The sequence below is a fragment of the Tachyglossus aculeatus genome (genome assembly GCF_015852505.1).
Source record: "Tachyglossus aculeatus isolate mTacAcu1 chromosome 12 unlocalized genomic scaffold, mTacAcu1.pri SUPER_6_unloc_1, whole genome shotgun sequence".
NCBI lineage: Eukaryota > Metazoa > Chordata > Mammalia > Monotremata > Tachyglossidae > Tachyglossus > Tachyglossus aculeatus.
Window position 1 is genome coordinate 17,608,134 of NW_024044828.1, and position 139,639 is coordinate 17,747,772.

Below are 139,639 nucleotides of genomic sequence, written 5' to 3' on the forward strand. Positions count from 1 at the left end.
TGTCTGTCCTCATGGGCTTTGGAAGTTCAGTTGATTTACCTCATGGCGAAAAATCCTTGCTCTCTTCCCTCTAAACCACCAGAGCTCCTGGAGTGGAAGACTCATCAGTGAAATAAGGGATTCTGAGATTCTTCTTCTTTGACATGATCATTCCCCACTGAGGGAGAGGCGAGAACATCTCTGATATATCAAACTGTTGTTGTCTTGTAATTATTACGGTTAAGCAACTAAACCTCCAAGAAAAATAATGTCTCTTTCGGGACCACTGGGAAAATCCCAGCGAACATAATAAATACCGTTGTTTTCTACACGATTCTTGGGCTAGAACTTGAAAAAAAACTCCTCCTGCCTCAGGCATACTAAATGACAAAACTTAGGCAGGTTTACAGTTTTCTCAAGAGATAAATTTCTGTCTCGTACTGTTAAATTATATCATAAAATCACAGTTAAGAGGGCGAGAGGTTAGAATTTTCCAAAGATCTCGTTTTTTTAGACTCCGCAAACCTATCTCGGCAACAGCCAATATGTCCGTGCCTCTGAGGAGCTGAAACTTAATTTGATGACTCCTTTTAATTACATTTCGTTATTAAATGATAGCCGGTCACAGCAAAGAAACAGCTTTGGTCCTTCAGAATATTCACTCCCTGTAAGAATTTAACCCAAATCCATTTACTGATCCCCTTGTCGTTACAGTCACTGGAAGGCACAACTAAACCTTAAACTAAAGGTTAAGGCAAAATTAAAAGGAAAGGTTACAGCGGAGCATTAAGTGATGGTATGTCCCTTTCTGGAGAAGTCGTTTTTGTCTTTTGCCTCCCTAATGGCCACCACAGACTCTTTCATCATCAATCGTATTTATTGAGCACTTACTGTGTGCAGAGCACTGTACTAAGCGCTTGGGAAGTACAAGTTGGCAACATATAGAGACAGTCCCTACCCAATAGTGGGCTCACAGTCTAAAAGGGGGAGACAGAGAGCAAAACCAAACACACCAAGAAAATAAAATAAATAGAATAGATATGTACAAGTAAAATAAATAAATAAATAGAGAAATAAATATGTACAAACATATACACATATATACAGGTGCTGTGGGGAAGGGAAGGAGGTAAGATGGGGGGGATGGAGAGGGGGATTCATCAGGATCCTGACCAGGGTGAGGCAGGGGTTGACCGCTTAAAGCATAGGCGAGTTTGGAGGTTTGGGAAATCAAAGTACAGACTAGTAACCTGCAGTTTATGTTGGTTTGTTGGGACGAAGAAAAATTCAGTCCATTCGGGGAATTGCTAGATTGTACACTCCTGGAGGGCAGTGTCTCAGCTCTATTGTACGCGTCGGTCTCACCACCAACCTCTCGCCTTCATCCTGCCTCTGGCCAGGGATGCCCTCCCTCTTCATATCTGACAGGTGATCACTCTCCCCACCTTCAAAGCCTTATTAAAAGCACATCATCATCATCATCAATCGTATTTATTGAGCGCTTACTATGTGCAGAGCACTGTACTAAGCGCTATCTCCTCCAAGAGGCCTTCCTCGACTAAGCCCACGTTTTCTCTTCTCCCACTCCCATGTCACCTCTGCACGTAGATCTGCACGCTTCATTCACCCCTCCCTCAGCCCCACAGCACTTATGTATCCATAATTTATTTATTTATATTAATGTCTGTATCCCTATCTAAACTGTAAGCTCATTGTGGGCAGGGAACACGTCTACCAGTTGTTATATTGTACTCTCCCAAGCGCTTAGTAAAGTGCACCACACGCAGTAAGTGCTCAGGAAATACCACTGATTGTCAAAGTGCTTAGCACAGTTCTCTGCCCGCTGCAGGTGCTCAGGAAATGCTATTGTTGATCTGTCTGTGGGCAGTGTGGCTCGGTGGAAAGAACACGGGCTTTGGAGTCAGAGGTCACGGGTTCAAATCCCGGCTCCACCAATTGTCAGCTGTGTGACTTTGGGCAAGTCACTTAACTTCTCTGTGCCTCAGTTCCCGCGTCTGTAAATTGGGGATTAAGACTGTGAGCCCCACGTGGGACAACCTGATCACCTTGTATCCCTCCAGTGCTTAGAACAGTGCTTTGCACATAGTAAGCGCTCAACAAATACCATCATTATTATTATTATTATGAATCCAGCCCAACTTGGGAAGCCATTTTCTCTGGCTGCTCCACTACCGGGATAGCAGATGCCCCAGACGGGATTTAGAGCCATCCCAGAGTTGTCCCTGCCTCCAGTCTCAACTGTTTGAGGTCTTACAGACATCTATAGCCCTTTCTCACAGACTGAAGGCTCCTTGTGCGTAGGGATTCTGTCTACCAATTCTACTGTATTGCATTTTTCCAAGTGCTTATCAATCGTATTTATACGATTAGTACAAGTATTTATAAATACAATCGTATTTATACGATTAGTGCTTAGTACAGTGCTCTGCATTCAATAAGCGCTCAGTAAATCCTGTCGATCGATGGAAGCTGTCACGGCTAGCTCTCATCTCCTCCTTCCCATAAACCAGGCCAGTTCTCCATCCCGATCGGCAACGCCGGACCCTCCAACCCTGCTGGCCTCACTAGCCATTATTACCGGCAAGGTGGGTATTCAGTCAACTGGCAATTCCCCCAGATCTCAGTATATCCTAATCCTGCAGGGACTGTTAATCTGAGACTGTCAACCAATCATCCAATCAATGTTATTCACTGAGGGCTCACTGTGTGCAGAGCACTGTACTAAGAGCTTGAGGGAGTAACAACAGAGTTTGTACATATTTATTACTCTATTTATTTTACTTGTACATATCTATTCTATTTTGTTAGTATGTTTGGTTTTGTTCTCTGTCTCCCCCTTTTAGACCGTGAGCCCACTGTTGGGTAGGGACCGTCTCTCTATGTTGCCAACTTGGACTTCCCAAGCACTTAGCGCAGTGCTCTGCACACAGTAAGTGCTCAATAAATACGATTGATTGATTGATTGAATGAATGTCCACCGGGCCCCGTCCCGTCAGGGCCCATCCGGCGCTCCGCCCCGGGTTTTCCTTTATTTTACTTGTACATATCTATTCTATTTATTTTATTTTGTTAGTATATTTGGTTTTGTTCTCTGTCTCCCCCTTTTAGACTGTGAGCCCACTGTTGGGTAGGGACTGTCTCTATATGTTACCAACTTGTACTTCCCAAGTGCTTAGTACAGTGCTCTGCACACAGTAAGCGCTTAATAAATACAATTGATGATGATGATGAGTTGGTAGACACGTTCCCTTCCCGCATGTTTACAGCCTAGAGGGAGCGGACAGTCTAAAGTCCAGTCTGCTTCATCCAGGCTGGATTCAAATGACTGAAACTATAATTTCCGGCCGGTTACCGTAGAACTACAGAGTCTTTATGGGCAACCCCGCTCCAGATGCGGGCAGAAACTCAAACACGCGTCTTAAGATCCACTCTTCTCCAATGCCGTCAGTGGCCACTCCAATAACTCCTGATAGACAATGGCTTCCCTATGAAAAGACTCTGTGGTTGAGGATGAACATTAAGAAGATTAGTTAATTCCTCTGCTTTCCCAAGAGAGGAGACTGGGATTGACATAATCAGTCAATCATGTGCAGAAATTCTAATGGCTTGGATTTATGGCAGGGGGTAGGAATGTCTGCTACGCTGATCAGACTGTGAGCCCACTGTTGGGTAGGGACTGTCTCTATATGTTGCCAACTTGTACTTCCCAAGCGCTTAGTACAGTGCTCAGCACACAGTAAGCACTCAATAAATACGATTGATTGATTGATTGATTGATCAATGATCTTTCTTAGACCTCAGAGTGTTTGGGCTCACTGTTCTGGCCCTGGTGGAGAGCTACACAGACATCTTCATTAGGGAATGGTGAGTGGATAGGGCACAGGCCTGGGAGTGAAAAGGTCATGGGTTCTAATCCCAGCCTCCCTTCCTTGTCTGCATGGCTCAGTGGAAAGAGCACGGGCTTTGGAGTCAGAGGTCATGGGTTCAAATCCCGGCTCCTCCACTTGTCAGCTGTGTGACTTTCGGCAAGTCACTTAACTTCTCTGTGCCTCAGTTTCCTCATCTGTAAAATAGGGATTGAGACTGTGAGCCCCACGTGGGACAACCTGATTCATTCACTTCACTTCTCTGGGCCTCAGTTCCCTCATCTGTAAAATGGGGATGAAGACTGTGAGCACCCCGTGGGACAACCTGATAATCTTGTAAACTCCCCAGTGCTTAGAACAGTGCTTTGCACATAGTAAGTGCTTAATAAACGCCATTATTATTATTCATTCATTCAATCATATTTATTGAGTGCTGTGTGCAGGTCACCTTGTATCCCCCCAGCGCCTAGAACAGTGCTTTGCACATAGTAAGTGCTTAATAAATGCCATTATTATTCATTCGTTCATTCAATCATATTTATTGAGCACTATGTGCAGATCACCTTGTATCCCCCCAGCGCTTAGAACAGTGCTTTGCACATAGTAAGCGCTTAATAAATGCCATTATTATTCATTCATTCAATCATATTTATTGAGCACTATGTGCAGATCACCTTGTATCCCCCCAGCGCTTAGAACAGTGCTTTGCACATAGTAAGCGCTTAATAAATGCCATTATTCATTTATTCAATTGATTTATTGAGCACTTACTGTGCAGATCAACTTGTATCCCCCCAGCACTTAGAACAGTGCTTTGCACATAGTAAACGCTTAACAGATACCATTATTATTATTATTGTCTGCTGTGTGACCTTGGGCAAGTCACTTCACTTCTCTGTGCCAGTTACCTCATCTGTAAAAGGGGGGTGAAGACTGTGAGCCCTACATGGGGCAACCTGATGTCTTTGCGCTTAGAACTGTACTTGGCAAGCAGTAAGCGCTAAGCGCTTAACAGATACCATTATTATTATTATTGTTGCCTGCTGTGTGACCTTGGGCAAGTCACTTCACTTCTCTGTGCCTCAGTTACCTCATCTGTAAAAGGGGGGGGGGTGAAGACTGTGAGCCCTACGTGGGGCAACCTGACGACTTTGCGCTTAGAACTGTACTTGGCACGCAGTAAGCGCTAAGCGCTTAACAGATACCATTATTATTATTATTGTTGTCTGCTGTGTGACCTTGGGCAAGTCACTTCATTTCTCTGTGCCTCAGTTACCTCATCTGTAAAAGGGGTGGGAGGGTGAAGATTGTGAGCCCTACGTGGGGCAACCTGATGACTTTGCGCTTAGAACTGTACTTGGCACGCAGTAAGTGCTAAGCGCTTAACAGATACCATTATTATTATTGTTGTTGTCTGCTGTGTGACCTTGGGCAAGTCACTTCACTTCTCTGTGCCTCAGTTACCTCATCTGTAAAAAGGGGGGGGGGGGTAAAGACTATGAGCCCTATGTGGGGCAACCTGATGACATTGCGCTTAGAACTGTACTTGGCACGCAGTAAGCACTAAGCGCTTAACAGATACCATTATTATTATTGTTGTTGTCTGCTGTGTGACCTTGGGCAAGTCACTTCACTTCTCTGTGCCTCAGTTACCTCATCTGTAAAAGGGGGGGTGAAGACTGTGAGCCCTACGTGGGGCAACCTGACGACTTTGCGCTTAGAACTGTACTTGGCACGCACTAAGCGCTAACTATTATTTTAGGAGAGGCAGGACTGGCTCCGTTTGAGGGGTTGTAAGAGAAATTAAGGAGGAATTACAGGGGGGCAAAGCAGGGAGGGTGCGGCCATGATGCTGAAGGGGCCGCTTAGTATGGAAGTTTCCCCAGCGACGTCTGGGGACGCGCCTGAGGAGACGCTTCAGAAGGGGCCTAATGGCGGTCGGCCATGGGAAAAGAGGGCCAAGACTGAGGAAAAAACGGCTCTTTAACACTGTCGAAGAAGAAGGGAGAAGCCGGAAATCCCTGTCAACGGCCATGGTTGCACGGCGTGTGCCGCGGGGAACCGCGCCCGCCACAGCAGGCCGAGAGAGGGGGGAGGAGGGAATGGACGCCTCTCCGTGTACCTAACGCGCACGCGGGCAAGCCCCACCCCCTTCTTCCCTCCCCGCCCGCCGATTGGCGGTCGGCCGAGCGAGGAGCGCCGCAATTGGCTGCGCACCGACGTCACTCAAAAGCCCAGGGAGGGGCGGGGCCTCGCCAGGGAGGGATGCGACTTCAGACGCCTTTTCATGGCCCCTCGGCGCCATCTTGGATTTCCGGGGCTTGTTTACTCACTCCGTCGGGAAAGCTCAGTGCTGAACCGCATTAAACCAAAATACGGTTAAAAACGGGGATCAAGGATTTCCGCCACCCCGTTGTGGGGGAAATGCCATTTTTCTCCACTTAGGGTCACTTGGTGGGTGGCCAGGGTTACCCTAGAAACACAGGGATGCAGAGAAATAGGGCAATTCTCAGAAGCAAAAACGGCCCCCAAATCCTGGATAATTAAACTAAACCGTTTTTTTCCCCCTCAATCACACACTTTTCTAAAGAGCGTGACTTTTTGTAAGGGGGGCAATGGATGGAAACTTAAGATGTCTAAGTTGTTGCCAACTTGTACTTCCCAAGCGCTTAGTACAGTGCTCTGCACACAGTAAGCGCTCAATAGATACAATTGATCGATTGATTGATGTCTAAATAAGGAGTTCAGGAATTGAGAGAATTTATATGGCACCTTGGACAGAACCCCCGACTTGCCGCTATCTCACCTCTAAAACGATTAAGATGAAAAGCAGGTTAGTGATTGGCCTTAGTTTTATGGAACAGTATCCTAGTTGTACATCAGCCTTTACATTTGAATAAAATTCAGCTCAGTAGCAAAGTCCTTATGTTTCAAAGGTTAAACACCACTGTTGGGTAGGGGCGGTCTCGATATGTTGCCAACTTGTACTTCCCAAGTGCTTAGTACAGTGCTCTGCACACAGTAAGCACTCAATAAATACGATTGATTGATTCAGTTCTACAACGCATACATAAGCATACATTACTCCTTTTGGTTAGAAAGCTCACGGTAAAGTGAGAGAACACTCTAGGAACTCTTCCAGGTGCTTAGTATAGTGCTCTGCACCGAGTAAGTGCTCAACAAATACCACTGATTGACTCTTGGGAAATTAGGAAACACTGTTTCAACTATGCATGACCATACGGATGCCTCATAATGTCAAAAGAAACAGTTATAGGCTTGAGCACACTGAGTGAATTCCATAATGCAAGTTTTCCTTAATGCGGTACTGATCAAAAACATAACTTCAAGATACTAGGAGAGTGGGTCTCATAAGGAGTGAGACACGCATATGAGATCAATAATTAAAACAACTGCAACTTCCCTTAATTTCTACCACAGATGAAATAATCCTCTGGGAATTCTACTGAAAATTCAAACCCACTATTGAGTACTTAAACCCAAATGGTTTTTGTTAAGGGTCCATAAAACTTTGGCATTTCTCAGAGATCATGGATCTCTTTAAAAAGCTTTAAGCACTCTTTCATCTACATATCCATTTTTCCTTTCTCCTCTTCTATATGTAAATTATTTTGTCTCTACTTCTAGACTTCAGGCTCAGTGAAGGCAGGAATCCTATCTTCTAACTAAATTGTACTCTTCCATGTTCTCAATAAGATGCTTTTCATATGGTAATCACTCAATATATTAAATTGATTGGTCAATGAAAATGGAAAAGGGGGAAAAATAGAGATTATACATCCCATCCCAAGAATAGCTTCCTCCCATATGATCCATTTGAATACCTCTTCTTTGACTTGGAGTATAGCATTCCAAACCAGACTTGTGACACCCACAGCTCAGGAAAGATTCTGTAAAGTGATATCCACGGAGTTTTATAAGCAAAAAGAAGTGGCAGGCTCTTGCAAAAAGAAATTTCACATTTCTCTTCCTATCGGTATAACATGTCTAGCTAGCCACCTGATTCACAAACTTTTCACTGGGAACATTCAACATGGAAAGGACAGGAAAAAAAAAATTCCCTCCTGGTCAAAATTTTTGGTTCATTCTCCCATCCTTGAGACAAATGCATGAGAAATGGACTTGCCTGAATTATTTTCCTGCTCTTTTACCAACTGCAGAGCTTTTCAAACAAATCTCAAACTTTAAATGACATCTCATCAAACCGTCCACTTCCACTCCAAGCGCGCTAACCCAACCACACATAAAGCCAAAATATACACAGCTGTAAATTTCAGAATGAGAGACTATAAAAGCAAAACTCTTTAACACAGTCATTTAAAGATGGTTTTGAACCACAGATTCAATCAACTCCCTGTCACGCTGCCCTATAGGCTACACTGCCCTGGCGATTATTTTCTAGTACAGTCCCTACGAGAGGGGCTAAAAAAAAATACGCTATCACATCCAAATGCAAACACCTTGTGTGAAGCCAATTCAGAAAAGTGCCCGAATATAATCATGCTAAAATTCTCATTTTGGACTACTAAAGCCTGCCCTCGCAGACTGAAATCCTATTTTTCCATACAAAACCATACCCTGGTAAAGATAAACTATAAAATTCTATGTCCCGAAGGTGGATATGCATATGTAGAACCAGTGTTCGTTTCCAATTTGGGTGACCAGCTTTGGAAAAAAAAATTCTCTATACAACGCATATACACAGACTAAAAATATACAGACAGAAAGAGAAACATAACCCAAAAATATTCAACAGGAAATTATCCGCTTCCAGAAAAATCACACATACAGAGACTGTCATAAGGAAAAAGTGTGTGCAGGATTCACACTCTTAATATCCAAGTAATTTTTCCCCAGGGAAAACAGAGGATGGTGTCTCAGGAATAAAGCCAGATAGCCCAATATTTTCAACCTGTTGGCCTTGAAAACTGCACATTCAAAAACTTGGTTTTGGTGGTATGAGAGACGTGTGTTAGATGCACCCCAAAGCATTCTTGGAAATTAGAGGACTTCAAATCTCCCTTTTGCCCACTCTGTATTTGATGCCCCTGTAGTGAAAATTCAGATCTCCCCTTCAGCCATTTGATTTAAAAAAAAAAAATAAAGCAGCTAAAATTTTTACTTTCCTTCAAGCCCCCATTTTCTTCCCCAGTGCCTAAAATGTAGCCACAGAAGGAAAAAAAAAAGCTACCAAATTTGTCAGCCAACAGTTAAACATGGCTGTCCTCTCTCTCTCTCAACTTGTTTGTATATTTAAATCCTTCACCAGGCAAGAGAAGAAAGAATGGGAGGGGGGTGGGAGGGGGGGAGGAAAGGAGAGACAGAAAGAAATGGGGTAAAGAGCAAATTTCCCTCAGCAACAGTTTCCTCACCCCAACATTGCCACAGATTCCTAGGTTGTTGGTTTTTTTTTTAATTTTGAATATACGCACACAAGATTAAGGAGGGAAAAAAATGGAAAAAGGATACCCGAAGGTCGTATGGCTCTTTGTATTCGTGTGTGTGCAAAAAGGAGGACTCGCTGAGCCCAGAGCCAGCAAGCCCCGCCTCCCTCCCTCCCTCCCGCCCGCCCGCCGGTCCGTCCGTCCGCCCCCGCCACCGGCTCGCAGGGCCCTGATTGGGCGGCGGAGGGGCGAGCACCCGGTTCCCGGCCGCTCGGCCGGTCTGGCGGGCGGCGCATTCCTCAACAGGGCTCCTCTAGGGGCCTCCTCGGCCCCTGCCAACTCCTGCCCCTTCCCACTACCCTCTCCCCAGCCTGCTCACCCTGACTTTTTCCTCCTCTCAGGCTTCTACTTCTTGCCCCTGCCCATTACCCTCAGCACCTCTCTCTCCCCAGCCTGCTCACCCTGACTTTTTCCTCCTCTCCTCTCTCCCTCCTGGCCCTGCCACCTTCTGCACCTCCTCTCAGGCTTCTACTTCTTGCCCCTGCCCATTACCCTCAGCATCTCTCTCTCCCCAGCCTGCTAACCCTGACTTTTTCCTCCTCTCTTATCTCCCTCCTGGCCCTGCCACCTTCTGCACCTCCTCCCTCCTCTCAGGCTTCTACTTCTTGCCCCTTCCCATTACCCTCAGCACCTCTCTCTCCCCAGCCTGCTCACCCTGACTTTTTCCTCCTCTCCTCTCTCCCTCCTGGCCCTGCCACCTTCTGCACCTCCTCTCTCCTCTCAGGCTTCTACTTCTTGCCCCTTCCCCATTACCCTCAGCACCTCTCTCTCCCCAGCCTGCTCACTCTGACTTTTTCCTCCTCTCCTCTCTCCCTCCTGGCCCTGCCACCTTCTGCACCTCCTCCCTCCTCTCAGGCTTCTACTTCTTGCCCCTTCCCCATTACCCTCAGCATGTCTCTCTCCCCAGCCTGCTCACCCTGATTTTTTCCTCCTCTCCTCTCTCCCTCCTGGCCCTGCCACCTTCTGCACCTCCTCCCTCCTCTCAGGCTTCTACTTCTTGCCCCTGCCCATTACCCTCAGCACCTCTCTCTCCCCAGCCTGCTCACCCTGACTTTTTCTTCCTCTCTTCTCTCCCTCCTGGCCCTGCCACCTTCTGCCCCTCCTCTCCTCAGGCTTCTACTTTCATTCATTCATTCAATCGTATTTATTGAGCACTTACTGTGGGCAGAACACTGTACTAAGCGCTTGGGAAGTACAAGTTGGCAACATACTTCCTGCCCCTTCCCCATTACCCTCAGCATCTCTCCCTCCCCAGCCTGCTCACCCTGACTTTTTCCTCCTCTCTTCTCTCCCTCCTGGCCCTGCCACCTTCTGCCCCTCCTCTCCTCAGGCTTCTACATCCTGCCCCTTCCCATTACCCTCAGCATGCCTCTCTACCCAGCCTGCTCACCCTGACTTTTTCCTCCTCTGTTCTCTCCCTCTTCTTCCTGGCCGTGCCACCTTCTGTGCCTCCTCTCCTCAGGCTTCTGCTTCCTACCCCTTCCCATTACCCTCAGCATTTCTCTCTCCCCCGCAGCCTGCTCACTCTTTTTCCTCCTCTGTTCTCTATGTTCATGTTCTTTTTCTTTCTCTCTCTCTCATACTAATAACAGTTACAGTACTCGTTAAGTGCTTACTATGTGCCAAGTACTGTTCTAAATGATGGAGTATATATAACTTAATTGGGTTGGACGCATTCCCTGTCCCAGATGGGGCTCACACTCATCCCCATTTTACAGATGAGGTAATTGAGGCATAGGGAAGTGAAGTGACTTGCCAAGGTAACACAACAGACGTGGCAGAGCTGGGATTAGAACCCAGGTCCTTCTGACTCCCTATCCACTAATTGTGTCTCTCTCTGTCTCTTTTCCCCACCAAATAGTAATAAATTCATGCCCAAATCAACAAACACAAGCACCCAAATTTCTAAGGCTTCCCAAAGTTTATCTGATTCAGGGCTTGGCAACCATTTTCATCTCTCAGGTGGCTCCCAAAGAATCCACTATTTGGGGCTCTCTTCAATCAATAGATCAATGATATCTATTAAATACTTACTGTGTGCGGACCACTGTACTAAGCACTTGGGAGAGGATAATATAAGAGTTGGTAGATATGGTCCCTGCCCACGACGACTTTACGGACTTCCTGCCGGGTGGTTGCTCCCCATCTTCCATCATTTGGATGGCTACTGGTGCTCCTCATGATTTACCAGACACACACCCACATAACATCATGTGTGTTTGCATCAATTGGTCAAAGCTCCTCTGTGATCAGCTGACCCCAGACCATTCTGAGGGTGGGGTGGTGAACTCCTGACCCTCCTTCCACTTGCTCCAAGCTTCTCCCAGATCCCTCTGAATCCAGACCCCACTTCCAAGCCAACAGTTCTTGATTTTTTTTTCAGGGATCTTAGGCCAATGCTTCTGAATGCCTTAACTTTTCACACTATAAAATGGGGATACAATTCCTGTTCTCCCTTCCCCTTGACTAAGCACTTAGTACAGTGCTCTGCACACAGTAAGCACTCAATAAATACAATTGAATGAATGACTGTGAGCCCCATATAAGACAGGCACTGTGTCCAACCTGCTTATCTTGTATCTACCCCAGTGCTTGGTACTTAGTAAGTGCTTAACATACCATATTATTATTATTATTATTATTAATAAGAGGGTATCCATCCTTGGGTAAGGAACCAATCCTCCACTTGTAACATCATTTCTAATAGAAAATTAGTTCCAATTTATGATAACTGAATTCCTTAGAATGAGGTCCTAAATTCAGGTGGCCAGTTTTTGCTTTGCTGGACTGTCCAAGCCCATTTTTACAAATCTAGTTTCCCATTCAAATGCCCAGCTACCACAACCCTAACTTTCATGATTCATATGTTTGTAGATTATTATTATTATGGTATTTGTTAGGCACTATGTGCCAAGCACTGTTGTAAGCACTGGGGGAGATACAAGGTAATCAGGTTGTCCCATGTGGGGCTCACAGTCTCATTTTACAGATGAGGTAACTGAGGCACAGAGAAGTTAAGTGACTTGCCCAAGGTCAGACAGCAGACAAGTGGCGGAGCCGGGATTAGAACCCACAACCTCTGACTCCCGAGCCCGTGCTCTTGCCACTAGGTCATGCTGCTTCCCCATCTGTCTCCCCCATTAGAGTATAAAGTCCTAGAGGGCAGGGACTGTCTGTTGTCCTTTTCCAAGTGCTTAGTATAGGGCATAAATCCAGGGGATATCCAATAAATATCACCACTACTCCTATTAATAGGACTCCCATTCTAGTGGCTTTTTAAAACATGCATTTAGCCTTCAACTGGAACTTAAAATTCCAGTGGCATTAACTCTTTTACTATCCCTCAGTATGTTTTTCTCAACTTTTCACAACACAGCTGGCTGCACGATGAGATATGCATGGTGTGGTCTACATGTGGGTGCCCAGTAAATATTAACAGAAGCTATACAAGGAAATCCAAATTCTGTGAACAAAAGCATTAAGAGTAACAGCACTGCTTGGATGGAGAGATAGAAAAAATCCACACCTCACGATTCTATTTGCCAGTTTTTCTCTTTTCGGGGGAGACAAATAGAAGTTGCTTGTTGTTTGGAGACAAACAATTAATCAAACCTATAGAAGGATGAGTTTTACCATCATTCTGGTGTCAGGGAGAAATAGGACAGAAAGACACGGGACGGGGCCCCAATATAAGACTCCACGGGACACATTTTAATTATAGCGCTATGACAGCAGAAGCCACAAAGTTGCCAGTTCATTTATTTTTTTGAGCTTCATTGTCTCTCCATTGCACTCTTTGAAAATATTCCTTTAGCCTTGAACTTTCAGGCTAAAGCCAGATTAGTGCCGCAAGACGCATTTTGGGGGAAAGTTTGCACAAAGCTCAGGGAAGAATAAGAAGGAAAATACACATTTTCCACATTAAAATTTCAGAGGTTTTGCAGCAAAAAAAATCCAGTCATCTTTAAACAGATTCACAGTGGGGGAAAACAGCTGCTTGGCTGCCTTTGAAAAAATCTGATTTCTTTGTTTTTAAACTGCTTCTGTTCAACGGCCTTCCCAAAGGGCAGATTCCCTGGGAGTGACCCGGATAAGTGCCTGACAGCTGTAAGTAATAATAATTAATAACTATGGTGTTTGTTAAGCACTTACTATGTGTGGGGCACATCTAATGCTGGGGTAGATACAAGGTAATTGGGTTGGACACAGTCCCTCCCCAACAGAGGGCTCACAGTCTTAATCCCCATTTTCCAGATGAGGTAACTGAAGCACAGAGAAGTGAAGTGACTTGCCCGAGGCCACACAGCAGAGAAGTGGCAGAGGCAGGATTAGAACCCAGGTCCTTCTGACTCCCAGGCCTGTGCTCTATTCACTAGGCCACGCTGAGTAGTTCAAGACAAACGGGAAAGAGAAATTTCACAGCTCATTGAAAATGTTGGGATTATCTGGCCCCGGGGACAATGGCGAAGAGGGCAACAGAGAATTACAATCAGAATGGGGAGGAGGAGACGGGCATAGTGATGCTTTAAGAGATGTCTTTAAAAAGAGGCTAGTCACCCATTTGTACAAATTGATTTAGATGGTGGCAGACAATGGAGCACATTCATTCATTCAGTTGTATTTATTGAGCACTTACTGTGTGCAGATCACTGCACTAAGTGCTTAGTACAGGAGGCACCCAATTACTAATAAATAACTGTAGCATTTACTAAGTGCTTATTGTGTGCCAAGTTTAAAGCACTTTAAAGGCAATCACCGTGCCCTCACCTCACTACTCTCCTACTACAACCCAGACCGCACTTTGCTCCTCTACAATCTACTCACTGTACCTCAATCTCGTCTATCTTGCCACTGACTCCTTGCTCATAATAATAATAATAATAATAATGGCATTTGTTAAGCGCTTACTATGTGCAAAGCACTGTTCTAGTCCTGTCTCTGGCCTGGAATGCCCTTCCTCTTCATATCTGACAGGCAATTACTCTCCCCGCCTTCAAAGGCTTATTGAAGATACATCTCCTTCAAGAGGCCTTCCCTGATTAAGCCCTCATTTCCTCTTTTCCCACTCCCTTCTGCGTTGCCCTAACTTGCTCCCTTTAATCATCAGCCCCACAGAATTAATGGATCTATTCATAATCTATTTCTATTAGTGTCTGTCTCCCCCACTAGACTGTAAGCTCGTTGTGGGCAGAGAATGTGTCCGTTATATTGTACTCTCCCAAGCACTTAGTACAGTGTCCCGCACACAGAAAGCACTCACTAAATACAATGGACTGATTGCCAAGCACTGTTCTAAGCGCTGGAGGTAGATAAAAGGTAATCAGGTTGGACACGGTCTCTATCCCACACAGGGCTCACAGTCAAAGTAGGAAGGAGAGTAGGTATTGAATCCCCGTTTACAGTTGAGGAAACTGAGACCCAGAGAAGTGACTTGACCAAGGTCACACAGCAGACAAGTGGCAGAGAAAGTATTAGAACCCAGGTCCTTTCACTTCTGGGCCTGTGTTCTTTCCACTGGGCCACGCTAGTGCTACTGAAGGGGCGGAGAGTACCATCTTAGGGCTGATGTTCTTCCACACACTAAAATAATTTTCCTGTAAATCTCTTTGCATTACAAACTTCCTTATGAAGTCCAAGAATCCTAACTTACATGGGTTCTCAAACGTTAGTTATCAATGAATAATATTTCTTGTGCACTGTACTAAGCACTTGGCAGTGAACAAGATAGATGCGATTCCTAGAAGAGCTTAAAGTCTAGAGGGGAAGACAGATACTAAAGTAAATTAGTATCTGAAGAAGGTGGGGCTGTGAGGACTCAAGACCCAAAAATGCGGATGGGAGAATTGGGGAATACAGGACGGGAAGGCTAGAAATTAGCAGGGGGAAGAGCTCCTGGAGATATGATTCCCGTAGGATTTAGAACTGAGTTGCTCTCCTATTTAAGGGAGGAGCAACTGCCACCTACTAGACACCGTTAAGTGGAAGAAAAGTCAGAAGACATCTCAGACTCCCTTTCTAATAATTATTATTATAATTGATAATGGTATTTGTCAAGCGCCTACTATGTACCAGGTACTGTACTTACCACCAAGATAGATACAAGATAACCAGATTGGATGAAGTTGCCGTCCCTCATAGGGTTTGAAGATCAAGTAGGAGGGAGAACAGGTACATTTACATTTTACGGGCACCATTTTACAGGTACCAACCAGTTGAGTGATTTGCTGGCAGAGGCAGGATTAGAATTCAAGTCCTTTGACGCCCAGGCCCAGCTCTTTCCCCTAGGCCATGCTTCTCCCCCGACATCCTCTGGCCCCTTCTGGGGGAATAAAGACAGAAGGAGCTACGTTCTTGTTATGTTTAACTGGAGACACGGTCTCTCTCAGGGGGAGTATGTTTCACTACCTATTAGCTTCTGGCCCGCTCTTCCTCCCCCTTCCTCTCTCCATCTGTCTGTCACTGTCCTCCTCATTTTCCTCTCTCCCTCGCCGACTCCCCTTCCAGAGTCCGACTTTCGACCGATTACATCCGTCTTCCTAATCTCCATCTCACCCTCACGGTCCCTGTTCCTGCCTCCTTTTCTACCGGGCTCCGCTCCCTGTCTGTCTCTCCCCTCCTCTTCATTTGTCTCAGCCTCGCTTCTATCCATCTGTGTTTCTCTCTAAGATCTGCTTTCCCGGTGCCCCGCAGCTGGCAATAACCTTTCCTGCCTACATTAAAGTCCGTACGCTGCACTTGCTTAACAGATTGATTTTTATTTAAATTCCCCAGGAAGACAAGTGTTGTTGAAAAAAGGAAAGTTTTATCACATATCCAAGAGAGGAAAAAAAAAGAGGGGGGCAATGGGGAAAGAGGAACCCAAGCGTAAGGGAAGGAAATGAATCGTAATAATAATTGTGGTACTTATTAAGCGCTTACTATGTTCCAGGCACTGTTCTAAGTACTGGGGTAGATACAAGATAATCGGGTTTGACATAGTCCCTGTCCCACATCTTAACCCCCATTTGACAGATGAGGGAACTGAGGCACAGAGAAGTTAAGTGGCTTGCCCAAGGTCACACAGCAGATAAGTGGCAGAGCCGGGATTAGAACCCAGGTCCTTCTGACTCTCAGTCCCGTGCTCTTTCCTCTAGGCCACGCTGAGCGCTTCAATCAATCAATCGTTTTTATTGAGCGCTTACTGCGTGCAGAGCACTGTACTAAGCACTTGGGAAGTACAAGTACAAGTCGGCAACATACAGAGACAGTCCCTACCCAAGAGTGGGCTCACAGTCTAAAAGGGGGAGACAGAGAACAAAACCAAACATACTAACAAAATAAAATAAATAGATATGTACAAGTGAAATAAATAGAGTAATAAATATGTACAAGGCAGGAAGTCTAAAAGGAGTGAGATTTGGACCCAAAAGACCCAATCTTAAAGATGTCAGAGGGTCACATCTAGGAAGAAGAGCTGCATCCCATGGCAAATTGGCCTGGGATGCCATGGGTTAAGCACCTATTTGTAATTGGCACCTGATGTGAAGTCGGCGTGGGTGGATTGTGTCTGCCTGTCTGGCCAATAACCCAAGTGCAGCCATTAGAGAGCCAGCCTCAACCAGACCGGCCTCCCCCCAAACCCTATTCCCGACCCTAGGCCTATTGGAAATTAGCTAGGCACAGATAGGGGAAGGAGAGAGGGGTTTGGATAGTGCTAGCTGTAGGAGGGGAAAGGGGACATATTGTAGGGCGAGAGATGGAGGATGGAGAAGAGTCCAAATAGGGGGAGGATCCCGGACCAGGATAGCAGCAGCTAAACTCATCCAGTGTGCATTTTTAGTGCTCAGTCCTCCCTCCTCTGGCATAATTAAACCTTTCCCAAAACACTCCTGCTTCCTGAAAGGAGAAAAAGAAAGGGTGGGGAGGCACGAAACATGTCCAAAGATAAAGAAAACAGGTCTTGTCCACACCTCTCAGCTGGAGCAAGTGTCTAATCCCTTGCAGAGAGCCTCCTTTCATCTCTCCATCAAAAAGCCAGATTGCCCAGCCCAGTCCCGGGGTTCGGACATTTTCTACTCTTCCTTAATAATAATAATAATGGCATTTGTTAAGCGTTTACTATGTGCAAAGCACTGTTCTAAGCGCTGGGGGATACAAGGTGATCAGGTTGTCCCACGTGGGGCTCACAGTCTTAATCCCCATTTTACAGATGAGGAAACTGAGGCCCAGAGAAGTGAAGTGACTTGCCCAAAGTCACACAGCTGACAACTGGCGGAGCCGGGATTTGAACCCATGACCTCTGACTCCAAAGCCCGGGCTCTTTCCACTGAGCCATGCTGCTTCACAAAAAGGAGATTTTCCCCAGTCAAGCGTTCACCTTCCCGCACCCATGGAACAATCCTTGCTCTCCCTCCATCCCCTTCCCTTTATTTCCCAATCAATCAAGGTATTTATTGTGCATTACTATGTGCAGAGCACTATACTAAGCACTTAGGAGAGTAGATAGACACCTTCCCTGCCCACAGGGAATCTACAGTCTAGAGGGGGAGACATATGTACAGATAAATTAAGTACAGAAAAGATTAGATATGTATTGCACAAAACGGCTGTAGGGCTAAGGGAGGGGTGACTATCAAGTGCTTAGTACAGTGCCTTGGCACATAGTAAGCACTTAACAAATGCCATTATTATTATTATTATTACTGATCCAAATACATAGGTGATGCAGAAGGGAGAGGGAGTAGCGGAAATGAGGGCCTAGTTGGGAAGGCTTCAAGATGTGATCAAAATGACTCCCTCAACAGAGTCGCAACCTTCTACTTGCTGAGTTTCCGTCTCCCACGGAGGGGAAATCCCTTGCAGGTGAGGGACCGAGGCACAGAGAAGTGACTTGCTCAAGGTCACACAGCAGCCAAGTGGCGGAGCCGGGATTAGAACACAGGCCCTTCTGACCCTCAGACCCGTGTTCTTTCCAGTAGGCCATGCCGAGTGCTCCACATCAGGAAATCTAAAAGGACTTCCTTGTGAGACAGAAGCATATCTTGAGCTGTTGTACATTCCCCCGTGTTTAGTACAACGCATTGTATTCATCGATGGGTGCTCAAAAAATGCCGGTAACAGTAAAATGCCACTAATGTTACTATCACCACCACCCCCAGGTGGTTTTGACCATTTCTGGCCTGTCACTAGTTTCCCCTCTCCCTTTTTATTATTAAATTGTGAGTCCCCAAGAGGGACAGGGCCATGGTCTCATTCCCACTTCCCCAGCATTTAATCCAGTGCTCTTGCACACAATAAAGCACTCAATATGATCGAAGGCATGTCAGGAACCTTTCTGCTTTTTCCTAAAGCGCCAACACCCCAAAACTTTTAGCCTTCAATACTCACCTAAACTGAAGTGTGTGTGTGGGGGGGGATCCCTAGCTCTTAACACGCATACTCACACCCTACCCCCTCCTATGGTCAATCAAATTTACTGAGTGCTTACTGTGTGCAGAGCACTGCTCTAAGCACTTGGGAGAGTACAATATAACGGTGTAAGCCCACATGAGTTTACAGTCTAAAGAGGGAGATAGACATTGATATAAATGAATAAAATTATAGATATGTATCTAAGTGCTGGGGTGGTGGGGGATGAATAAAGCAGCGTAGCTTAGTAGAGCAGGGGCTTGGGAGTCAGAGGTCATGGGTTCTAATCCCAGCTCTGCCACTTATCAGCTGTGTGACTTTGGGCAAGGCACTTAACTTCTCTGTGCCTCAGTTACCTCATCTGTAAAATGGGAATTAAGACTGTGAGCCCCACGTGGGACACCCTGATTACCTTGTACAAACCCCAGCGCTTAGAACAGTGCTTGGCACATAGTAAGTGCTAACAAATATCATCATTATTATTATTATAAAGGGAGCAAGTCAGGGTGACGCAGAACGGTGTGGAAGAAGTGGAAAAGAGGGCTGTCAGGGAAAGCCTCCATCCTTCCTGAACTCCTCACTTCCCCAGCACTCCAGCTGTCCTCCAGCAGAGCACCAGGCTCTCTGCCTAAATTGGATTGCCCATCACCCGCCCGAAATGTTGGCATTATTGAGCCGTCGGAGGAAGGGAATTTGTCAGCCATCACTTCAGAGCCCCGGCCCCGAATCCGCCTGAGAACGGCTGGGAGGAATTAATCTTCCAGCTATTTAAGGCAATTTCTTTTCCATCATCCTTTGTCAAGAGGGCCATGCTGGGAAATGACACCGATGGAGTCCCTCAACAAGCTGCGCTCTGCTCAGCTGATGTGCGGTCACTCCCCGCTAGCCAAACAGGCCAGCACCACCAAAATCCCCCTCCCGTCCGCAACTGCGGGCCTTCCCCACGGTCACACCCGGACCTAGGCTGGCCCATCCATCCGTCGGTATTTATTGAATGCCTCCTGTAGGCAGAGCACTATACTGGGCATCCCCACTGTACACATGGTCGTGTACTGTACCTAGAGAAGCAGTGTGGCTCAATGGAAAGAGCCCGGGTTTGGGAGTCAGAGGTCATGGGTCCAAATCCTGGCTCCGCCACTTGTCAGCTGTGTGACTCCGGGCAAGTCACTTGACTTCTCTGTGCCTCAGTTACCTCATCTATAAAATGGGGGGGGGTAAGACTGTGAGCCCCATGTGGGACAACGTGATCACCTTGTATCCTCCCCAGCGCTTAGAACAGTGCTTCGCACATAGTAAGAGCTTAACAAATACCAGCATTATTATTATTATTATTATTATGAGTGCCTGGGAGGATGCAAGATTTTTTTTTTTAAATGGTACTGGTTACTGCTTACTATGTACTAGACATTATGTTAAGCACTGGGTAAGACAGAAGATAATCAGGTTGGACACAGTCCCTGTGCCACAATAACAGCAACCCTTCGGGCTCCCGGCCTTATTTTATGGATGAGGTAACAGAGGCACAGAGAAGTTGTCATTTACCCAAGGTGCCACAGCAAGGTGACGGAGTTGGAATTAGAACCCAGGTTCTTCTGACTCATTCATTCATTCAATCGTATTTATTGAGCGCTTACTGTGCGCAGAACACTGTACTAAGCGTTTGGGAAGTACAAGTCGGCAACATATAGAGACGGTCCCTCCCAGGCCTATGCTCTATCCCTAGACAACGCAATCCCTCCCCTCCAGAAGCTTAGCATCTATGAGGTCTATATGCCTCCACCAAGAGCCCATCCCCTTGACCCTTCCCTCCAAACCCACGACTGCATCAATCAATCATATTTATCAGAATCCAGTCACCCAGTAGACAAGCGGCGGAGCTAGGATTAGAACCCCCGACCTCCTGACTCCCCAGGCCCTGGCTCTATCTACAACACCGTGCTGCGTAGCGTGCAGGGCACCGTCCTAAGCGCTTGGGTCTTGAGATGGATCTGCAGAAACAGGGCTCAAGCGCTGCTCGATTGACCATTCGTCCCTGCTGTGCCGAGTCCAGGTCCGGATCGGGCCCATCTCGAAGCTCCCGGCTGTCAGGGACTCGCCAAGACAAATCTCCCTCCAGGCCAGAGTCGTTTGTTTCTCCAATCTCGCTAATTCCCAATTTCCCCGCCTTTGACAAATGCAATTAACAAACCTCGATCGGTTCCTGGCGGACAGCCCTCATCAATCAATAGCGACTGCAAGAGGCAGTGGGGGGGGGACGGCCACCCCCCAGCCCCCAAGCTGCCCCTACGCTAGGGATAGCCCCTTTGCCCTGGCCACCATCTTCACCCTCAGTTGGGCCGGACCGGTCATCGATCCCCCTGGGAGTTTCTCCTCTCCTGCTTTCAGTGGTTTCTCCCTTTAAACCACCTCCCCCGTCTCACCCCACGTCTCCTCCCCAACAGAAGGCATTGCCATCTGCCGCCACCCTTGCTCAGAGCCCCTCGGCACTTGGGGCGATAAATCAACCCCGGTCTCTGCTCGGCGGGGGCCCCCTCGCCAGAACGACGCGCCGAAGTGACGGCTCTCGGCCGCTGCCGCTCTCCCTCCTCCCTCTACGGCCCCCCCAAATCTAGGCAGGGAACCGTCCTTGTCCCCTTGTCAAGCGCTTAGTACAGTGCTCTGCACATAGTAAGCGCTCAATAAATACGATTGATTGATTGATTGTCCCCCCAAAAACAGCCACCGCCTTCTCGCCGGCATCTTTCCACCTCATCTTCCCCTGGCGGGGTACCACGTCGACCGTCTTTCCCCTCCCCCAGCCTCTCTCCCTCCTTTGTATTAGCCTCGTGAACGGGACATAATGTATTCAGACAGTCTTCACGCCACCGTTTCCTGTAATTACAGACGTCCCCCTCCACGGCTCCCGCCTCATTTGACTGTGAGAGTTCTTGGAGGAGGGTTGGCTCGGACAAAGAGACGTGACACGGGGCTGGGGTTTGGTTGTATAATGTTAACATCAGAGGAAGTTAAAAAGAAAGGAAAAAAAAAATGACCAGAGACACCGCCCCTGCAGCAGCTCAGCGGCCCTCCTTCAGGCCCACTCCCCCCTCCCCTCAGTCGGTGACTCCCTGATACTTGTCGTGCAGGTCGGCCACGTTTTCGCTGGACACGCGGATCCAGCCGTCCTCCCGGACGTGGTAGAGGTTGACCACCCCACCCGAGTAGGCGTCGCGGTAGGTGGCCTGGTAGATTGCTCGCCGGGCCAGGTCGTAGGCCGCCTCCACCTCCAGGTCGTGGGAGTAGCCCCGATCCATGACCCCGTAGGCATAGACGGAACCGGAGCCCACGGAGAAGGTGACGCCGGAGACCCGGTTCCCTTCACTGTCCACGTAGTACAGGCCTGGGACGGACAAGGGGAGAGTTAGCGGGCCACGGACCCCCTTAATGTCGTCGATTCACCCCCCCTCCCCGGGACAAAATTTCCAAAGGGTCAAACAAACAAGAGAGGGAGCGATCGAGGTCCCAAACAGTCTGGGGAGGAGGCCCAAGAAATCCCGACCCAATCCATGGAATTCTCCTTCTCCACTGGGATGGCTTGGTTCACTTTCGACAATGCCCTCCCTTCTCTGCTCCTGCTTAACCTACCCACCTGCCATCACGCACTCGCTCCAACTGCACTTTCCACTCTTCTCCACCCCCACACTCCATTTGTCTTAATAATAATAATGATGATGATGGCATTTGTTAAGTACTTGCTATGTGCCAAGCACCATTCTAAGCGCTGGGAGGGTACAAGCTAATCAGGTTGTCCCACATGAGGCTCACAGTCTTAATCCCCATTTTACAGATGAGGGAACTGAGGCACAGAGAAGTTAAGTGGCTTGCCCAAAGTCACACAGCTGACAAGTGGTGGAGCCAGGATTAGAACCCATGACCTGACTCCCAAGCCCGTGCTCTTTCCACTGAACCACACTGCTTCTCTACACATTGCCTTCTAAGTAGTCTTTGTTAAGCACTTACTATATGTCAAGCACTGCTCTAAGAGCCAGGGTAGATAAAAGTTGGTCAGGTTGGACACAGTTCTCATCCCATATGGGGCTCAAAGTCTAAGTAGGAGGGAGAACAGGTAATGAACCCCCATTTCTCAGCCGAGGAAACTGAGGCACAAAGACATTAACTGACTTGCCCCAGGTGACCCAGCAGGCAAGTGGTGGAGTCAGAATTAGAACCCAGTTCCTCCAACTCCCAGGCCTGTGCTCTCTCCACTAGGCCATGCTGTATATATGTATTTATGTTTGTATGTATTTATTACTCTATTTTATTTGTACATATTTATTCTATTTATTTTATTTTGTTAATATGTTTTGTTTTGTTCTCTGTCTCCCGGTTCTAGACTGTGAGCCCACTGTTGGGTAGGGACCGTCTCTATATGTCACCAACTGGTACTTCCCAAGCGCTTAGTACAGTGCTTTGTACACAGTAAGCGCTCAATAAATACGATTGAATGAATGAATGTTCCCCTTTTCCAGGCTATTCAATCCACTGTGCTCCCAGAAAGTCCCGGGAACCCTCCCAGAGCTCCCTCACTCAACCGTCAACTCCTTGAGAACACGGGCTTGGGAGTCAGCGGACGTGGGTTCTAGTCCCAGCTCCACCGCTTGTCTCCCATGCAACCTTGGGCAGGCCACTTCACTTCTCTGTGCCTCAGTTCCCTCATCTGTAAAATGGGGATTGAGACTGGGAGCCCCTTGTGGGACAACCTGACTACTTGTATCTACCCCAGTGCTTAGAACAGTGCTTGGCACATAGTAAGCACTTAAATACCATAATCATAATTATTATTAGGGACTATGTCTACTAGTCTCTGTACTCTCCCAAGTGCTTAGTTTAGTACAGTCCTTTGTACAAAGTAGACAGCCAATAAATACTAGTTGTCACACACACACAGATTCACAACCTAATACAGCAAATCAATCAAGCTCACGTAAGGTGGACAATGAAGCCACTTAAGACATGCAGAGTCGATCTCCCCTGGACACCTTCAAAGTCCTTCTAGGTCGAATCCTCAGTCCCTGGTAACTATTCCAGGATGTTCCCACCCCAGCCATTGGGAAATCCACATCTGGCCCACCACTCCCCTGCTTTAATTTAAATCCCACTTCCTCTGCGGCCCCATCAAGTTTCTGAAAGATTTTTAGAAGGTCAGGTAAGTTCCTCCTTCGACTGAAGGAGAAAAAAGTAAACAAATTGGGTTATTCAGCCTAGCGAAGAGAATGCGGTCTCTCGAGTGCGGAGATTATCAATCCATCAGTGGTACCTACTGAGTGTTTACTGTGTGCAGATCACTGTACTAAGCACTTGGGAGAGTACCAACTCTACAACAGAGTTGGTAGAGATGTTCCTTGCCCACCAGGAGCTTATATTCCAAAGACAATAATACAAATAAATGTTATGAATATGTACATGGGTGCTGTGGGACAGAGTGGGATGAATATCAGGTGCTTAAAGCATACAGATCTTAAGTGCATAGGTGATGCAGAAGGGAGGAGTGGGGAAAATTAATTCAATCATATTTGAGCACTTACTGTGTGCAGAGCACTGTACTAAGCGCTTGGAGAATAGGGCTTGGTTGGGGAAGTTCTCTTGGAAGAGATGTGATTTTAATAAGATTTTGAAGGTGGGTATATGAAAAGGAAGGGAGTTTCAAGCCAGTGGGAGGACATGGGTAGGTAGTCAGTGGCCAGACATAAGAAACTGAGGTGGCAATAACCATAATAATGGTATTTGTTAAGAATTTACTATGTGCCAAACACTGTACTAACTGCTGGGTAGACACGAGATAATCAGGTCCCACAGGAGACAGTCTAAGTAGGAGAACAGGTACTGAATGCCCATTTTGCAGATGACAGAACTGAGGCACAGGAAAGTTTAAGTGACTTGTCCAAGGTCACACAGCAGGTACATGGCAGAACCGGCATGAGAGCCCAGGTCCTGACCCTCAGGCCCATCCTCTTTCCACCAGGATGGGCTGCCTGGGTTTTAGCTGGAACTCAACAAGGTTAAAACAGGACTAAATTGGAAAGTGGATATCCGTCACTGTTTAGTCCCTTATTCCTGATGGACTTCGTTAATCCATTCAGGATTTAACCACAGATCCTAGCAAGGATTCAACCACTTCTGGGAGCATTTGCAATTACGTCCTACCCTTTGTGCACCTGCAGGGTTTGAAAGAAGACAGAGCCCAGCTAACCCTATCTTCACAGAGGACGGAAAAAGTAACAGCACTAGGAGAGATTTAGGTTAGAACTTCCAAACTCAACTCTCTTGGCTTGCCAACTTGAAGGAGGCTGTCTCCCCCTCTAGACTGTAAGCTCCTTGAAGGGAGGGACCATGTCTGCTTATTTTGCTATATTCTTCCAAGTGCTCAGAACAGTGATCGGCACACAATAAGTAGATTGGTCCGGGTGGAGGATGATGGATGGCTATGTAGAGGCAGGGGGATGGACAAGGTGAGCAAATAAAGAGAAAGGTGGACCAGCCACCGAGGATGGAGTGGGGGGTATCACTCACCAGGCCCCCGCTTATCCCAGCCGCAGATCATGGTGCCCATGGACAGCCCCATGCCCTTGTACTGATAGACCATGTTGGCCAGGAGCTTGGAGGCGGCCGCCACGGAGATGCGCTCCTTGTTGCGCAGCTCGTAGATGCGGCACTGTCGGGCCAGCAAGCGCTCCCAGAAGCTGCAGTCGGCCGCCCCGCCGGCCATGGTGCCCAGCAGGTAAGGGTTGATCTCGATCACCTTCTTCACCGTCTGGGAGGCGATGTAGGCCCCGGCTGTGGCGCGCGAATCCACGGCTACGATCACGCCGTGCTGAAACTGTGAGGGCGCAAGTCAATCAATCAAGCAATCGTATTTACTGAGCGCTTACTGTGTGCAAAGCACTGTACTAAGCGCTTGGGAAGTCCAGGTTGGCAACATAGAGAGACGGTCCCTACCCAACAGTGGGCTCACAGTCTAAAAGGGGGAGACAGAGAACAAAACCAAACACACTAACAAAATAAAATAAATAGAATAGATATGTAATAAATAGAATAGATATGTAGGAGGATTCGCCCCAACAGGGACTTGAACCCTGGACCCTCAGATTAAAAGTCTGATGCTCTACCGAGTTATCCGGGCTCCTGTTGAGCTATCCGGGCTCCGCAAGTCAGAACTGGTGAGGTTTCCCCGCTGCCGCGGGGAATAAATATTTATTTATTTAATATTATTTAATATTTAATTATTTTTTATTTATTTTTATTTATGTTATTATTTATTATTTTTATTTTTTATTATATTTAATTATTTAATAATATCAATATTATTATTTAATAATAACAATAAATATTTATTTATTTATTTGTGCATATCTATTCTATTTATTTTATTTTGTTAGTATGTTTGGTTTTGTTGTCTGTCTCCCCCTTTTAGACTGTGAGCCCACTGTTGGGTAGGGACTGTCTCTGTATGTTGCCAATTTGTACTTCCCAAGCGCTTAGTACAGTGCTCTGCACATAGTAAGCGCTCAATAAATACGATTGATGATGATGCTGATGCCGCCGGGCCCATATCCCACTCTGAACTTACACCCCCATCCCATCCCCCTGCGGCTTCACTTCCCCTGACCTAGTGGCCCCTCTGTCTTCCCCGACCTTTATGCCACAGGGATTTGGGCTATCCTATGTCCTGTGGGATGATGATTTTGGGTTTTTTTTTTTAGATAATCATGACAAAAACCACTTATTTATGGTATTTCTTAAGCACTTACTGTGTGCCAAGCACCGTATAAAGGGCTGGGGTAAATCAATCGTATTTATTGAGCGCTTACTGTGTGCAGAGCACTGTACGAAGTGCTTGGGAAGTACATATATACATGGTAAATACAAGCTTGTCGGATTTTGGTCCCTGTCCCATATGGGGCTCACAGTCTTAACTCATTCACTCATTCAATCGTATTTATTGAGTGCTTACTGATGATGATGTTGATGGCGGCATTTATTAGGCGCTTACTACGTGCAAAGCACTGTTCTAAGCACTGGGTAGGTTACAAGGTTATCAGGTTGTCCCACAGGGAGCTCACGGTCCTAATCCCCATTTTACAGATGAGGAAACTGAGGCACAGAGAACTGAAGTGACTTGCCCAAAGTCACACAGCTGGCAATTGTTACAGCCGGCATTCGAACCCATGACCCCTGACTCCAAAGCCCGTGCTCCTTCCACTAAGCCACAACTGAGGCAGAAAAGCTAAGGGACTTGCCCAAGGTCACACGGCCAACAAGTGGCGGAGTCGGGATTAGAACCCAGGTCCTCCTGACTCCCAGACCCGAAGCAACGTGGCTCAGAGGAAAGAGCCCAGGCTTTGGAGTCAGAGGTCATGGGTTCAAATCCCGGCTCTGCCAACTGTCAGCTGCGTGACTTTGGTCAAGTCACTTCACTTCTCTTGGCCTCAGTTACCTCCTCTGTAAAATGGGGGTTAGGACTGTGAGACCCCCGTGGGCCAACCTGATAACCTTGTAACCTCCCCAGCGCTTAGAACAGTGCTTTGCACATAGTAAGCGCTTAACAAATACCATCATTATTATTATAAGCAGCGTGGCTCAGTGGAAAGAGCCCGGGCTTTGGAGTCAGAGGTCAGGGGTTCGAATCCCGGCTGCACCACATGTCTGCTGTGTGACCTTGGGCAAGTCACTTAACTTCTCTGAGCCTCAGTTACCTCATCTGTAAAATGGGGATTGACTGTGAGCCCCACGTGGGACAACCTGATCATGTTGCATCCCCCCAGAGCGCTTTAGAACAGTGCTTTGCACATAGTAAGCGCTTAACAAATGCCATCATTATAGGGAAGCAGCGTGGCTCACTGGAAAGAGCCCGGGCTTTGGAGTCAGAGGTCACGAGTTCGAATCCCGACTCTGTCACATCTGCTGCGTGACCTTGGGCGAGTCCCTTAACTTCTCTGAGCCCCACTTACCTCATCCGTAAAATGGGCATGAAGACTGTTCACAGTGCTCTGCACACAGTAAGCGCTTAACAAATGCCATCATTATAGGGAAGCAGCGTGGAAAGAGCCCGGGCTTTGGAGTCAGAGGTCAGGGGTTCGAATCCCGGCTCCGCCACGTCTGCTGCGTGACCTCGGGCGAGTCACTTAACTTCTCTGGGCCCCAGTTCCCCCATCTGTAAAATGGGGATGAAGGCTGTGAGGCCCCCCGTGGGACCCTGTAACCTTCCCAGCGCTTAGAACAGTGCTGTGCATCATCATCATCAATCGTATTTATTGAGCGCTTACTATGCGCAGAGCACTGTACTAAGCGCTTGGGAAGTACAAATTGGCAACATACAGAGACAGTCCCTACCCAACAGTGGGCTCACGGTCTAGAAGGGGGAGACAGAGAACAAAACCAAACATATTAACAAAATAAAATAAGTAGAATAGATATGTACAAGTAAAATGAATAGAGTAATAAATATGTACAAACAGTGGGCTCACAGTCTAAAAGTCTGTGCACATAGTAAGCGCTCAATAAATGCCATCATCATCATTATCATCATGATTATTACTAGGCCAAGCTGCTTCTTGGCCTAGTCGCCCCCGTCCCGGGGCAGGGCTAGGAGGGGGGAAGCGTGGGGGAGGTGGGCCGCGCGGTGGAGATGGGCACCTTAAAGGCCAAGGTGGTGGTTCCGTGGAGCAGCTCAATGCCCGGCTCCTCCTCCTCCGCGGCGGCCCAGCTTGGGGCAGCCAGGCTCAGCCCATCCCCTGCCTTGTCCACACCCAGTTGCAAGAACTCGGAGCGACCCCCGAGCCCGAAAAAACCGGCCCCGTTCACCGGCAAAGGCCTCTCCAACACACTGGCCAACGCCATGCCTGCACCAGTAGAACGGTCCCCTCCCGCTTGGCCTATATACAACTAAGCGGCCATCTTGGATGAGGGCGGCCTGGCGATGCGCCGCCACCACGGCTTCGCTTCCTATCAAATCAACAGCCCTGGCGGCCATCTTAACTGCGGGCGGCCTCTTTGCAACACTCAACCGGAGAGAGGGGCCATCTTAACTAAGGGCAAGAATGACTATGTCCCCTCCACCCAACCCCTCCTTAAATCCCGAACCCGGAAGGGATTTAATCAATCAATCAATCGTATTTATTGACCGCTTATTGTGCGCAGAGCACTGGACTAAGCGCTTGGGAAGTACAAGTTGGCAACATATAGAGACAGTCGCTACCCAACAGTGGGTTCACGGTCTAAAAGGATCATCATCATCATCAATCGTATTTATTGAGCGCTTACTGTGCGCGGAGCACTGGACTAAGCGCTTGGGAAGTACAAGTTGGCAACATATAGAGACAGTCCCTACCCAACGGTGGGTTCACGGTCTAAAAGGATCATCGTCATCATCAATCGTATTTATTGAGCGCTTACTGTGCGCAGAGCACTGGACTAAGCGCTTGGGAAGTACAAGTTGGCAACATATAGAGACAGTCCCTACCCAATAGTGGGTTCACAGTCTAAAAGGATCATCATCATCAATCGTATTTATTGAGCGCTTACTGTGCGAGGAGCACTGGACTAAGCGCTTGGGAAGTACAAGTTGGCAACATATAGAGACAGTCGCTACCCAACAGTGGGTTCACGGTCTAAAAGGATCATCGTCATCATCAATCGTATTTATTGAGCGCTTACTGTGCACAGAGCACTGGACTAAGCGCTTGGGAAGTACAAGTTGGCAACATATAGAGACAGTCCCTACCCAACAGTGGGTTCACGGTCTAAAAGGATCATCATCATCAATCGTATTTATTGAGCGCTTACTGTGCGAGGAGCACTGGACTAAGCGCTTGGGAAGTACAAGTTGGCAACATATAGAGACAGTCCCTACCCAACAGTGGGTTCCCGGTCTAAAAGGATCATCATCATCAATCGTGTTTACTCATCATCATCATCATCAATCGTATTTATTGAGCGCTTACTATGTGCAGAGCACTGTACTAAGCGCTTGGGAAGTACAAATTGGCAACATATAGAGACAGTCCCTACCCAACAGTGGGCTCACAGTCTAAAAGGGGGAGACAGAGAACAGAACCAAACATACTAATAAAATAAATAGAATAGATATGTACAAGTAAAATAAATAAATAAATAAATAAATAGAGTAATAAATATGTACAAACATATATACATATATACAGGTGCTGTGGGGAAGGGAAGGAGGTAAGATGGGGGGATGGAGAGGGGGACGAGGGTTTATTGAGCGCTTACTGTGTGCGGAGCACTGGACTAAGCGCTTGGGAAGTACAAGTTGGCAACATATAGAGACAGTCCCTACCCAACAGTGGGTTCACGGTCTAAAAGGATCATCATCATCAATCGTATTTATTGAGCGCTTACTGTGTGCAGAGCACTGGACTAAGCGCTTGGGAAGTACCAAGTTGGCAACATATAGAGACAGTCCCTACCCAACAGTGGGTTCACAGTCTAAAAGGATCATCATCATCAATCATATTTATTGAGCGCTTACTGTGCGCAGAGCACTGGACTAAGCGCTTGGGAAGTACAAGTTGGCAACATATACAGACGGTCCCTACCCAACAGTGGGTTCACAGTCTAAAAGGATCATCATCATCAATCGTATTTATTGAGCGCTTACTGTGTGAGGAGCACAGGACTAAGCGCTTGGGAAGTACGAGTTGGCAACATATAGAGACGGTCCCTACCCAACAGTGGGTTCACAGTCTAAAAGGATCATCATCATCAATCGTATTTATTGAGCGCTTACTGTGTGCAGAGCACTGGACTAAGCGCTTGGGAAGTACAAGTGGGCAACATATAGAGACAGTCCCTACCCAACAGTGGGCTCACAGTCTAGAAGGGGGAGACAGAGAACAAAACCAAACATACTAACAAAATAAAATAAATAGAATAGATATGTACAAGTAAAATAAATAGAGTAATGAATCTGTGAAAACATATATACATATATACAGGTGCTGTGGGGAAGGGAAGGAGGTAAGATGGGGGAGCTGGAGAGGGGGGCAAGGGGGAACCCAACCCCTCACCCCTTCTTAAGTCCCAAATCCCGAAGGGATTTAATAATAATAATAATAATGGTATTTGTTAAGCGCTTACTATGTGCAAAGCACTGTTCTAAGCGCTGGGGGGATGCAAGGTGATCAGGTTGTCCCATGTGGGGCTCACAGTCTTAATCCCCATTTTACAGATGAGGAAGCTGAGGCCCAGAGAAGTGAAGAAGCAGCGTGGCTCACTGGAAAGAGCACGGGCTTTGGAGTCAGAGGTCATGGGTTCAAATCCCGACTCCGCCCAATGTCTGCTATGTGACCTTGGGCAAGTCACTTAACTTCTCTGAGCCTCAGTTACCTCGTCTGTAAAATGGGGATTAAAAGATGGTGAGCCCCACACGTGGGGCAACTTGATCACCTTGTATCCCCCCAGCGCTTAGAACAGTTCTCTGCACATGAAGGCCTTCCCAGACTCAGCCCCTTCCTTCCTCTCCCCCTCTTCCCCCTCTCCATCCCCCCATCTTCCCTTCCCCACAGCACATGTATATATGTTTGTGCATATTTATTGCTCTATTTATTTATTTTACTTGTACATATCTATTCTATTTATTTTATTTTGTTAGTATGTTTGATTTTGTTCTCTGTCTCACCCTTTTAGACTGTGAGCCCACTGTTGGGTAGGGACTGTCTCTGTATGTTGCCAACTTGTACTTCCCAAGCGCTTAGTACAGTGCTCTGCACACAGTAAGCCCTCAATAAATACGATTGATGATGATGATGATGATGGCATTTGTTAAGCGCTTACTATGTGCATAGTATGCTATGTGCAAAGTATGCTATGTGCAAAGTATGTGCATAGTAAGCGCTTAACAAATGTTATTATTATTATTATCATTATTATTATTATTATTATTTATTATTATGCCACCGACTGGCTTTGGGGTAAAGCGCTCAAGCTCCCAGGAGATCATCGGAAGCCATAGTGCCCAGAGAGGGAGGCTTGGCTTGGTTGCTTGGGGAACGGCGGCCATCTTGGGGCCATCTTCAGCATGACTGGCTAAAAAGCGGCTTTGACTGAGAGGGAAAGCAATCGCCCCCGCCTTTTCCCGGGCTCTGCCCTCTCGTTGCCTACCTGGATGCCATTTTAGAGAATCAATCAATCGTATTTATTGAGCAATTACTGTGTGCAGAGCACTGTACTAAGCGCTTGGGAAGTACAAGTTGGCAACATAGAGAGACAGTCCCTACCCAACAGTGGGCTCACAGTCTAAAAGGGGGAGACAGAGAACAAAACCAAACCTACTAACAAAATAAAAATAAATAGAATAGATATGTACAAGTAAAATAAATAGAGTAATAAATATGTACAAACATATATACATATATACAGGTGCCGTGGGGAAGGGCAGGAGGTAGGATGGGGGGGATGGAGAGGGGGATGAAGGGGAGAGGAAGGAAGGGGCTGAGTGTGGGAAGGCCTCCTGGAGGAGGTGAGCTCTCAGTAGGGCCTTGAAGGGAGGAAGAGAGCTAGCTTGGCGGATGGGCAGAGGGAGGGCATTCCAGGCCCGGGGGAGGACGTGGGCTGGGGGTCGATGGCGGGACAGGCGAGAACGAGGTACGGTGAGGAGATTAGTGGCGGAGGAGCAGGGGGTGCGGGCTGGGCTGGAGAAGAAGAGAAGGGAGGTGAGGTAGGAGGGGGCGAGGGGATGGACAGCCTTGAAGCCCAGGGTGAGGAGTTTCTGCCTGATGCGCAGATTGATTGGTAGAAGGCAATAAAAAGTGTTCCCATGAAGCCGGTTTTCTAAAACCTGCAGTCGCCTGCCAGTTATCCGTGGCCGGATCCGGGGAGAGGGCAGAGAAAATGAGGCCGTGGATAACGCAGATATTACGATTGAATAATAATAATGGTATTTGTCAAGCGCTTACTTTGTGCAAAGTACTGTTCTAACCGCTGGAGAGGTTACAAGGTGATCAGGTTGTCCCATGTGGGGCTCACAATCTTAATCCCCATTTTACAGATGAGGTAACTGAGGCACAGAGAAGTTAAGTGACTTGCCCAAAGTCACACAGCTGACAAGTGGTGGAGCAGAGATTTGAACCCACAACCTCTGACTCAGTCATTCATTCAGTCGTATTTATTGAGTGCTTACTGTGTGCAGAGCACTGTACTAAGCGCTTGGGAAGTACAAGTTGGCAACATATAGAGTTGTTCCCTCACAGTCTAGAAGGGGGCCACGCTGCTTCTCAGCCACACTTAACCGTTGGGGTCGTCATCAATGGGATTTATTGAGCACTTACTGGGGGCAGAGCATTGTGGGGGTGTACAGTACCACGGGGTCGATCAGTTAACAGAACTGCTGGCAAATTAAGCGCTTAGTACAGTGCTCTGCCCACAGCAAGTGCTCAACAAATATGATTGAATGAAATTGCAGAACTGGCTGGTTTTAGTTTTACCTCATTTTACCTGACCAGGCCCAGGTTAACTCAGATACTTGGAGTTAACCCATAAGCTGATGAAGCAAGGATAAAAGCTGTTATTCCTACCTTTGGGAGGGTTGACCATAGGATTTTAATGTTTTCTATTCCTCATCTTCCTCTCCCCATCATCCCTCCCACTTTTGCTTTGCCCGTATTTCTGTGCCTGTGTACATGACCTGTGTCCTCCTGTGTCCCTAAGCATTAAGCATGTGGTTACCCACACCCACCTCTAATTCCTAATGTACATATCTTTAAATGCTGTTGCTTCCCCCTACTTATAATCTATTGTGTCTGGCTTCCCAGTTAGGTTTAAAGGGCTCCCTCGAGGCCAGGGATCACGTTTATTAATAATAATAATGACGATGGCATTTGTTAAGTGCTTACTATGTGTCAAGCACTGTACTAAGCGCTGGGATGGCTAGAAGTAAGTCAAGTTGGACACAGTTTCTGTCCCATGTGGGGTTCACAGTCTCAATCCCCATTTTACAGATGAGGTAACTGAAGCCCAGGGAAGTGAAGTGACTTGCTCCACTGTACTCTCTTAGGCACCTGTGGCATTTCCTCCGTGCTTACTACGCATCAAGCACTGTGCTAAGTGCTGGGATAAATACAATGTAAACAGATCACATTCAGTCCCTGTCCTGTATGGGAAATAAATGCTCTCAATAAAGAAGATTGATCGATTGACAGTGTCCTTGTTCGGGTCCTTAAGTAGTTGTAATTAAAGAAGCTGCATGGCTTAGGGGCAAGAACTGTGAGCCCACTGTTGGGTAGGGACTATATATGTCTCTATATGTTGCCAACTTGCACTTCCCAAGCGCTTAATACAGTGCTCTGCACACAGCAAGCGCTCAATAAATACGATTGAATGAATGAATGAAAGAACACAACCACCTTCCTTTTATTCAGACTGTGAGCCCCATATGGGACAGGCCCTGTGTCCAACCTAGACTGTGAGCCCGCTGTTGGGTAGGGATTGTCTCTATATGTTGCCAACTTGTACTTCCCAAGCGCTTAGTACAGTGCTCTGCACACAGTAAGCACTCAATAAATACGATTGATTGATTGATTGATCAAGCACTGTGCTAAGTGTGGAAATAAATACAATGTAAACAGATCACATTCAGTCCCTGTCCTGTGTGGGAAATAAATGCTCTCAGTAAAGAAGATTGATCGATTGACAGTGTCCTTGTCTGGGTCCTTAAGTAGTTGTAATTAAAGAAGCTGCATGGCTTAGGGGCAAGAACTGTGAGCCCACTGTTGGGTAGGGACCGTCTCTATATGTTGCCAACTTGTACTTCCCAAGCGCTTAGTACATTGCTCTGCACACAGTAAGCGCTCAATAAATATGATTGAATGAATGAATGAAAGAACACAAAACTGGGAAGCAAGACATCAAACATTCCCTTGGCCTGCCCCATCCTTCTGGACGGCCCCTTCTGTCCCTTGCGCATACTCACGGTGACCGGAGGAAGAGGTCAAAGCTGGCCAAAGTGTCCCAGGCAGCCGAGAATGAAGATTGCCTGAATGGACAGCGTCTCCCAGCACGGCTGAGTCCTTCTCTGACACCCGATCCCCTCTGGGTGGGCTTGCTGGGGGTGGGCATGCTGGGGGGGTGAGTGGGGAGGAAGGACTGGCAGGCACCCTGAAGCCGGCGAGAAGCAACCTGGCTTCTAACCCCAGCTCCGCCTCTCGTCTGCTGTGTGACCGTGGGCAAGTCGCTTCACTTCTCTACACTTCAGTTTTCTCATCTGTAAAATGTGAGCCCCAGTTGGAATCTGGACTGTGTCCATCCTGATTAGTTTGTATATACCCCCTCCACACACACACCTTAGAATAGTGCCTGGCACATAGTGAGCCATATATATATGGCTCATATGTATACATACATACATACATACATACATACATACATACATACATATATATATATATGGCTCATATATATGGCTCGCATATATATGGCTCATATATATATATATGGCTCATATATATATAGATAGATAGATAGATATGGCTCATATATATGTATATATGTTTGTACATATTTATTACTCTATTTATTTATTTCTTTTACTTGTACATATCCATTCTATTTATTTTATTTTGTTAATATGTTTTGTTTTGTTCTCTGTCTCCCTCTTCTAGACTGTGAGCCCACTGTTGGGTAGGGACCGTCTCTATATGTTGCCAACTTGGACTTCCCAAGCACTTAGTAGAGTGCTCTGCCCACAGTAAGCGCTCAATAAATAATTAATTGACTCCCGGGCTTGTGCTCTTTCCACCAGGCCACACTGCTCCTCCGGGCCTTGGTCTCCAGCTGGTCGCAGAGACCCCCCCTTCTCCTCCCTCGCTTCCCCACTCTGGCTGGGGTCCAGCTTCTCTCCGGCGTCCCCTCGTGTGCTCCTCTCCCGTCCCCCACCTCTCCCTCGCCCATATAACCCAGCTGCCCTCCTTCCCGGCTCCGCTCGGCCCGGGATGGCTCTGCAGGGTGTGTGTGGCTGGCAGGACCCCGCCCCTGCCCATCCCCACCTCCCCAGGCCGGAGGAGGGCTGGTCGGTGCCCCCGGGGTGGGACCCACCCTCCTTCCTGCGGACCCTGGGCTTAGACCTGGCCCATGGCACGACCACCTTGGCCTTCCGCTTCCGCCACGGGGTCATCGCGGCCGCCGACACCCGCTCCTCCTGCGGCCAGTACGTGGCCTGCCCGGCCTCCCTCAAGGTCATCCCCGTCCACCGGCACCTCCTGGGCACCACGTCGGGCACCTCGGCCGACTGCGCCGCCTGGTTCCGGGTGCTGCAGCGGGAGTTGCGGCTGCGGGCCCTGCGGGAGGGCCGGCTGCCCAGCGTGGCGGGGGCGGCCAGGCTCCTGGCGGGCATGCTGCACCGCTACCAGGGCCTGGAGCTGTGCGTGGCCACCGTGCTGTGCGGCTGGGACCGCTCCGGCCCGGCCCTCTTCTACGTCTACAGCGACGGGACCCTGCTGCCCGGCACCGTCTTCTCGGTCGGCTCCGGCTCGCCCTACGCCTACAGCGTGCTGGACCGCGGCTATCGCTACGACATGGAGCCCCACGAGGCCTACGCCCTGGCCCGCCGGGCCGTGGCCCACGCCGCCCGCCGGGACGCCTATTCGGGTGGCTCGGTGGACCTCTATCACGTCCGGGAGAGCGGCTGGGAGCACGTGTCCCGTCAAGACGCCTGTGTCCTGTACCGGGGGCTGCAGGAGACCCTGGGACCGGCCCCTCCGAGCCCTGAGCCCCCACCTGCGGACGAGGCCGACCCAGGGGAAGGACCGCTTCCCACTCCCGGCAAGCTGGGAGAAGACCCGGGGGTCCTGGGAGAGGAGGAGGCCCTGAAAGCCGACTAGGGGCTCGACCGGGGCCGGGATGAGATTGGGGAGGGGCCGGGAGAAGGAGGAGAGGGATGTAGGGGGACCCCTGAGGGCGAAAGCCAAGCCGACCCTTCCCTAGCCCAAGTCTCATCCAGTTCTGCTTCCCCCAGCCATCGACCTCCTTCCTCTCCTCTATCAAGTCCCAGTCCCCCACGTTCCTTCTGCCTTCACCCTGATGAACTGTAGCGCGGGTCTGGAAATCAGAAGGACCTGGGGTCTAATCCCGGCTCGGCCACTTGTCTGCCGTGTGACCTCAGGCAAGTCACTTCACTTCTCTGTGCCTCAGTTATCTCATCTGTAAAATGGAGATTAAGATTGTGAGCCCCATGTGGGACAGGGAGGGTGTCCATCTTGATTAGCTTGTATCTACCCCAGAGCTCAGTACAGTGACCGGCACACTTAGTAAGTGCTTAACAAATACCTTAAAAAAAATAAAATCCAGACGGCTGCTGTACTCAATCCCATCCTTTCTTCTCTCCTTTTCTGGCCCTTCCCCCCACTCCCTCCCCTGACCCTCCGCAGCCCAGTTTCCACTGGAGTAGGGAATGAATGAATCAATCAATGGTATTTAGGGATGGCCCAGAGTGATCTTTGGGACAGGGACCAACTCTCTGCTCCTAGGGACCGTCTCTATATGTTGCCAACTTGTACTTCCCAAGGGCTTTGTACAGTGCTCTGCACACAGTAAGCGCTCAATAAATACGATTGAATGAATGAATGAATGAACCTGCCCTCCCTTGAGCCCCATCAGTCAGAGAGTAAGTGGGGCTCAGGGTTTTGGGGGATCAATCCTGCTGTTGTCCCTGGAGGGTGCTCTGCTTCAGAATAAATCCAGCGGGACAGACCTGGCCTGTATCCTTGCTTTCCCTGTGAGATCCCTGACGCACCCACGGGGGCTGGCTTTGGACACCATCCCCCTCAGGCCCCTACGAACCCCAGGCAGAAAGAGAGAGCAAGGATCTCAGAGGCCCAGAAGGGGTTGGAGGCAGGCATCTTGGATGCAGAGGTGTGAGGGTCTGGGGGCTCTGAGGCAGAGGTGGGAGAGGCTGGGGGTGGGCGGCTCTGAGGCAGCTGCAGGAGGGGATGAGGGCTCTGAGATAATCCACGGAGTCCAAAAGCCTGTTTTCCAGGGGGGTTTGGCTAAGGCCATTCCTCTCCCTCCACCCATCTCCTTCCAGCAGGGCAGGGACAATGGTTCTGTAGGGGCAGTGGTGGGGAAGGGTATTGGGGCGGTGGGGATCAGGAGCAGGGAAAGATGATTATAATTGTGGCATTTGTTAAGGGCTTACTTAATGCTAAATGACAGTACTAAGTGCTGGAAGTAGATAAAAAGTAAACAAATCAGACACAGATGGGGCTCCCGGTATAAGTGGGAGGGAGAACGGGTGTTTAATCCCATTTTACAGATGAAAAAATGGAGGCCCAGAGTAATAGTAATAATATAGTAATAATAGTACCAATAGTACTAATAATAGTAATAGTAATAATAAAGATGGTATTTGTTAAGCGCTATGTGCTGAGCACTGTTCTAAGCACTGGGATAGATACAAGGTTAACAGGTTGTCCCACGTGGGGCTCACAGACTTAATCCCCACTTTACAGTTGAGGGAACTGAGGCCCAGAGAAATTGTGACTTGCCCAAAGTCAAGAGTCGGAGCGAGGATTCGAACCCATGACCTCTAACTCCCAAGCCCGTGCTCTTTCCACTAAACCACGTGACTCGTCCAAGGTCACACAGCAGGCAAGTGGCCGAGTCAGGATTAGAACCCAAGTCTCCTGGCTCTCAAGTGCAGTGGGGTATCCGGGAAGAAAGAAGAGGAAAGGGTGAGAAGCAGGAGAAGAGGAGGAGGTAGAGGGAATGGACTGAAGGGATTGGGAGCGGGAGATGAGGGGAGCATTGAAGGTCGAGACCCCAGCTCCATCTCCCCACTGCTCTGGAATCCTCCTGGATCTTCCCTGAGGAACGCCCCCCGCCTTCCCAAGATTGCTCACATCCTCCACTCCCCTACTTCTGCTGAGCCCAGACCCTCCCACCTGCCATCATCCCAACTGTTTGGATCACGATACCCCAGCCTGGGGAAGTGTGTTCTCTCCCTCTCTCGCTTTCTCAGACTCTGGAGTGGAGGAGGATTTGGAGGGGTTTAGGGGAGGGCTGGATGCCTGATGAGAAAAGGAGGGAAGTAGAGGTAGTGAGAATCCAGTGACCTAGGCCTACGCCCTGAGCCCAGCGCCCACCCACTCAGACCTCCCCAAGGTTGGCCAACTGGGGGATTATGACAGCCCGGAGCCTGCCCACCATGCCCTGAGGTGTGTGTATTGGGCAAAACCAAGATCCAGCCTCGAACAGCATTGGTATTCACGTGAGATGGGCCAGGAATCTCAGCTAACCCCCCCCGGGGCAATTAGCAACTGGAGTGTCCCCAAAGCAAGGCAAGGTTGGTGGAGTTGATGGGTGGGGGGGGGGGGTGCAAAACAGCAGCATCCTGCTCATGGGGTTTCAATATTGCATTCTGATTTGGACTAAGAGTTTGTGCCTGTCTCTGTGTGAGTGTGGGTGTTTGTGTGTGCCCAAGAATGTAATTTGTGTGCCCAAGAATGTAAATTTGAGTGTGGTGTGAGTGGCTGAGTGTGCTTGTATGTATATGTTTGTGCGCATGAGCTAGCCAGTGTATGTTTCTGTATGTGTTTGTGTAGTGTGTATGTGCTGGAAGCTGCGCCTTAGAGGCCCTGAATCGAAGAGCCAGAGAGTGAACGAGGGGCAGGAAGATCCAGCCCTAGCTGGGAAGACTGGGAAATGGCGGGAGAGTCTCCTGTCTTGGGGTTCCCAAATCAGCCTGCCCCCCTCTACAGTCGAGGCCCTGCCAGAAAGGAGGGACCCAGGTAAGGTGCACACGGGAGGTGAGAGGGTAGGTCGTGCCCACCTCCCTCCCACCTCCATCTCCGTCCTCCTCACCTCTTTTCTGGGTTTGACCAAGGAGCCCCCACCCAACCCCTCTCCAGATCCAGCTTCTAGCCCCAACCCCAGTAGGCAGTAGAGGGTTGTGGAAGAAGGCCATCAATCAATCCATCAATCGATGGTAACTATTGAACACTGACTGTGGGCAGAGCTGGTTGGGGGCTGGGGAGCTTGGGAGTGAGATGGGGAAGAATCTGTGGGATGTGGGGGTTCCGCTGACCTCAGTCTCATTCCTGATCCCTTGGGGATCCTCCCTCTCAGCCCCTTCCCTCCCCTGCCCATTGCCACCTCCTGAAGGGAGGAAGGGACTGCCTGTCCAACCCATGCCAACACCACTTCCCCTGGGCCTCCCCAGAACCCCAGGATATTGAGTTACCAGCCCAGGCCCCCTCTCCCTCCCCTTCCTCTTCAGCTGTTCTTCTCCACCATTTTGGTCTCATCATCCACTTCCCCTTCTTTATTGCTCTCCCCTCTGGTCTCCCAGACTACAGGCCCCAAGGGGCAAGCCCTCCTTCCTCCCAGCCCTCCCAGCCTTAATCTATCCCCTCCTCGAGTGACCTCCCCCGACCCCGAAAGCCCCAACCTCAAGGCAGAGTCACCCCCTCATCTGCGGTTAGTCGCAGGGATGGGGAAGGAAAGAAGTGGGTCCAGAGATGAGGAAGAGAGGGAGATCTGGAAGAGAGGCTAAGCGGAGACTGAGGGAAACAGAAAGACAGCAAACAGAAGCAGTGAGTCTGAGGCAGAGAGGCTTAAAGGAGAGAGAGGGAGACTGAAATAGATACAGCATCAGCGAGACCGGACAGTGGCGGACACCCAGATAAATAAGAGAAAGAAGCAGGTGGTGATGCAGACCCGGACAAGCAGAGGTGGCAGGAAGGGAGACAGAGACCCGGACTCTGATTTTACAAAATAAAGTGTTTGTTTATTATGAAATTATGAAATTGGAGATGGAGGCCCCTCCCCCTCTCTCCTTTCTTTTCCCCTCCCTTCCCCCCCCCATTCCCTTCCTGCTCCGCCCTCCCCCTGCCCTCCAAACGGGGAAGACCCCCCCGGGGGGGAAGCCCGGAGCAGGCTGAGTGGCTCTTCCAGAGGTGGACCATGAACCATGACCCGTGGGGAGGTTTGACTTCCTGGCCCCCCGGGGGTGCAGCCTTGAGCTATGGATGGATACCATGCGGCAGGGGAGGGAGCTGCGAAGAGAGAAGAGAGGGGAATGGGTGGGGAGGGAGCAATCGATCAGTAATATTTATTGAGCACCCCTTGGGTGCTCAGCTTGGTTCAAAGTGCTTGGAGGGGCATGACTTAGCAAGCAGCTGACCTCGAGGAATTTACAATGTCGCTGAGCTTAAATTTTCTTGTTTCCCCCCTCTCCCCCACCTCCTGCCCTACACCTTCTAAGGTCCCCCACCCCACATCCCAGACCTGGCCTGGAAGCTCCAGTAGTGGGGAAGAGGGAGGGTGCTGAATGCCAGATGCCAGCCAGATCAGCCAGGACACTGACCTGGGGCGAAGTGACCCCGCAGGCCGGCGGGCAGCGATGGCTGGAGTTTTTCTTGTTCTCGGGATGGACAACAGAAAAAACCAAAAAGCTGTTAAAATCCGGTCCCAGGGACCTAGAGAAAACCAGGGGAGAGACAGAAAGAGAGGGCATAGAGAAAGCAGAGCAGTCAGATCCAGAGAGGTAAGAGTCGGAAACAGGGTAAGGGAGAGGCAAGCGTAGAGATAGAAAAAGAGATTGCGACAGAGAGATGAGGGGACAGAGAGAGAGAGAGACCGTGAGAGAAGCAGAAAGGAGAGACGGGGTAAGGGAGAGGCAAGAGTAGAAAAAGAAAGAGTCAGTCACAGAAAGGCAGAGGGGAGAGACAGAGGCATAGGGAGAGACAGAGAGGCAAGAGGAGAAGCACAAGAGAAGAGAGACAGTCCCAGAGAGAGGCAAGGGGAGAGAGACAGTTCGAGAGAAGGAAGAGGAGAGATTCAGATAGAGAAAGGTAAGAGGTGAGAGCCAGTTCGAGAGGGACAAGAGGAGAATGTCCCAGAGGCAAGAGGAGAGAGAGAGGCAAGGGGAGAGAGACAGTTCGAGAGAAGGAAGAGGAGAGATTCAGTTAGAGAAAGGTAAGAGGTGAGAGACAGTTCGAGAGGGACAAGAGGAGAACGTCCCAGGGGCAAGAGGAGAGAGACAGTCCCAGAGAGAGGCAAGGGGAGAGACAGTTCGAGAGAAGGAAGAGGAGAGATTCAGTTAGAGAAAGGTAAGAGGTGAGAGACAGTTCGAGAGGGACAAGAGGAGAACGTCCCAGAGTCAAGAGGAGAGAGACAGTCCCAGAGAGAGGCAAGGGGAGAGAGACAGTGTCAGAGAGAGGCAAGGGGAGAGACCCAGAGAGAGGCAAGAAGTGAGAGACAGTCTGAGAGAGAGGCGAGAGAGACCCAGAGAGTCAGGGGGAGACAGTCCCACAGAGAGTCAGGAGGAGAGACACAGTCCCAGAGAGAGTCAGGGGGAGGGAGACAGTGCCAGAGAGAGGCAAAGGAAGAGAGATTCAGTCCCAGAGAGAGGCAAAGGGAGACAGTCCCAGAGTCAGGAGGAGAGAGACGGTCCTAGAGAGAGACAGAGGGAGAGAGAAGCAGACGAAGAGAGAGCCGGAGAGAGAGCCAAAGACGACGGGGGTCGTTGGGGAGGGTGAGGGGCAGCGGGGAGCCCCTTAGCCGGGGCCGGGGCTGGCGGGCTCAGGCCGGGGGCTCCCGGGCGGCCCGGGGCGCTCAGGGGGCGGGGGGCTCCTTGGCCCCGTAGAGCTCAGCCAGGGTGCGGAATAGTGGCCCCCAGTCCTCAAGGGGCTCGGTGGAGCCGGGGCTGGGGCCGGGGCCGCCTCCAGCCTCGCTCCCGGAGCCCAGGGAGCTGAGAGAGCCGCAGGACGAGCCGCGGCCCTCATAGCCGTACACCTGCACCGAGTCGTAGGGCGGCACGCCGGGGTCCTCGTCCGCCTCCCGCAGCCGCAGGCCCAGCAGCTGGCCCACGTCGGCCGGGCCGGGGGGCCGGGGCTGCCACGGGGGCCGGGCCCGGGGCGGCACGTCCCGGCGGGCGGAGGAGGCCGAGGGGCCGGAGGACAGGCCGCACGAGGGGCCGCAGGGACCGACGGCCGGGGCGGCGGCGCCGTCGGGGTTCTGCAGGGCCGTGATGTCGAAGGCCTCGGTGTCCTCCTCACCGCCGCCTTCGTCGTCGTAGGTGATGATGTTCTCGCGCACGTCCTCCTCCTCCAGCACCATCAACGCCTCCTGCTTCTGACGCCTCAGCGCCGCGAACAGCAGGCCCAGCGCTGGCGGGGCGGGGGCGGAGGTCGTCAGGGGGCAGGCCGCAGGGCACATCCCTCACAATCCACCCCTCCTAGCCACCCCACACCACCGGGATGCCAACGGCACCCCCATTGCTGAGGGGACAGGGCCATCAATCAATCAATCATGAATGAATGAATAAATACGATTGAATGAATGAATGAAATGAGAGGGCACCTCACCGAGCAGCGTTCCGACGCAGGCGAGGATGGCCAGCAGGGCCCCGGTGCTGAGGCCTGTGGGGGACAGCAGGGCCTCGGGCCTGCAGGAGGCCACGGTGCCGTCGGGCCGGCAGCGGCACACGCTGACCGTCACGGTGGCCGTGCTGCTCAGCACCGGCTGCCCTCCGTCCCGCAGCTCGATGGGCACCAGGTAGGCGGCCTGGCGCGGTGGGACCAGGCGCGGGGGCAGCAGCAAGTTGGCAGAGCCATCTGTGGGGACAGGACAGGAGGGAAGGGGGCACGGACCCAGCTGAGCGGAGCTGATCCAGCTCCGGGAAAGCCCCTCGGGGGCCGTCTCAGGGGGTGGGAACTGGCCTATGGGCCTGGGCTGTGCTGAGGTACTAGAGTGACCCATCTGTTGGACCATCCCCATGGGCGGGAGCGGTCCCAAGCAAAGGTTTCCTTCAGAGATTGGGACCCTGAGGGAGAGGAGAAGCTGGGGTCCTGGGGCAGATTCAGGGGCCTGGGGTTGGGGGGAGAGGGGGCAGGGGTTGGGACAGAGCCAGAGGCCAACACAGGGCTAGCCAGGTTGCTTAGTTGAAACATTGCAGCCTGTGAGCCCAAACCACCAGGCTAGAGCAGGGCCAACAGTCTAGGCCTCATGCTCCTGGGGGCTCAGTATGGGATGGGCAGTGGTCCAGGACCATGGAAGGGGAAAGAGAGATGAAGGCAGCTCTGGGTGGGAGGAGGGACACATCAATCAATCAATCGTATTTATTGAGCGCTTACTGTGTGCAGAGCACTGTACTAAGCCCTTGGGAAGTACAAGTTGGCAACATATAGAGGCAGTCCCTACCCAACAGTGGGCTCACAGTCTAAAACGGGGAGACAGAGAACAAAACCAAACATACTAACAAAATAAAATAAATAGAATAGATATGTACAAGTAAAATAAATAGAGTAATAAATATGTATAAACATATATACATATAGACAGGTGCTGTGGGGAAGGGAAGGAGGTAAGATGAGGGGGACGAGGGGAGAGGAAGGAAGGGGCTCAGTCTGGGAAGGCCTCCTGGAGGAGGTGAGCTCTCAGTAGGGCCTTGAAGGGAGGAAGAGACATGGATGCAGTCGCGGGCAAGAGAGCTGGGCGGGTGGGAGGGCTGGGGTGGGGTGAGTCGGGGGGGTTCACCTCTATTGTCCTGGATCGTGAAGTTGGCCTCGGTGCCCTGGGGGCTCTGTAGGGTCACCCAGCTGCTGTTGCCACCCTCGTCCCGGTCCACCGCCCGAACGACCTGGATCAGCTGGGAGGGGAGGGCGGAGGTCAGGCCCCTGGGGAGCGAATGGGGCTGGGGGAGGACCGGGCCCCCTCTTCCCCGGCAGCTCCCCGCCCACCTGGCCGGGGACAGCGGTGTCGCACACGAAGGTGTCATAGGGCTCGGCCAGCTGCGGGGCGTTGTCGTTCTCGTCCAGCGCCTGGATCGCCACCTGCACGCGGGAGGCCTGCGCGGGGCTGTCTGGAGCCAGAACACACGCACGGCACACGTGGCCGAAACCCAGCACGCAGACACACACCACACACACACTCTCCCAAACCACATGGGACACGAGCCCAGTACACATGGTGAAAAGAGCACCCACACAACTCCCAAAACGGGTGTGACACATGCATAGGGCACGTGGAGTAAATGCAGCACACACGCGCAACTCCCAAACTGTATGTGACACATTCATTCATTCACTCAGTCATATTTGTTGAGTGTTTACTGTGTGCAGAACACTGTTCCAAGCGCTTGGGAGAGTATGATACAACAATAAGCGGACATGTTCCCTGCCCCAGATGAGTTTACAATGAGTTTACAATGAGTTTAAGCACTTAGTACAGTACTCTGCACACAGTAAGCACTCAATTGAATGAATCTAGAGTGAAACAGCCTGCATGCAGCATACACATTACACATGGCTCATACCAAGCACATGCAAGTCACAAGCCACATGTGACCAACCATCGGGAACACACGGAGGGCAAACACAACACCCATGTGGCATTCCCCAACTTCACACACTGTATACCAACTATGTACAAACAGGGCACGCCTTCAGGTGGCACAAAGTGAGCACAGTGAGCACAACACATATACCTACAATAAATAGAAATATCATCCACCCCTTACACACTTTGGCCTGCCCCAGGGGTCAGCTGGCCATTCCGTTGGGGGTCACCGGCTACCTGGCCCTCCTTCAGCCTTCTTTTCTCCAAACCCCTGCATCCCAGACCGCCAGCACTCCCTCCCTCCACCTCCCCCCAGCTCTGCATATCCCCCTGAGTCTTTGGCCCAGGGCAGGTCAAGTGGGTGCGGGGAAAATGACCTATTTGTCCAAACCAGTCAGGCCGTTCTTGAAGGGTGCATCATCATCATCATCATCAATCGTATTTATTGAGCGCTTACTGTGTGCAGAGCACTGTACTAAGCGCTTGGGAAGTACAAATTGGCAATATATATGAGGGTGCATGAGGGGAGGAGGCCCAGGGAGGTGGGGTGAAGGGGAGGGAGGGTATGCACCCTAACCCTAACCAGAGAAGCAGCGTGGTCTAGTGGAAAGAACGCGGGCTTTGGAGTCAGAGGACGTGGGTTCTCATCCCAGCTCCGCCACTTGTCTGCTGTGTGACCTTGGGCAAGCCAATTAACTTCTCTGTGCCTCAGTTACCTCATCTGGAAAATGGGGATGAAGACTGAGCCCCATGTGGGACAACTTCATTACCTTGTAGTGCTTGGCACAGAGTAAGCGCTTAACAAATACCATTATTATTATTATTACTATTAACTCCCTCTCCTCCCAGACAGCTGAGGCTGCTCCGGAAGGAGTCTGCAGCTGGGTTTAGTCCGCGGACCCCCATACCTTACCCCCGGGGAAGGGGGAGGAAGCTGGAAGGGGGGCAGGGGAGGGTAGCAGACATAAGCAGGCTGACAAGGGGGCTGGGGCATGCCACCAGACCCCCGTAATGGGAGACCACGTCACTTAGGCCCTATGGTGGGGGCTGGGGATGGGGGGTGGGGGACCGGGAGCAGGGGTCCGGGGTAGGGGCCAGGGGTCGGAGGGACTACATGGCCCTATGGGGCTTGGAGGAGGAGCAAGTAGAGCTGCTGAGGCTGAGCCAGACAGGGCCCGATCCCCCACTGTGGGACCCACTCTGCCACTCTTTCCCCCGGCCCATCTCCTCCGACCCCCGGTTCTTCCCTCCGAGGGTCTCGGCTCCTAGTTCCCTGTCGGAGGCTCCCAGCTCCCCCGTTCCGAGCCCCCCCAGCTTACCCAGCTCGGTGGCCAGGACGGTGAGGTTGTACCAGGCCCGGACCTCGCGGTCCAGGGGCACGGCGGTGCGGATGGTGCCGTCCTCGGGCCCGATGGAGAAGCAGCGCTCCGGGTCCGAGTGTGGGAGGATGGAGTACCTGCGGGGGCGGGGGACCCCGACCTTTGGTGGGGGGCCGGGCCTCCCTCCGGCCGGCCCTCCGTTCCCCACCACGGCCTCCGCTTGGCGGGCTCACCTGACGGCGCTGGCCGGGGCGTCGAGGTCGGTGGCGGAGACTCGGCCCACCAGGGTCCCGGGGTCACTGTTCTCGGGCACTGCCAGGTGATAAGCAGATTGGGAGAAGGCCGGGGGCTCCGGGGCATCCTGCACCGTCACCTGCACCGACGCCACGTCCTTGAAGGGCCCGCGCCGCAGGTAGGCCGGGTCGATCAGGGTGTTCGTCGCCTCGACCCGGAAAGCGTAGGAGCGGCGGCTCTCGAAGTCTAGGGGCTGGGGGACACACGGGGGATTGGGGCAGCTCAGGGGGACTTGTGGGGGCTGGCAGGAGGAGGAGGGGGCTGGATGGGAGGAGGGGAAGGGGGCCGGGAAAAGGAGGGCCCGGGCTGGTGGGGTTGGGGTGGGAAGGGGCTGGACTGGGGGAGGCTCTAATGGATGCTGGGATTGGAGGGGAGCCGGACTAGGGGGGCTGAGGGAGCTGGAATGGGAGGGGGCTAATGGGGGCTGGGGTGGAAGCTCGCTGTGGGCAGGGAATGTGTCTGTTTATTGTTGTATTGTCCTCTCCCAAGCGCTTAGTACAGTGCTCTGCACACAGTAAGCGCTCAATGAATACGATTGAATGAATGAGGGGGCTGATGGGGGCCGGGATGGGAGGGGGCTAATTCATTCAACTGTATTTATTAAGTGCTTACTGTGTGTAGAGCATTGTAGGGTGCACTTGGGAAACTACAATACAGTAAACAGTGATAGTCCCTGTCGGTGAGGAGCTCACAGCCCAGCCTCGGCCACCCTTGTGTGGCTGGGGGAAGGGGGTTGGGGGGATTGTCATGCACTCGGATGTTATCGGACGACAGCCGAGAAGCCCCCCAAAATGCGACACTGTCGTTGAGGTAACAGCCCCGGAGCCAGGCTGGTAGGGGTGGGGGCTCCAGAGATGGATAACGGCACATGGACGGTGGGTTTCTCTGACCGAATGACCCCCCTCCCCATCGGGTCTTTAACTGGGGACCCCTCGGTGGAGTGGGGTGGGGGGTCACCTTGCGAATGGTGATGAGCCCGTCGCGCCCCTGGGCATCCGCGCTGACGCTGAAGGTCTCCGCTCCTTCCCCGTCCCCGTCCAGGATGCTGTAGGCCATGAGGGCGTTGTTCCCCAGGTCGGGATCCAGGGCCCGCAGGCGGCCCACCAAGGCCCCCGGCCCGGCCGTCTCTGCCACCGAAAACTGGTACAGGCCTAGGGAAGGGGCACCGGAGGGTAGAGGGAGGTCGCCCTGAGTCGGTGACACCGCCCCACCGACCCCCTGCTCTCACCCCAGGATCCTGGGCCCACTGGGTCCGTCCTGCCCCAGTACACATTGCAGAGGGCCTCGGAGGTGGGCAGGAGGAGTCAGGCGGACATAATAATAATAATAATAATAATGATAGCATTTATTAAGCACCTACTATGTGCAAAGCACTGTTCTAAGTGCTGGGGAGGTTACAAGGAGATCAGGTTGCCCCACGGTGGGCTCACAGCCTTAATCCCCATTTTCCAGATGAGGTAAAACCAATGCCCAGAGAAGTGAAGTGACTTGCCCAAAGTCACACAGCTGGCAACTGACGGAGCGGAATTTGAACCCGTGACCTCGGACTCCAAAGCCCAGGCTCTTTCCACTGAGCCACGCTGCTTCCCTAATAATAATAATGCTGCGGGGGTTCAAATCCCAGGTCTGCCGATTGTCAGCTGTGGGACTTTGGGCAGGTCACTTAAATTCTCTGGGCCTCAGTTACCTCATCTGGAAAATGGGGATTCATTCATTCATTCATTCAATCGTATTTATTGAGCGCTTACTGTGTGCAGAGCACTGTACTAAGTGCTTGGGAAGTACAAGTTGGCAACATATAGGGACGGTCCCTACCCAACAGTGGGCTCACAGTCTAGAAGGGGGAGACAGAGAACAAGATAAAACATATTAATAAAATAAAATAAATAGAATAAATATGTACAAATAAAATAAATAAATAAATAGAGTAATAATAATAATAATAATAATGGTATTTTTAAGTGCTTACTATGTGCAAAGCAGTGTTCTAAGCACTGGGGAGGTTACAAGGTGATCATGTTGTCCCACGAGGGGCTCACAGTTTTAATCCCCATTTTACAGATGAGGTAACTGAGGCACAGAGAAGTTAAGTGACAACTTAATAAATACAGACAAACATATATACAGGTGCTGTGGGGAGGGGAAGGAGGTAAGGCAGGGGGATGGAGCGGGGGAGAAACTCTGTGAGCCCCCCGTGGGACAACCTGATTACCTTGTAACCTCCTTAGTGCTTAAAACAGTGCTTTGCACATAGTAAGCACTTAAAAATGCCATTATTGTTATTATTATTATTCCTACTAATAATAGTATTTGTTAAGCGCTTACTATGTGCGAGGCACTGTAATCAATCAATCAATTGTATTTATTGAGTACTTACTGTGTGCAGAGCACTGTACTGAGCGCTTGGGAAGTACAAGTTGGCAACATATAGTGACAGTCCCTACCCAACAGCGGGCTCACAGTCTAAAAGGGGGAGACAGAGAACAAAACCAAACATAGTAACAAAATAAAATAAATAGAATAGATAGGTACAAGTAAAATAAATAAATAAATAGAGTAATAAATATGTACAAACATATATACATATATACAGGTGCTGTGGGGAAAGGAAGGAGGTAAGATGCGGGGGATGGAGAAGGGGATGAGGGGGAGAGGAAGGAAGGGGTTCAGTCTGGGAAGGTCTCCTGGAGGAGATGAGAACAAAACCAAACATACTAACAAAATAAAATAAATAGAATAGATATGTACAAGTAAAATAAATAAATAGAGTAATAAATACTGTACGAGGGGGAGAGGCAGGAAGGGGCTCAGTCTGGGAAGGCCTCCTGGAGGAGATGAGAACAAAATCAAACATACTAACAAAATAAAATAAATAGAATAGATATGTGCAAGTAAAATAAATAAATAGAGTAATAAACACTGTACTAAGCGCTGGGGTGCTTCGAGGCAAATCGGGTTGGACACAAGCCCCTGCCCCACATGGGACTCTCAGTCTTAGTCCCCATTTTACAGATGAGGGAACTGAGGCACAGAGAAGTGAAGTGACTCCTTGTAACCTCCCCAGCACTTAGAACAGTGCTTTGCCTATAGTAAGCGCTTAATAAATGCCATCATCATTATTATCCTTACCACCTCGGGGGTGCCAGTATCTCCCCGACTGGATCTTCCCCCTTTTAGACTGTGAGCCCACTGTTGGGTAGGGACTGTCTCTATATGTTGCCAGTTTGTACTTCCCAAGCGCTTAGTACAGTGCTCTGCACACAGTAAGCGCTCAATAAATGCGATTGATGATGATGATGATGATGACTCACCCAAGGCCACACCAGACACATGGAGGGGAGGGGGCAGATGGACCAGAGGGAGGAGGGGGACGCGATGGCCACTTGGAGGGGGCGGTGGGGCGACCTTACTCTGAGGGAATTTGGGGGGGTTGTCATTGACGTCGCTCAGGGTGACGGTCACCGTGGTGCTGCCAGAAAGTCCCCCCATGTGACCGCCCATGTCCTTGGCCTGAATCACCACCAGGAACTCCTCCTGAGTCTCCCGATCCATGTCGGGGATGGCCGTGCGCACCACACCTGCGGGGGTCCAAGGATGGAGGGACAGGCCGGGCTGACCCCCCAGGTCCCCAACCCCGGGGATGCCCACCCTTGCCCTCTCCTCCGGCCGGCCTCCTTACCCGTCTGGGGGTCCACGGAGAAGAAGGGCAGCCCGTCCAACACCGTGTACACCAGCTTGGCGCTGTTCCCGTAGCTGGGGTCATCCGCGTCCTGAGCCATCACCTGGATCACCGACGTCCCTGCCAGGGACCCCCGGTCACTCCCAGCCCGGGGCGCTTATAATAATAATAATGATGATGATGATGGCACTTATTAAGCGCTTACTACGTGCAAAGCACTGTTCTAAGCGCTGGGGAGGTTACAAGGTGATCAGGTTGTCCCACGGGGGGCTCACAGTCTTAATCCCCAGTTTACAGATGAGGTAACTGAGGCCCAGAGAAGTGACTTGCCCAAAGTCCACACAGCTGACAATTGGCGGAGCCGGGATTTGAACCCATGACCTCTGACTCCAATGCCCGGGCTCTTTTCCATTGAGCCACACTGCTTCTCCCAGCGTGAGAAGCTTAGTACAATCAATCAATCAATCAATCAATCAATTGTATTTATTGAGCGCTTACTGTGTGCAGAGCACCGTACTAAGCGCTTGGGAATTACAAGTTGGCAACATATAGAGACAATCCCTACCCAACATCATCATCAATCGTATTTATTGAGCGCTTACTGTGTGCAGAGCACTGTACTAAGCGCTTGGGAAGTACAAGTTGGCAACATATAGAGACAGTCCCTACCCAACAGTGGGCTCACAGTCTAAAAGTACAATGCTCTGCACACAGTAAGCACTCAATACGATTGAATGAATGGGGGGAGACCCTCTGTTCATTTATATTGATGCCTGTTTACTTGTAGTGATGTCTGTCTCCCCCGCCTAGACTGTGAGCCCGTTGGACTTTCCGAGCGCTTAGAACAGTGCTTTGCACATAGTAAGTGCTTAATAAATGCCGTCATTATTATTATTACAGCACTCTGCATGTAGTAAGCACTCAATAAATACGATTGAATGAATGAAAACCCTCGGGCATATAGCTATAATTCTGTTCATTTATATTGATGCCTATTTACTTGTAGTGAACTGTGAGCCCGTTGGACTTTCCGAGCTCTTAGTACAGCGCTCTGCACATAGTAAGCACTCAATAAATATGATTGAATGAATGAAAACCCTCGGGCATATAGCTATAATTCTGTTCATTTATATTGATGCCTATTTACTTGTAGTGAACTGTGAGCCCGTTGGACTTTCCGAGCTCTTAGTACAGCACTCTGCACGTAGTAAGCACTCAATAAATACGATTGAATGAATGAAAACCCTCGGGCATATAGCTATAATTCTGTTCATTTATATTGATGCCTATTTACTTGTAGTGATGTCTGTTTCCCCCACGTAGACTGTGAGCCCGTTGGACTTTCCGAGCTCTTAGGACAGCGCTCTGCACATAGTAAGCACTCAATAAATACGATTGAATGAATGAAAACCCTCGGGCATATAGCTATAATTCTGTTCATTTATATTGATGCCTGTTTACTTGTAATGATGTCTGTCTCCCCCACCTAGACTGTGAGCCCGTTGGACTTTCCAAGCTCTTAGGACAGCGCTCTGCACGTAGTAAGCACTCAATAAATACAATTGAATGAATGAAAACCCTCGGGCATATAGCTAATTCTGTTCATTTATATTGATGCCTGTTTTCTTGTATTGATGTCTATTTCCCCCACCTAGACTGTGAGCCCGTTGGACTTTCCGAGCTCTTAGGACAGCGCTCTGCACGTAGTAAGCACTCAATAAATACGATTGAAGGAATGAAAAGCCAGGCCCGGGGGTCCCTCAGGGGCATGGGAAGGGCAGGACAAGAGCAGGGAATCGTGTCTGTCAACTCAGTTGTATCGCGCCTTCCGGAGCGCTTACTACAGTGCTCTCTGCCCGGAGCAAGCACCCCATAAAGTCCATCGATTGACCGGTGACCGAGGGAGCGCCTCACCGACGTTGGACATCTCCGGCACGGTGGCGTGGTAGGGCCCGAGCGGGAAGACGGGGGGATTGTCGTTGATGTCCTGCACTTTGATGATGAATTCGGAGGGCGGCTCGAGGGGCCGGTTGGAGCCTCGGTCCACCGCCTGGGCCAGCAGGACGTACTGCGCCTTCTCCTCCCGGTCCAGGCTCTTGGTGACGTGGATGTTGCCCGTGGCCTCGTCGATCACAAACACGGTGCCCGCGCCCTCGCCCGTCAGCAGGTACTTGGTACGGCCCTCACCCCGGTCCACATCCGAGTGCAGCTGCCGGCCAGGGCGGGAGGGAGGGATACAGGTTAGAGGTCACGGGTCAGAGGTCACAGAGGGTCAGAGGTGACCGGACGGGGAGGCCAAGGGGACGGCGGGGGGTGGCCTGGGTCGGGGACGACTCTTTCTCAGTGGGAGGAGAAGGAGAGGGGGTTTAACGCTTACCCTCCCGATGAGGACCGGCTCGGGGCCTGCATACTCCTCGATGACGAAGAACTGGTTCCAGACCCAACTCCTCCGGGCCCGCAGCAACAGGGTCCCCGGCTCCCCCCGGCCCCCGGCCCGAGCCGGGGGTCCCAGCCGCCCTGCGCAGCCCCAGCCGCTCAGCCAGGCCAGGAGGAGCTGAACGAGGCCCCACATGCTCCGCTCCGGCCACCGCTCCGGCCACCGCTCACTGCCCCGGGGCTCGGCCGCCCGGACCACTCCCCGTGGGGCCGGTGCTGCCCATGGGGTGCGCAGGGGCAGCCGGCGAGGGGCGAGGCTACCCCATGGGCCCTGGCCTGTGGGAGAGGGAGAGTTGGTCAACGCCGGAGGTGACCAAGGTTGGGTTGTGGTCACGGGCCCTCAGACCCCAACTCACTCTCCCCCCAGCTATAATAGTAATAATAATTACGGTATTTGTTAAGCGCTTACTCTGTGCCAAGCCCTGTTCTAAGCGCTGGAGTAGATACAAGGTAATCAGGTTGTCCCACATGGGGCTCACAGTCTTCATCCCCATTTTCCAGATGAGGCACAGAGGAGTTAAGTGGCTTGTCCAAGGTCACACAGCAGGCAAGTGACAGAGCGGCGATTAGAACCCACATCCTCTGACTCCCAAGCCGGGCTCTTTCCCCTAAGCCACGCTCCTTGGCTACCATCCCCTGACGTTGCTATCCAAGTGTCTGAACACTCGACCACCCCATAGCTGACCCCAAACTCCACACCCCCTTGCCTTGGCGTGAACCCTCCCGTCCCCCCCAAATCCCTCCGTAGGCACCTCTGAGCTCCCGAATGGCTTCTTCTCTCGGCCGAGGCCACGCTCCTTCTCCTTGTGGGAAGAGAAGCGGGGGAGAGGAAAGGGAGGAAGGGGCAGGAAGAGAAGGGGCTGGAGATTCTGGGATTCGGCCACCCAGACTGACCCCGAGAGCAGTGGCGGGGTCCGGAGGGGACAGGAGGGGTCCAGGCCAGAGGGGTCAAAGGTCCAGAGGGCAGAGGGGACGGGGGTCCAGGCCAGAGGGATCAAAGGTCCGGAGGGGATGGGGAGGTCGAGGCCAGAGGGGTCAAGGGTCCAGAGGGCAGAGGGGACAGAATCCAGGCCAGGGGGTGAAGGGTCCAGGGTGGAGAGAGAGGGGTGGAAGAGACCAAGGAAGTCTGGTCCGGGGTGACCGGAGGAGGGGGTTAAAGGATCCAGACCTGGGGAGGGGATGGGGGGCTGACCAAATGTGAAATGAGGTCACCTAAGCTCACAATCAGTGCTCAGAACAGTGTTTTGCACATAGTAAGCGCTTAATAAATGCCATCATTATTATTATTAAGTGAGCTAGCTGTGGTGGTTGGGGGGGGGGGGGGTTCAGGAGAAAAAAATCCACCGAGGGGCTGCGCGTGGGGGAAGGAGGAGACGGAGGGAATTTGGGTGGGGGGTCAGTGACAAAGGCCCAGGAGGAGGGAGGGGGTCGGAGAGGTTGATAGTCCCGGAGGGGTCCGGGGGGGGGGGTCCGGGTCCTGGAATGATGGGGAGGATGTGGGGCTGGGGGAACCCCCATCCCGAGGGGCAGCAAGGTGGGGAGGGGGAAGGGAAGGGAAGGGAAGGGAAGGGAAGAGGGAAGGGAAGGGAGGGGAAGGGAAGGGACCCCTACCAGCCAGAGACCCCCCGGGCAGCGCCGCTCCTTCCTGCCCGGCCAGGCTGGGGCAGACCCCCGCCCTCCTTCCCTCCCTCCAGCTCCCCCCTTCTCTAGATCCCCCTGGGGGAGCAGGAGGGGAGGGGGAGAAACGGAGGAAGGAAAGGACGGGGAAACAGGGACAGGAGAGCAGGGAAAGAGGCCGGTCCCCTGGGCAGGTTTCCGAGGAAATAATAATAATAATAATAATAATAGCAACAATAATAATAATAATAGTAATAATAATAATGGGGATAATAATGATGATAATTACCCGAAAAGACCCCAGCAGAGCTCCCTCCGGCACCCTTACCTGGGGGCGGGGGTCTCTCGGGAGATCTCTGCCGGAGGCCGGGGGCGGACGGGGACAGAGACAGAGTCCCCCAGAGATCTCTCTAAGGAGACGAAGGCTCAGAGAGACACAGCCCGCCCGGAGACGGGGAAGGAGACGGGAGACGGGCAGGGCAGAGACAAAGAGGGACGGGGGCACAGGCAGAAACGGTCAGGGGCAGAGAGAGGCGGCGGGGGGGGGGGGGGGGGGGGGCGGGAGAAGGAGAGGGGTGGGCAGAGAGATGATGGGCACAGAGGATGGGCACAGATGATGGGCAGAGATGGGCACAGAGATGATGGGCAGAGAGGATGGGCAGAGAGGATGGGCAGAGAGGATGGGCAGAGATGTTGAGCAGAGAGGATGGGCAGAGGTGGGCACAGATGATGAGCAGAGACGATGGGCAGAGAGGATGGGCAGAGATGTTGAGCAGAGATGATGGGCAGCAGAGATGATGGGCAGCAGAGAGGGAGAGGCGGTCGCTGCAGGTCTGAGCGGCCCCGGAGAGAAGAAGGGAGCCAGGCGGAGGGGGAGGGACGGGCGCGGGGGCGGGGGCGGGGGCGGGGGCGGGGGCTCCGCCCGCCCGCCCGCTCAGGGAGCCGGGGGGCCCGGAGGGGGGGGGCGGAGGGGCCCGAGCCCCCCGACGACCCCCGGCCCCCCAAAGCCCCCCACCCCCCCCCCCGGAGCCCGAGCCAGGGGCGCAGAGACACCGTCGTCGACGCCAGCCGGGGTCCGACCCTGCGTCCGGCCCGGCCCCCCGGCCCCCCTCTGGGCCCGGGGGGCTTCGGGGGAGGGGGGACCCCCGACCCCCAAACCCCCTGCCCGGCTCGAGCGGCTGAGCGGGGCTCAGCGGAAAGAGCCCGGCCTTGGGAGTCGGAGGTCATGGGTTCGAATCCCGGCTCCGCCACATGTCTGCTGTGGGGCCCTGGGCAAGTCACTTCACTTCTCTGGAAAATGGGGATGAAGCCTGGGAGTCCCACGTGGGACAACCTGATCACCTTGTAGCCCCCCAGCGCTTAGAACACTGCTTTGCACATAGTAAGCGCTTAATGAGTACCATCATTATTATTATTATTATTCTCTGAGCCTCAGTGACCTCATCTGTAAAATGGGGATGAAGGCTGGGAGCCCCACGTGGGACAACCTTATCACCTTGTATCCCCCAGCGCTTAGAACAGTGCTTTGCACGTGGTAAGCGCTTAACAAGTACCATTATTATTATTATTATTATTATTATTATTCTCTGAGCCTCAGTGACCTCATCTGTAAAACGGGGATGAAGACTGTGAGCCCCCCGTGGGACAACCTGATCACCTTGTATCCCCCTAGCGCTTAGAACAGTGCTTTGCACATAGTAAGCACTTAACAAGTACCATCATTATTATTATTATTCTCTGAGCCTCAGTGACCTCATCTGTAAAATGGGGATGAAGACTGTGAGCCCCACGTGGGACAACCTGATCAACTTGTATCCCCTCCAGCGCTTAGAACAGTGCTTTGCACATAGTAAGCACTTAAGTACCATTATTATTATTATTACTATTATTCTCTGAACTTCAGTGACCTCATCTGTAAGATGGGGATGAAGACTGAGCCCCACGTGGGACAACCTGATCAACTTGTATCCCCCCCCCAGCGCTTAGAACAGTGCTTGGCACATAGTAAGCGCTTAACAAATGCCATTATTATTATTATTATTATTATGTCGAAGGTTGGGAGCGACCCGGGAACAGGGCCGGGGGAGGCTGCTCTGCACGTCCTGACTGAGGAGGGGGAGGATTTTGGGGGGGCCTGGGGGCGGTATTGGGGGGGGTCCGGGGGTCGGGGGGCGGCTATTGGGCAGGTAAGGGGCGCGGGACCCGAGGGGGGGGCGGGGGGGGGGAGCAGCAAAAAGACCTGGGTTCTTATTCCCACTTGTCTGCTTTGGGTCCTTGGGTAGCTCACTTTACTTCTCTGGAACTCAGTTCCCCCATCCAATTGCCAGCTGTGTGACTTTGGGCAAGTCACTTCACTTCTCTGGGCCTCGGTTCCCTCCTCTGTAAAATGGGGACAGAGACTGTGAGCCCCACGTGGGACAACTTGATTACCTTGTATCCTCCCCAGAGCTTAGAACAGTGCTTTGCACATAGTAAGCGCTTAACAAAGTACCACAATTATTCTTACTATCTGGGACTGATGATGTGGGACATGGGGCTCTCCTAGACTGTGGGCCCGTTGTTGGGAAGGGATTTGTTGCCGAATTGTACTTTCCAAGCGCTTAGTCCAGTGCTCTGCACACAGTGAACGCTCAATAAATACGATTGAATGAATGAATGAATGCGGGAGGCCGGCAGGCGCCGGGCCCGTGCTGCCCCCTGGCGGCCGACGCCGGCATGGCCGCTACACGTTTTCATTCATTCATTCATTCATTCATTCATTCATTCATTCAATCTTATTGATGGAGCGCTTACTGTGTGCAGAGCACTGTACTAAGCGCTTGGGAAGTACAAGTCGGCAACATATAGAGACGGCCCCTCCCCAACAACGGGCTCACAGTCTAGAAGGGGGAAGGCAGACAACAAAACCAAGCAAGTAGGCACCAATAGGATCAATAATTGTATTTATGGAGCGCTTACTGTGTGCAGAGCACTGGACTAAGCGCTTGGGGAAGTACAAGTCGGCAACATCTAGAGACGGTCCCTACCCAACAACGGGCTCACAGCCTATAAGGGGGAAGACAGACAACAAAACCAAACAAGTAGGCACCAATAGGATCAATAATTGTATTTATTGAGTGCTTACTGTGTGCAGAGCACTGGACTAAGCGCTTGGGAAGTACAAGTCGGCAACATATAGAGACGGTCCCTCCCCAACAACGGGCTCACAGTCTAGAAGGGGGAAGGCGGACAACAAAACCAAACAAGTAGGCACCAATAGGATCAATAATTGTATTTATGGAGCGCTTACCGTGTGCAGAGCACTGGACTAAGCGCTTGGGGAAGTACAAGTCGGCAACATCTAGAGACGGTCCCTACCCAACAACGGGCTCACAGTCTAGAAGGGGGGGAGACAGACAACAAAACTAAGCAAGCGGGCCTCAATAGGATCATCAATATAAATCAGTAGAATTATAGGTATTCATTCATTCAATCGTATTTATTGAGCGCTTACTGTGTGCAGAGCACTGGACTAAGCACTTCGGAAAGTATAAAAGTCGGCAACAGATAGAGACGGTCCCTCCCCAACAACGGGCTCACACTCTAGAAGGGGGAGACAGACATCAAAACAGGTAGGCAGGCGTCAAAAGGTTTGGAGAGGAGGGGGTCCCGCCGAAAATAATAATAATAATGTTGGTATTTGTTAAGCGCTTACTATATGCCAAGCACTGTTCTAAGCGCTGGGGTACATACAAGGTTAGCAGGTTGTCCCGCGTGGGGCTCCCAGTCTTCATCCCTATTTTACAGATGAGGTAACTGAGGCCCAGAGAAGTGAAGTCATTTGCCCAAAGTCACACAGCCGACAAGGGGCGGAGCCGGGATTAGAACTCATGACCTCTGACTCCCAAGCCCGAGCTCCTACCACTAAACCACGCTGCTGCTGCTGATGGTATTTGTTAAGCGCTTACTATGTGCCAAGCACCGTTCTAAGCGCTGGGGCAGATACAAGGTTAGCAGGTTGTCCCGCGTGGGGCTCCCAGTCTTCATCCCTATTTTACAGATGAGGTAACTGAGGCCCAGAGAAGTGAAGTGATTTGCCCAAAGTCACACAGCTGACAAGGGGCGGGGGCGGGATTAGAACTCATGACCTCTGACTCTCAAGCCTGGGCTCTTACCACTAAGCCGCGCAGAAGGGGGTTAGGCCCTGATAATAACAATAATAATAATGCTGAGAAGCAGCGTGGCTCAGTGGAAAGAGCCCGGGCTTGGGAGTGAAGGGTTGTGGGTTCTAATTGTGGCTCCGCCACTTGTCTGCTGTGTGACCTGGGGCCAGCTGCTCCACTTCTCTGTGACTCAGTTAACTCATCTGAAAAAATGGGGATTAAGACTGTGAGTCTCACGTGGGACAATCTGATTACCTTATTTCTACCCCAGCGCTTAGAACAGAACTTGGCACATAGTAAGTGTTTAATAAATACCACCACTATTATTATTATTATTATTATTAAATTAAGTGCTTACTAGGCACCAAGCACTGTTCTAAGAGCTGGGGTAGATACAAGGTAATCAGTTTGTCCCCCCTGGCACTCACAGTTTCAATCCCCATTTTACAGATGAGGTAACTGAGGCCCAGAGATGTGAAGTAACTCGCTCAAGGTCACACAGCAAAGTGGCAGGGCGGGGATCAGAGAAGCAGCGTGGCTCAGAGAAGCAGCGTGGCTCAGTGGAAAGAGCACGGACTTTGGAGTCAGAGATCATGGGTTCGAATCCCGGCCCTGCCAATTGTCAGCTGTGTGACTTTGGGCCAGTCACTTCACTTCTCTGTGCCCCAGTTCCCTCATCTGTACAATGGGGATGAAGTCTGTGAGCCTCCTGTGGGACAGCCTGATCTCCTTGTAACCTCCCCAGCGCTTAGAACAGTGCTTTGCACATAGTAAGCGCTTAATAAATGCCATCATCATCATTATTATTATTATTATTATTATTATTAGAACCCACATCCTCTGACTCCCAAGCTCGGGCTCTCCCCATTAGGCTATGCTTATGGCAGCGTGGCTCAGTGGAAAGCGCCCGGGCTTTGGAGTCAGAGGTCACGGGTTCAAACAAACCCCGGCTCTGCCAATTGTCAGCTGTGTGACTTTGGGCAAGTCACTTCACTTCTCTGTGCCTCAGTTACCCTATCCCTAAAATGGGGATAAAGACTGCGAACCTCACGTGGGACAACCTGATCAACTTGCATCTACCCCAGCGCTTAGAACAGTGCTTTGCACATAGTAAGCACTTAACAAATACCAACATTATTATTATTATGTGTTGAGCGCTATGTGCCAGGCTGTTCTAAGCGCTGGGTCGATACAAGCAAAGGGGGTTGGACGGGGTCCCTGTCCCACATGGGGCTCACAGTCTCAATCCCCATTTTACAGATGGGGGAACTGAGGCCCAGAGAAGCGACGTGACTCACCCCAGGTCCCACAGCAGGTAAGTGGCAGAGTCGGGATTGGAACTCATGATCTTCTGAACCCCAGGCCTGTGTGCTATCTACTATGCCATGCTGCTTCTCCATGCGCCCACGGGCAACTGCACAACTTTATGGCATGCCCCTTGCCCTCACCCTGGTGCCATGGGGTGGGTTGGGGGGCAGGGAAAGGACTCACCCACGTCCTGCCTTTGGCCAGGAACGCCCTCCCTCCTCATATCCGACACACTCACTCTCCCCCTCCTCAAAGCCTTATTGAATCAATCGTATTTATTGATTGATCATATTTGAAGGCCCATCACCTCCAAGAAGCCTTCCCTGACTTAAACCCTCCTTTCCTCTTCTCCCACCCTCTACTGCGTCCCAACTTGCGCCCTTTCATCATCATCATCATCAATCGTATTTATTGAGCGCTTACTACGTGCAGAGCACTGTACTAAGCGCTTGGGAAGTACAAATTGGCAACATATAGAGACGGTCCCTACCCAACAGTGGGCTCACAGTCTAAAAGGGGCTCACAGTCTAAAAGTCTCCCAGTCTCATAACATTATGTCCGCATCTATTTTACTTGTACCTATCTATTCTATTTATTTTATTTTGTTAGTATGTTTGGTTCTGTTCTCTGTCTCCCCCTTTTAGACTGCGAGCCCACTGTTGGGTAGGGACTGTCTCTATACGTCACCAATTTGTACTTCCCAAGCGCTTCGTACAGTGCTCTGCACATAGTAAGTGCTCAATAAATACGATTGATGATGATGATGATCATTGATTTATTTATATTCACGCCCATCTCCCACTCATTCATTCATTCAGTCGTATTTATTGAGCGCTTACTGTGTGCAGAGCACTGGACTAAGCGCTTGGGAAGTCCAAGTTGGCAACATATAGAGACGGTCCCTACCCAAAAGCGGGCTCACAGTCCAGTGGAAAGGGCCCAGGCTTTGGAGTCGGAGGACACCGGTTCAAATCCCGGCTCTGCCAATTGTCAGCTGTGTGACTTTGGGCAAGTCACTTCACTTCTCTGCGCCTCAGTTACCTCATCTGGAAAATGGGGATGAAGCCTGAAGGCCCTCAGTGGGACAAACTGATCACCTTGTAACCTCCCCGGCGCTTTGCACATAGTAAGCGCTTAATAAATGCCATCATTATTATTATTAAACTTGTGGGCGGGGAATGTGTCCTTGATTGTTGTATTGTACTCTCCCAAGCGCTTAGTACAGTGCTCTGCACACAATAAGAGCTCAATAAATATAACGGACTCGTTCCAGCTCCCCTGTTGGATGCACCGTGGGAGGGTGAACTTAACCCCACTCTGGGAAGGGCTCAGCGACTGCGGCAGAGCCGGGCAGGGGGAGACGGCTCCGGACCCTCAGTCATCATCATCATCATCATCAATCGTATTTATTGAGCGCTTACTATGTGCAGAGCACTGTACTAAGTGCTTGGGAAGTACAAATTGGCAACATCCCACGAGGGCCGGGATTGGACCCCTCTGGCGTCGCCTCCCCCCCAAGTCCCCTTCCCAGGAAAACCACAGTTTCACAGTCGGCTCAAACTAACTCGGATTTTTATTCTCTTTCCATAGACCACATCATTTAATAATAAAAAAAATAAAAATAAAAATTGAACAGAAGGAAGGAGGTGGATACAAAGTGGGTGGGCGAGGGCCTGTGGGCTGGTCAGTGGACCGACTGCAGGGCAGAGGCGGGGCGGGAGTTGGGGGGGGTCTCTGAGGGAACCGCGGGGGCCGGGCCCGGGGGGAGAGACGCTGATTCAGCTCATAGGTGACCCAGTCCCGGCCCCGGCCGTTCCCGAGAGGAGGGTGACGGGCCCCTCTCCCCGCGGGGGCCGCTGCTCAGGGACGACGGATGAAACGATGAGACGGACACGGCGGGGACGGAGGCAGGGAGGCCGTGGGGCCTGCTGGAATCACTGCCTCCCTTTCCCCTCCCCTCCTCTGGGCCTCAGGGAGGGGGGAGGGCAGAGGGAGGAGGGGGCGCGTGCCCCCCCAAGGTGGGTGAGGGCCGATGGACAACGGCAGCTCCCTCCTCCTCCTCCTCCTCCCACGGGGCCCCTCTCCCGGGTCTCCCGGGCAGGGCCAGCAGCGTGGAGTGGGCGGCGGCGGCGGCCCCCGTCGGGCCTCGGCCCCGAGCGGAGCGGGGGTGCCCGGTGCCCGGTGCCCGGCGCGGCTCTCCCTGCAGCCGCGCGGCCGGCTAGCGGCGCCCACCCCGGTCTCGGACGGGCGTGCTGCGGCTGCGGCTGCGGCTGTGGCGCTTGGCGTCCCGCCGGTCCCGGCCCCGCTCCCGCTCGCGGTCCCGCTCCCCCCCGGTCTCGCTCCCGCTCCCGCTCGCGCTCCCGCTCGCGCTCCCGGCTGTGCTCGCGCCGCTTCTCCCGCTCCAGCTGCCGGCTCCGCTCCCGCTCGGCCTCCTTCTCGCGCTCCTTCTGCTCCTCCTCCTCCTGCTCCTTCCGCCGCTTCTCCCGCTCTTTGGCGCGCTCGGCGCGCTCGGCCTCCTTCTGGATGATCTGCGGGCGGGCGGGCGGCGGGGTCAGGGGCCGGGCCTCCCTCCGCCCTCCCCGCCCGCCGCCGTCCCCGGGGGAGCAGACCGACCTGGCAGTCTGTCAGGGGGAGCCAGTAGATGCACGGCGCTGCCTTGGTCTTGCGGAAGAGGTCGTCCAGCAGCTTGGCCGGTGGCTCCTCCTGGGCTTTCTCTGCGAGGCAAAGGGGAGGCAGCGTTGGAGGGGCCGCCGCCCCCCACCCCGTCCCCATCCTCCCCGGCGACCCCCTCCACCGTCCCCGCCAGCGGGGAGGCCGGCTGAAGCCCCTACCTTTCTTCTCGCTTTTCTTCTCCTTGGACTTGGCCCTCTCCTTCCGGCGCCGGTCGCGGGAGCGGGAGCGGGAGCGGGGCCCCTCGCGCACTTTGTCCCGGTCCCACTCCCGCTCGGAGCGGGTGCGCTCCCGCCGCTCCATCTCCCGCTCCCGCTCCGCCCACTGCTCCCGCACCGCCCGCTCCTGCTCCCGCTGCTCCGCCCGCGGATGCTGCTGCGGCTGGGCCGGGGGCGGGGGCGGGGGGTGCAGGGGCCGTGGGCCGCCCTGCTCCTCGGATTTAGGCTCGGAGGGCCGGTCCGCCAACAGGCCCCGGTGGAAGTCCAGCTGAGGGGAGGAGGGCGGAGGAAGACGTTGGAGACCGAGGGGACACCCGCCTCCCCGCGTCCTCCCTCGTCCCCGCCCAGACACCCCACCTCCCGCCTACCTCGTCCTGCTCGGCGTAGTCGGCACACAGGAACTTGGGGTTGGACTGGGGCCACTTGACGCCGTGCAGGGCCGTGCGGGTGGCGACGGCCTCCTCCACAGTTGAATACTGGGGGAGGGCGAGAAGGGGGCCAACTCACCGGCCGTCCTCCCCTCTCCCCACCCGGCCGCCCCCGCCCCGGCGGAGGGCTCCCTTCCTCACCGTGACATAACAGTGGGATTTGATCTTGTCGATCCAGAAGGCCTCTTCCACCAGGGTCCCGGTGCGACCCAGCAACTCCTTCAGCTGGCCCAAGGTGAAGGGGCGAACCTGCAGTTGGGAACAGAGCGTCGGGGCCGATGACGCGCGGGTGGAGGGGCGGCAGGGTGGGGAGCTGCTCCCGAGGATCCCACGGGGGAGGGCCAGAGCCCAGTGGGCAGAGCTGCCTGGTGGAGACAGTTCAGGCCGGGGATTCGGGAGAACCGGGATCAGTTCTGGCTTTGTCGCTTGCCTGCTGGGTGACCTTGGACGAGCCCCTTAACCGCTCTGTGTCTGTCACTACCTCCTAAAAAACAGGGCTAAAATACCAGTCCCCCTGCCCTCTTAAAGACCGTGAGCCCTGTGTGGGACTGAGCCTGATGTGGTTATGCTGGAACCAGTGCTGAAAAATGCCATTATTCATTCATTCAGTCATTCATTCATTCTGGGCCGTCCAGAAGGATGGGGCAGGCCAAGGGAATGTTTGATGTCTTGCTTCCCAGTTTTGTGTTCTTTCATTCATTCATTCAATCGTATTTATTGAGCGCTTACTGTGTGCAGAGCACTGTACTAAGCGCTTGGGAGGTACAAGTTGGTGACATATAGGGACGGTCCCTATCCAATAACGGGTTAGAGGCAGCAACAGTAGCAAAGGGAAGACAGAGAGAGATTGGGGGGATAGGGGGGTGTTTGTGTGGTGTGTGTGTGTGTCTCTAGACTGTAAACTTGCTGTGAGCAGGGAAAGTGTTTATTGGTATACTGTATTCTCCCAAGTGCTTAGTACAGTGTTTTGACACACAGTAAGCACTCAATAAATGATTGAATACGAGTGCGTGTGTGTCCACCTGTCCATTTGTCCCCGTAGCAGTTCCACTAGACCGAGGAGATTCCAGAGCGGCCATCCCCCACCCCGGAGACATGGGAGGGAGCGGCTGCTCACCAGGTTGGAGATGTGGACGATGCTGCTGATCTTGCCCCGGGGCGGGGAGGGCACCTGGGCCGTGCGCACGGGGTCGTCGATGGTGATGGAGACACCCGACTTCTGTTGGCTGATGGAGCGGCGGGTCAGGGTGTCCCCCAGGCTCACTGGAAGAGCGGAGAACACGGGAGGTCACCCGCAGGCGCCAGCCGGGGGTCCCCGCTCCCGCCTCGGGCCGACCGCCCCCTGCAGCCCGCCCACCTTTCTTCACTTCGTGCTCCACGGGCGGGGGCAGGGCCACTTCCACAGAGACCTGGGGAACCTCGGGAGGCTCGACCTCGGCCTCCTTCTCCTCCTCCTCCTCCTCCCGCTGCCCGTTCTCTTGGCCCTCGGCGGGCACCACCTGCAGGGAGACAGTCGCGATCCTGGGGAAGGCGGAAGGTGGGGCATCCCCCGCCCCACAGGGAGCCTCCGCTTCAACGGGGAGACGGGACCCCCACGGTCTCTCCCGTCCCCCCACCCCCCCCGAAGCCGACGACAGGCGCCCCCCGGGCCCTCACCTGGGTGACCGTCCGGCAGATCTTCAGGCCCTTGTCGTGGGCGGCGTCCTCGCCGTTGCGCTCCGCCTCGTCCTCGGAGATGCGGGAGTCGTCGGCGTGCAGGTCCACCACGGCCTCCTGTCCCGCCAGGGGTTTGATGTTGGGGATGAGGCTCTGGGACACAGACACTCCCCTGTTACACAGGCCCACACCTGCCCCCGGCCCTTGAGCCCCGGCCCGGCGTCCCCCGCCTCCCCCGGCCCCACACCTTGAGCGACTCGGTGGTGATGCTGATGGAGGGTTTCTTCTGCGTGGCGGCCGTGCTGGCCCCCCAGCGCCGCTTCCGCCCGGGCTGACCCCCCTCCGTGTCGCTGTTGCCCGAAGGGCCCCCCTTGGAGGCTGCTGCTGCCGCTGGGACACAAATCCCCCACCCCCGCCCCGCCGTTAGATGACACCAAGCCCCCCCGCCTGCTGGCTCGCTCTGCCTCTTGGGGAGGAACGCTGGGCTCTTTTAGACTGTGAGCCCACTGCTGGGTAGGGACTGTCTCTAGATGTTGCCAATTTGTACTTCCCAAGCGCTTAGTACAGTGCTCTGCACATAGTAAGCGCTCAATAAACACGATTGATGATGATGATGATCCGTGGGGTCAGGGGATGGAGTGGAGCCACGGGAAGTCGGGCCGCTCAGCAGCAGGGAAGCAGTGTGGCCCGGTGGGAAGGGCAGGGGCCCGGGTGTCAGAGGACTTGGGTTCTAATCCCGGCTCTGCCACGTGTGTGACCTTGGGTGAGTCACTTAACTTCTCTGGGCCTCGGTTCCCTCATCTGTAAAATGGGGATTAAGACTGTGAAGCCCACGTGGGGCAGGGACTGTGTCCAACCTGATTATCTTGTATCGGCCCCGGTGCCTGGCACATAGTAAGTGCCGGACAATTACTACAATTATTATTATAACTGGTTGGAAGTCCAGGGTGGGGACTGGGGCCGGAGCGGGGTGGCCAGAAAGAAGGTTCAGGGAAGAGTAATCGGGAAGCGACGTTAAAGGACGACTGTTCATCTGTCCCTCTTGCCCCCCCCGAGGCAGAGCCGACTACATGGGAGACGGGGTTCCCCGTTGCCTCTTTCCGACTACCCTGGGGGCGGGACAGTCTTCTAGACTGTGAGCCCACTGTTGGGTAGGGACCGCCTCTATATGTTGCCAACTTGGACTTCCCAAGCGCTTAGTACAGTGCTCCGCACACAGTAAGCGCTCAATACAATTGATTGATTCAATAAATACGACTGATTAGACTGTGAGCCCACTGTTGGGTAGGGACCGTCTCTATATGCTGCCAACTTGTACTTCCTAAGCGCTTAGTACAGTGCTCCACGCACAGTAAGTGCTCAATAAGTATGATTGAATGAATGAGTGAATGAATGAATGAATGGAGAAGGTGGCAAAAGAGGGAAGAGGGCAAAGGGCCAGCGGGAACCAGGGAATTCTGGGAGATGGGACCTCGGCACGAACCGATCCCTTGAAACGCCAACAATCTGGGGGTGACTTACAGACCACGGAGATCTTTCTCTTGAAGGATTTGGGTAGTGCGCTCTGCAAAGATAAGGGAAGGGTGGGGGAGAGAGAGAGAGAGAGGGAGAGAGAGACACCCCACACAAAGGGGGGAAGGAGGTTAGACCGGGCAGTTTGAGCGCGGGCTCCAGAGACAAAGAGAGAGAGAGAGAGAGAGACAGAGACGGACAGAGAGACCAAAACAGAAGTGGCAAACGGCAAAAACGGAAGCGGTATACCGATGCGAGTTAGAGAAAAAAACAAAACCAAACGTCACAGCGGGGAAAAGTCGGTCCAGGCCACCTGCGTGTCAGTTAGGTTTGGCAGAAATAAGCCGGAGGTGAGGCTCGGTGCCCCCTGCCCGCCGGAGACACCCTCCCCATCCCAGTTCCCCGGCCAACCGTGGAAGGGTGGGGCGGCCCGGGCCTCGAGGGCCCTCGGGTGCCTGGCGTCCAATCTCCCGTCCGGGCAAGCTCTTTGCCAGCAAGCCCTCAGGCAGTTCTCGGCCCCCCCAAACAAGGGTCAAGCCTGGTTGTTACGGGGGCCCCGGACACCCAGTCCCCCACGGCCAGGGCCGCCCCGACCCATCCAGGCTCTGGGAGACCCTGGCCCCACTCCAGAGACATTATATGGGGTGGAGGAGGAGGAAGAGGAGAAGGAGAAGGAAGCATCTCGCACTCGGATCTACCGTGCCCCCCTAACTGGCCCAGGCTCCCGGCAAGCTAGGCTTCCACCGGGGCTCGAGTCAGGGGTTCGGGACACCCCTGCCTCCGGACCAAGATGGGGGGGCAATGGGAGGGAGCATAGCACAAAGGAAGAACCTGTGGCCTGGAGTGTCTCTTCCTGGAAAAACTAAGACCACTCCTCCCGGGGCAGAGAAGGGTCGGGAAGCCCCCCCCCCCCCCCGCCACCACAACCCTTCAGCTTCCCCACCCCTTCAAGGATCCCGCTCGGTCGTCTAACCAAGTCTCCTTGGTCTCCATCCGGGGCCGGCCGGACCCCGGCCGGGCCCCTCTCGACGGGAGAGTTAGTGAGAAAGAAACAGGTCTGAATTAAAACAGGAGAAACACGAACCAAAGAAATAAAACCAAGAAGGAAATCAGGAAAAATCATCAAAGGAAAAAAAGAAAATGAAAATAAACAAATCAACAAAAGGGAAAGGAAAATAACGTTTTTTTGAAAAGGGAAAAAAAAAACCAACAAAAGAAAAGAAGAAAAAATAAAAAAGAAAATAAATCAGGAATATGACAAATGTTCCAGGTACCATCTCACACCTGGGGATCTTCAGTTCAGCCAATCGCACCTCACTGTGTACTGTATCTAGTCAACCGCCGGTCCAATCAGAATGAGCCCTCCCTGCTAGGCGCTGTGCGATTGGTGGGGGGTTGGGTTGGCAAAAAAGGTGGGCGCACGGCGTGGTGGTCGGCGCGGCACAGCCAGAGTCCTCCCGGGGGTGCGGGGGGGATAGCGTGGGGGTAGCGTGGGGGGGCGGTGCCCGGTCTCCACAATCTCGGACAGTTCGCTGGCGGTGCCCAGGCTCGGGGCGGGGGGAGAGGGGAGAGACGCCAGTCCTGGCCCTGCGCTGGCACCAGTTCCCAGTCCCTGGCGAGGAGGAGGAGGAGGAGGAGGAAGAGGAGGAGGAGGAGGAGGCGGCCATCTGTAGGTGGCGGGGTTGCCCTGGGTCCAGGCTCGAGAAGCTGGGCCTGGGCCCCGCATCTACGGCGGCGGTCTGCGGGTGGTGGGGTCGCCCCGGATCCAGGGCCAAGGGGCTGGGGCCGGCGGACGGCGGGATCGGGCCGGGTCCGGGATCGAGTTGTTGAGTCCGGGTAGCCCAGGATCGAGGAGACGGGCCTGGGCCCCGAGTCCACGGCGGCGGGATCGGGCCGGGGCCAGGATCGAGGAGACGGGCCTGGGCCCCGAGTCCATGGCGGCGGGATCGGGCCGGGGCCAGGATTGAGGAGACGGGCCTGGCTCCAATGTCCACGGTGGCGGGCGGTGGGTTTGGGCCCGGGTCCCGAGGCCGTGACGGTGGCCTGTGGGTGGGGTTGGGCGCCCGGGTCCCACGTCCACGGTGGCGGCCCGCGGGTGACGTGATGGGATCGGGCTGAATGAGGATGGAGGAGTTGGGCCCGGGTCCCACGTTCATGCTGGCGGCCTACGGGTGAAGGGATCAGGCTGGGTCCAGGATCGAGGGGCCGGATTCGGACCCCACGGCCAGGGCGGCGGACGGCAGGTAGTGAGATCGGGCCGGGTCCGGCAGGACCGAGCGTGCGACAGCCGTGGTCAGCGGATGAAATCTTGCTCGGGGGTGCGGCGGAGGTCGGGCCACGGGCGGTCCCGGAGCCTCGGGTGGGGGGCGTCCCCGGGATCCCGGAGTGACGGCGGGGCCGGGAGGTCGGTCGGGCCCGGCCACGGGCGCTCCGGCTGCAGTGGCCGCAGGGGTCGGACGCTGGACTGTGGCCGGCCCCCAGGGCGTGAGGGAGTGGCCGGTGGTCGCCCCCCTCCAGGGGATGTGAGCGAGTGGCATGCGGTGCTTCGGGATCTGGCCCGCCCGGCTTGCGGGGGGGTCCAGAAGCGGCAGAAGCCGAGAGTCCCTGCTGGTAACTGGTCGCTCCTCAGAGAAAGTCGCTGATATCTCAAAGCGTGTAGAGGGGGGAGGGGGCCCCCGGCAGTCCTCAGGAGGGTCAATGGCGGGGGAGGCGGGGGCCTGGCCCCCACAGACGTACTCTTCTTGGGGTGCCCCTTGCGAGGCGATCACAGAAGTCCGGCCCTCGGGGCACCCCGGGCTTTCAGAACACAAGTCTCTCCTGGGGGGCGGGTTTCCGGAACCCCCTCCCCGCACGGCGACGGTGGGGCCGGGGGGGGTCGCTGGCGGGGAGAGCCCCCCGGCAGGAGCCCACGTGCGGGCGCCCCACTCGGGCCGAGGCACCTCGACAGCAGGCCCGGCTCTGACTGGGCACCTCAGCGGCAGCGGGTGGGTCCGCAGGAGGAGGAGGAGGAGGAGGAAGAGGAGGAGGAGGCAGCAGCAGCGATTGACCAGGTGGGCAGGGTTATATTTTACGGGCGGGTTACCGTACATGAGGTACTTGGACAAAGTTTTACGGGGAAGAAGGACCTTGTAATAAATAATATTCTGCACATCAAATCACTTTCACCGGCCCCCACCCCCCGCAACACACACCAGAGAAAGACTACACACACATGACGGCTGGCCCCACCCGGCCCCTGCTCCCCCTCCCCGAGACCCCGACCCCTGCTCTCTTCACCCCGAGGGTGGCCAAGGGGGAGACTCTGCTGGCTCTGGGTTGCGGGGGGGGGGGAGGGATGGGGTGGGCTGTGTTCGAGGCGGGGCCAAGAGCCCGGCCCGGCTGTGCCGGGGGAACCCGGGGGGCCGGACGGGGAAATGGTGGGCTCCTCGGCGTGGTCCCCATGGGGGGGGGCTGCGGGCGGCCCGGGCCCGAGGGGCCAGTAGTCCGGCCCCGAGGGTGCAGGAGTCCGGCCAAGGCCCAAAGGCCCGGGCCGGAGGGCCCTGGCGTCCACCAGGGGGCGCCGGTCCCGGCCGCCATAAAAAGGAGGGAAAGCTAGAGCGAAGCCAGCCCCACGAGGAGGCGGGCCCAGATGAGGCCCAACCGAGGCTGGAAGAAAAAGGGCCCCGTGGAGGCACAGAAGGACGGCTTCCTCCTCTCTCTAGAGGCTGGGGGTCGGAGGAAAATGACCCCCCCCCCCCCGAAGGATGGGGAGGGCAGTTAAGCCTCCCGACAGGCCAACCGAGGGGGGACGAGGAGCGTCCGGTGGGCTCCCCCGTGGGAGTCGGGCCGGCCCACCCCGACCGGAGGGCCCGGGGCTTCCCTACTGCCAAAACGGCCAACTCTCCCTTCGGCGCTTTCTGGCCTGAGGTTTCCCACCTGGCTGGCTGGGGGCCCCGGTCCTCTCTCCTGGCTCTGCATACCAGGCCCCTTCTGTGGAGCGCATCCCCCTGGAGGGGGGTCACCGGAGCGGCCCGCTCCTTCCCCCGGGGGGACCCTGCACCCGAGCCTCCGGGCCGAGCTGAGCTTTTACCTCTTTCTTCTCGTCATCCTCGGGGCCGCCTTCGGCTCGCTCCTCGCCGCCGGCAGGTTCGGTCACTGCCACCGCCGCCGCCGCCGCCGCCGCCACCGCTGCCGTGGGCGGCTCCGGGGCTTCGGTCTCGGCTCTGCTCTCGGTCGTGTCCATGGTCACTTCTTCCTTCTCCTCGCTGCCGGTGGTGGTGTGTGCGTGTCGGGCGGCGGGGGGGTGGAACAGAGAACACGATGTCAGATCAAGAGTCCGGAAATCCGTTCCCCGTAGCCGCCAGGCTGCCCCCCCAGATTCCGGTCCGATCGCGGGTGGAGAGGAATGGGTCCCCACCCCGATCCCACCCTTCTGACAGGAGAGCCCTGGGGTCCCAGGGACAACCCGGCAGAGACCAGGCTGCTTTGCGGCCCCCTCTCCAAGGACCGAAGCTCGGGGTATCCGTGCCACCGGGTGGACCTCCTCAGACCCATCTAGAGAAACGAGGGGGCCAAGCCCCTTCCCCACCTCATCTGACCCAGGGACGGCAAGGAGATGGCCGGGGCCAGCTCCGGGATCGGCCACCCTACTACACCCACACTCCCTCCGATGCCTCCCCGGGCCCAAGGGCCGGGATGGGCCTCTGGTATTTGGGGTGGGTGGAGGGGAAAGGCGGGAGTTCCCACGCTGTTCTCGAGCTCGGCCCCTTCCCCAGCCGGCCATTCCCACCTCCTCGGGGCAACAAAGCTGCAGGCCTCACTCGCTATCATCAGCCCCCACGTGCTCCTGTCTCGACGGGAGCAATTCGATCCCCCTTCCACGGGCATCCCACAGCCCGCTCCCCACGCCCACACAAAGAAACTCCAGAGACGGGTCTCTAAGTCCCCTCCCCCGCAGGCCTGGGGGTGGGGAAATCAAATCAAGATGACCAGGGGCCTAATCCCCCCGGGGCGAGAAATCAAACTCCTGAATCGCAGCCACCTACGAGCCGCCGGCGATCCAGATAGGCTGGCTGACACACACACACACACACAAACACACACACACACACATACACACACACAGAGGTCAGGACAGGCTCCCGGGGGCCCTGCATCCCGAGGTGGCAAACCGTCCCCCGACTCCCAAGCCCCCGCACACGCAACGCTGCAACTGCCCCGATCCGGGGCAGGCCTTAGTTTGAAAATACCTGCACCCAACATAGAAAAGATGGGGAAGGGGGTTGGGGTGTTTGTGTGGCGGTGGGGGAAAGGGGGGGGTGGCGCGGCGGTCGACTGGAAATCGAGCAGGAAGGACAAAGGAGGGAAAGGAGAAACTGGAAACAAAAGCTAAGGGGGAACGGGAGTCACCGGGGACAGGAGGACAGCGATGAGAGATGGGGAAAGGAGACGCGGGCTGGGGGTGGGGGGACGGGACATGGAAATGTGGAGGTCTCACCCTTCTTTGCTTTCTGATAACATGCTTTTTTTTTTTTTCCTCCCCCTGGAAGTGCAGTTTATTCCCTTCTGGAATGGAAGAAATAACAAAAACCAAACCAAACAAAAAAAAAAAAACCTAAAGATTTTCAAACAAAAACAACCTCCCCCCCCTCCCTCCAAGGGGGGGAAAAAGGGGGGGGGAGGGGGCGCGAAAAAACCAAAAGGCCCCCCTCCTCCCCAGTTCCGGGGGGGAGAGAAAAATCCAGAGATGCGGGGAACGAAAAAATGGTCAATGGCAGAGGGGAGGTGGAGAGCGGTGGCTTTTAAGAGATAAGCGTTAAGTCCTCACGGCAAGCCCCGGGCTCGGCTGGGCAGCTCTGTCCGGAGGAGGAAGAGGTGGTGGTGGTGGTGGCGGTGGCGGAGGAGGTGGAGGGCCAGGCTGCCGGCCGGGGCTGGCTCTATTGTGGTGGCAGAGCGGTGGAGGAGGCGGGCGATCAGCCGGAGCCATGCAGGGGAGCCATCTTGCCACTTACCCAGCAACCCGTGTGTGCGCGGAGAGGGGAGGGCCCTGCACCACAGGCCTCGCCACCACAAGGGAGGGGAGAGGAAGGAGACGACGGGAGACGGGAGCAGCAGCAGGAGGAGGAGGAGGAGGAGGAGGAGGAGGAGGGCAAGAGCGGGAGAAAGAGCAGCAGCAGCAGCAGCAGCAGCAGCAGGCCCAGCGCCGGCTCCCTAAAGCCTGCCCTCCTCAAGGCCGGGCCCAGCTGCTCCCTGGAAGCTTCCAGAGCCCGGGGGATGGGGGGGAGGTGAGGGCTGGGAAGGAGCCGGGCCTGGGACATGAAACCAGATCGGCCTGTCAGATGCCCGCCGGGGAGGGGAGGGAGAGGTCACCATGGTAACGGGGCGGCCCTGCTGCTCCACCCCCGGGGGTGACCGGGGGAGGGCATGTTATGGTGGGGGGTGGGGGGGAAGAGCTGCTTCCCCGGGCCCCAGGAGGGCTCTGAAGAGATCGACAGACAACTTGGTGTGGTAGAGTCTTTAATCAGGCCGCCCTAGCCGGGGTCTCTAGGTGGGGAGGGGCCGCCGGACTCCACGTAGGACGGGCCTGGGCCAGGATGCCCCGAGGGAAGGAAGAGTTGGGAGCCCGGGGGGTAGGGGCGGAGAGCCTCAACCCTAGGTCGGACGGGCAGATTGGGTTGCAAGCGAGGGGAGGGGATGGCTGGCTCCCGGCCAGCGGGCTTTCCCAGCGCGCGCGCGCTCTTGGCCACACTCGTTGAAAAAGAGCCCGACTCACCGAAATCTAACGTCCGGCCTGGCGACGGTCCGACCGGTGGCCAGGCCTGGGCATTCCGTTTAAAACGCTTCAAATGAAATGTAATGTCCTCCCTGGAGCCCCGAGGCCTTTCCGTTCCGAGCCAGGGTCGGCCAGATGCTAACCAGGGACCTCACAGGCCCTTTCTCCCCACCCCCTGGGAGACCAGCCCGGTTGCCTCTTGTCACCGTTAACCTTGGTGGCTGACACCCAGAGTCAGCCCTCTGCTTGTACCGTGTCAGGGGCAGCACGGAGCTAGCCGGCAGACCACGGGCACTCACTACTGTGAGTTTTAGTTGATACCTGAGATGCAACAATTTAAAATGTCCTTGGTGGAATGGGCCTATCTTAATGCCAAGAAGGGAGGCGGGCTGCCACTCCTTTCACAGACATCATAAGACTTTTTTTTTTTTAAATCAATACTCAAATCAGCCTCCACACTGGCCCACCTCTCAACATTCTTGTTTGCTTTACCTGCAAATTATTACCCCCCACCCCGAAATACCGGACATTGTCACACTGTTAGCACCCTACCAGGTTGTTTATAGTACCAGCTTGTTCCCTTATCCCTCTCCCAAATCTAATCTGTTAGGGTCCTTTTCGTTTCCCTGGAGCATCCCAGCCGGACAAAGTCCGAAAACTTTGCAAGAGATCAAAGTGGGGCGGCACCCTTTTAGGATCCTCAAAGCCCCCTTGTCAAATGGGCCAGGAGGCTGTAACCTTTAACCCCCAGGCAACTCCAGTGGTATCTAGGTGTTAAACCCTCATGCATCAGCTCCTCCTCCGCACACAACTCCTTTAAACAAGGGGTGAAATCCGCCTACTCCTCAGTATGTTTTCACCCACTATTAAGCAATGCAGCATCCTGGAGCTCAGAGCGGGCACAGTGCAGCCTGGAGAGGACAGATTGAGTTTTCGGTCGGTCCCAACTGAGATCCAAAGCAGGGTGAGATGCCCAGCTCCTGAATAAAGGAAAAAGGGGCCATGGGGTATGAGTCCAGTGCCCTTCCAGGCAGCTCCTGGGGGGCAGAGGAGATTGCCTCTCCTGAAGACCTATGAACTCGATGAGCCCAGCTTGACTGCCGGCCCATCTGCCCTGTATATTAATAATAATAATGGTATTTGTTAAGAGCTTACTATGTGCAAAGCACTGTTCTAAGGGCTGGGGCGGTTACAAAGTTATCAGGTTGTCCCACGTGGGGCTCACAGTCTCAATCCCCCTTTTATAGATAATTGAGGCACAGAGAAGTGAAGTGACTGGCCCCAAAGTCACACAGCTGACAAATGGCGGAGCCGGAATTAGAACCCACGACCTCCAACTCTAAGCCCGTGCTCTTTCCACTGAGCCACGCTGCTTCTCAAGGACTCCACGTGATCCCAGTCTCGTGGGGAGGGCGGGGCCCAGAGGTGTTGAGTTCCAAACGGACCATCAGACTTTGGGGGGGATTTCTCAGTATTGGGTTTAAACCTGGTGGAATGGAAGGGAGGTCCCCCGGGAAGTGCCAGTCACACCTGAATAGGCAGAGGGACACTCCAGGCCTGCTCAGGGCCCAGAAGGGAAGAGGTAGGGGTACACCCGAAGTTACTAATCCCTGCTGGATTTTTATTTGGTACACGGAGAAGGGTGGCTGGGGGACAAAGGGAAATAAAGATGGCAACTGAGCATTCGGAATCCACCCGACTGTGATACGCCATTTTTAAAAGGACATTAATTTCTTTCCCTCAAGAGGCACACTGTGGGGTGAGCTTGAGCTGTATTAATAAAAATAATAATAATGTTAAGTGCTATGTGCCAAGTGCTGTACTGCGGTAGGTACAAGACAATCGGGTCCCACATGGGGCTCATAGTCTAAGTAGGAGGGAGAACAGGTATTGAATCACAGATGAGGAAACTGAGGTCCAGAGAATTGACCTGCCCAAGGTCTCATTGACAAGTGGCAGAGCCAGGATTAGAACCCAGGTTCTTGGACACCCAGGCCCGTGCTCTCTCCACTAGGCCACGCTGCTTTTTCACCCCCTGGCCCGATGGGGCAGGGATGGGAACGAGCTACCTTGAAGCCACAGTGGGAAGACTTCGGGAGAACGGTGATTCCCAGAAGACTGCATTCGCCTGGGGGTGTGGGGCTGGGAGAGTGAGGTGGACCTGCCCAAGTTTCTGGGCTTCCTGGACTGGAAAGTAGAGGTTGAGCCATCGAAGAAGCCGATCCTTTCCCCCCCATTTTTGGCCTTTCCCACTTGTTACCTGTTAATCCTCCTTTAGAAGCGTGGGCCTGGGGTTTACCCAGTGAAAAGGGTTTCGCAACTCCTGAAGGGGAAAATAAGGGTCTTTCTGGGGTTGGCAAAAACGACTGCAGGCAGAATCTGGGGGTGCCCTAGGGTTAAGAAAACCAGCAGGCCGCTTGACATGTGGGAGAGGGGAGCTCAGGGGATCCTCTCAAGGTCCAGCTGCATTTTGGTCTGTGCTCCAGGTTGCTCCAGCTCAGATGACTTGCAGGAAGGAGGATGAGGCGTCTCTAGGCAACCAGTGGGCCACCCTGCTCCCTGTCAGCAGGAGTGCCAACCTCCCCCTTGCCGTCGTCCCTCGCCCCCAAAGTCACTGATTCCCCTTCTTGAGGAACAGACTAAATCTGATCCTTCTCCCCTGGGGGGGTGCCAAAGTTGCTCCAAGCCCCATTTATAGGAAAAAGCCTGGAGAAAAGCAAAGATGGGGCGGGCTGGCTAGCTGGCCGGCTATACCACCCACCCACCTGGCACAGGAAACGATCCTCCGAACATTTTCTGCTTTGGTCGAGGACCGAGGGATGGAATTCCACGGCCTCATCCGTTTGGGGCCCGTGAATACTCAGGACAAAGTCACAACCAATCAAAGGTCAAGCCCCCCTACCTCCCCCGGGGCTGGTGGGCCTGGGACCAAAAAACCAACACTTCCGTCCCTGTGTGTCGTTGCAGCTGGGCTTCCCGAACACCTTCCAGAAGCCGAGTGGTTTCCATCCTGACCCTGCGGTCAGTCCAGGGGAAAGAGCACTGCTCTGGGAACCGGGAGACCTGGGTTTCCAGCCAGGGTGAATCCAGCCCGTGCACTGTGCTACACATTTGCCCCACTCGCTCGTTGCCCTCCGGACCCCGGTGGGGACGTAACTGGCAGGGGCGAGAGCCAGCCACTAGCATGATAATCATTTCCTCTGTGCAGATGCTCAGTCCTGAAGCCTCAGGACCGAGCCTCCTCCGTCGTTCCTGACGGGAAACTCCATCCGGCCACGGGTTTTCATCCTTTCCAGAACGCACGGAACTTCCCAACTCAACAAGCCACGATGGCCACGGGATGGTGGCAGAAGAGAAAGCGGGAGGAGTGGGCAGCGGCGGGTCAACTTACGCTGAGACTGTACCATTGAGCTCTGCCAACTCAACCCATACCCCTTCCGATCCTGGCCAGCCCGAGCCAAACCCCGGCACCCGGGCCTAGCCAAGTCCAGGGTTGCATGGCATGTTCCTGCGGGCCTGGTGGTCGTCAACAACAGGTCCAGCCTTTTTCTTTTAAAAAAAAAAAAAACCCACAAAAGCACCCGGTGAGCGGGCGGCATCTGCTCCAAAATGGGTTCTCGGTATAAATGTCTCCCTAGAATCTGTGTTCTGTAAGATTTGGGTTTGATTTGTTAAGCGATCGGGCAAATTTTCCCCTGAAATTGGAACAAACGTCCAAACAAAAGCCTCTGGGGAAGTGAGGCAGAGAGTCCCGAAAGCCAGACTCCAATCTTGTCGTCGGCAGAAAGTCCCCATGGAATGGGGCTCCTTCCCTCTAGTTTTGTGTCTCGGGGGTCCCTCGTGGCTGCTTGGGAGTCTCATCCCAGAGAGATTGTAAAAGCAACAGAGGTGGCAGCTGTAAACCATTAAAACTGAGTCTGTACCATTCAGATGGGGCATCCACTCAAACCTGATGGTGGTGGTTTTGGGTGGGGGCGGGAGTGGACCAGATCCCCAACACATCTCTACATCAGGCTGACACTTTACTGGGGGAACGTCGCCCTGCTCCCCTTCCCACATGGGGCCAAGTGAGTTATTTCAGGGACTGAAAGTTGAGCCAGTGGACTAGTGTAGAAAAAATCTAAGCAACGGTCATTAGTGAGACTTGAAAGTCAGTTTGAAATTCCCGTGGGCCAAGTATCTACTCAGTGGCTTGCAAAGAGCCGGCTGTTCCAACAGCGGCCACCCCAGCTCACCACGAAACACCCAGTCGTCGTTTCCCCGGAAGGTGCCTGGCTATGCAGCTGATACTGGAGCGAGTGGGGGGTTCACGCCATTCCCAGTCTTCAAGGGCAGTTTCACACTGGCTCAGAATACTAGATTTGTCAGTAGTTAACTGTTTTAACATGAACCAGTAATATTATTCAAGGATTTTTCGCCTTGAGGTTTAAAAAAAAAAACCACACACACACACACAAACACACACACAAAAAAAACCCAACAGCAACAACTAAAACCCAAACCCTCCCTTTGATTGCATAGACAAGGCTAAAAAAGTGGCTTTAGGGACCCAAAATGAGAAGACAGCTGGATCAGTTTAGGCCTGGCCTTATTTTGTCCAATTTCCCCAGTGAAGTGGGATTAACTGGTCAGAGTAAGGACAGGTCAGAAACTCAGCAGGAGTGCAGTGATGTGTCCGTTGCTTTAACTCCCAAGATGCCAGGTGCCAAGCTAAGTGCTTAGTACAGTGCGCTGCGTACAGTAAGCGCTCAATAAATACCACTGATCGATTGACCACTTTCCCCGTCCCAGAGAGCTAGAACATCCTGGGTCTGACCAATGGCCCAACATATCCGAGGCTGGGCCTCTTGGGAAGCGGCCCCAAAAGATGCCGGGACGAACCCTGTGGCGTCTGACCTCCTCCTTTTTAGCTTGCGAGCCCCATGAAGGACAGGGACCGTGTTTAATTCCAATTGTGTGTTCTCTCTGAGTGCTTAGTACAATGCTCTGCACGCAGGAAGAGCTTCACCAATACCATTACTACTACTTGATATCCCTGTGGCCTGCCGGGGCGGTGGAAATATTGCAACATTAACAAATTAAAAACAAAACAAATACCGCAATTATTATTAATTACTGGAAGTTGGGGGCTCTTTTCGTTGTCTGGGCTCCCCCGATCTAGGTGGGGGGGCTGGGAGAGTGCTTGGTACAGTGCTCCGCACGCAGTAAGCGCTCAATAAATACGACTGAATGAACGAGGCGAGATGCCTCTACCGCCTACTCCTCGAAGGTGGTGGCTGATTCTTCACTGTCTGCACGATAACGGACTCTACGTCATGCGTGCTCTCCCTGAAGGAGAGGTAATCCTGTCCAGACAGCCACGACTCCCAATTCCCAACATTCCCCACGGCCCTCATTTTGTGGAAAGACAAGTAGACCACTTACCTAAGGCTTAAAGGGGAGCAAAGCGGCGGCCCCGGACACCCCTACCTCATTGCGAGACTTAGCTCCGACGGGTCACTTACACATTGTGCTGGACGCTTTCTGGGTCTTGTGCCTTCTGGGTCAGGGTCTCTGGGGCCTGGGGCCCCACGGCAGCTGGCTCTGCCTCATCTTCGGCCTTGACCTTCTCGGGGCTTCCCTGTCAAGAGACACAGAAAACACACCCACAGGAGCTCGGCTAGGCTCACTTCCGACCAGGTGGGCCTCCCGGGGACGGAGCGGGGCTGGATCCCTCCCCATCCCCTCCCTTTCCCTAGGCAAAACGGGAGGATGGGAGGGAAGGGATATGTGTTGAGGACAACAGGAATTCTGAAGGACTGTAATTTAGAAATCCTTGACTCGAGCGAGAAGAAAATCTAGAGCCCAAGTCCTGGCTCTCTGGGGGTCGGTAGTTTAGGGGTGGGCCCGTGTGCTTGAGGAGTGATTCCGCCCTGTTGTGATATCAACGTGCGAGTCCTGGTCTGCCTCAGAGATGACGTACCCTTTCTGTTCTCTGTGGCCGACTTTTGGCTGGATTCTGCTTCTACAGCCGGTCACCCACGCTTGCTTCATCCGACCCCTCCCTCCAAAGCTTGCTCTGACCCACCTTCCCTTTAGAAAACATGAATCTATTTAAAGAACGTAAAAATCCACAGAAATCCAGCCATCTTGTTTCCTTCCTCAAGTCTCCAGACCCCCTTCCCTTTACCCTCTGGTTCTGCAGGCAGGGAGCTGCCTGGAGGAGATTTCGGTGTTGGGGGAAGGGGCAGAGGGGAGGGTTTGAATGAGTCTCTTTCCGTTACTTTCCCTGTTACTGGTGTCATCCAATTCAAACTTGATTTCCTTGGGGGGAGGGATTGGGACTACTAATTCTACTGGGCTTTCCCAAGCACTTAAAAGAATGCCTTGCCCCCAGTTGGAGTTCAATAAATATCACCAATTAAGACCACCCTAATATGGCTCCTAGGGGCAGCAAATCTCGGGGACCGGAGTAGGGGGATTTAGCAGCTCTGTGGTACCCTGGGGATGACCACAACTGCTTCCTGGCAAATATGATGTCTCAAAATGCCCATGGGAATTCCCAAACGGGAAATAAAGAAGGAAGGATGATGGTCCTTCACCGGAGGATACTCGGGAGAGGGAATGGGAGAAGAGCGAGAAGGCAACAGCCAAAAACCCTACCCTTTCCAGTGGCTGCCTCGGAGTCTCGGGTTTCTCGGTCGGCTCTGCCTGGGCCCCGGGCCTAGTGGGGGCCGGGGAGTTGGCGACTCCCTCCTTTGGCTCGGGGACCTGGTGTTGCGGGGCTGGTGGGGTGCTGAGGGGGTCGGCGTCCCTCCGAGGAGAGGGATCTTTGGTTTGCGAGGAGCCGGGTCTGTCTCTGGAGATGCCAGGGCTCTGAGACTGTAAGACAGAGAGAGAGAGAGAGAGAGAGAGAGAGAGAGAGAGAGAAAGAACACACACATATAATCAGAACATGTGTGTGTGTTAGATACACCTAGGGCACAGCTTCCCCCTCCCCAACACGGTAGACTCAGGGTCCCCTTTCCATGTGAATGACTCTCTTTTCCCACGTATCTCACTGAACGTCTCCAGTTAAATTTCCAATTCTCCCTGGCAGCACCTCCCAGAAATGATAATGATAGTTGCAGTATCTGTGAAGTGCTTGCTTTGTGCCGAGCACTGTACTAAGCCCTGGGGTAGATTCCAGATCACCAGGTTGGATACAGACTGTGTCCCACATGGGGTTCACGGTCTGAGGTGGAAGGAGGCAAGGCAGTGTGGCCTCGTGGAAAAAGCATGGGCCTGGGAGCTAGAGGATCCGTGTTCAAATTCTGGCTCCGCCACATCTGCTGTGTGGCCTTGGGCAAGTCATTTTACTTCCCTGTGCCTCAGTTACCTCAGCTGTAAAACAGGGATTAAGACTGTGAGCCCCACGTGAGACATGGACCGTGTCCAACCTCATTAGTTTATATCTACCCCACTGCCTAGTATAGTGCCTGGAAAATAGTAAGGGCTTAACAGATGCCATTTAAAAGAAAAAGGGAGGAGGATTAAATCCCCAGTTTACAGATGCAGCATATTGAGGCCCAGAGAAGTGAAGTGACTTACTCAAGACCACCCAGCACATAAGCAGACCCTTTCCCCATGTCGTCCCTCTGGTTTGGAAGTCCCTCCCCGCTCCATATTCACCAGACCACCACCCTCCCCATCTTCAAAGTCTTATTAAAGTCACATCCCCTCTAAAAGGCCTTCCCCAATTAAGCCCTCTTTCCCAGACTCCCTCTCTCCTCTGCGTTATCTATGCACTTGGATCCGAAAGCTTCGGTATTCACTCCACCCTCAACCCCACAGCACTCGTGTATATACCCCTAATTTTATATTAATGCCTGCCTTTCCCTCTAGACTGTAAGCTCATTGTGGGCAGAGCAAGTGTCCATCAACTCTGTTGTACTGTCCTCTTCCAAGTGCTTAGAATAGTGCTCTGTACACAGTAAGCGCTCAATAAACACCACTGATCGATTGACTGACGTGGCAGAACCGGGATTAGAGCCCAGGTTTTCTGACCCCTAGGCCATGCTCCTTCCACGAGGCCACGTGGCTCCCCTAATGCATTTTTAATCTGGTCGTTCTTGATGGAACAGCTGACCGTATGCTCAGCTTCATTTCTTTGGGGTCATCGGGACTCAAATAAAAAAAAAGGATCAGGTGATGGGGAGGAACTCTAGGATCTGAAGCAAAGGCACCAGGAGAAACCTGGAGAAGGGAAGGAAAGGTGGGGAAGCAACATAGCCTAGTGGAAAGAGCACCAGCCCGGGAGTCAGAGTCCCGGCTCTGCCAATTGCTTGCTGTGTGACCTTGGGCAAGTCGTTTTGCTTCTCTCTCTGTTTTCTCAACTGTAAAACGGGGATTCAATACCTGTTCTCCCTCCTACTTAGACTGTGAGTCCCATATGGACAAGGACTGTGTCTCCCACCTAATTAACTTGTACCTATCTCAGTGCTTCGAATAGTGTTTGACACACAGTAAGGGCTTAACAAATACCATTAACCCCCCCCCCCGCCAACCGCCCTCCGGGCCCAAAATGAGGAACAAGACATGAGCTGTAAAAAATGGGGCAATCTGGGAGAGGAGATGGGGGTATCCAAAATGGATGAGGCAGCGGGGCCCAGTGGGAAAAGCAAAGAAGCAGGCGTCAGGAACTCAGGTCGGCCTGCCGAGTGACCTTGGGCAAGTAATCCCTTAGTTTCTCTGAGCCTCGGCTTCCTCATCGATAAAATGGGGGTGAGATCCCGGTTTTCCTCCCTCTTAGGCTGTGACGACCCCTGACCCCCAACCCCTACTGGCTTATCTTGATCTCCCCCAATGCTTAGCCCACAGCAAGTGCTGAGAAGAAGCATGGAATAGTGGATAGAGCACGGGCCAGCGAGTCAGAAGGTCATGGGTTCTAATTCTAATTCCACCACTTGTCTGCTTGTGCCCCTGGGTAAGTCACTTCACTTCTCTGTGCCTCAGTAAAATGGGGATTAAGACTGTGCGCTCCCTGTGGGACAGGGACTGTGTCCAACCTGATTCTCTTGTATCCACCCCAGTACCTAGAACGGTGCTTGGCACATAGTGATTGGAATGCGAAGTGATGGGCCATACTCACTCTTCGACTGTTGCTAGAAGCGGAGCAGGAGCGGGATCTGGACTCCGATGTCGACCTGGAGCCCACCTTGGGCCCGGCCCGGGGCCTGGAGCGAGAGCGGGACTGCAGCGCCCCTCCCTCCTTGGATCTGGCAGGCGAGCGGGATCGGGAAGCTGAACTGGCCCGGGAGCGGGAGTGCGAATGGCAGCTGGAAGAGGAGGAGGTGGAAGAGGAGGAGGAGGAGCGGCTGGAAGATGAAGAGCCGGCCGGGCTCTTCAACCTGCGGCTCGGCGGGGGAGAGGGAGAGGCCCTCCGGCCTTCCTTCTGCTCCGGGCCCGGCAGGGGCTCCGGGGGGATCTCGGGTAAGGCCTCCACCTCCGCCTGGGGCTCCGGCTCGGCTCCGGGGGCCACCTGGGTCGCGGGTCCGGCCGCGGCGCTCATCTGCGCCGGGGGGAGGGCCTGCTCTTCCGGTGCAGTCTCGACTTTGGAGTCCGGAGCGGGCACCGGCCTCCCTGCCCCGGGGAGGGCGGCTGGGGGGCTGGGGGCCGGCAGTTGCCCCGGGGACCCGGCCTCGGGACCGGGAGGCGATCGCTGGGTGAGGTCAGGAGGTGCGGGGGCTTCCAGGGGCTCCTCCTCTTCACCTGGGAGGAGCTGGCTAGGAGCCGGTGGGGAGGACGCTTCCTTGGTCAGCAGAGGGGGAGGGGTCTCCTCCTCCCTGGTGATGGGTTCTGCCTGGGACGCAGGGGGGGCCTTCACTTCCCCTTCCGTCAGCCGGGGTGGGGAAGGAGACCTCTGCTTCTGCTCCTGGCTTTGGGCAGCCATCCCTCCGTCTCCTCCTCCTCCTTTCTCCCCCTCCTCCTGGTCCAGGGGGCCGGTAGCCATCACGCTTTCTTCCTGCTGCGGTTGGGCCAGGAGGCCTTCCTCGGCCTCCTCTTGGGGTCTCGCGACTTCCTCTTCTCTCTCTGGTCCCTCAGGCTCCTGGGGCCCTTGCTCCACCAGCTCCAGGGGCGCTGCTTTGGGTGACTCCTCCTCCGCTGCCCCTGGACACTGGCTCGCCAGGACGGGGGCCTCCACCGCCTTCCGGATCAGCTCTTCCTCGTCGTCTTCCTCCTCCTCTTCCTCCTCCTCCTCCTCTTCCTCTTCCTCCTCCTCTTCTGTTTTCACATTACGGTCTGCTCTGGCCCTCAGGCTCCTGGGGGGCGTCTCGTGCTCTTCTTCTTCTTCGGCAGCCTGGCTGCTCTCGGAGAGTTTGGCCGCTCTGGCCTGGAAGGAAAGAGGAACAAGCCCAGGGTTAGAGGGTTACCCTACACAGGCGCTCGCCAAGTTACCAGAGGTGGTTGAAGGAGAGATGGCACCCGGTTGGGGGGGGAGTTGACACTGACCCCACTGACTCTTCCTAATGGGGTTTTCGTGAAAAACCAATCACCGCGGCAATTTTCACTGTCAACTGTTCTAACGTTTGCCTCCCCCTGCAGACCGTAAGCTCCTTGTGGGCAGGGATCCTGTCTACCAACTCGATTGTGCTGTTCTTTCTCAAGCGCTTGGCCCAGTGCTCTGCCCACGGTGAGTGCTCGATAAATACCACTGATTGACGGGCTGATTACTTTTTCCAACTCTACCGCTTGGGAACAGAGTTGCCACCATGTTGCTTTTCTGGCCAAACGCCCTCCTCCCCTCTTGGCCTCCCCACCGACGGGCAATTCACAGACTCACCTGTCTGACTCTAGATGACCTTCTCTCTCCTTTCCTGGGTCTCTCTTCGTCAGATTCCCCTTTCTCTTCGGAGGCAGCACAGCTCTTACCTACCAAAAGCAGGAGAAAAGCCGATGAGCCTCTGTTAGGGTGACTTAGACAGGGCTGCTTTCTTTCTGGAACCGGGATCTGTTGTTCGGTGGCCATGCGGTTCTGAATCAGGCCTGGCAGGCGGCTTCGACTCATCCTCACTAGCGGTTCCCTCTAGTTTGCCACAGAAACGCTGGATAAACCCTGCTCTTGAGGTCGCAAACCCTGACCACTCGGAGGTGTTTCCGGATTTCCAAGGCCCAATCGTTGCCCAAAAAATCATTTATAGGGGTTTTCCAGGGAAACCGTGTGGGCTAGTGGAAAGAGCACAGGTCTGGGCATCAGGGGCTTGAGTTCTAATCTCACCTCTGCCCCTTCTCTGTGCCTCCGAGAAACACCTGTAAAATGGGCATTCCAGTACCCACTTTCCTCATCTGTAAAATGGGGATTAGGACTGTGAGCCCCACGTGGGACAACCTGATTACCTTGTATCTACCCCAGTGCTTAGAACGGTGCTCGGCACATAGTAAGCGCTTAACAAATACCATCATTATTATTCTTATTACTTTCCCTCCTCTTTAGACTGTCAGCCCCATTCGGGGAAGAGATTGTGTCCGACCTGATGATCTTGTACCTACCCCATCCCTTAGCAGAGTGCTTGGCATATAGTAAGCGCTAAGCTACCACAATTATTACAATTACTATTATTCCATCTGGCTTGCAGGCAGTGGAGAATAACGTCCACTTTGTTTCTGTGCTCCAGTCTCCTGCTGCTCTTCCACCCCCAAAATTCAGAATTCACTGAGCTTCTTTGTGTTGTGGCATTTCTTTCATATTCATTTTAAATCAGATACAAAAACTAATATTCTAGTTTCTATTCACACAACTCTTCGACCCTTACTAGATGTATGATCCAGCAATGGAGGTTCGCAGATAAGACAGGCAGTGGGGCTGGGGTGGGGAGGAGCAAGGAATGAGGAGTCAAGAGACCTGGGTTCTGTTCCCACCTCCATCAGTGACCTGCTGGGTGACTTTAGTAAGCCATTTAACCTCTCTGGGCCTTGCAGTTTCCTCATCTGCAAAATAGGGAGAGAAACACCTGGTTCCCCCCACCTCTTAACCAGTGAGCCCCAGGATGGGGGAGACGCACGGAAGTCGCATGGCTTAGTGAATCAGAAGGCCCTGGGTTCTAATCCCCGCTCTGCCACATGTCTGCTAGATGACCTTGGGCAAGTCACTTCATTTCTCTGAGCCTCAGTTACTTCATCTGTACAATGGGGATGAGTGTTATCCCATGCAGGACAGGGACTGTGCCCAACCTGATTACTTTGTACCTACCCCACTGCTTGGCACAAAGTAAACCCTTAGCAGGTACCATTAATTATTGCAGACCGTATTCCATTTGATTAGCTGCATGCACCCCAGTGATTAGCACAGCACTTTGACCCAGAGGAAATGCTTAATAAATACCATTATTATTACTATCATTGGTCATGGAAGGGAGGGCAGTATGATCCATATCTGAGAAGTTGGGGCTTAGAAAAAGAGAGGTAATCCTTTTTTTCTTAATGGTATTTATTAAGTGCTTACTATGTGTCAAACACTCTTCTAAGCACCGGGACAGATACACATTAATTAGGTTGGGCAAAGTCCGTGTCCCACATGGGGCGCAGGGTCTAAGAGGCAGAACAGGAGAACTGAGGCACAAAGAAGTTAAGTGACTGGCCCAAGGTCACACAGCAAACATGGAGATCTACATTCTGCCAGGCCGGTTTTAGGTTCCTAGAGAGGCCAAGGATTAAAGAGGCTCCGTTTGTTAAAGCAGGGTCCACGTTTGGGCTGGCTGAACTGGGGTTCCGAGATGTTCACGTCAGGTTCCTGATGGATGCGCGGGGCTGAAAAATTATGGGCCTGGGTTCCCTTCCGGGAACAGCTGACTGGGCAAGGCTTCTTGGGCTGAGGAGAGGCATGCGCTTCCCCGAGGCCGGCTTTCCCAATACCCTTCCATTTCCCCTACCCCAGGGCGTGGCGGGAGACGAGGCTGGGGACGTGTGGCCGGACACCTCAGCCCGTGTGCAGCTGCAATGGCCACCAGGCCCAACTCACTCTGATTCCCTAGGGCCTGCCCCCCCAAAACGAGCATCTGTCCTCTCACGGCATCTTCGGCAGGCCGCAAAGTGGAATGGCCCAGTGAATAGAGCACGGGCCTGGGAGTGAGAAGGACCTGGGTTCTAATCCCGGCTCTGCCACTTGTCTGCTGTGTGGCCTTCCCTTCTCTGTGCCTCAGTTATCTCATCTGTAAAATGGGGGTCAAAACTGTGTGCCCCATGTGGGACAGGGACTGTGCCCAACCTGATTAGCTTGTATCGACCCCATCGCTTAGAATGGTGCTTGACACGTAGTAAGCATTTAACCACTATTATTATTATTGTTGTTATTTGAGTTCTGGGCATCGTGAGGGCACCCACTTAAAGTTCACTCAGGCTCCAGGTCGAATCTTGCTTCGGATTTGGAGCGAGACCCGTAACCTCCGAGTCTAAGCCTTTCGCTTCCCACTGCTGCTGGGGTGGAGGCGCTGCCAGGGGGCGAGATGATGATGATGATGGCATTTATTAAGCGCTTACTATGTGCAAAGCACTGTTCTAAGCGCTGGGGGGATACAATGTGATCAAGTTGTCTCACATGGGGCTCACAGTCTTAATCCCCATTTTTACAGATGAGGTAACTGAGGCTCAGAGAAGTTAAGTGACTTGCCCAAGGTCGGTGGGGAAGGAGATGGGTTGGAGAGGGCACTCGGGGTGCTAATCACACAGGGTTTCTGCCCCTGCCCGCCCTTCTGACTTGACAGCCAGCAGTCGTACTCAAGAGGAGGAGGCCGATGGAGGGCAGGAGTGATGCTGTTGGGATTCTCCATTTCCGGGATGGATGGGTTAGTGGATAGAGCCTGGGGCTTGCAAGTCAGAGAGTCATGGGTTCTAATCCCGGCTCTGCCACTTGTCTGCGGCAAATGACCTTAGGCAAATGACTTCTCTGGGCCTCAGTTACCTCATCGGTAACATAGGGATTAAGGCTGAGAGCCCCTTGTGGGACAGGGACTGTGTCCAGCCTGATTTGCTTGTATCCACCCCAGCGCTGGCACATAATAAGCACTTAAATGCCATTATTATTATTATTATTATTATTATTATTTGGAAGAGAGGCCTCCCAGAGGCCTGTTCAGACTTTCACCTGTTGGCAATCCTGGCACAACTTTTTATTTTTTTCTCAAATGGTATTTGTTGAATGCTTACTATGTAAAGTACTATGTAGCACTGTACTAAACGCTAGGGTAGGTACAAAATAACGGCTGGACACAGTCCCTGTCCTACATGGGGCTCACAGTCCAAGTAGGAGGCAGTAGGACTTAATCCCGATTTTACAGGTGACGTGACTGAGGCCTGGAGAGATTCAGTGACTTGCCTAAGGTCAACCAGCAAAGACGTGGCAGAGCCGGAACTAGAACCCAGGTCTTCTGATTCCCAGGCCCGTGCTCTTTCCACTATGCCACACTGCTTCCTTTAAGACTTATTGGACTGTAAGATCCTTGAAGGTGGGGACCAAGTCTACCAACTCAACTGGGGTGTTTTCTCCCAGGCACTCAGTGTAGTCCTCTGCAGTCAGTCAACTGCATTTATTGAGCGCTTACTGTGTGCAGAGCACTGTACTAAGCGCTTGGGAAAGTACAATAACACTATAACAGAAGTATTTCCAGCCCACAACGGGCTTACAGTCTAGAGGGGGAGAGAGACATTAATATAAATAAAGAAAATTATAGATATCTATATAAAGGATGTGGAGCTGGGAAGGGGGATGATTAAAGGGAGCAAGTCAGGGCGACGCAGAAGGGAGTGTAATAAGAGGAAAGTAGGGCTTAATCAGGGAAGGCCTCTTGGAGGGGATAGGCCTTCAATAAGGCTTTGAAGTGGGGGACGGATAAGAAAAGGGAGGACGTTCCAGGGAGGAAGCAGGACATGGGTGAGTGGTCTGTGGCGAGACAGACGAGATGGAGGTCCAGTGAGAAGGTTAGCACTACAGGAGCAGAGTGTGCGGGCTGGGTTGTGTTGCTGAATGAGGCAGTGCGTCTTCCGACTCGGCTGAGGTGTCTTCATAGCAGGGGTCTGGGGGGTGGGGGTCCCGGGGAGGTCAGAGGGTGCTGGAAGAGGGAGAGGAGCGGAGCGCTAAGCGTGTGGGCACATGGCGGGGGACGGTACGGAGGTGGCTCCTTCCTACAAGCTCCCTGCTCTCCGTGAGCCTCACCGCCCGGCAGGCTGCCTTTCGCTAGCCGGCCCCTCTTTCCGATCCAAATTTCGGTGTCGGCGAGAGGGCCGGTGGCAGGTGGTCCTAGCCTGCGGGCCACCGGAAGGGTGGCGCAGTCTGGCCCGTAGGACTGGCACCCCAGTGCGGGGCCGTGGCGCCGACAGTCCCTCAGGGCAGGGAGAGAGGGTGGTCCCTGGGGCTTACCTTCGAGCTCCGCAGCTTCCCGAGCTTCCCTCTCCAGCCGCTGCCTGAGCAGCTCCTGCTGCTTTTCCAGGTACTGCTTTATGAAGCTGTTCTGGCTCATCTCCTCTCCGATCTGTGCGGAGCAAAGGGTGCCCGTTAGAAGAGCCCAGGGGTGGCGCCGAGGCAGTAGTCCCGGAAGGAGGCTCACCCGGGCGCTGGTGCGACTTGCCCGGCTTCCTCCTTCCCTCCCTACGCCATCGGAACGGTCAGCTGCTTCCACGTCAGCTGAAGGCTGGCGGCGATGGGAGATTCTGTCCCCGCTGGGATGCACGGGCATCCCCACCCCCTCATCCATCCAGGAGTTCCAAAAAATTTCCACTCAACAGCGCCCGCTTCGAAGGCGTTTCGCCTCCATTCAATCGTATTTATTCCCTTTTATTGACTGAGCACTCACTTTGTGCCAGGCACTATACTAAGCGCTTGGGAGGGTACAAAATAACAATAAACAGACACACTGATCTTTTTGGATTGTGAACTATGTGAACGGCAGGGCCCGGGTCTAATTCCCTCCTGTTTATTCTCACTCAATGCTTATCAAATACTCTGCACACAGAAAGTGCTTAGTAAGCCCCTTGGCCTAGTGGATAGAGCACAGGCCTGGGAGCCAGAGGAACTGGGTTCTAATCCTGGCTCCGCCACGTCTGCTATGTGACCCTGGGCAAGTCACTTAACTTCTCCTTGCCTCGGTTACCTCATCTATAAAATGGTGGGCTTTCTGAGCCCCACGTGGGACAACCTGATTACCTTGTATCTACTCCAGCACTTAGAACAATGTATGACACAGAGTAAGCACTTAAGTACCATAATAATTATAATGTATCTGTTTATTGTTATATTGTACTCTCCCAAGTGCCTAGTACAGTGGTCTCTGCACACAGTAAGCGCTCAATAAATATGACTGAATGAAAACTAGGTTTACATAAGTTTCCTTCACATTAGACGAAGGCACGCGCAAAAACAGCATTTTCCGCTTGTCTCCCACATTCTTGCATTTTTCCAGGCCACCCTTGTGTCGGTGCTTGTCAAAAGCCCCTGTTCTCTTGGGTCGAGACCCTCCTCAAACCACAGCTCCCTCTGGGAAGCAGCAGTCGGCCTCAGGAGACTGATGCCTGGGGGCCGGAGAGCTGCCTTACCGGTGGCTAATGAAGGCAGGAAGTCAAGAGAGCTGGGAGGAACGCCAGGTCTTTTCGTGCGGGTTCTGCTTGTTACAGGCAGGGACCGTGTCTGCAAATTTGCCGTACTGGACTCTCCCAGTAGCTCTGCGCATAGTAAGCACTCAATCAAGACCACTGATTGATGGGTTGATTGATTGGGAGACTTTGGGGGGTAGGGGGTGCTCTGCTTCTCAATATCCAATCAGGAAATTCGGAGGAGTTGGCTACCCTAGATCAAGTTTTTAGGGGATCGAAGGTAGAGACTGGGAAGCAGAACGGTGTAGCGGATACAGCACGGGCTCGGGAATACTAATCCCGGCTCCACCATTTGTCTGCTGCGCGACCCTGGTCACTTCACTTCTTTAGGCCTCAGTTACCTCACCTACAAAATGGGGATTGAGACTATGAAGCCCCACGTGGGACAGGGACTGTGTCCAACTCAAATTACTTGTATCCACCCCAGCGCTTAGTATAGTACCTGGCACACAGGCACTTAACAAATACCGTAATTATTACTATGTGGAGGGTGGGAGGGTTCTACCCAGACCGAGGAAAAGCAGAGAGACCTGGTTGCCTGGGATCAGGATACCCGGAAGGAAAAGACCTGGGGAGCAGAGGAGAGGGTACGCAGAGACAGGGCGCACCTGCCTCCAAGCATTTTTAGAGTCCCAGAAAAATAAACAGAAAACCACTATCCCTTAGAGACGCTTCCTGAAACGTCCAGGGAGTTCAACTCAGCTGAAGAAGAGTCTGAAGAGGGAGAGAATGGCCTTAAAGGGGCGCCGAAAAAAGAAGTTGGACCCCGAGGGGCCTTCACAAACATAAAACCCAGAAAAAAGGAATCTGTGTTCATCGGAAGAGGGCTGTTCAAGGAAGAGACAGTGCCAGGTGAACGTGGGTAACCAGTTTCTTTGTCTTCATCCCCCTGCTAAATGATCGGACCTACAGCTCTGCCAAGTGGCAGGATTAAGGGACTCGGACCTTAATGAGGTGAGAACGAGTGAGAGGGAGGGGCATCCAGGAAGCCCTGGACTTCCGTGGAAGCTTGTCTAGAAGCAGAGCCGGCACATCACTGCACTAATAAAAGGCCAGGCTTTTCCTTTAGATGCTTTGCATCACAACGCGTCTTGGTGATGTGTAGAGGGAAACTGGGTGGCAGACGCTTCTGTGGCCTCCACCTCAAAGACTCCTCCACTCTCCACCTGTCTTGCCTTCTCCCCACGCGATTTTCCAACCCAACCCAATTCCAATCCAAGCCAATTTTCCTGTATCTCCCTCCACAGCGCTTAGTACAGTGCCTGACACAGAGTAAGTGCTTCAACACCACAATTATTAAGTATTATTCTCCCCACCTGTCGCCCCTACCCTGTCTGCCTGCACATCACACACAGCCCCAGACCAAAATCTGCCTCTCTGGAAGGCAAACGATTTGGTGTCTGCATCTGGCTAAGGTAGGGTGCCTCTTTGGACCCACGGGGCCCCATGAGCATGGAAGAGGAGAAACGGGGAACAAGTGACAGAAACTCTTTGGAAATCTAAATTTGCCTACACAGGCTTTTCTTTTTATGTTCTGTCCGGCTGGTCCACTAAAGGTGAAATCAGCCTGTCACAGGGATGTCCATCTCGGACTTAACTCTGGGGGCAATGAGGACTGACATTTTCCTAGCCAGTGGTAAGCGGGTAACCTGAAATGTGGAACCAGACATGCACCCAACTGAAAAGAGTAGTAGCTCCCTCACTCCAAACAAGCCAGTATTAAGGTCCAACTCACAGTATCTCCTAAAACCACATAGCAGAGGCATGGAAGCCTACCCAGTTTTCCTTCTTCCTGCTGTCTGTAAACCATTTCACCATCTCCCCCACCAAAAGTAACACCCTTGAGGGTAGGGATCATACCTCCAAACTCTACTGTACGCTCCCAAGCGCTTACTGCAGTGTTCTTTTCACACCAAATGCTCAATGAACACTACTGATCAATGGGAACTGAACTGAATTGCCCCCGCCTGTGCCCTCGGTATGCTACTGAGAAAGTCTCGGGGGCCATCAATTTCATCGGGGGGCTATTTCAAAGCCATGTCTCGGGGAAAAGACGCAGGTGAATAAGCCGACTTCATCCCGTCCAAACTGTCTCCAACCCACTCCACCCTGGAGCCGGGCTTACCTGGGAGTTGGGCTGGAAAGCGGTGTGGGGTGTTGAGTGCTTCTGTAAATTCTCCAGCATTAGCGCCTGAGAGGGGAAAGGAGAAGCTCAGAAACCAGCAAACGCTCACCCTTCTGCCCTGTCCCCCCCAGACACGGTGACTAAATTATCTTTTTCTCCCAAGGGGCTCAAAGCCCTTCGCCAACGTCGATTTTACTCGGCTCCAGAACACCAGCGTGGGTGGCAGTGTCTTTCTCCCCGCACGACGGCAACAAAAAAGCCAAACCCGACGGAGTGGGGAGTAAATGACCTATTATCAAAAGGGAAGTCGGCGTCCTGGCGAAAAGCAGGTGACGGGGGAGTCAGGGGTGCTGGCCTCTAGTTCCGGCTGTGCCGCTGGCTTGCTGGCTGACCTTGAGCCAGTCACCTAACCTCTCCGCGCCTCAGTTTTCACCCCTGTAAAATGGGGAGACGCTCTCTTCGACCGTCAGCCCCACGGGGGACGGAGGCTGCACCCGATCAGAACCTTGGACCTACCCCAGGGCTTAGCATTTAGTGCCAATTTAACACTGTCGTTACATTAATAAGAAGCCAGCACCAGATTCCTGGTCTTCTGAACGTTCAGGTCGGCGCTGCCTCCATAAATGGTCAGGAAGAAATGGGCGCTTCCACACACACAACTCCAAACCAACTCTACAAGAGAAGCAGCGTGGCTCAGTGGAAAAGGGCAGGGGCTCTGGAGTCAGAGGTCATGGGTTCAAATTCCGGCTCTGCCAACTGTCATCTGTGTGACTTTGGGCAAGTCACTTCACTTCTCTGGGCCTCAGTTACCTCATCTGTAAAATGGGGGTTAAGAATGTGAGCCCCTGTGGGACAACCTGATTGCCTTGTAACCTCCACAGCGCTTAGAACAGTGTTCTGCACATAGTAAGCGCTTAATAAATGCTATTATTATTATTATTCTCTGGGCCTCAGTTCCCTCATCTGTAAAATGGGGATTAAGACTGTGAGCCCACTGGGGGACAACCTGATCACCATGTAACCGCCCCAGCGCTTAGAACAGTGCTTTCCACACAGTAAGCGCTTAATAAATGCCATCATTATTATTACAGATGGTCAAGCAGAAATAGGCGCTTCCACACACACAATTCCAAACCAACTCTACAAGCTCCACCTCAACCCAGCCTGTTGGCCATGGCCGCTTGTACAGCTGCTGGCCAGGTACGTTTAGTTGGTCTTCATTCATCCATTCAATTGTATTTATTGAGCGCTTACTGTGGGCACAGCACTGTACTAAGCGCTTGGGAAGTACAGTCAATCAATCAATCATATTTATTGAGCGCTTACTGTGTGCAGAGCACTGTACTAAGCGCTTGGGAAGGCCGAGTCGGCAACACAGAGAGACGGTCCCTACCCAACAACGGGCTCACAGTCTAGAAGGGGGAGACAGACAACAATACAAAACATGTAGACAGGTGTCAAAATCATCAGAACAAATAGAATTAAAGCTATATGCACATCATTAACAAAATAAGTAGAACAGTAAACATGTACAAGTAAAATAAATAGAGTAATAAATCTGTACAAACATACACAAGTGCTGTGGGGAGGAAAAGGAGGTAGGACAGAGGGGGGGATGGGGAGGAGGAGAGGAAAAAGGGGGCTCAGTCTGGGAAGGCCTCCTGCAAGAAGGTGGTCTTGTAGGGAGTCCAGACCAGAGCCCTGCTCCTTGGGCACCCTCGACCAATGGGTTGATACGGTCAAGAGGCTCAAACAATGGATCAGTAGCTGCGGTTTGGGGCAATTGCCAGCCGCCTGCTCAATAAAACAAACGTCTAGGCCCAACTCTTGGGGTGGGGGTGCCAGGGCAAAGAAGCAGCGTGGCTGAGTGGAAAGAGCCCGGACTTTGGAGTCAGAAGTCTGGGTTCGAATTCGGCCTCTGTCACTTCTCAGCTGTGTGACTTTGGGCACTTCACTTCCCTGGGCCTCAGTTCCCTCATCTGTAAAATGGGGACTAAGACTGTGAGCCCCACGTAGGACAACCTGATCACCTTGTATCCCCCCCAGCGCTTAGAACACTGCTTGGCACATAGTAAGCGTTTAACAAATGCCGTTATTATTATGATTATTCTCTGGGCCTCAGTTCCCTCATCTGTAAAATGGGGATTAAGCCTGTGAGCCCCCCGTGGGACAACCTGGATTACCTTCAGCGTTTAGCAGACTGGTGAGCCCACTGTTGGGTAGGGACCGGCTCTCTCTGTTGCCAACTTGTACTTTCCAAGCGCTTAGAACACTGCTTTGCACATAGTAAGCACTTAACAAACGCCGTTATTATTATGATTATTCTCTGGGCCTCAGTTCCCTCATCTGTAAAATGGGGATTAAGCCTGTGAGCCCCCTGTGGGACAACCTGGATTACCTTCAGTGCTTAGCAGACTGTGAGCCCACTGTTGGGTGGGGACCGTCTCTGTTGCCAACTTGTACTTCCCAAGCACTTAGAACACTGCTTTGCACATAGTAAGAGCCTAACAAATGCCGTTATTATTATGATTATTCTCTGGGCCTCAGTTCCCTCATCTGTAAAATGGGGACTAAGACTGTGAGCCCCCTGTGGGACAACCTGGATTACCTTCAGCACTTAGCAGACTGTGAGCCCACTGTTGGGTAGGGACCGTCTCACTCTGTTGCTAACTTGTACTTCCCAAGCGCTTAGACCACTGCTTTGCACGTAGTAAGCATTTAAACGCCGTTATTATTATGATTATTCTCTGGGCTTCAGTTCCCTCATCTGTAAAATGGGGATTAAGCCTGTGAGCCCTCCGTGGGACAACCTGGATTACCTTCAGCGCTTAGCATGAAGCGCTTATGCTGCCAACTTGTACTTCCCAAGTGCTTAGTGCAGTGCTCTGCACACAGTAAGTGCTCAATAAATACGACTGATTGATTGATTGGCAGACCGTAAGCCCACTGTTGGGTAGGGCCCGTCTGTTGCCGACTTGTACTTCCCAAGTGCTTAGTCAAGTGCTCTGCACACAGTAAGTGCTCAATAAATACGATTGATTGATTGATTAGCAGACTGTGAGCCCACTGCTGGGTAGGGCCTGTATATATGCCTGTATATATGTTTGTACATATTTATTACTCTATTTATTTATTTATTTATTTAACTTGTACATATCTATTCTATTTATTTTATTTTGTTCGTATGTTTGGTTTTGTTCTCTGTCTCCCCCTTCTAGATTGTGAGCCCACTGTTGGGTAGGGACCGCCTCTATATGTTACCAACCTGGACTTCCCAAGCGCTCAGTACAGTGCTCTGCACACAGTAAGCGCTCAATAAATACGATTGATTGATTGATTGGGCCCGTCTCTTTCTGTTGTCGACTTGTACTTCCCAAGCGCCTAGTCCAGTGCTCTGCACAGTAAGCGCTCAATAAGCATGATTGATTAATTGATTGGGCCCGTCTCTCTCTGCTGCCAACTTGTACTTCCCAAGCGCTTAGTCCAGTGCTCTGCACACAGTAAGCGCTCAATAAATACGACTGGTTGATAGGGCCCGTCTCTCTCTGTTGCCAACTTGTACTTCCCAAGCGCCTAGTCCAGTGCTGTGCACACAGTAAGTGCTCAATAAATACGATTGATTGATTGGGCCCGTCTCTCTCTGCTGCCGACTTGTACTTCCCAAGCGCTTAGTCCAGTGCTCTGCACACAGTAAGCGCTCAATAAATAGGTCTGAATGAATAGCAGGCACTTCACAAATACCAATATTATTATTGGATTGACCCGAAGGCCCCGGCTAAATTCTCCTCATAAACCCCTTTCAATTTGCCCCCCGAAACGCACCCCCTCAGCCTCTGCCGTAACTGCTCCCCCTTTAACGACCCCCTCCCCCCTCATGGGGAAGCAGCGTGGCTCAGTGGAAACAGCCCGGGCTCGGGAGCCAGAGGCCATGGGTTCGAATCCCGGCTCCGCCACTTGTCAGCTGTGTGACCTAGGGCAAGTCACTTAACTTCTCTGAGCCTCGGTTCCCTCATCTGTAAAATGGGGATTAAGACTGTGAGCCCCACGTGGGTCAACCTGATCACCTTGTAACCCCCCCCAGCGCTTAGAACAGTGCTTCGCACATAGTAAGCGCTTAACAAATGCCATCGTTATTATTATTATTACGGGGGGTCCCCCCCACCTCAGACCGGTCCCAACCGGCCCCCTCACGGGGGTCCCCCCACCTCAGACCGGTCCCAACCGGCCCCCTCATGGGGGGGTCCCCCCACTTCAGACCGGTCCCAACCGAGGGTCCCCCCCCACCTCAGACCGGTCTCAACCGGCCCCCTCATGAGGGTCCCCCCCACCTCAGACCGGTCCCAACCGGCCCCCTCACGGGGGTCCCCCCCACCTCAGACCGGTCCCAACCGGCCCCCTCACGGGGGTCCCCCCACCTCAGACCGGTCCCAACCGGTTCCCTCACGGGGGTCCCCCCACCTCAGACCGGTCCCAACCGGCCCCCTCACGAGGGTCCCCCCACCTCAGACCGGTCCCAACCGGCCCCCTCACGGGGGTCCCCCCACCTCAGACCGGTCCCAACCGGTTCCCTCACGGGGGTCCCCCCCACCTCAGACCGGTCCCAACCGGCCCCCCTCACGGGGGTCCCCCCCACCTCAGACCGGTCCCAACCGGCCCCCTCATGGGGGTCCCCTCCCACCTCAGACCGGTCCCAACCGGCTCCCTCAAGGGGGTCCCCCCACCTCAGACCGGTCCCAACCGGCCCCCTCATGAGGGTCCCCCCACCTCAGACCGGCCCCAACCGGCCCCCTCAAGGGAGTCCCCCCCCACCTCAGACCGGTCCCAACCGGCTCCCTCACGGGGGTCCCCTCCCACCTCAGACCGGTCCCAACCGGCCCCCTCACGGGGATCCCCCCCCACCTCAGACCGGTCCCAACCGGCCCCCTTACGGGGGGGGGGGGTCCCCCACCTCAGACCGGTCCCAACCGGCCCCCTCACGGGGGGGGGGGGGTCCCCCCACCTCAGACCGGTCCCAACCGGCTCCCTCACGGGGGTCCCCCCACCTCAGACCGGCCCCCTCACGGGGGTCCCCCCACCTCAGACCGGCCCCCTCACGGGGGTGTCCCCCCCCCCACCTCAGACCGGTCCCAACCGGCCCCCTCAGGTCAACAACGTTGGTGGTGGTGGGCTTTAACTCCTCCCGGGGCGCATGCGCAGACGCCACACACAAACAAGTGGGGGGGGGGGAGGAGGAGGAAGCGCGAGACACTTCGGGGACGGCCGCGCGCCGCGGCCGTTAAGGCGGGAACCGGCGCGAGCTCCCCCCCCCCCCGCCACACACACACACACACACACACACATCGGCGCGCGCGACCCTCGCGGCTCGCGCGGGCGGCCCTGGCTCGCTCGCCCGCTCGCGCCCAGCCCGGGCACTGCGCCTGCGCCGCCCCGTCCCTACCGGGTCCGCTCCCCTCCGCCAGGCGCGCGCCCGGGCCGCCTCACCCCTTTGAGCCGCTTGACCAGGGCGCTCTTCTGCCCGCTCTTGGCCAGTCCTCGCTGCTCCAGGGCGGCCTTCAGGTCGGTCACCCGCAGCGCCTGCAGCGGCTTCCCGTCCAGAGTCACCTCCTCCAGCTCCGCCATCTTGTGCGAGCGGCTCGGGTCCCGTCCCGGAGGCTTCGGGCATCTTCGGCAGTTTCCGCCAACGCCCTCCGAACGCGCCGAGGCGGGGCCCGGGCCCGCCCCGCCCCGCCCCCGCCCGAGGGCCAATCAGAGCGCGCGGAGGGGCCCGTCGCCCCTTCGGCGGCCAATCAGGTGCGGCGCCCTCCGGCTTCGGGAGCGTTCGGGCGGCTTCGGCTCCTCGTTCGGGAATCTCCGGAGGCCCGGGCTCGCGACCGGAAGTGCGTGTGCTCGCCTCAGCCTCGCCTCCCCGCTCGGCCCCTCTGAGGGGGCCGCGGCCTTGTCATCAATCCTACTTATTGAGCGCCTACTGTGGGCAGAGCACTGTACTAAGCGCTCGGTTTGTCGGCTGGAACCGGACCCTCAGCCTTCCCGCCAACGGGGCCCCCCTCGGGGGCACGAGAAGGTAAGCAGCGTGGCTCCGTGGAAAGAGCCCGGGCTTTGGAGTCGCAGGTCGTGGGTTCCAATCCCGCCTCCGCCACTTCATCAGTCATACTTATTGAGCGCTTACTGTGTGCGGAGCACTGGACTGAGCGCTTGGGAAGCCCAAGTTGGCAACACATAGAGACAGTCCCTACCCAACCGTGGGCTCACAGTCTAAAAGGGGGAGACGGAGAACAAAACCAAACATACTAACAAAATAAAATAAATAGAATAGATATCATCATCATCATATTTATTGAGTGCTTACTGTGTGCAGAGCACTGTACTGAGCGCTTAGAGACAGTCCCTCCCCAACAGTGGGCTCACAGTCTAAAAGGGGGAGACGGAGAACAAAACCAAACATACTAATAAAATAAATAGAATAGATATCATCATCATCATCAATCGTATTTATTGAGCGCTTACTGTGTGCAGAGCACTGTACTGAGCGCCTGGGAAGTACAAGTTGGCAACATAGAGAGACAGTCCCTACCCAACAGTGGGCTCACAGTCTAAAAGGGGGAGACGGAGAACAAAACCAAACATGCTAACAAAATAAATAGAATAGATATCATCATCATCATCAGCATCAATCGTATTTATTGAGCGCTTACTGTGTGCAGAGCACTGGACTAAGCGCTTGGGAAGTACAAATTGGCAGAATAGAGAGACAGTCCCTCCCCAACAGTGGGCTCACAGTCTAAAAGGGGGAGACGGAGAACAAAACCAAACATACTAACAAAATAAAATAAATAGAATAGATATCATCATCATCATCATCAATCGTATTTATTGAGCGCTTACTGTGTGCAGAGCACTGGACTGAGCGCTTGGGAAGTACAAGGTGGCAACATATAGAGACAGTCCCTCCCCAACAGTGGGCTCACAGTCTAAAAGGGGGAGACGGAGAACAAAACCAAACATACTAACAAAATAAAAGAAATAGAATAGATATGTACAAGTAAAATAAATAAATAATATTTAAATAAATAAGTTGTCTTTTAATAATAATAATAATAATGATGATGATGATGGCATTTATTAAGCGCTTACTATGTGCAGAGCACCGTTCTAAGCGCTGGGGAGGTTACAGCATGATCAGGTGGTCCCACGGGGAACTCACAGTTTTCATCCACGCTTGCTTCTCAATTGTCAGTTGTCAGCTGGGTGACTTTGAGCAAGTCACTTCACTTCTCTGGGCCTCAGTGACCTCATCTGGAAAATGGGAATGAAGACTGGGAGCCCCCTGTGGGACAACCCGATCACTTTGTAACCTCCCCAGCGCTTAGAACAGTGCTTGGCACATAGGAAGCACTTAATCAATGCTATTATTATCCCCTTTTAGACTGTGAGCCCGCTGTTGGGTAGGGACTGTCTCTATATGTTGCCAACTTGTACTTCCCAAGCGCTTAGTACAGTGCTCTGCACACAGTAAGTGCTCAATAAATACAATTGATTGATTGATTGATTAATCCCCATTTTACAGATGAGGTAACAGAGGCACAGAGAACTGAAGTGACTTGCCCAAAGTCACACAGCTGACAGTTGGCGGAGCGGGGATTTTAGACGGTGAGCCCACTGTTGGGTAGGGACCGTCTCTGTATGTTGCCAACTTGGACTTCCCAAGCACTTAGTACAGTGCTCGGCACACAGTAGGCGCTCAATAAATACAATTGAATGATTGATTGTTAGCTGGGTGACTTTGGGCACTTCTCTGGGCCTCAGTTCCCTCATCTGTCAAGTGGGGATGAAGACTGGGAGCCCCTCGTGGGAACAACCTGATTACCTTGTATCTCCCCCAGCGCTTCGAACAGTGCTTCGCACATAATCATTCAATCAGTCAATCAATCAATCGTATTTATTGAGCGCTTACTGTGTGCAGAGCACTGTACTAAGTGCTTGGGAAGTACAAGTTGGCAGCATATTGGGACGGTCCCTACCCAACAGTGGGCTCACAGTCTAGAAGGGGGAGACAGAGAACAAAACCAAACATATTAACAAAATAAAATAAATAGAATAGATATGTACAAGTAAAATAAATAGAGTAATAAATATGTACAAATATATATGTATATATATATATATATTTATTGAGCGATTACTGTGTGCAGAGCACTGTACTAAGCGCTTGGGAAGTACAAGTTGGCAACATATAGAGACGGTCCCTACACAACAGTGGGCTCCAGTCTAGAAGGGGGAGACAGGGAACAAAACATATTAACAAAATGAAATAAATAGAATAAATATGTACAAATGAAATAAATAGAGTAACAAATCCTTACAAACATATATACAGGTGCTGTGGGGAGGGGAAGGAGGTAAGGCGGGGAGGAGGGGGAGAGGAAGGAGGGGGCTCAGTCTGGGAAGGCCTCCTGGAAGAAGTGAGCTCTCATTAGGGCCTTGAAGGGAAGCACTGTTCTTATCTCTGGGGGGATACAAGGTGATCCGTTTGTCCCAACTGGGGCTCACCGTCTTCATCCCCATTTGACAGATGAGGGAACTGAGGCCCAGAGAAGTGAAGTGACTCCCAGTTGACAAGTGGCAGAGCCGGGATTGGAACCTACTACCACCGACTCCCAATAATAATAATGATGGTATTTGTTTGGCGCTTACTATGTGCAAAGCGCTCTTCTAAGTGCTGGGGGGGATACAAGGTGATCCGGTTGTCCCACCTGGGGCTCACCGTCTTCATCCAGCGCTTAGAACAGCACTTTGCACATAGTAAGCGCTTAACAAATTCCATCATTATTATCCCCATTTGACAGGTGAGGGAACTGAGGCCCAGAGAAGTGAAGTGACTTGCCCAAAGTCACCCAATTGACAAGTGGCGGAGCCGGGATTGGAACCCACGACCACTGACTCCCAATAATAATAATGATGGTGTTTGTTAAGCGCTTATTATGTGCAAAGCAGTGTTCTAAGAGCTGGGGAGGATACAAGGTGATCAGGTTGTCCCACGGGGGGGCTCACAGTCTTCATCCCCATTTTACAGATGAGGGAACTGAGGCCCAGAGAAGGAAGTGACTCGCCCAAAGTCACACAGCTGACAATTGGCAGAGCTGGGATTTGAGCCCATGACCTCTGACTCCAAAGCCCGGGCTCTTTCCACTGAGCCACGCTGCTTCTCAAAATTTTTTATAACGGTATTTATTAAGCGCTTACTATGTGCCAAGCACTGTTCTAAGCGCTGAGATAGATATAAGGTGATTAGGTTGTCCCACGTGGGGTTTACAGTCCTCATCCCCATTTTACAGATGAGGGAACTGAGGCCCAGAGAAGTGATGTGACCTGCCCAAAGTCACACACCAAACAGTGCTCTGCAAACAGTAAGCACTCAGTAAAGGCGATTGAATGAATGAAGAGGCAGAGGTGGGATTAGAACTCACGACCTCAGACTCCCAAACCCGGGATCTTTCTACTAAGCCACGCAGCTTCCCAGTTGTCAGCAGGGTGACTTTGGGCAAGTCACTTCACTTCTCTGGGCCTCAGTTCCCTCATCTGTCAAATGGGGATGAAGACTGGGAGCACCACGTGGGACAACCTGATCACCTTGTATCCCCCCCAGCGCTTAGAACAGTGCTTTGCACATAGTACGTGCTTAACAAATACCATCATTATAATTATTATTATTGGGAGTCAGAGGTCATGAGTTCTAATCCCAGCTCCGCCACTTGTCAGCACTGTGACTTTGGGCAAGTCACTTCACTTCTCTGGGCCTCAGTTCCCTCATCTGTCAAATGGAGGTGAAGACTGGGAGCCCCACATGGGACAACCTGATCACCTTGTATCCCCCGCAGTGCTTAGAACAGTGCTCGGCACATAGCGCTTACCAAATGCCATCATTATTATTATTAAGGGAGCCCACCATGCCGGGGCCAGGTCCAGAGCCCTTCCCCACTACCCTGCCATCCACCGGGGCCTGCTCACCACGATAACAATAATAATAATAACTGAATGATGGTGTTTGTTAAGCGCTTACGTAAGCACTGTTAATAATAATTATGGCATTTGTTAAGCGCTTGCTATGTGCTAGGCACTGTACTAAGCGCTGGGGTAGATCCAAGCAAATCGGCTTGGACACAGTCCCCGTCCCAGGTGGGACTCACAGTCCTCATTTGACAGATGAGGGACCTGGGGCCCAGAGAAGTGAAGTGACCTGCCCAAAGTCACAGAGCAGATGAGCGGGGAACCCAGGGCCTTCTGACTCCAGTAGTCCAGGCTATAATAATAATAATAATTTTGGTATGGTATTTGTTAAGCGCTTAGTATGTGCCAAGCACTGTTCTAAGCGCTGGGAAGATACAAGGTAATCAGATTGTCCCACTTGGGGCTCACGGTCTTTAATCCCCATTTTCTAGATGAGGTAACTGAGGCACAGAGAAGTTAAGTGACTTGCCCAAAGTCACACAGCTGATAAGTGGCGGAACTGGGATTAGAACCCACGACCTCTGACTCCCAAGCCCATGCTCTTTCCACTGAGCCATGCTGCTTCTATGTGCCAAGGCTTCCTATGTGCCAAGAACTATTCTAAGTGCTGGGGTAGATAAAAGGTAATCAGGTTGGACACAGCCCCTGTCCCACACGGGGCTCACACTCTTAACCCCCATTTTACCGATGAGGCAACCGAGGCCCGGAGAAGTTGTGGCCAATTTATGCCCACCGCTGGCCTCCAAGTCCGGCCAGTGGGTGACAACTCCCCGAAGTTAACAGAGGGGTGAGAACGAGGATCAGCAGTGTCTCGAACCCTCCGTTCCCACGTCTCTTTTTTTTTTAAATGGCGTTTGTTAAGCGCTTACTATTTACCAGGCACCGTTTTAAGCGCTGGGGTAGGTACAAAGTAATCAGGTTGGCCACAGTCCACATCCCACATGAGGCTCACAGTCTTAATCCCCATTTTACAACAATAATAATACTGTGGTATTTGTTAAGCGCTTACTTTGTGCCAAGCTAATCACGATGGACACAGTCCATATCCCACATGGGGGTGCCCATTCTCAATCCCCATTTTACAGATGAGGAAGCGGAGGCCCTGAGAAGTGACTTGAGTGGCCCACTAGATTAAGCTCACTGTGGGCGAGGAATGTATCTGCCAACTTTGCTGTATAGTGCTCTCCCAAGCACTTTCAGTAAAATGCTATGCACGTGAGCGCTTAATAAAATCCATTGATTGATTGACCTGCCTCAGTTCACACAGCAGACAAGTGATGGGGCCGGAATTAGAACCCAGGCCCGGGATGCTTCCACTAGGCCCCGCTGCTTCTCGTCGGAATTATTACCTCATCCCAGCCCGTGGCATTGTTAGAGGCGACCTTGTGGCCACCCTGCAGGCTCCCCTTCCTCCCGCCTTCCCTCCTTCCCTACGATGCCAAGGATAGAGGGAAACTCGTGCAGGCTGTGGAGCGCTTTGCCCGATCCACCTCTGCCCCCAAGACTGCCCGTAAACGGGCCCCAGGGGCCCCCGCGGCCGTGGTGGCAACGTGGGCACCGATGACATGGTGCCTACCAAGCCTTTTCATAAGGCCCAAGAGCAGGATTACTGACGTGTCGGCGGCTTCTCCGCTGCTATAAAGATTCCCCAGTGGCAGCAGAAGCCGAGGCATAAGAAAACAAAACCAGCAAACAGAAAGAAGGCCCTAGACCAATAGATTTCATCGCCCAGCCCCTGCTACAGCGTTTCAGATTTCATTATCGTGTCCTCAAACATAAAAGCAAGAAGGGAAACATCCCGAAATAACCGTATGCCCATCCCAGGTGCCAACTCCAGCTGTTTGCACAAAGCCATTGTTTACCACCCCTCTGCCCTTGGGCCCGGCTCCCAGACTTGCTCATTCCCGACTCCTGGCAGGATCTGAACGGGGATGGAAAGAGCGAAGAATTTCCGAGGCCGGTTGAGAGGTGCCCACATCAGCCTTTTGTGAATCTGCCAAACCCAGTTTCCAGTCTCCTTCCCCCCCTCCTCGCCCCAGCACTTAAAATGGAAAGTTGGCATCTCTGTTTCCTATCCCATCAGCATCTGTACTGTAAAACGGTAAGGCAAACATATTTAGGGAAAAGGTGATGGAAATGGAAGTCCCAAGTTTTTACCCAAGTATCGTCGTTAGTACATCCGGCCAGAAACCTCACCCACCAAGCCAGCAAGGGCAACTGACTTCTCTCCCCAGCTCAGTCACTGACTTGTCTCCCGCTTCCTTACTCTCTAATTTTCCCTGCTGTAAAAAAAGAATGAGAACTTTATAAGGGACGGGAAAGATAGTAGGAGCCTTTCAAGAGATGGGCCCCAACCACCTGAAGACGGGAGAGTAGTTCGCATTGCGAGGAGGCTCTCCCTAGGCAGGGCGACTCGGTGGAAAGAACATCGCTTGGAGAGTCGGGAGTCGCGAATTGAGAGGAAATAGCTCGGGCCCGGGAGTCAGAGCGCCTGACTTGTCCCCTGGGTGACCTCAGGCAAGTCACTTCACTTCTTTGTGCCTCAGTTCCGTCATCTGCAGAATGGGGGTTCACTGCCTCCTACTTAGACCGTGAGCTCCATGTGGGATCTGATGATCTTGGATCTGCCGCAGTGCTTATTGCAGTGCTTGGCACACAGGGGAAGCGCTTAACAAATGCTATTATTATTGTTATTCATTCATTCAATCGTATTGAGTGCTTACTGCATGCAGAGCACTGTACTAAGCACTTAATTGTTATCTGAGTCCCTGCCCCACCTCTGCCAGGGCAGGCTGTGTTACCTTGGGCTTCTCTGTGCCCCAGTTTCACCTGTAAAATAGAGAAGAGAGATCCGAGCTCCATACCATTTAGATGGTGAGTCTCATCTCTTAAGTGTGGGATGGGGACTGTGTCCAATCTGATTATTATCTCCTCCAGGATTTTGTACCTACTAGGTACTTAATAAATTCTAACACTATTGCTATTCTAGGTTCTTGCCTGGCCTCATGTGTGTGATTATTAACATCTGGATCTTGCAGTCCACTTGATCTTAAGATCCTGGAAGGTCAGGTTATGGTCTTCTCTCTCATATTCTCCCAAACTCCCTGTACATCGCTCCGCACAGAGTAAGGGCTCAGTAAATACTACTGAGTTGATTGCATTTATTGAGCTCTTCCTGTCGCTTGGGAGAGAACAGTACAACAATATAACAGACACATTCTCTACTAACAGCGAGGTTACAGTCTAGAGGAGACTACATGACAAAGAGACAAATATAATAATGTATAATAATGGTATTTGTTAAGCGCGTACTACGTGTCGGGCACCGTAATAAGCGCCGGGACGGATGTATGCTAGGAAACCGTTTAGCCTTCAAGTATCTTGAAGGAGGGGTTGGATATGAAAGGTGAAAGTTTGACCAATGTGGAGGAGGGAGGTGTTCGAGTTTTCCATTTGTAAGGAGAGGGGCAGGATTTTTTTCCTCCCTGGTTAAATTGCTGAGAGATGAGCAACTGTTTCCTTCCTACCAGGGCAGGTTGATGAGCCAGGAGTTTGTCACTCTGAACTGGCACCCAGGAGCTGGGCACTTAGGGATTCCGTAAAATGGGAATTCAGTGCCTGTTCTCCCTCTCACTGAGACTCTATGTGGGGCAGGGATTGGGTCTGGCCTGATTATGTTGTGTCCACCCCAGCATTCGAAACAGGGAGTAAGCGCTTAGCAAATACACCCCTTTCTGGGGCCACAGCGGTACAGGCTACACATCTACCCACAAAACAGCGGGGCCAAATGGAAATAGCAGGGACTGGGGAGTCCGAGGCCCTGGGTTCTAATGCCGGCTCTGCCATTCGGCGGCTGTGTGGCCTTGGACAAGTGACTTCACTTCTGGGCCTCGTTTCCTCATCCGTAAAATGGGGATTCATTACCCCGTCTCCCTCCGACTTAAGCCCTGAATCCCATGAGGGATCGTCTCTGACCTGATTATATCCAGAGCTCAGGATAGTGCTTGGCACGTAGTAAAGCACCTCAGAAATTACCCAGCACTTACCCCCGGAGCCATTATTATTAAATGCGTGTTTATTTTTTTTCTCAGAGGATGTCCCTAGAGCCATCATCCTCCTCCTCCACGCCTCTCCTCTTCCCTTCCCCTGTCCTGGCCGGAACTTCCGATCCTCCTCCCCCCTCGACCTCCCCGCCTCCCATGTCTTACATCACTTCCCAAGAGATGAAGTGCGTCCTTCACTGGTTTGCCAGCTGGTCCGGTCCCCAGCGCGAGCGCTTCCTGCAGGACCTGGTGACCAAAGCGGTGCCGGGCAAGCTGCAGTCCCTGCTGGATAGCCTGGAGCAGCTCAGCGTGTCCGGACCCGACCGGCCCCCGCGCATCTTCGAGTGCCAGCTGCGCCTCTGGGACCAGTGGTTCCACAGCTGGGCCGAGCAGGAGCGCAATGTGTTTGTGGGACAGCTGGAGGCCAGCGAGCCGGACTTCGTGGCCCGGTTCTACCAGGCGGTGGCCGCGACCTCTGGAAAAGACTGACGGGGCGGGGCGAGGGTCCGGGAAGGGATTTCTGTCTTGCGGGGTGGTCCGGGAGCAACACTCAGACCAGCAAGCCGGACAGACCGACCGGCCCAGGCTGGAGGTTTCACCCCTCACCACAGAGCACCCGGGCACCTGGGTCCCCGAGGACTGGACTCAGACAGGTCACCCCGAGCCCCAAGGCTCCTCCGGCTGCCCCCCACCCCCCTCCAGGACGTTGGGGCGGGAGGCGTCTACATGTGACTCCACGTGAAGTCCAGGGGCCAGGACCAAGCCCTCCCTGTGGCCGGCTCCCCCAGGGGAGGAGCCAGTTGTGCTGGCCGGGGCTCTCTTTCCCGGAAGAGATTGGGAAGGTCAGGAACGATGACGTTCTCCTCCCCCGTAATCTGGCGTGACCGAGCTTCCCTCAGCTGCGGGCCAGCCTGATGTGGAGCGTCAGCGATTGGGGGAGGGAGAGAGGAGGAAAAAGCTGGACCACATCGCCCTACACTCAGTGCAGACGGAGGGGTGTTCGGTTTGCCCAGGAAGCCAAAGAGCGGGGACTTTGAGTAAAGGATGCCCAGACCTGTTCGTCTCTACTTGTACACCCGCAGGGCCGGGTGGGGGTGAGGGGGCAGGCTGGTGGGCGACAACCATTTTCCCAGCTCTTGGAAGGCTCCTTCCTCTCAGATCCTGGGCCGTTTGGGAGAGTTCCTCTTCTCCAGTGCGACTCTCAGCTGGCTGGGGACAGGCTACCCTTCGGCCTTCCCGACTCCTCCAGGTGACACCCCCCCCTGCTAGTTTGGGGGCGCAGCAGGGGGTCCCACACGCAGGGCGGCTCGATGTCTCCGGAAGGCCGCGGCTCCCCAGGCAGCTGCCGGAAGGAGTAGAGGGAGGCAGAGGCCCAGGGCTAAGGCCCCCACTGTGGCCGGGCTAGTGGAGTTGGATGGGATCAGCCATCTACAGACATGGGAGCATGAAAGAGAGAGAGAGAGAAAGCTTGTGGGGTGTGGGGGCCACTGGAAGAGGTCCACCTGTTCCCAGAGACAATGCCACTTGGAATAGCCCAGAACTGGTTGGGGTAGGGAGAGACTTGGGGGGCCCTCCCTCCCCCGAGACATGAGGCTCGGATTCCGGAGGAGGGAGGCTGGGGGTCTGGGGGAGGTCTGGGAGGAGCCTGCAAGACCAAAATTCCATCTCTCCAGGCCCCTTTGGGGAGGGCAGGAGGGAGACCAGACACAGTCTGGAACAGGGGACCCCTCTGGAGCATAAACATGGGGGAAACAAGGTGGGGGCACCCACAAAGCTCCAGCAGGGCCTAGAAGAGGAAGGTGGGTGGCCTACAGCCTTTTGCCCCCGTCACTTGGAGCCCGGCTGCTGGGTGGTGTGGTTGACCCTATTGGGCAGTATTGGGGGTTGATGCAGCGAGGGGGTGGGCAGACGGGCGAGCATCACTCACTCCCACCTGGCCCGGTCGGTGGTGTAGCTGGCCCCGGCGGAGTCCACGCTCAGGGCTCTGTTCCGGAGGGAGCGGCTCAGGGCCCCGTGCAGCACCCGGGCTGGCGGGAAGCGGCAGGTGGGCGACTCCAGCACGCGCACGGTGAAGACCAGGCTGGGGGTCAGTGCTGGGCTGCCGAAGTGACACCTGCCAGGATGTTGAGGTTGCAATGGAGAGGCTGGGTGGGGTCCACAAGGCATATCATTCCCCCAACCCCAGCCCCTCGCCTCCAGCCTCCGCTGACCTGCCGGTGCCCGCTCTGCCCAGCAGGTCCCGCAGTACAGCCTGGGCCAGCTCCTGCCCCTGCCCCTTGCTCAGAGAGTGACCAGGAGGCCCCACCAGCCCCAGGGTCAGCTGGAGCAGCAGGCCAGGGGGAGAAGGACTCCCAGATGGCTGGGGGGTGGCCTCGGGGCCCAGGGCAGCCTGGCACAGTTTGCTTCGGGGACAGAAGAGGAGGCCGTCATATCCGGGTACCTGCAGGGATCATGGGGGGTGGGTGGCAGGAGACAGCTGGACCCGTCCGGGGGCCCGTGACTGCCCACATCCACTCTCCCAGGCCCAGGGCAGCCCAGTGGGCCGGTTTTAAAGAATGATGAGTGACAAGCAGGAGTGGATGACGGGTCCCACCCCTATCTGGGATCATCAGCCCCCCCAAGGTAGCCGCCAGCCACCTCAGCTTGGCTGAACCCACCTGAATGGCTGCCCGCAGTGGGCATGAGAGCCAAGGTGCCCCTTCCACCCGCACCTGGGACACCCTGCCCGTCCCACAGCGATGTAAGTAGCAGCGGCCTGAGAGGTCCTCTTGGGCCCCTGGGGCCCGGCTGGGGCTCGCAGGGAGCAGGTCAGAGGTGAGGTTGGCCAGAAAGCAGCGGCTGCCGGGGTGGTAGATCTCCCCGTGGAGGGTTGCGGCCCCAGTCTCGGGGGTGTTTCCCTCCTTCCAACACTCGCTCTGTGGGGGCCAAAGGGGCAACATCGAGGGCTGACCCCCACCCACCTGGCCTCCTCCCCTTTCCTCTTCCCCCCTTCCCCATCCCCGGGCTGCTCACCCGGTTGGTGAGAGGCTTGTACAGGCGGCACCCGTCCAGCAAGGGATCCGAGGAGCAGCGGCCCTTGTCCAGGTGCAGGTAGTGGCAGCCCAGGCCGCTGGCAGGGGGAGAGGGCGGAGGGTAAAGCCGAGCGACGGGAAGCAAGTGAGGACACCCCTCCCTCTTCGACCCTGACACCCCCCACCTCTCCTCTATCCATCAATTGTATTTATAGAGCACTTCCTGTTTGCAGAGCACTGAACTAAGCGCTTGGGAGAGTCCAGTACAGCACTCGAAACAGATACACTCTGCTCAGGGCACACACCTGCCATTACAGAAGAAGTCAGAGGAGCTGGTCCCGCAGGTGGTCACCAGGCCAAAGTCTGGGCCAGCACCTACTCAGAGGGGAAAAGCGAGGCCTAAGGAGGCCCTGCCCGCCCCATCCACCCACCTGCCCTCGCTCTCTCCACCCTGGTGAGCCCGTGTCTCCCGTCCCCGCACCCCAATCTCACCTCGGCCCCACTCCAGCTCCTGCGCCACGCTGAGGTTAACCTGATACCAGCCCATGTCCACGAAGGCCGCGAGGGTGATGGGGTCAAGCCGCGCATGGCGGGAGCGAGCAAAGGTGGACGTCATCACCGACCCCTGGAGCAGCCGGGCCTCCCAGTGCGAGGAGGATGGACCCTGAGAGAGGGATTCATTCATTCATTCAATCGTATTTACTGAGCGCTTACTGTGTGCAAAGCACTGGACTAAGCGCTTGGGAAGTACAAATAGAGACGGTCCCTACCCAACAACAGGCTCACAGTCTAGAAAGGGGAGACAAACAAAAGAAAACACGTGGACAAGTATCAAGTGCGAACAAATAGAATTAAAGCTAGATGTACATCATTAACAAATAGTAAATATGTACAAGTAAAATAGAGTAATAAATCTGTACAAACATATATACAAGTGCTGTGGGGAGGGGAAGGAGGTAGGATGGGAGGATGGGGAGGGGGACAGGAAAAAGGGAGCTCAGTCTGGGAAGGCCTCCTGGAGGAGGTGAGCTCTCAGTAGGACTTTGAAGGGAGGAAGAGAGCTGGCTTGGTGGATGTGTGGAGGGAGGGCATTCCATGCCAGGGGAAGAACACGGGCAGGGGGTCAATGGGATGGGCTAGAATGAGGTACAGTGAGGAAGTTAGCAGCAGAGGAGCGGAGGGTGCGGGCTGGGCTGGAGAAGGATAGAAGGGAGGTGAGGTAGGAGGGGGCGAGGTGATGGACAACCTGGAAGCTGAGAGTGAGGACTTTTTGCTTGATGCATAGGTAGCGCCTTGCCACCTACCACCCTACACACCCATAGCTCTAGGACCCACCTCCTCCTCCAGGGGGGCTCCCAGGGCGACGTCCGGGCTACCCAGGTGACCAGCCAAGCTGAGCCTCACGGCGGGCGTGATCAGGTGCAGCTGTCCCAACTCATCCTGCTGGGTCACCCGCCGCCACGGGGAACAGTCCTGTTCAGCTGGACCCCAAAAAATACGGGCAGGGGTGGGGACAGCTGGGAGACCACCAGGGGCGACAGGGGTGGTGGGAGCCCAGGGGCAGGGGAGCTCCGGCGAGGGCCAGGCCCTCAATGTACCCTCCCTTGGGTCTCCCCACTCACTGCCCAAGATGGGGGTACAGTCTCGCCACTTGCCAAACAGTCTCCCAGAGAAGCCCAGCGTGTGGAGCAGCTCGTGCACAGTGGCCTGGTTGTGGGAGAGGGAACAGAAGGGATGACAGTTCCTCCCTCCCTCCCTCTGGGGGTTCCCAACTGTACAGACTTCCCAGATGCCCTTGGGGCGGAGAGGAGCTTCCCCCCAAATTCGCAAGGCCAGTGACATTTCCCCCCGCCCTGCCCTGAGCGGGCAATCACCGTGACTGTGTCGCTGTGACTGTAGTCGGGAGCAGCGAGGCGCCGGGCACAGAAAACAATGGTGCCTGCGAGGGGCCTGTCGTTGGGGCCCAGTTGGCAGCAGGCGGCATAGGCGATGACGGAGGGCTGCGGCAGAAAGAGAAAAAGGATAGGGAGCTTGGAAAGGAAGGGAAAAGGAGAGAAGAGTTGAGGGGGGGGTTCTGGAAGAGGAAAGTGGGGGCGTGCTCACCTGACGATGGCATTTGGGGGTCTGGACCACCCGCACGTACAGGAGGAAGTCGGCGTCCGGGATCCCAGGCCCATCCGGTAGGAGCAACTCTGGGGAGCCAAACTCGGGCCACAAGGCCAAGCCCTGCAGGTGGGCGTCAGGAATCTGGGGGGAGAACGGGGGCCACAGCCAGAGCAAGGCAGCGGCCGGTCAAAGGGGTCTCCTCCGGAGGGATGGCAGGGGTGGGGCGGGGCTGGGGGTTCCCTCACCTTGACCCCCAGGCAGCTCTCCCCTCGGTAGTCTGGGTCCAGGTGGCTGCACCTAATAATAGTAATAATAGTATTTGTTAAGTGCTTACTATGTGCCAGGCACCATACTAAGCACTGGGGTGTGTAGTGGGGATTGTCTCTGTTGCGGAATTGTACTTTCCACGTGCTTAGTACAGTGCTCTGCACACAGTAAGTGCTCAATAAATATGATTGAATGAACGAATGACTACAAGCAAATGGTGTTGGACGCAGTCCCTGCCCCACAATGGGGCTCTCACTCTTCATCTCCATTTTACAGCTGAGGTAACTGAGGCCCAGAGAAGTGAAGCGACAAGGTCACACAGCACAGTGGCAGAGTCGGGATTAGAACCCAGGTCCTACTGATTCCCAGGCCACGCTTGGCTCACACTCCTTCTCACCTACTGGGAAAGGAGTGTGGGGGGCAACACGGGAGGGCTGGAGGGGGTCAGGGCTCGCCCAACCCCCCACCCCTAACCCCCCGAGACCCCCACCTTCCTCTGTTGGGTCCGACGGCATCTCCCCAGACAGCCAGGCAGTAGCGGGCCGGATCGCGGCTCAGCAGCAAGGGGCTCTGCAGGGGCAGGACTGGACCCAGGGCGGAGGGGGGAAAAGACCGGTCACAATAATAATAACAATAATGATGGTATTTGTTAAGCGCTTACTATATGCCAAGCACCGTTCCAAGCGCTGGGGTGGATACAAGCTGCTAATCAGGTTGTCCCACTTGGGGCTCACAGACTTAATCCCTATTTTTCCAGAGGGAAGTGAGGCACAAAGAATAATAAGAATAATAATGGTATTTGTTAAGCGCTTACTATGTGCCAAACACTGTTCTAAGCGCTGGGGGTGATACAAGGTAATCAGGTTGTCCCACGTGGGGCTCACAGTCTTTATCCCCATTTTCCAGATGAGGTAACTGAAGCCCAGAGAATTGAAATGGCTTGCCCAAAGTCACCCAGCAGACAAGAGGTGGAGTCGGGATAAGAACCCACGACCTCTGACTCCCAAGCCCGGGCTCTTTCCACTGAGCCACGCTGCCTGGCGGCATGCCCAAGGTCACCCAGCAGACACGTGGCGGGGCCAGGATAGGAACCCACGTCTTCTGACTCCCAAGCCCAGGCTCTTGCGACTGAGGCCCGCTGCTTCTGGCTTCCGTGGCCACCATGAAGCGGGCCCACGAGCCCCCCGCCCCCTGCCCCCTGACCTGCCAGGGCGGCCTTGACTCGCTCCACTGCCGCCTCCACCGCCGACTCCGCGCGGGCCCCGGCCGGCCGGCCCGGGTACCAGGCCCGGATGCGGAGCGGGCGCGGGGCGGGCCGGGGGGCGCGGGGGGCACGGGGGCCGGGGTCCCGCCAGGCCGGGGACCCCCGCAGCAGCCGCACCGAGCCCTGCGCCTCCTCGTGCAGGCAGAGGCCCGCCACCTCCCGCACCACTAACAGCAACAGGGGCAGGACAGGCCGCAGGACCGGCCGAGGGGAAGCCCCCTGCCCCATCCCGGCCCTGCTCCTCGACTTTCCCACGGGAGACCCCGGGAAGGCACCACCCTCTTCCCAGGAGAGGGGGGGCCCCCCCCGACATCCGACACCGGAGGTGGGCAGGAGGGGATGCTTCCCAGCAGCCCAGCTGGAGGCCTTCCTGAGCCTGGGCTTGGGCCTGGGAGGGGGAGCAACTAAGCCCAGACTCAGCCCCACTTTTCCTCTGCTTCCCCTCCCCATCACCCCTCCCCATTCGCTCCCTCATTCATTCAGTCATATTTATTGAGCGCTTACTGTGCGCATAGTACTGTACTAAGGGCTTAGGAAGTACAATTTGGCAATCCCTACCCAACAACGGGCTCAGTCTAGAAGCTCACAGTCCCTCTGCTTTCCCTCTGCAACCGCCCCACAGCACTTGCGTATATCTGTACATTCATTCATTCATTCAATCGTATTAATTGAGCGCTCACAGTGTGATGATGATGATGGCATTTGTTAAGCACTTACTGTGTGCAAAGCACTGTTCTAAGCGCTGGGGGGATACAAGGTGATCAGGTTGTCCCACGTCGGGCTCACAGTCTTAATCCTCATTTTACAGTTGAGGGAACTGAGGCTCAGTGTGCAGAGCACTGTACTAAGCGCTTGGGAAGTCCAAGTTGGCAACATATAGAGACGGTCCCTACCCAACAGCGGGCTCACAGTCTAGAAGCGGGAGACAGACAACATAACAAAACATATTAGCAAAATAAAATAAATAGAATAGTAAATATGTACAAGTAAAATAGAGTAATAAATATGTACAAACATATACAGGTGCTGCGGGGAGGGGAAGGAGGTAAGGCGGGGGGGACGGGGAGGGGGAGGAAGGAGGGGGCTCAGTCTGGGAAGGCCTCCTGGAGGAGGTGAGCTCTCAGTAGGGCTTTGAAGGGAGGAAGAGAGCTAGCTTGGCGGATGTGCGGAGGGAGGGCATAACTAATTCTACATATCTATAATATCTATATATTATAGATATCTATATATCTATAATTCTACTTATTTTATTAATGATATGTATATATCTATAATTCTATGTATTCATATTGATGCTATCAATGCCGGTTTCCTTGTTTTGATGTCCGTCTCTCCCCTTCTAGGCTGTGAGCCCATTGTTGGGCAGGGATTGTCTCTCTTTGTTGCCGAATTGTACTTTCCAAGCACTGAGTACAGTGCTCTGCACAATAAATACGATTGAATGAATGAATGAGGAAGGGGAAAAAGCCGCATAAACTGGGGTGGTCACTCACAGCTGCTGAGTTTCAGGGGGCACAGAGCAGGGGCTGGGGGAATTCCGTGCAAGTGGGGGAATAAACTTGAGGAGGCCCAGGAGCAGAAGGCCCGTGAAGGAGAGCGCACCTTCAACAACCGGGCAGGAGGACGCTGGTAGAACGGCATATACAGAAGGGCGCAGAGAGAGGAGTGCAAATAGACTGGAGCGGATAAAAGGGTGCAGAGAGAGAAGCGCGGAAAAATGGGCACAGAAAGAGAAGGACAGATGGAGGAGCACAGATAGGTGCAGGGAGAGAAGAACAGAAAGATGGGTGCAGAGAAGCACAGATAGGTGCAGGGAGAGAAGCACAGAAAGATGGGCGCAGAGAAGCGCAGAAAGATGGGCACAGAGAGAGAAGCACAGAAAGATGGGCACAGAAAGAGAAGCAAAGATAAAGGAGGGTGACAGAAGGCTGCAGAGAGAGGCGCACAGATAGGGGAACATGAGTAGCAGAGCATAGCCAGAAAAGCGCAACTAACAGAGCACAGGGAGCAGAGCAGCATGCCGAAATGCTGGAGGCCTTCCAGGATGGCTAGTGATACAGGACACTTCTGCCTGTCTTTGTACTTCCCAAGCGCTTAGTACAGTGCTCTGCACATAGTAAGCGCTCAATAAATACGATTGATGATGATGCCTGACCGAAAGCCTCAGGATTCTTCAGGCTGCCAGAGGAAGGGGTTGTAAAGTCCTGCAGGGTGTGAACAAGGAAATAAACGTTTGTCATCCAATGCCTGTCTGAAGCCCGAAGGTGGTAAATGCAACACAAGCAACACCTCGTTCCCACAGGAAGTTTCTCAGGGCCGGGAAAAACAACAGCGGGTTCAAGAAGGACTTGGCCAAATTCCTGGGCTGAGAGCCGGGACCTCCGGACCATGCCCATATGGGGGTCACTGCTTCAGCCCCATGAGCCCCCTTGCAGAGCACGGACCTCGGTTCTAATCCCAGCTCTGCCACTTGCCCGCCCAGTGGCCTTGGGCAAGTCACTTAACGGCTCTGTGCCTCAGTTTCCTCATCTGTAAAACGAAGATTAAAGACCAGCTCCCTCTCCCTTAGACGGTGAGCTCCACAGGGGAGAGGGATTGTGTCCAAACAGATTATCTGGTAGCTGCCAGCGTGGCTTAGTGGAAAGAGCCCGGGCTTGGGAGTCGGAGGACGTGGGTTCTAATCGCGGCTCCGCCACTTGTCTGCTGTATGACTTTGGGCAAGCCACTTCATTTCTCTGTGCCTCAGTTACCTCATCTGTAAAATGAGGATTAAGACAGAGAGGCCCATGTGGGACAACCTGATTACCTTGTATCTACCTCAGTGCTTAGAACAGTGCTTGGCACATAGTAAGCACTTAACAAATATCATAATTATTATTATTACCCCAGTGCTTGGCACATAGTAGGTGCTTAACAAATATCCCAACTACTATTTTTATTTGGCTGTTATTTTGCAACTTGCTAATAATAATAATGATACTTGTTAAGTGCTTACTACGTGCCAAGCACTGAACTAAGCGCTGGGCAAGGAAGCTAAACAGGTACCACGTCAGGTTCAACTAAGTAGAAGGGAAAACCTGTACTGCCTCCCCAATCTGTAGATGAGGGAACTGAAGCACAGGGAAGTTAAGTGACTTGCCCAAGGTCACACAGCAGACCAGGGGAGGGGATTAGAATCCAGGTCCTCTGACTCCCAGGCCTGTTCCTAATAATAACAATTATTAATAATAATGATGGCATTTGTTAAATGCTTACTGTGTGCAAAGCACTGTTCTAAGCGCTGGGGAGGATACAAGGTGATCAGGTTGTCCCACGTGGGGCTCACAGTCTTAATCCCCATTTGACAGATGAGGTGACTGAGGCACAGAGAAGTTAAGTGACTCGCCCAAAGTCACACAGCTGACAAGTGGTGGAGCGGGGATTAGAACCCATAATAATAATAATAATAATGATGGCATTTATTAAATGCTTACTATGTGCAAAGCACTGTTCTAAGCGCTGAGGAGGTTACAAGGTGATCAGGTTGTCCCACGGGGGGCTCACAATCTTAATCCCCATTTTACAGATGAGGTACCTGAGGCGCAGAGAAGTTAAGTGACTTGCCCAAAGTCACACAGCTGACAATTAGTGGAGCCGGGATTTGAACCCATGACCTCTGACTCCCAAGCCCGGGCTCTTTCCACTGAGCCTCGATTAATAATAACGTTACTAATAATAACTGTGTCATTTGCCCTGTGCCAGGCACTGTACTAAGCCCTAGGGTGGCTACAAATAAATCAGGTTGGACGGTGTCCCTGTCCTGCACGGGGCTCACACTCTCGATCCCTGTTTTACAAATGAGGTAACCGAGGCACAGAAAAGTGAAGTGACTCGCCCAAGCTCACACAGCAAACAGGTGGCAGAGCTGGGATTAGAACCCAGGGCCTTCTAACTCCCAGGCTCGTGCTCTATCCACTGGGCCACCCTGCTTCGCTTTTCACTAGGCAATGTTGCAGCTCATTCACTTGTCAGGATTCCCGCTCCCTCGTCCCTCAGGTTGTTGAGTTTGGCCCACCCCAGCCCCGACCTTGGGCAAGTCATTTCACTTCTCTGTGCCTCGGTTTCCTCATCTGCCCCATTTTCCTTCCCCCCATGTCTCCTCCTTCCTCCTGCTGCCGCCTCAGCCTCTGCTGCCCCATAGTGGTCCTTTAGCCACAGAGCTGGAGGAGCTTGGAAAAAAGCCTCTTAATAATAATAATAATAATAATAATAATAATAATAATAATAATAATAATAATAATAATGGTATTTGTTAAGGGCTTTCTATATGCCAAGCACTGTTCTAAGCGCTGGGGCAGATACAAGGTAATCAGGTTGTCATCATCATCATCATCAATCGTATTTATTGAGCGCTTACTGTGTGCAGAGCACTGTACTAAGCGCTTGGGAAGTACAAGCTGGCAACATATAGAGACAGTCCCTACCCAACAGTGGGTAGAGGCCCAGAGAATAACAATAACAATGGCACTTATTAAGCGCTTACTATTGGCAAAGCACCGTTCTAAGCGCTGGGGAGGCTACAAGGTGATCAGGTTGTCCCACGGGGGCTCCCAGTCTTAATCCCCGTTTTACAGACGAGGGAACTGAGGCTCAGAGAATAATAATAGCGATGGGATTTATTAAGCGCTTACTATGTGCCAAGCACCGTTCTAAGCGCTGGGGAGGTTACAAGGTGATCAGGTTGTCCCACTGGGGGCTCACATTTACTCCCCATGTTCCAGATGAGGGAACTGAGGCCCAGAGAATAATGATAGTAATAATAATAATGGCATTTATTAAGCGCTTACTACGTGCCAAGCACCGTTCTAAGCTCTGGGGAGGTTACAAGGTGATCAGGTTGTCCCACGGGGGGCCCACAGTCTTAATCCCCATTTTACAGATGAGGGAACTGTCCCACGTGGGGCTCACAGTCTTAATCCCCATTTTACAGATGAGGTAACTGAGGCACAGAGAATAATAATAAAAATGATGATGGTATTTGTTAAGTGCTTATTATGTGCAAAGCACTGTTCTAAGCGCTGGGGAGGTTACAAGGTGATCAGGTTGTCCCACGGGGGGTTTACGGTTTTAATCCCCATTTTACAGATGAGGTAACTGAGGCCCAGAGAAGTGAAGTGACTTGCCCCAAATCACCCAGCTGACAGTTGGCGGAGCCGGGATTTGAACCCATGACCTCTGACTCCAAAGCCTGTGCTCTTTTCACTGAGCCACGCTGCTTCTCAGAGAAGTGAAGTGACTTGCCAAAGGTCACACAGCAGACGAGCGGCAGAGCCAGAATTAGAACCCACGCCCTCTGACTCCCAAGCCCGGGCTGTTTCCACCGAGCCACGTTGCTTCTCTCGATCCATCTCTTCTATCTATTGAGGGCTTACTGTGTGCAGAGCACTGTGCTAAGCGCTTGGGAGGAGGAGTCGGGGGAGAGAGGAGTATGGGTTGGGGGGGAATAAAGGCGATTGGGCAGGAAGAGCAGGAAGAGGGGGGAAATGGGGTGGAGGATCTTTGTGGGTGGGCAACGTGCTGCTAATTCTGCTGTACTGAACTCTCCCAAGTGCTTAGTGCAGTGCTTTGTACATAGTAAACGCTGAATAAATACCACTGATGGATTGATTGATTGAGGGGAGGAGAGATGGGGTGCGGGCGCAGAGTGCAGAGAGGAAAGGAAGCAAAGTGGCCTAGTGGATAGAGCCCACGCCCGGGAGTCAGAGGACCCGGATTCTAAACCCACCTCCATCACACACCTGCCATGTGACCTTGGGCAAGTCATTTCACTTCTCTGTGCCTTGGTTTCCTCATCTTCAAAACCGGGAATAATAAACCTGTCCCCTCTCCTCCTTCGACTGTGAACCCAAGTTGGGCCAGGGACTGTGTCTGATATGGTATTGTATCTACTCCAGCGTGTGGCAAATAGTAAGCGCTTAACAAACATCATTATTGTTATTATTATTATTGTTGTTATTATTAGCAATAATATTACTATTATAATAATAAATATATTACATTATATCATTATAATATATAAATACTAATAAATAATAATATAACAGTAATATTGTTGTACTGTTATTAGCAATACTATTACTATTATAATAAATAAATATATTACGTTATATTATTATAATATATAAATACTAATAAATAATAATATAATAGTAATATTGTTGTGCTGTTATTATTAGCAATAATAACAATAATTAAAAAGGTAGCTGAGCTGAGAGAGAGGTGGGTGGGGGGTGGTTGGGATAGGGACTGTTGTGTGAGGGAAGGAGGGGAACTTTTAAGCAGAGTACTTGGGGACATGCAGGGCCCCAAATTCATATGGGGGGGGGTTAGTGGGTATCCAGGTTTCCCTCCCCTCAATCAGCCATCGTTCAGCAGCAGTAAGATAATAATTGTAGTATTTGTTAGACGCTTATTTCGTGCCAGGCATTGGACTAAGTGCCAATATTGATGCAGTGATACAGTATGTGCACAAGAGACACAGTACCTGTCCCACATGGGGCTCACAGTCTTAAGTGGGAGAGAGATCAGGCATTGAATCCCCATTTTACAGATGAGGAAACTGAGGCCCAGGGAAGTCAAGTGACTCACCCAAGATCACATGGCAGGCAAGTGGCAGAGCCAGCATCAGAACCCAGGTCCTCTGACTCCTGTGCCTGTGTTCGATCCACTAGGCCACGCTGGGAGGGGAGGAACCCCTCAAAGAAGGGAGTCGAGATTATAAACTTGTTTGAGCAGGGAATCTGTCAGAGGTCGTGGGTTCGAATCCTGGCTCCATCACAAGTCTGCTGTGTGACCTTGGGCAAGTCACTTAACTTCTCTGAGCCTCAGTTACCTCATCTGTAAAAATGGGGATTAAGACTGTGAGCCCTACGTGGGACAACTTGATCACATTGTATTCTTCCAGCGCTTGGAACAGTGCTTTGCATGTAGTAAGCGCTTAACAAATGCCATTATTATTATTATTATTATTATTGTACTCTCCCAAGAGCTTAGTTCAAGGGGAAGCAGTGTGGCCTAGAGGATAGAGCACGGAGAGCCAAAAGGTCATGGGTCTTCATCCCAGCTCTCCTACTTGTCTGCTGTGGGGACTTGGGGAAGTCACTTACCTTCTCCGTGCCTCAGTTACCTCATCTGTAAAATGGGAACGAGTGTGAGCCGTGCTTGAGCAGTTCATCATCATCATCATCAATCGTATTTATTGAGCGCTTACTGTGTGCAGAGCACTGTACTAAGCGCTTGGGAAGTACAAGTTGGCAACATATAGAGACAGTCCCTACCCAACTGTGGGCTCACAGTCTAAACTATCTTGGCACACATTAAGCGATTAACAAGTATTATTATTATTATCCAGTGCCCTTGGGACAGAGCAAGGGGGACAGTGGGGGGCTCTTGCCTAGGGGAGGGGCGGAGGGAGGGGAACAGTGAAGAAAGAGGTGGTGTGGGGTTAGGGGTGAGGAGAGAGAAGGAGGAAGAGGTAAGGGGAGCGGGATGGGGTGAGGAGAGGGGATGGGGGAGCGGGGGGTAGGATCTGGGGCCTGTTCCAGAGCAGGGGCTCGGACGGGGCTGGGCAGGGGGCTTCTTGGGGTCCAGAGGGGCTCCCTGAGGTGGGGGGCTTTGGGGGTCATGGCTGTTTGTGAGGTTTGCGGGCGGGGCCGGGGAGTGGGGAGGAGCCTGGCTTATCTCCCCGGGACAGTCCTAACCTCAGAGGAGGTGATGGTGTCAGAGAAGGAGCCGTAGCGGGTTTTGCAAACTGCCCCGATTGCGGCAGGGGGAGCTGGGGAGCCGGGGGGTCGTGGGAAGGGGCAGGCCCAGGGGACGGGGGGTCGGGACGGGGGTGGGAACCAGGACAGGGGTGACTTTGGGGTAGGGGCAGGCCTCTGGCAGACCCAGGAGGGCACCTCCAGACCCCAGTCAGACCGACAGTCGTACTTATCGAGCGCTTACAGTGTGCAGAGCACTGGACTAAGCGCTTGGTATAGCCATAGACAGACACAGTCCCTTGTCCACAATGAGCTTACGGTCTAGAGGGGGAGACAGACGTGAATGGAAATCAATCAGTGACAGATACAGACATAAATACCCTGACTGACTCTAGTTGTTGAAGAGCGAAGGGTATTTTTCTAGACCGTGAGCCCATTGTTGGGTAGGGACCGTCTCTATAAGTTGCCGAGCTGTACTTCCCAAGTGCTTAATACAGTGCTGTGCACACAGTAGGCGCTCAATAAATAGGATTGAATGAATAAGTGCCGAGGGCCTGGGAGAGGGGAGGAATAAAGGGAGCGAGTCGGGGCGCCACAGAAGGGAGTGGGAGAAGGGGAAAGGGGGGCTTCAAGAGTCACCTTCTCCATCCCGCCTTCCCCTTTTGATCCTCTTAAGGTCCGGCCCCTCCTCAGAGTCAATCGGGGACCCCAATGGCACCTCCAGGACCCCAGTCCCTGTCCCGGCCCACCACCCACCCTTATCTCATCCTCTGACCCAGCCCCGGCCCCAACTCTCTATTCAATCCATGTGCCAACCCTAGTTCCTCGGGTTCTGCCTGGAGATGAGGGGCCCACGGACACCAATGGAGACCACCTTCTAGTTCCTCCCTCAAGCCAAGCCTCTCTGTGGCCGGCCACCCCAGTACTAGAGCGGCCCCCCGATCCCCTTCTGCCCCTTCCCTCGGGGCAGCGGGCAAGGCCGGGCATCGAAGCCCAGAGGTTTTCCAGTCTGGGGGCTTCCGGGTGGGAGAGAGCAGCAGGGAGATGTCAAGTGGCAGGACCCAAGGCCAGAATCTTGCCTCGGCCGCCCATGCCTCTAGACTGTAAGCTCGGTGTGGGCAGGGAATGCATCTGTTTATTATATTGTGCTCCCCAAGCACACAATAAGCGCTCAATAAATACGACTGAATGAATGAGATTCAGCGGCCTCTGGGAAGTTGACCGAAGCCCCCAGCTCCCGCCCCCCTCAGTAAGTGTCCCCTGGCCTATGGGGGGGTGGAGGGGATGGGGGGGGAGTGTGTGAGGAGGCCCCTTCCCCCTGCCCCCCAGAGCCCCAAACGGAATCTTGCAACATTGGAATTGGGGCCCCAGATGTGGCAATCCTGGGCGGGGGTGGGGGTTTGCCCCCCGGGGCCAGCGACTTTCACAAGAGACTGACCTTGGCCAGCTCACCTTAGGCAGCTTCCTCTCTCCCCTCCCCCCAGCACGACTTTCCATCCCTTCCCTCTCCATTCCCTCCCTCCTGCCTTCCCCCACACGTCTCATGGGGGTCTCTTGGCCGAAGGATGCGGAAGAGAGGGCCACCCTCTCACTGGGTGACAGAATTTGCTGCACGCCCCTCAGATTTACCGCCAGCTCCTCAGACCGCTGACTGCGACCTCCCCACATCAATCAATCAATCAATCGTATTTATTGAGCACTTACTATGTGCAGAGCACTGTACTAAGCGCTTGGGAAGTACAAATTGGCAACACATAGAGACAGTCCCTACCCAACAGTGGGCTCACAGTCTAAAAGGGACTGTCTAAAAGGCCCCACATCACTGCGAACTGAGAAAAAGCACGACCTGGTGGTTAAAACCCAGGTTTGGGAGTCGAAAGGACCTGGGTTCTAATCCCAGCTCCACCATCTATCTGCTTGGGCAAGTTACTTCACTTCTTTGGGCCTCAGTCCCCTCATCTGTAAAATGGGGATTAAGACTATGAGCCCCATTTGGGGCAGGGACCTTGTCCAACGGATTATTTTCCATCCAGTCCAGCGCTTAGAACAGTGCCTGGCACATAGTAAGAGCTTACCAAATACCATTAAAAAAAAAAACACAACACAAAAAAACCTTCCCAGTCACTGAGCACTCCCGGATCACTACGCCTTCCCCAGATCACAGAGGGGCAGCATTGCATAGTGGATAGAGCAGTCAGAAGATCATGAGTTCTAATCCCGACTCTGCCGCTTGTCTGTTGCGGGATCTCGGGCAAGTCACTTCACTTCTCCGGGCCTCAGTTCCCTCATCTGGAAAATGGGGATTGAGACTGTGAGCCCCACGTGGAATCAATCAATCAATCTTATTTATTGAGCACTTACTGTGTGCAGAGCACTGTACTAAGCGCTTGGGAAGTACAAGTTGGCAACATCTAGAGACAGTCCCTACCCAACAGTGGGCTCACAGTCTAAAAGGGGGAGACAGAGAACAAAACCAAACATACTAACAAAATAAAATAAATAGAATAGATACGTACAAGTAGACTGTGTCCAACCCTATTTGCTTTTAACCACGCCAGCACTTAGTACAGTGCCTGGCACGTATTAAGCGCTTAAGGAAAACAAAACAAAACCCCCCACAACTCCCCAGTTGACTGAGCACTCTCCAGATCACTCGCTTCTCCTTCAAGCCTTCTGCATCAACCTGACTTGCTTCCTTGCTCTTCCCCCCTTCCATTCATTCATTCAATTCAATCGCATTTATTGAGCGCTTACTGTGTGCAGAGCACTGTACTAAGCGCTTGGGAAGTACAAGTTTGGACGGTCCCTACCCAACAGCGGGGCTCACAGTCTAGAAGGGGGAGACAGACAACAAACCAAAACATTTAAACCAAATAAATAAAAAATAAATAGAATATGTACAAGTAAAATAGAGTAATAAATATGTACCAACAGCACTTACGTACATATCTGTAATTTTATTTATTTGTATTGATGTCTGCCTCCCCCATTTTAGACTGTAAGCCCATTGTAGGCAGGGAATGTGACTATTTATTGCTGTACTGTACTCTCCCAAGCACTTAGTACACTGCTCTGCACTTAGTAAGTGCTCAACAAATTCATTCATTCATTCAGTCATATTTATTGAGTGCTTACTGTGTGCAGAGCACTGTACTAAGCGTTTGGGAAGTACAAGTCGGCAACATATAGAGACGGGGAGACGGACAACAAAGCAAAACATGTGGACAGGTGTCAAGTCATCAGAACAAATAGAATTAAAGCTACATGCACATCATTAACAAAATAAATAGAAGAGTAAATATGTACATGTAAAATAGAGTAATAAATCTGTACAAACATATACACAGGTGCTGTGGGGAGGGGAAGGAGGTAGGGTGGGGGGATGGAGAGGAGGAGAGGAAAAAGGGGGCTCAGTCTGGGAAGGCCTCTTGGAGGAGGTGAGCTGTCAGTAGGGCTTTGAAGGGAGGAAGTGAGCTGGCTTGGTGGATGTGTGGAGGGAGGGCATTCCAGGCAGGGGGAGGATGTGGGACAAATGAATGAATGAATGAATGAATTAATTAATTAATTAATGAGGCTGCTGGGGGCTCCGTGTAGAAAAACGCAGGGTTCAAATCCCCTAGATTTTACTTCTTGGTCTCTGATACCCTATCTGCTCCGCACCCCCCCGGGCTCCCACCCTGACCATGTTTCCTGGGAAAGGCTGGGAACTCTGGATAGACTGAGGTAGGTGGGAGGACAGTTGGGGGAGCCAAGCCCCCACAGCTAGGGTGCTTGGGATGGGGCGTACAGTTCTTCTGTGGAGAATAATAATTTAATATATTATTATAATATAATAAATGCATTAAATTATTATATATTATATTATTACATATAATAATAATAATGCCAACTTGTACTTCCCGAGTGCTTAGTACAGTGCTCTGCACACAGTAAGTGCTCAATAAATACGATTGATGATGATTAATAATAATAATAATCATGGTACTTAATAATAATAATAATAATAATGTTGGTATTTGTTAAGCGCTTACTATGTGCAAAGCACTGTTCTAAGCGCTGGGGTAGATACAAGGTAATCAGGCTGTCCCACGTGGGGCTCACAGTCTTCATCCCCATTGTACAGATGAGGGAACTGAGGCCCAGAGAAGTTAAGTGACTTGCCCAAAGTCACACAGCTCACAAGTGGCGGAGCCGGAATTTGAACCCACGACCTCTGACTCCAAAGCCCGGGCTCTTTCCACTGAGCCACGCTGCTTCCAGCGCTTACTATGTGCCAAGCACTGTTCTAAGGGCTGGGATTGATAAAAATTAATCAGGTTAATAATAATAATAATAATGGTATTTGTTAAGTGCTTATCATGTGCAGGGCACTGTTCTAAGCACTGGGGGCGGTTACAAGGTGATCAAGTTGTCCCACATGGGGCTCACAGTCTTCATCCCCATTTTACAGATGAGGTAACTGAGGCTCAGAGAAGTTAAGTGACTTGCCCCAGGTCACGCAGCAGACAGGTGGTGGTGTCAGGATGACACAGTTCCCAAATTGGGCTGACATGCTAATCCCCATTTTTTACTGTGTGCAGAGCACTGTACTAAGCGCTTGGGAAGTCCAAGTTGGCAACGTCTAGAGACGGTCCCTACCCAACAGCGGGCTCACAGTCTAGAAGGGGGAGACAGACAACAAAACAAAACATTTTGACAAAATAAAATGAATAGAATATGTACAAGATAAGGTAACTGAGATCCAGAGAAGTTAAGTAACTTGCCCAAGGTCACACAGCAGCCAAGTAGCGGAGTTAGGATTAGAACCCATGACCTTCTGAGTCCCAGGCCTGTGCTCTATCCGCTACACCGTGCGGCTTCCCAAGGACTTGCTTCTCCCGTATGTGCTGACTTCAGGACCAACCAGAGCCCCAGGGGAACCTGCAACCTTCTGGTAAAGGGTTCATTCATTCATCCATTCAATCGTATTTATTGAGCGCTTACTGTGTGCAGAGCACTGCACTAAGCGCTTGGGAAGTACATCAGCAACATATAGAGACGGTCCCTGCCCAAAAACGGGCTCACAGTCAAGAAGGGGGAGACAGACAACAAAACATGCAGACAGGTGTCAAAACCGTCAGAATAAACAGAATTAGAGCTACATGCGCATCATTAATAAAATAGAGTAGTAATCTGTTGGCACCGGTGACGGTCGATGCTGATGGTTGTTAGAAATCCCAGAGCCCCTCCTGTTCACTCTCCGCGAACCCCTAAAGAGTCCCCAAGTCAGGACAGCCATCCCCCCGTCTCTGAGCATTCCACGCAGGGATCCTGTGGGAGCTCAGGAGAGCAGGAAGTAGCCCTCCTTCTGGTATTTATTATTATTATTACTAATAATAATAATAATGGCATTTATTAAGCGCTTACTATGTGCAAAGCACTGTTCTAAGTGCTGGGGAGGTTACAAGGTGATCAGGTTGTCCCACGGGGGGCTCAAAGTCTTAATTCCCATTTTACAGATGAGGTAGCTGCGGCCCAGAGAAGTGAAGTGACTTGCCCAAAGTCACACAGCTGGCAATTGAACCCATGACCTCTGACTCCAAAGCCCGGGCTCTTTCCACTGAGCCACTAATAATAATAATAATAATAATGATGGCATTTATTAAGCGTTTACTATGTGCAAAGCACTGTTTTAAGCGCTGGGGAGGCTACAAGGTGATCGGGTTGTCCCATGGGGGGCTCACAGTCTTAATTCCCATTTTACAGATGAGTTAGCTGAGGCCCAGAGAAGTGAAGTGACTTGCCCAAAGTCACGTAGCTGGCAATTGGCAGAGCTGGGATTTGAACCCATGACCTCTGACTCCAAAGCCCGGGCTCTTTCCACTGAGCCACTAATAATAATAATAATAATAATGGTATTTATTAAGCGCTTACTATGTGCAAAACACTGTTCTAAGCGCTGGGGAGGCTACAAGGTGATCAGGTTGTCCCACAGGGGGGCTCACAGTCTTCATCCCCATTTTACAGATGAGGAAACTGAGGCACAGAGAAGTGAAGTGACTTGCCCAAAGTCACACAGCTGGCAATTGGTGGAGCTGGGATTTGAACCCATGACCTCTGACTCCAAAGCCCGGGCTCTTTCCACTGAGCCACGCTGCTTCTCAAGGAGCCTACTAAGCAGTACCCACTATAGATAGAATAGAATAGATACTTTACCTTCGCTGCTCAGAGTGAGGTGGGACTCTGGGAGATGAGGAATCGTCCCCCCCACCCCACCCCACTTGGAAAAGCGCTTGGAAAACGACGACGGATAAGCAGTGTGGTTTAGTGGGTAGAACACTAATCTGGGAGTCCGAACGACCTGGGTTCTCATCCTAGCTCCGCTGTGTGACCTTGAGCAAGTCGCTTCACTTCTCTGGGCCTCAGTTACCTCATCTGTAAAACGGGGATTAGGACTGTGAGCCCCAGGTGAGACCTGGACTGTGTCCACTGGTTAGCTTGTATCTTGTATCTTCAAAGCCCTACTTAGAGAAGCAGCGTGGCTCAGTGGAAAGAGCACGGGCTTTGGAGTCAGAGGTCGTGGGTTTGAATCCCGGCTCTGCCACATGTCTGCTGTGTGACCTTGGGCGAGTCACTTAACTTCTCGGAGTCTCAGTTACCTCATCTGTAAAATGGGGATGATGACTGTGAGCCCCACACGGAGCAACCTGATCACCTTGTATCCCCCCAGCACTTAGAACAGTGCTTTGCACATAGTAAGCGCTTAACAAATACCAGTATTATTATTATTATTACTGAGAGCTCACCTCCTCCAGGAGGCCTTCCCAGACTGAGCCCCCTCCTTCCTCTCCCCCTCCTCCTCCTCTCCTTCCCCCCCGCCTTACCTCCTTCCCCTCCCCACAGCACCTGTATAAATGTATATATGTTTGTACATATTTATTACTCTATTTTACTTGTACATATTTATTCTATTTATTTCATTTTGTTAATATGTTTTGTTTTGTTGTCTGTCTCCCCCTTCTAGACTGTGAGCCCGCTGTTGGGTAGGGACCGTCTCTATACATTGCCAACTTGTACTTCCCAAGCACTTAGTACAGTGCTCTGCACACAGTAAGCGCTCAATAAATACGATTGAATGAATAAATCTAACCCAGAGTTTAGTACAGTGCCTAGCACATAGTAAAGCAGTTAACAAATACTATTGAAAAAAAAAAGATAGAAGCAAAACCCATGCTCTAATGGAAAGACAGCTTGTGGGGTGGGGTGGGGGGGACGATTCCTCATCTCCCAGAGCCCCACTTCACTCTGAGCAGCGAAGGTAAAGTATCTATTCTATTCTATCTATAGACATATAGACATATCTAGTCTATTTATTTTATTTTGTTAATATGTTTTGTTCTCTGTCTCCCCCTTCTAGACTGTGAGCCCGCTGTTGGGTCGGGACCGTCTCTATATGTTGCCCACTTGGACTTCCCAAGTGCTGAGTCCAGTGCTCTGCACACAGTAAGCGCTCAATAAATATGATTGATTGACAAGTAAGGGGAATTGAGCTGAAGTTGCAGCAGGATGGACTCAGGCTAGAGCTGGAAGAGAACTTCCTGGCCTCAGCGGGTGAGAGACTCAGGAACTGGTCGCTCTAGAAGTTGTAGAATTTCCTTCCCTGGAAATATGCATGAACAGAAAAGACCCCGCTCCATCACACTTGTCCCCCCGCCCCTGACGTCCACGGGGACGAGTGTGATGCTTGAGGAGCCTGAAGGAGGGCAAGGGCCGAGGGGTCGCCGGTCTCCCTCAGCGGCGGCGAGTTGTCTGCCTTGGGCCCCGGGGAGCACAGGCCCGGCTCCACCGCGTGGCCTCTGTGCTGGCCACGAGGGAGGCTGCGAGGCCACACCCTGCCTCCCCGTGGTTCGGCTCCGAGGGGAGCGGAGAGGGGAACTGGCCGCCCTCCCCGCCCCCCCATCCCAAACCACACTGGATCCGGAGGTTGAGTCACTCACCGCGCTCTGTGTACCAACACCCCTTACACAACCACGGGTTCCAGCCGGCCAGGAAAGGGCCAGCACATCCCGCCTGCGGGGCTCCCCCGGCCAGCGGGGCAGTCGCAGGGGTGAGGATAGGGGCCTCCCTGGCCTGCAAACCCCCCTGGGGGCCTGGCAGACTCCAGGCATCCCCCAGACCGGGCCAGACCTCTGACCCCTGACCCTGCAGGGACGCGGAAGGGAGCAAACTCAGCCGGCGGGTGACCGAGAGTGTTTCCCAGAGTTATGGGGAAACAGAGGCAGAGACCCAAAGAGAGACCCAGAGGAGAGGCTAGGGAAAGATGCACGGGAGGAGAGACAGAGACGTCAAGGGTGACAGAGACGGGGGAAAGGCAGAAGAGGGAAACAGTAAATTCACAGGGCAGAAACACAAGTAGAGACAGGCATCCCCCAGACCGGGCCAGACCTCTGACCCCTGACCTCTGACCCTGCAGGGACACGGGAGGGAGCAAACTCAGCCGGCGGGTGACCGAGAGTGTTTCCCAGAGTTATGGGGAAACAGAGGCAGAGACCCAAAGAGAGACCCAGAGGAGAGGCTAGGGAAAGATGCACGGGAGGAGAGACAGAGATGTCAAGGGTCACAGAGACAGGGGAAAGGCAGAAGAGAGAAACAGTAAATTCACAGGGCAGAAACACAAATAGAGACAGGCATCCCCCAGACCGGGCCAGACCTCTGACCCCTGACCTCTGACCCTGCAGGGACGCGGGAGGGAGCAAACTCAGCCGGCGGGTGACCGAGAGTGTTTCCCAGAGTTATGGGGAAACAGAGGCAGAGACCCAAAGAGAGACCGAGAGGAGAGGCTGGGGAAAGATGCACGGGAGGAGAGACAGAGATGTCAAGGGTGACAGAGACGGGGGAAAGGCAGAAGAGAGAAACAGTAAATTCACAGGGCAGAAACACAAGTAGAGACAGGCATCCCCCAGACCGGGCCAGACCTCTGACCCCTGACCTCTGACCCTGCAGGGACGCGGGAGGGAGCAAACTCAGCCGGCGGGTGACCGAGAGTGTTTCCCAGAGTTATGGGGAAACAGAGGCAGAGACCCAAAGAGAGACCGAGAGGAGAGGCTGGGGAAAGATGCACGGGAGGAGAGACAGAGATGTCAAGGGTGACAGAGATGGGGGAAAGGCAGAAGAGAGAAACAGTAAATTCACAGGGCAGAAACACAAGTAGAGACAGGCATCCCCCAGACCGGGCCAGACCTCTGACCCCTGACCTCTGACCCTGCAGGGACGCGGGAGGGAGCAAACTCAGCCGGCGGGTGACCGAGAGTGTTTCCCAGAGTTATGGGGAAACAGAGGCAGAGACCCAAAGAGAGACCCAGAGGAGAGGCTGGGGAAAGATACACGGGAGGAGAGACAGAGACGTCAAGGGTGACAGAGACGGGGGAAAGGCAGAAGAGAGAAACAGTAAATTCACAGGGCAGAAACACAAGTAGAGACAGGCATCCCCCAGACCGGGCCAGACCTCTGACCCCTGACCTCTGACCCTGCAGGGACGCGGGAGGGAGCAAACTCAGCCGGCGGGTGACCGAGAGTGTTTCCCAGAGTTATGGGGAAACAGAGGCAGAGACCCAAAGAGAGACCCAGAGGAGAGGCTGGGGAAAGATACATGGGAGGAGAGACAGAGATGTCAAGGGTGACAGAGATGGGGGAAAGGCAGAAGAGAGAAACAGTAAATTCACAGGGCAGAAACACAAGTAGAGACAGACACAAAGTGAGCCCACTGTTGGGTAGGGACTGTCTCTATATGTTGCCAATTTGTACTTCCCAAGCGCTTAGTACAGTGCTCTGCACATAGTAAGCGCTCAATAAATACGATTGATGATGATGATGATAAAGAGAGGCAGGAGAGAGATAGCTTAGTACAGTGCTGCTACAGTAAGTGGTCAGTAAATACCATCGATCAATTGAATGATTGAGAACAGATAGAGAACTCGGGTGGGTATAGAGATACTCAGGCACCCCAAAACCGCCCTGAAAACAGAAACAGAAGATGAGACTGAGTCTTAGGAGCGATAGAGATATCGGAAGAGATAGAAGGATGAAGAAAGACAGAGATCTTGAAGAGACTGATACACAGGAGAGACAGAGGTATGAGAAGAGATAGAAGAATAAGGAAAGGCAGAGATGTGGGAGAGACAGACTCCAGAGAGAGATGCCAGAGACGGAAACGGTCACAGAGAGAAACAGAAGCAAAAGGTTCTGAGGCCGACATAAGGACCTGGACAGGTCGTAATAATAATAGTACAAATAATAATTGTGATATTTGTAAAGCACTTACTATGTGCTGGGCACTGCATTAAGTGCTGGGGTAGACACAAGATAATCGGGTAGGGCACAGTCCCCGTCCCACATAGGGCTCACAGTCTTAATCCCCATTTTACAGATGAGGTACCTGAGGCCCTGAGAAGTGAAATGACTTGCCCAAGGTCACACAGCAACCAATTGGCAGAGGTGGAATTAGAACCCAGACCCTCTGATTCCCAAGCCCATTCTCCTTCCTCTAGGCCACGATAATGGAGGAAGAGTAGAAGGCTTGAATGGAGTGGAAGAGGCAGACAGTTGACAAGGAAGAAGGAGCAGAAAAGAAAGGACCTTAGGTATCAATCAGTCAATCAATCGTATTTTTTGAGCACTTGAGAGAATCCTGCTTTTTACCTGTGAGCTGGCTTTCTTAGCCCCCAGGGGAAGTGCTTCCTGGTATCTAACCCTTGGCTCCCTAAGGGAGGGTGCCTCTCGGTGCCTCCTCCCACCCCCCACCCCAACATCCCTCTCCCCCACAGACCCTACCTCTCTGCTCAAGCCCCATCTCTCCTGGAGATCAGTAAGGGTGGGATCAGGACACGACCCTACAGGAGATGAAACGATGAAATTTGAACTTGGAAATTTCCTCAGAAGAAGCGGGGCAGGTTAGGGAGCCCATGCAGATCGTAGTACGTAAGATGCCTATCCCACAGTTCCATCCACCCAGATGCAGCTCCTCCGGACAAGGTCAGCGGGGGGTTACCCACTTGACCTTTATCTCCTGAAAACTGGGACAGGTGGGAGGACAGGGAGAGGGGGCTGGATGTAGATGATTGTCGGGGGAGGAGCCAGGGATTCTGGAAGGAGAAAGGGAGCGGCAAAGAGGAAGGGGTGAGGGACAACATCAGAGGCAGAATAAAGGGGGTGATGGCAGACTTTGGGAGCCCCACGGGGTTCCTGTGAACCGGAGGCCCCCAGTCCCTGGCTGCCAGACTGAACCCAGGCTTCAGGTGATGAGAGGGCAGAGTCAGGAGTCCAGCTGAGAGGAAAATAACCGGAACAGAAACCCAAGAGCAAATCCATTACTGGCTCAGACCAGGGGCTCGTTTAGCCCAGCCCTCGGTCTCCAATGGGGGCAACTAGTTGCCTGGAAAACAGGGTCCTGGTTGCCCTCCTGGATCCCCCATCTACCATCCCTACCTGGGCCACTCATCACCCTTTCTGGACCCCTCGAGAACCCCTCTAGAACCCCTCTCCTCCTTTTAGACTGTGAGCCCACTGTTGGGTAGGGACTGTCTCTATATGTTGCCAATTTGTACTTCCCAAGCGCTTAGTACAGTGTTCTGCACATAGTAAGCGTTCAATAAATACAATTGATTGATTGATTGATTGACTGTAGAGGTGCCACTGGGGTGGAGAGCCCCCAGGTCCCAGAAGGCGTGGGCCCAGGATTGGCAGGGGGAAGGGAGGGCGAGTGGACAGGTGGATGGGGTTCCCTCCCCGAGACTCAGCCCGACCCTCCGGAGGATCCAGTGAGAGCAGGCATTGGGCCTGGGGTGACTCATCCAGTGGGCAGTTGTGTGTTTGTGAGAGCGTGTGCAATTGTGAGAGGGTGTGTGTCCGGGTGTACTTGTGGATGTGGACAGTTGAGTGTGCGTGCCGGGGGGAGAAGGGTGAGTTTTGTGTGGTGAGTGTCTGGGACTACCTGAAGATGTGTCTGTTCCAAACCCAGACTTCCTGGGTGGGCCATGGGGTTCTGGTCTCTGTGGGTGTTTGAGAAGGGGGTGGAGATGGGGGGTGTCCCCTCGGTGCCTCCTCCCCCAACCCCTGCCCTCCGGCAAGCCCAGCACAAAGCACCAGGGGCTGCTCCTCGGTATTTATTCATCCAACGAAACATCGTCCCTCAGCCCCCTGTCCACCGCCACCCCTCCACCACCTCAGCCCCCCAAGTCCCTGCCCGTTCGTTCTTGGCGGGCCGCGTCCGAGCCCCGGGCAGGGGGCCGGGGCCCTCAACCGGAGCCGCTGGAGGGGAGGGGAGGGGAGGGGTGCTCCCCTAGGTCCGGTTCCCCACCCCGGTCCCTGCCCCTTGGTCCCCCTGCCACGGGGGAGCTCAGCCGCAGCCGCCCACGCCCTTGATGAGGCCGGCGGCCTCGGGGATCTGGCGGAAGAGGTTCCGCAGCGTGTCCAGCTCCTGGCTGAGCTGTTCCACCCGGCTGCGCAGCCTCTCGTTCTCGGCCATGTACTCCAGCACCTTCTGCTGCGTCTCCAGGATGCGACGCTTGGCTTTGTCCCGGCTCTTCCGCACGGCGATGTTGTTCCGCTCCCTTCTCAGCCGATACTCCAGACTGTCCTTGTTCACCGCCTTCTTGCCCTTGTGGGGGACCCCGGCCGGGGAGGGGGCTTTGAGGAGGGGGCTGCAGGGAGGGGCGGCCAGGGGGCCCTGGGGGGGAGGGGGGACACACAGCAGTCAGGGGCAGGGTCCGGGGCTACCGACTCCGTGATACCGTACTCTCCCAAGCGCTTAATACGGTGTCTGCGATTGATCAATCAACCGGTGGTATTGACTGAGCGCTTCCTGTGAGCAGAGCACCATATTAACCACGTGGGAAAGTACAACAGAGTTGGTGGACCCGTTCCCTGATCACGGTAAGCACTCAATAGGTACCACTGATTGATTGATTGAGGGGAAAACCAGCTCAGGGGAGAGATGTCAGGGGACCAGTTGGAGGGGGGAGAACACACCTTCCCCTTCCCCAATCCAGATCATCCCATAGGCGCCAACTCCGCGAGGACAGTGGGGGCTGTTGCCCCCCAAAACCTTTTAGCTGTGAGGGCTGAAGCCACTGTTTCACCCCATCCTGGCTCTCCCCGGATTTCCTGGAAGACCCGAGAGCTTCCCACGGTGGCTAGAAAGATCCAGAATACCCGGTCTTTCCGACCCATCGGCTCTCCGAAGTCTGGCCCCGACTCCCTCGCCCCTGTGGTCCAGGTGGAACTCGGTGAGCAGGAGCTCAGTCATCCCTCCCTCCATCAGGACCCCACCTCTATCCAGCCCAGCTCGGGGGTCCCTCCTCTCGGCGCAGACCTCCAGGGCCGGCGGACCCCCTATCTTGGCCTCTATCCTATCTTGTAAGGGCTCCAGTTCCAGATCTATCCAACTGAAGGGTGGGGATAGGTGGGGAAGAGTAGGGGCTGGTGCAGAAGCAGAGAAGGGAGCTTCTGATGACCCTGGGGTCCGGGAGGAGAGTTGGGGGGCTGGCCGGGGGTCAGGACCCCCGAGTGGAGCGGAAGAGGCCTGCCCGGGGCACCAGGAGGACTTGAGGCTGGAGCAGGTCACCAGGCCGAAACTGGGCTCCCGGGGGACTCGGTAGGGCAAGAGGGAGGGGGGTCTCTGAGGGCTTACCTTGAGGACCCGTAAGGGCTGGCTGGGTGTGCCCAGGGCGGGGGGCAGATGCATGGCAGTCTGCCCACAGTGTGCGACCTGGTACTGCAGGGGGTTGTACCCGCTGCGCCCGGCGCTCCTGGCGCCCTCCGGGCCCCGCGGCTCCTCCTTGACCGCCACGGCTCGGGGGTCGTAGCCTCCGGAGGGGCTGTAGGCGCTGGGTCCCAGGCCCTTCCTGTCGGGGCCGAACGGGTGCGGGGAGTAGGCGAAGGGTCCGGGGTCGGGCGGGAGGTAGTGAGCGAAGCCGGGGGTGCCAGGGCCCTTGAGCCCTCGTGGCTCCGGGGGCGGCTTCCCCGAGAAAAGGTCGGAGAGGAGCTGCTCCTCGCCGGACTCGATGTAGGCGGACAGGTCGATGGACGCCTCGTGGTCGCACATGGTGCCCAGCTCCCCGGGCCCGCTGCGGCTCCCCGCGAACTCCAGCCCCGGCCCTCGCCGCTCGCACTCGTAGTAGGCACCGTGGGACATTGGCCCGGCCCTCCCCCCTCCCCCGGCCCCCTCCCCGGGGGAACCCCCTCGGGGTGCGGACCCCTGCCCCTCCTCTGGGTCTGTTTCCCTTTGCTCTCTTGCTCGCCTCCTCCCCTTCTCCTCCGCCTGCTCCTCCTTCTCCTCCGGGAGGAATCTTCTCTGCTTTCCCTCCCCTGTCTTCTTCCCTCTCTGACCACTGCTTCACCCTCCTCCTCCTCCTCCTCCTCCTCTTCTGCTGTTTCTCCCCTCCCTCTCCTTTTCTCTTCCTGTCTGGTCTCTCTCTTTCTTCCCTTTTCTGGCTCTGGGGCGACCGGGGTGGGGGTGGGAAGGGGCCGGGCCAGCCGGGGGGCCAGGCCGGGCCCTGGGCAGCTCGGCTTCCACTGCCTGTTCAGCTGGATGGGGGGGGTTCTTAGTCTCCTTGGGGCTGGGGGTCCCGGTGGGGTTGACAGTCTTGGGGGCCGCTCCCCACCAGGGCCCGTCTCCACTGGCTGGCTCTTCGACCGATCGCCACCAGGTCAGGGGGTTGTGGGTGGTCCTGGCTCAGAGATCTGGAGCTGCCAGGGCCCGCACCCTCGGAAGAAGCCCTCAGCTGCTCGGTCCAGAATGAGGATTATTGTCTTGGGGGAGATGGAGTACCCTTTAAGAGCCCCCCTTCCTTGTCCATGACCCCCCATCCTTTGCCCCTCATCCTCGGCCCCGCCCTGGCTCCTCCCACCCTGCTCCACCCCGCGCTCCACCCACGCTCTCGGCCTGCCATGCCCTTCCCTCTCTAGCCCCACCTCCCAATGCCACCTCTGGGACGAGGGCATGGGGTGAGTCCCGAGGCCCAAGAGGTCAAAGGTCAGAGAGGTCAGGGAGAGGCCGAAGGTGGGGACGGATGCAGGCCCGTTCCGTAAAATGCCCGCACCGCGGAGGCAGACATAGATCGATGATGCTCACTTACATCTTGTTGGCGTGATGTTCATTTACCGTCAGAACCAACAGGAAGTCAGCTCTGCTCCTGCTCCTCACTTTCCAGGGGTGCTTGTCCGACGGGGGAAAACTTTCGGTCGGGTTTGACCTCATCCCGAGGCCTGTGGAAGCGTGACCTCTTGACATCCGCCTGGTAAAACCTTTGAGATTGCAGCCTCCAATCCACGGTGGGAGACCCTCGTTCTCTTCTGTGGTTTCCTCTACCTCCCCCCATCCCCACCGACTTCCTTCTTTGTCCCATTTTTTTTTTTTTTAATGGCATTTGTTACGCACTTACTATGGGCCGGGCACTGTACAAAGTGCTGGAATAGATCCAAGGGAATCAGGTTGGACACGGTCCGTGTCCCACACGGGGCTCACGGTCTTCGTTTCCATTTGACAGATGAGGTCACTGAGGCACAGAGAAGTTAAGTGGCTTGTCCAAGGTCACACGGCAGACAAGCGGCAGATTAGAACTCAGGTCCTCCGATTCCCAAGCCTGTGTTCCGTCTGCTAGGCCACACTGCTCTCCATCAGGCTGTGGCCCCAAACCAGAGGGTCCCATTAGACTAGAAGCATCTCCCAGCAAAGCTCAGCTGGCTTCTCTTCCTCCATACCTGCTTCCTCTTATGGGGCATGGGATCTTTTTCTTCTACAAGCACTTAGTACAGTGCTCAAGAACTCAGGTCAGTGCTCTGCACACAGTAAATGCTCGATAAATACCATTGATTGATTAATTGATGCTACCGCTGTCCCTCCATGAACCACCCAATCTCTCAGGAGAAGCAGTATAGCATAGCGGACAGAGCAGGGGCCTGGGAACCAGAAGGACCTGGGTTCTAATCCCGGCTCTGCCACACGTCTGCTGTGTGACCTTGGACAAGTCACCTAACTTCCCTGGGCCTCAGTTACCTCATCTGTAAAATGGAGATTAAGAGTGCGAGCCCCATGGGGGACAAGGACTATGTCCAACCTGATTAACTTGTAATCTACCCCACCCCTTGAACAGTGCTTGGCACATAGTAAGTACTTAACAAGTAGGATAATTATTATTTTTATTATCCAAAGCCTCGCTCGTCTCACATTTGCTGGTTTCATTCATTCATTCATTCATTCAATCGTATTTATTGAGCGCTTACTGTGCGCAGAGCACCGTACTAAGCGCTTGGGAGGTACAAGTTGGCAACATATAGAGACGGTCCCTACCCAACAGTGGGCTCACAGTCTAGGTTTCCTGTTCAAGTCCCTCTCACGGGCTCCCGTGATCCGTTCCCACTTCCCAGCTCTCCTTGGTCGACTCTGGTTCCCCCCCGGCTCAACTTCCCACCACCTGCTTCCCCCTGCTCACTCCCATTCTCTGGCTTCTCATCATCATCATCATCATCAATCGTATTTATTGAGCGCTTACTATGTGCAGAGCACTGTACTAAGCGCTTGGGAAGTACGAATTGGCAACATATAGAGATAGTCCCTACCCAACAGTGGGGCTCACAGTCTAACAGTCTCCCATCCATTCTCCCCATCCACCTGCCTCAAACCTCCAGATGTTTACAGGAGCCAAACTGGAGTCCCTGAGGACGGGAGGCCCAGTGCGGGAGACAGGGCGGAGTGTGGGACGGCAGAATTTGACCATGAAATGAAAAACTTGCCAAGTCGGTCAGAACTAGGAATCGGAAGACTTAGGTTCAAGTCCCGACTCTGCCACTGGCCTGTTGTGTGACCTTAGGCAAGTTACTTAACCCCTCTGGGCCTCAGTTTCTTCATTTGTAAACGAGGATAAGATAGATTGTGAGTCAGAAACTGACTCCACATAACAATAAATGTCATAATTGTTAAATGGTTAACAAAAACTACCACAAAAGAACTAAAGCTAAAGATTTGGCCTTTTGATCCTAGGCCTTAGGCATTGGGAGATTGTTTCTCTTTGGCTCTCCTTCATGTAAACAGGAACAGGAAACCTAGACTGTGAGCCCACCGTTGGGTAGGGACCGTCTCTATATGTTGCCAATTTGTACTTCCCAAGCGCTTAGTACAGTGCTCTGCACATAGTAAGCGCTCAATAAATACGATTGATGATGATGTAAACCAAGTCAGTGCGAAAGAGGCTCTAGAGATTTCCCCCTCTAAATTTTCTGTATTTACTGAGCGCCTACTGTGTGCAGAGCCCTGTACTAAATGTTTGGGAGAGTTCAATACAACAGAGTTAGTAGACATATTCCCTGCTCACAACAAATTGGAGAGAACTAGATTATAAGCAACTTGCAGGCGGAGATCGCGTCTACCAACTATATTATACTCTCCTGAAAGTGTGGAACAGTGCTCGGCACGCAGAAGCAGTGTGGCCTAGTAAATACAGCACGAGCTTGGGAGTCAGAAGGACCTGGGTTCTAATCCCGGCTCTGCCCCTTGTCTGCTGTGTGACCTTGGGCAAGTCACTTAACTTCTCAGTCACCTCATCTGTAAAACGGGGATTAAAACTGTGAGCTCCACGTAGGACGTGGACTGCGTCCGACCCGATTAGCTTGTATCTTACCTCAGCACCTAGTTCAGTAACTGGCACATAGTAAGTGTGTAACAGGCAGCATGAAGCAGCGTGGCTCAGTGGAAAGAGCACGGGCTTCGGAGTCAGAGGTCATGGGTTCAAATCCCGGCTCCACCAATTGTCAGCTGTGTAACTTTGGGCAAGTCACTTCACTTCTCTGGGCCTCAGTTCCCTCATCTGCAAAATGGGGACGAAGCCTGTGAGGACGCTGTGGGACAACCTGATCACCTTGTAACCTCCCCAGCGCTTAGAACAGTGCTTTGCGCCTAGTAAGTGCTTAATAAATGCCGGTCATTATTATTATTATTAAGTACCATAAAAAGGTAAGCCCTCAATAAATATCTTAACTTCTCTGTGCCTGTTACCTCATCTGTAAAATGGGGACTAAGACTGTGAGCCCCACGTGGGACAACTTGATCATCTTGTAACCTCCCCAGTGCTTAGAATAGTGCTTTGCACCTAGTAAGCGCTTAATAAATGCCATCATTATCATTATTATTATTATTAACAAGTACCATAAAACAGTAAGCCCTCAATAAATATCTTAACTTCTCTGTGCCTCAGTTACCTCATTTGTAAAATGGGGACTAAGATTGTGAGCCCCACGTGGGATAACCTGATCATCTTGTAACCTCCCCAGTGCTTAGAACAGTGCTTTGCACCTAGTAAGCGCTTAATAAATGCCGTCATTATTATTATTATTAAGTACCATAAAAAGGTAAGCCCTCAATAAATGTCTATCTATCTATAAATATATATACCTGTATATTTGTATATATGTTTGTACATATTTATTACTCTATTTTATTTATTTTATTTTGTTAATATGTTTTGTTTTGTTCTCTGTCACCGTGCCCTTCTAGACTGTGAGCCCACTGTTGGGTAGGGACCGTCTCTATATGTTGCCAACTTGTACTTCCCAAGCGCTTAGTGCAGCGCTCTGCACACAGTAAGTGCTCAATAAATGCGATTGAATGAATGAATGAAGTACCATAAAAAGGTAAGCCCTCAATAAATATCTATCTCTATATATGTAAATATATATAACTGTATATATGTATATATGTTTGTATGCATTTATTACTCTATTTATTTATTTTATTTGTACATATTCTATTTTGTTAATATGTTTTGTTGTCTGTCTCCCCCTTCTAGACTGTGAGCCCACTGTTGGGCAGGGACCGGCTCTATATGTTGCCAACTTGTCCTTCCCAAGCGCTTACTCCAGTGCTCTGCACACAGTAAGCGCTCAATAAATACGATTGATTGATTGACTGACCGTCTCTACATGTTGCCAACTTGGACTTCCCAAGCGCTTAGTCCAGTGCTCCGCACACAGTAAGCGCTCAATAAATACGACTGAATGAATACCTGAACTTCTCTGCACCTGTTCCCTCATCTGTAAAATGGGGACTAAGACTGTGAGCCCCACGTGGGGCAACCTGATCACCTTGTACCTACCCCAGCGCTTAGCACAGGGCTTGGCACATAGTAAGCGCTTAACAAATATCATTATTGTTATTATTGTTGTTATTGATTGATTTGATTGAGAACTGTTAGAAGGGATCTCTCTGGGAGACAGTAATGCTGCTGGTAGCCACCAGGGGGGGCGATTTGACCACAATCTTCACCTTAGCCCAGGCTGAGAGGAGCTAACGGTTGGCCTAGTGTATAATAATAATAATAATAATAATAATAATAATGGCATTTATTAAGCGCTTACTACGTGCAAAGCACTGTTCTA

General features: G+C 53.1%; 8 protein-coding genes and 1 non-coding gene across 10 annotated transcripts in view; 2 read left to right on the forward strand and 7 right to left on the reverse strand.

Annotated features, from left to right (window-relative positions):
• C12H14orf93 (chromosome 12 C14orf93 homolog) overlaps nt 1–9,396 on the reverse strand; it is a 21,172-nt gene extending 11,776 nt beyond the window's left edge. Inside the window, 1 exon segment of the mRNA XM_038741328.1 lies at nt 9,357–9,396. The gene's annotated coding sequence lies outside the window, so the exon portion shown is untranslated.
• A 12,291-nt stretch (nt 9,397–21,687) lies between these two features.
• On the reverse strand, nt 21,688–28,597 carry PSMB5 (proteasome 20S subunit beta 5). The gene is made up of 3 exons (XM_038741294.1): nt 28,391–28,597; nt 25,268–25,574; nt 21,688–22,097 (listed from the first exon to the last, which is right to left on the reverse strand). Exons 1-3 carry the CDS (start codon nt 28,592–28,594, stop codon nt 21,811–21,813), a joined length of 798 nt encoding a protein of 265 aa, XP_038597222.1. The 5' UTR covers nt 28,595–28,597; the 3' UTR covers nt 21,688–21,810.
• Nucleotides 25,809–25,897, reverse strand: TRNAK-UUU. The gene has a single exon. It is a non-coding gene; the product is annotated as a tRNA-Lys (tRNA).
• Nucleotides 28,598–35,700: 7,103 nt separating the features above from the next.
• Nucleotides 35,701–36,588, forward strand: PSMB11 (proteasome subunit beta 11). Its single transcript, XM_038741062.1, has one exon. It carries the CDS (start codon nt 35,701–35,703, stop codon nt 36,586–36,588), a length of 888 nt encoding a protein of 295 aa, XP_038596990.1.
• Nucleotides 36,589–42,136: 5,548 nt separating this feature from the next.
• On the reverse strand, nt 42,137–54,881 carry CDH24 (cadherin 24). Of its 2 annotated transcripts, XM_038741279.1 has the most exons (13): nt 54,717–54,881; nt 53,524–53,574; nt 52,713–53,047; nt 52,250–52,544; nt 50,336–50,455; nt 50,067–50,234; nt 47,614–47,807; nt 46,596–46,849; nt 46,363–46,499; nt 44,446–44,567; nt 44,243–44,354; nt 43,072–43,320; nt 42,137–42,873 (listed from the first exon to the last, which is right to left on the reverse strand). In XM_038741279.1, exons 3-13 carry the CDS (start codon nt 52,905–52,907, stop codon nt 42,320–42,322), a joined length of 2,400 nt encoding a protein of 799 aa, XP_038597207.1. In that variant the 5' UTR covers nt 52,908–53,047; nt 53,524–53,574; nt 54,717–54,881; the 3' UTR covers nt 42,137–42,319. The 2 variants fall into 2 exon arrangements, with proteins under 2 accessions (XP_038597207.1, XP_038597209.1); XM_038741281.1 differs by lacking the exon at nt 54,717–54,881 and having other exon boundaries at nt 53,524–53,689.
• Nucleotides 54,882–61,966: 7,085 nt separating this feature from the next.
• Nucleotides 61,967–97,436, reverse strand: ACIN1 (apoptotic chromatin condensation inducer 1). The gene is given in 19 exon segments (XM_038741380.1): nt 61,967–62,165; nt 62,167–62,366; nt 62,452–62,552; nt 62,670–62,994; nt 63,095–63,202; nt 63,296–63,403; nt 64,272–64,417; nt 64,512–64,653; nt 64,811–64,963; nt 65,058–65,200; nt 66,332–66,374; nt 70,392–70,566; nt 78,578–78,693; nt 79,716–79,934; nt 82,183–83,424; nt 83,875–83,963; nt 88,444–88,555; nt 91,798–91,863; nt 97,279–97,436. Coding segments are annotated over 19 exon segments (3,735 nt in total). The 5' UTR covers nt 97,417–97,436; the 3' UTR covers nt 61,967–62,056.
• A 183-nt stretch (nt 97,437–97,619) lies between these two features.
• On the forward strand, nt 97,620–106,898 carry C12H14orf119 (chromosome 12 C14orf119 homolog). Its single transcript, XM_038741381.1, has 2 exons — nt 97,620–97,858; nt 105,894–106,898. Exon 2 carries the CDS (start codon nt 105,897–105,899, stop codon nt 106,332–106,334), a length of 438 nt encoding a protein of 145 aa, XP_038597309.1. The 5' UTR covers nt 97,620–97,858; nt 105,894–105,896; the 3' UTR covers nt 106,335–106,898.
• On the reverse strand, nt 106,568–114,883 carry LMLN2 (leishmanolysin like peptidase 2). The gene is made up of 18 exons (XM_038741063.1): nt 114,794–114,883; nt 114,649–114,697; nt 113,987–114,169; nt 112,433–112,660; nt 111,740–111,813; nt 110,965–111,103; nt 110,731–110,930; nt 110,479–110,563; nt 110,192–110,337; nt 109,349–109,520; nt 109,162–109,231; nt 108,858–108,954; nt 108,503–108,760; nt 108,056–108,285; nt 107,779–107,958; nt 107,677–107,709; nt 107,141–107,273; nt 106,568–106,756 (listed from the first exon to the last, which is right to left on the reverse strand). The coding sequence occupies exons 1-18, from the start codon at nt 114,881–114,883 to the stop codon at nt 106,568–106,570; spliced, it is 2,556 nt and encodes an 851-aa protein (XP_038596991.1).
• A 17,722-nt stretch (nt 114,884–132,605) lies between these two features.
• On the reverse strand, nt 132,606–134,402 carry CEBPE (CCAAT enhancer binding protein epsilon). The gene is made up of 2 exons (XM_038741535.1): nt 133,899–134,402; nt 132,606–132,935 (listed from the first exon to the last, which is right to left on the reverse strand). Exons 1-2 carry the CDS (start codon nt 134,400–134,402, stop codon nt 132,606–132,608), a joined length of 834 nt encoding a protein of 277 aa, XP_038597463.1.
• Between the last annotated feature and the right edge of the window lie 5,237 nt (nt 134,403–139,639).

Excerpts from the sequence above, each read along its gene's own strand:
- CDH24 (XM_038741279.1), bottom strand. The coding sequence starts at position 52,907 with ATGTGGGGCCTCGTTCAGCTCCTCCTGGCCTGGCTGAGCGGCTGGGGC. Across the intron at positions 52,545-52,712 it reads AGCCGGTCCTCATCGGGAGG|CTGCACTCGGATGTGGACCG; the intron begins GTAAGCGTTAAA and ends CCTGGCCGGCAG. Across the intron at positions 42,874-43,071 it reads CTGCGTCGGAACGCTGCTCG|CGCTGGGCCTGCTGTTCGCG; the intron begins GTGAGGTGCCCT and ends CCGCCCCGCCAG.
- LMLN2 (XM_038741063.1), bottom strand. The coding sequence starts at position 114,883 with ATGGTCCGGAGGTCCCGGCTCTCAGCCCAGGAATTTGGCCAAGTCCTT. Across the intron at positions 110,338-110,478 it reads CTGTACCCCCATCTTGGGCA|CTGAACAGGACTGTTCCCCG; the intron begins GTGAGTGGGGAG and ends TTTGGGGTCCAG. Across the intron at positions 109,232-109,348 it reads GGAGCTGGAGTGGGGCCGAG|GTGCTGGCCCAGACTTTGGC; the intron begins GTGAGATTGGGG and ends CCCTCTGAGTAG.
- PSMB5 (XM_038741294.1), bottom strand. The coding sequence starts at position 28,594 with ATGGCGTTGGCCAGTGTGTTGGAGAGGCCTTTGCCGGTGAACGGGGCC. Across the intron at positions 25,575-28,390 it reads CCACCACCTTGGCCTTTAAG|TTTCAGCACGGCGTGATCGT; the intron begins GTGCCCATCTCC and ends GCGCCCTCACAG. Across the intron at positions 22,098-25,267 it reads CTGGGATAAGCGGGGGCCTG|GCCTGTACTACGTGGACAGT; the intron begins GTGAGTGATACC and ends TGTCCGTCCCAG.
- PSMB11 (XM_038741062.1), top strand. The coding sequence starts at position 35,701 with ATGGCTCTGCAGGGTGTGTGTGGCTGGCAGGACCCCGCCCCTGCCCAT.
- C12H14orf119 (XM_038741381.1), top strand. The coding sequence starts at position 105,897 with ATGTCCCTAGAGCCATCATCCTCCTCCTCCACGCCTCTCCTCTTCCCT.
- CEBPE (XM_038741535.1), bottom strand. The coding sequence starts at position 134,402 with ATGTCCCACGGTGCCTACTACGAGTGCGAGCGGCGAGGGCCGGGGCTG. Across the intron at positions 132,936-133,898 it reads AGCCCTTACGGGTCCTCAAG|GGCCCCCTGGCCGCCCCTCC; the intron begins GTAAGCCCTCAG and ends CCTCCCCCCCAG.